At 41.3% G+C, this 134667-nt stretch overlaps 1 protein-coding gene and 1 pseudogene across 1 annotated transcript; one reads left to right on the top strand and one right to left on the bottom strand.

The window, feature by feature from the left end:
* Window positions 1–29143: 29143 nt before the first annotated feature.
* Window positions 29144–131417, bottom strand: SLC38A1 (solute carrier family 38 member 1). Its single transcript, XM_087723551.1, is given in 17 exon segments — window positions 29144–29802; window positions 29805–29877; window positions 30840–30937; window positions 31038–31179; window positions 49488–49606; window positions 51442–51542; window positions 61382–61461; window positions 63856–63981; window positions 64083–64141; window positions 68824–68906; window positions 70911–70992; window positions 71713–71805; window positions 72670–72743; window positions 104805–104920; window positions 107222–107297; window positions 116214–116405; window positions 131123–131417. Coding segments are annotated over 16 exon segments (1464 nt in total). The 5' UTR covers window positions 116333–116405; window positions 131123–131417; the 3' UTR covers window positions 29144–29779.
* On the top strand, window positions 44888–45658 carry LOC148044134 (uncharacterized; annotated as a pseudogene).
* Window positions 131418–134667: the final 3250 nt, after the last annotated feature.

Raw genomic sequence — 134667 nt, 5'->3', positions numbered from 1 at the left:
GGTGGGATCCAAGGGTGAAGGTTAGGTTACGGACTTCGAGGCAGCAGCAAACCTCTTTCTTCTCGCGGCCTTAAAAACGGCATGGGCAGGTCTCTCTAATCCCCCAGGGTTTGATCCCGAATTGAAGGAGGTTTTACTTTCTCATCTGACCTGTTACTGAGCTTCTCCAACCTTGAGGTCACCAGTCAGTTTGGGCTCCGACCGGTACCATTGCCACGTAGCTTGAACCACCGGCAGGAAAATGCTCCTCCGAAGCTTTAACCAACGTTTACCGTATTGTTTCAATTGAAAGAGTTGTTTCAGGAGTTTAAGATAGCGAGAGAGTTTGAGCTGAAAGGAGGAATGAATTTGCATTTGGGTCTCCCGTGTCTACGTGTGATGCTATTCCTTAACTAACATCACACTTCCATTGCGAACTCATTGCCAACCTTCTTTCTCTTCCAAGTTCATAGGGAGAGAAGAAAATACTAGCTGCTGTTATAACAAATAATTTCATGTCCCATGTTAATTACCCGGAAAGACTGGTGTTTTTGTAATGTGAGGAGGGTGTGTCTGCCCTGCTAGCTTTAAGGAAGCAAAGCTTCTATTGTTGCTGGCACTAAGCACTTCCAGTTACAAAATACCAAAATAGGGAGCTGATGAACTGAAAAACTAGTTCAAGGAGAGAGCTGACAATCCCAACAAAAGAATTAGCTGCCTAGATTGAAACATTGGGTTCTCATGGTGTATAAAACTGTGATTTATTTGGCCAACATATTTTTCTTTAAGAAATCCCACTATGTTCAGAGAAATTACTCCAAATTAGCATGTTTCACACTGAGATCTTGGAATATAATTCTGTATTTATCTGACAAATTGCTGTGTACCTTGAAAATGAATGTATGATGAATGCCATGATTTCAAACTACCAATTCTCATTCCAGTAGTTACAAGGAGAGAAATCATATTACTATATATACTTGACATCTTCCCTAACACCTTTGCAAATGGCTATGGAATTAAAATGATTTGAATACAAAACACAACAAACACTCTGAATATCACATGTTTTACTACTGCATGTTTTACAAGCTATTTTGAAAGTTATTTGTAGGTGAGAGATGAGAAATTCATGGCTTAGTTTAGATCCATGTCTTAGGCTAGATGCTCCCTAAACCCTGGGTGGGCTTTTAGGATCAGGTTAATGAAAACCAATAGAAAAATTCCTTGTGATTCAATGTATTTATTCCAACTGTGAAAGGCTTAAAATATTGCGGGAAGATGTATCACACTTTATATAAACTTTATTTAAACAGCTTTAAAGTTGGATGAAAGTTTCATTATTGTTCCAATAATGTCCTTTAAAATTGTCCCAGTTCAAAAAACATGCAAGTAAATTGGTAGAAAAACTTTCAAATCTAGTGGTAGGCTAATATTTATTTATTTTGAATTTTATTTTATTTATTTATAGCCCGCTTTTATTGTTTATTAAAAAAAACTCAAGGCAGTGAACATACCTAATACTCTTTCCTCCTCTTATTTTCCTCACAACCTTGTGAGGTGAGTTCGGCTGAGAATGAATGACTGCCCAAGGTTACCCAACTGATTTTCATGGTGAAGGTGGAACTTGAACTTGCAGTCTCTTGCTTTTTAGCTTGGTGCCTTAAAATCAACCATCAACCACCAGGAGCTATGGTGGCGCAGTGGTTAGAATGCACTAGTGTAGGCTACTTCTGCTGACTGCCAGTTGCCTGCAGTTTGGCAGTTCAAATCTCACCAGGCTCAAGGTTGACTTAGCCTTCTATCCTTCTGAGGTGGGTAAAATGAGGATCCAAATTGTTGGGTGCAATATGTTGACTCTGTAAATTGCTTAGAGAGGGCTGTAAAGCACTCTAAAGTGGTATATAAATCTAAGTGCTATTGCTATTATATCTTAGCTTGATCACTGAATCGAAGTCTTACTTTGAAAAGAAATAGACTCCAAATTATTTTCAAGTAGCAGTCTGTACTTTTTGTCTTTCACTGTTATTTAATTATCCAACATGCCATTTTTTCTCTTTACAGTGTAAATTTAAACATATGAATTCCTGATGGCATCACTTATTGTATTTCATGGACTTTTAGACCTGTCAAACCTATGTCCTAAATGCTGGAGGTGATGGAAGCTATAACAGGCATGTCAAACACAAGACCCTTGGCCAGATCTGGCCCATGATGTGATTAGATCTGGCTTGTGGAGCTGCACTGGAGACAGCGAGGGGCCATCCTCTGCCGCCTCAGGCCCAACCCAGCCTGGCTGGGCACTTCCCCTGGGCGCACACACAGGAGGCAGCAAGCATGCAGGGGCTGGCATTTGGGGCGAAAGAGAAGTGCTCAGAACATGGTCAGCCTACAGGGCAAGGTCACCAGGGATGCCAGGCCACGCACACTCGCCGCCTCCTGTGTGCATGCCCAGGGCCAAGGTAGTGGGGGTAGCCCCTTGTTTTCTCCAGGCCAGCCTGTGGGCCAGATCTAAGGCTGACCATGTTCCAGCCCAGATAGCAACCACAAAGTTGTAGATCAGCGCTACGCCTACCATGGCCTGCTCGCCGGCCTGGCCTCACAGCCTGGGAGTGCTTCCCTTTCACCAGGACTGCCCCCCATTCCTGCCCCTGTGTGGGAAAGCCACAGCCATAGGCAAGAATGGCTACCGACAGCACTGCCAACTTCACCTTGTCCCCTCATTCCTTCCTGGGTGTGGAGGTAGGAAGGAAGGAGATGGGAATGAGAAGGAAGGAGGCAGGGAAGAATTTTTGTATAAAACTTTACTTAATCTCAGTGGATAGCAGATATTTATTACCTTGGAGAACATTGCTTTTGTAATATCAATGGATAAACTTTATACACACTAGATCAGAAGTCAGCAACCAATGGTTCTATGTAACAACTGCAAGATTAATTGAAAGTTAAAAGAAGTCTCATGCTCCCAGATTAAAATCACATCAGAATTTCCTAAAGTGATTTGAAACAACCCTGAGGGTGAAATGTGGTGCTACAATGAAGTTTCTAAACTGCATTTGCTCTCATCCACAAACTGCATTCCCTGGCTTCTCGACAGGATCTCTCTTGGCTCAGCAGAATCAATTTGGCTCAGCTGTGCAAGCTCACATCATTCTCTCCGATGCTGCTTGGGGGCCGCACTCCGCCATGTCTTTTTAGTCATGCTGGCACGAAAGGGCCATTGCCGTGGTGATGGACCCGAGTGTGGCTCGAGCTGGGCTTGAGCCAAGTGGGGAAAGGGCGTAGAACTGCGGCCACTCGTGGCCACGACTAGCATTATGTGTGATTAGCTGAATCGGGATGTGAAGCTCTCACGAATAGTGGGTGAGTCCAAGAAAGCAGGATGTCATTGCTTTGAGGTGCCAGGGAGGAGGGGTCTCCCCCCCCCCCCGGTTTCCCATAGGCTCCCCACAGAAAGAGTCCTTTGAGAAGAGTGGATTTACAGTATTAAAAAAGAAGACAATGGTGATTTAATGACTACTGGATCTCTATATGCGCTACCAATTATCTGAGGCCTGGGATCCCCATTTGTCCCACACAGAGGCCCAATATATGCCTGTACATGCCTGCTAGGCAATTTATCTACTCTACCTGTATTTATGTATATTCTTCAAAATATGTTTAAACTTTAAAAAAAATGGAAAGCTGACTTACCACAAAGCAAAACACCATCCTCCAGAAAATAATTTATTTATATTCCATCATTATTTTTATAAGTAATTCAAAGCCGCAAACATTTGAAATATCCCTCCTCCTATTTTCCCCACCACAGTCCTGTGAGGTAGGCTAGGCTAAGAGAGGGAATGACTGGCCCAAAATCAGCCAGTCAGTTCTTAACGCACTGATCCATTTCTGAAGTTTCCTGCAATGTGAAAGAGAGCTATCTGCAGCCAGTTTTTTGTTTAGAAGTGCATCCACATGTCTTGAAAAATCAGAAAAATTAGGGAGAGACTGGAAGTCCTCAGCGAGACAGTCAGGAAATCTGTGGGCTCTGAAAAGCTTCACGTAAATCCTGGCTGACAAACAGTTGCAGAGGATCTTTTAGACCAGAGGTTTCCTGGAGAGGAAGTGGAGAAGGACCTGCATCTCAATAGACCGAGAGGAATGTAGCTGGTTCCTCAGAGGTCAGAGATTCGCTCTCTGAATCAGCAGTGGGGGAGGTGGCATTGTAAAATGGACTAAGTATTGAACAGGAGCGGTGTTTGGGAGAAATGTAGAGATCTGGTGAGAAGATTTAAATAACTAACTGATACAAATTTGAATTTGGAAATGGGAAATAACTTGGAGAAAGAAATGAGAATTGGGTAACCCATTGAAATAAAAAGCTTTGAATTTGGATTTGAAAAGCCTGTGTCTTTAAAAAGAGACTAATTGACAATTGGGAAACTCATGGAAAAGAACAAGGGGGAAAACAGAGGTAAAAATACCAAGACTAAGGGAGACTTGCTTTGTTCCAAATTACACATCATAAGCAACCCTAATTAACTAGAGGTGGAAAATAACAAAAGGAAGAATCAAGAAGCTTTGTCTCTCCCCTATCTGCAGTTTTAGCTGTACCTTTGAAAACGATCAGTGGAGCCATTTGCCTGAAGGAAGAAAACAATACTTGAAGAACAAAGAAAAAGAAACATAAAGATTAGGCTTTGATATGAAGTGGGAGGGGTGAGCCGTGGAAGAAAATAATGTCTTCTTTCTTTTTTTAGCTGACTGGAATATTTGAACTGGATTAGAATCAGAAAATAAGAAGAAACTGTGGAACTTAAATTGTAATTATAACGAACTGAGATTTATTTTAAAAACTGTAAATTTCAAACTGGACACTATGAAAAGTTGGGAATTTGAAGAAATATGCGAGATTATAAAAATATGTGTGAGTCATTAAAATTAAATGGAGATGTAAAGTTAGATATTAAGGAGAAACAATAAGCGAGGGAAGAAGAAGGAAAAGAAAGTGGAACTACAGAAAAAGTAATAGATAAAAAACAGATAAAAGATTTCACTGGGTTTGACAGTGGCATAGGATAGGAAAAATTGAAAAGGGGGGAATATATCTCAACAAAGAAAGGAAAGTTGATTATAGAAGAAAGGAAAGGAAATGGCCAGACAGGCATAGAGAAGAAAGAAGGGAATGAGTATACCACAAAGAAAAAGCACAATAATAAAAGAAAAGAGGGAGGGAACATAAGGAAATGGACAATGTTGAGGAGGACATGCCAAATGGCGCAGCAGAGGGTGATAAAAAAGTCACGGAAGGAAGGATATATACCCAATAGGAAAAAAAAAAGCAGAAGTTTAGAGATTGGGATAAAAGGCTCACTAGGAAGAAGTGGAAAGAATAAGGAGGGGGGGGGATGAAGATCGACAGGAGAGAGGAAGAAGTGAAGTACACACATATATGTACCAGAGTAATTATATTAATATGAATGATTAGTTAATTGGATATTTAAAAATTTCTATGAGGCGAATATAAGTGAGAGGTATGTGATTTGTTCTTTTACATGATAGTTGTTAATTGACTGAATAATAAAGATGATAATGAAAAGATAATTAAATATGTTAAAATATTTGGAATATGGATATTATGCAGATAAGTATATATAGAACTTTTTAGAAGATGAATATATTGGGTGCATATTGCCAGCCATGTTATGTAGCAGATTAATGGAATTGTAATAAGCATTGAACAAGGATTGCAACTAAAAGATAATTAAATGTAAGCTAAATAATGATAGGGGGGAAATAGAGGGGGAAAGATTATAAAAAGAGAACTAAAAACTTGGGGCATGTAATGATATATAACTATACAATATTATTATGAGAACAGCTGGAAATTATAACCACACCCACACTTTGCCCCAAAAATAAGCGGGGGGGGGGATAAAAATGTAATTGCTATGTATACTTTTTTATTAGGATATATGTTAATAGGATATATGTTAATGCCAAATAGGTATTAAAATTATTAATATGAAAGATGTTTATTAAAATGAAACCACTAACACCATCAACATTAAATGAAGCCAGCTGAGAAGCTGAAATGCACCATGCAAGCGAGTTGAAGAGATAAGGGAGACAAGGGGAGGAAGAGAGGGGTTAGGAGAGAGGGATGGGGAGAGGAGGAGAGAAAGAAGGAGAGGAAAAAGGAGATAGGAGAAGGAGAGAGGAAGGGGAAGTAGAGAAGGATGATAGAGGGAAGAAAGGACAGGGTATAAACATGGTGTATGGAAAGCAGAAGAGCAAATGATAGACTTTGGGGGTTGATGGTAAGAATTGATATAATATTGAACAATACAAAATAGTGTTAGTTATGATGTAATTGTATACATGTGGTTATTTGTATGAAAATTAAAAAAAAAACTTTTAAAAAGCAGAAAAAATATAAATGTAGGGTTGTACATTGCTATGGTGGACAGGGATGCACTTGTCTTCAATTCTTTAAACAAAATATGGCCTTTTCTGGGAATGAAAGGCAGCAGCATAATTCCAGTAAAAGCTGCTTAATCCCAGGGGAAAAAAATGCAGCTGCCTTAAAGAATTGCAAACAGGTGTAGCATTTATTTTTCTGTGCTCTCCCAAATATTTTTTTGTTTGCATTTGAATTCAAGATGTATCGTATAGTACAACAGGGCAAGTAAGAATATATAATCAATATTTTTTTTAAAAAAATAGCTGCTTTGTAAACTTATCTGCAGCAAGTCTTCCCAGCCAGAAGAATAGTACTAAGTTAAATAGACTAAAAGCACAATGGTAAATAGAATATAAGCATAAAGGTGAAGGATATATGCAGTGTTATCTTCATTTTAGATGTCAAATGGGTTTTGTGGATCCCGGTGTTTCTGTGGGAAATGAATCCAAATGGCTCTTTGAGTGTTGACCCCTGTATTTAATAGAGATTTATAAACTCTATTAAATAAACATATTAAATAAAATAAATAGATGAGTTCTTGAAGACAAAATAGTTATTAAGAAGCATGATTTTGGTTGGAAAGGCATTCTTGCCTTTAGGCAGAGGTGGTTCCTACTGGTTCAGCCGAATAGGTATTAAAAATCTAGCGTACCTTTCCAAACTGGTAGTAATGGCAGCCAGGCCACGCCCCTGAATCGGTTCTCCGGTTCGCCAGTGCCGCCAACTTGGATTTTGCTTCTGTGCATGCACAGAACAATTTTTATTGCACTGGTTGGCCATGCCCGCCCGCTCCGATGCTCGCCCTGCCTCACCTTCGCCCTGTGGATCCACAAAACTGCCTCCTCCTGGCTCCTGCCTACACACAGGTAAGCAGCATTCTTGGTAGCCTAGCTCCCCCGCCTGGTCAACTGGGCAGCCAGCAGGGAAAGCAGTGAGCGAGCAAGTGGGTGGGCAGGAGGGACCAGCCTGGCCTCCAATGCTCTGTCCCACAGGGACGGGGGTGGAGAGGGGTAAAGGAAGCAAGTCCCTGCCTCTTTCTTCCAAGAGCTGGCTTGAGGAATGGCCAGTCTCTCCTGCTGCTGTGCCCTTCCCTCGCTGCCCCTGCTGCATGGAGTGTTGGAGGCTAGGCCGGTTTTTCACTGGTTTTGTGGGCATGGCTAGGTGGGAGTGCTTGTGTCCTGAAGTCGTGTGTGATGCCCCCCTCCCCGGGTTCCTCCTTTTGCATTCTGTTTTCGTGCCTTCAGGTGCAGGGAAGCACGGCATCCTGGCTCTGCACTCTGCTCCACCCAAACGCACGAAAACGGAACACTCGCAATCCTCAGAAGCAGGTTTTTTTTTTTTTACTTTTTAAAGCCTTTTTTTCCTGCTGGTTTGCTTGAATAGGCAGGGGGAGAGGCTTTAAAAAGTAAAAGAGAGAGGGGGTGGGAGGGAGGAAGAGAGGGAGTGAGGAGGGGAAGGGAGAAAGAAAGAGAAAGAAAAAGAAAGAGCACTCTTTTTTCAGCAGGAAGATTCAGCAAAGGAGAAAAACAGATGCTGTTGCATTAAATCGGAGTCTCCAAACAGCATGGCTGGCTGTGGAATTCTGGGAGTTGAAGTATACAAGTCTTAATGCTGCAAACTTTGGAGACCCCTGCTTTAAATTGAAAAGCTGCTTGGAAGGAGGTTTTTAATTGCAGAAGCAAAGAGACATTCAGCAGTTTGTTTCTGGGTCAGTTGAAGAACAAACTGGATAAAAGGAAGGATTCTATGTTTTTGAAGTTATGGGGTTTGTGCAATATGGACTTCTGTTTCTAAAAGGATTTGGATGATTCCCATTGTGGCTAAATGACTTTCGTCCTGTGTCTGATCTTGAGTGTGGGGCTGCTTACTCTGATTCTACTACTCTCTTTTGTTAGCTGCCAAATCTTGCCATGGGGAAATTTCAAAATATCTTGTCTTGAATAGGTTTTCTACTGATCTATTTGCCTGCTTGTGTCAATGGAGCCAAACTTTCTATAGGCTCATTATCTCTATCTAACAGGAATGTGGAATGAGTCTCAGGCAGGTTTCTTTGTTAGCAGCTTGATTTTTCCTTGCTTTCCTCGGAGCCTTTTCTTATGAGTAATATTTTATTTGCGGGGGGGGGGGTTGGGGGGGTTTGCTTCCCACAGAGGGAGGGGAGAAAGAAAGAAAGAAAGAAAGAAAGAAAGAAAGAAAGGAGGAAGGGAAAGACAGAAAGAAAAAAAGAAAGAAAATCATCACAGCAATTTAGGGCTAGAAGGTTACTCGGAGGTCATCTAGTCCAACCCCCTGCTCCAGCAGGAAACCTTACATTATCTGGATTATTTTGGTGCCTCTAACAGAGAGGAAAATTGCCAGAAAGAAGGATTTTACTAGGACAAGGCTGCCGTGCAGAGGAAGGCAGAGATAGTCCTTGACTTATGACTACAATTGAGCCCAAATTTTTAGTTGCTAAGCAAGAGCGTTGTTAAGCGTTGTTAAGCTTCACCACATTTTACTCAATCCATCTCTTGGTGAGTTATGTCAAGTTGGCCACGCCCACCCAGTTACCTGACCAACTAGACACATGACCATGGACCTACACCCACAGTCACATGACCAACAAACCACACCCACCATCACATGACCAACAAGCCACACCCACCAAACAAGCCACGCCCACAGAAACTAGTAAAAAATTTGAAACCCACCCCTGCTTTAGGGTGATAGAGAAATAAAATATATATGTAATAAGCATCCATGATGATTGACTATGGAAAATGAGGTGTGTAATAACCCTTTTTCAGATACTATTGCCTAATTACTACAACATCAGGATTTCATTTTGTAATTTGGCATTTAATGTACACCATCCTAAATATATTGGCTCTATGTCCTCGGAGAAAAAAAAATCTAACTGAACAGCCCCAGATTCCAATAACACAAGGTGTGGAGCAGTTAATCACTGCAGTTCAGTGACTGTTTTGCCTTATGCACCCACTGAGTACAGTTGGAGAGACAGGAGTACACACCATTCAGAATATGGCAACCCAGCAACCCAGCAACCATATTACCAGCATAATTACTGTAGAAGCTCTGTCCATGCAGAACAGGCAAAGCTTGTAGATCATCAAAACATAAAAGGAGCAAATTAATTCATGTTGTCAGGATCCAATCTCCTGAACAATGTGACCCTGTAATGCAGGCAGTTCTTCAGGTTGAGATTTAAGTCAGTACTGTATAAGCCTAAGGGAGCAGCCATTTTTTCGTTCTGCTTTCTATTCATGAAAGCAATACTATGAGATTTCATTGTGGCATTTACTAGAGAAAAATCCAGGTGATGTTTGAAAGAAACATATACTTCTTAAAAGTGAAGATTTTACTCTCAAACAATAAAAAAGAAAGAAAATGGATTAAAGTCTTCTCTTTGTATCACTGTACATTTTAACTCACTTTGACAAATCAAAGTTTGGTTATAGGATCTTGGATAAAGTGACCAGATTTTAAGATGAGTAAAGCAGGACACCATTGATTGGGGGGGGGAGCCCTCAGAGCACCTGAGCTGTAAAAAAAAAAAGCCTTCCCCTGATTGCCTTCCCCCAACGCCCCCCAACCCTTTCAAAAGCCACCCCCAATTTAAAACTATATTATGATGCAGTAGTTTTATCTATAATTAGTGATTGGATCAATTTAACAGATGATAGAATACTCAATATTGAAGGGTATGATTTGGTATATGGCTGGCATGCTTATTTGCTATATAACAGAAAGGTGGATAAAAATTTTAAAAGTCATATTTTAAGGAATGCCTAAACTGCGGGTTTGGAAAAATATCAATATAAACTAAACGATAAGTTACCTATGTGGGCTATCCCTAGACATGCAATAGAAAATATGAACATAGTACAAAAACAGGACATAATTACTTATAGGCAGCTTCTTACTGTAGAAAGAGGTGTACCACAACTGAAATCTTTGGATGTATTAAAAAAGGAGAAGGTAATTCAAACATGGTTTCAATACAGGCAGTTACAGGCTAGATGGAAAATAGATAAAAAAATTGGCTTTATGCAAGTCGAGGATAATTTACTTAAACAAATTAGAGACCAAAGTTCAATGCATATAGAAAGATTATATAATGTAATAATAGAAATTGACTCTGAAACAGAGCTAGTTAAAGACTGTATGATTAAATGGGCTCAAAATGTTGAAGAACCAATAATGTTGGATACATGGGAGAAGATATGGGTGAGAAATGTAAAATTTACACAGGCCCAAAACTTGAGAGAAAATTTTTATAAGATGTTTTACAGATGGCATCTAGATCCCCAAAAAATGGCTTCTATGTATTTGAATTTACAATCTAAATGCTGGAGATGTGATTGTATGGACGCTACATATTTTCATATATGGTGGACTTGCAAAAAGGTTAAGGCATTCTGGATAAAAATATGGTGGATTATGCAAAATGTTCTCAAAAAAAGGATAAAGTTTCCCCCCAGCTATTTTTAGGTATAATTACTGATTGTACAGCTGTAGAGATTAACTTGATTTTGCACTTGATAACTGCAGCTAGATTGTTGGTGGCGCAATACTGGAAGAAGGAAGATTTGCCTACTATCCAAGAATGGACATTGAAAGTCACAAACTTAGCAGAGATGGCTAAAATATCTGCATATTTTAAGGACTATTCAAACGAGAGATATAAACGAGACTGGAAAAAATGGATTGACTATATTCAAAATAAATATGGGTCTAGGAAATTTCAGATAGCTAACGATTAAGATCAGATATGATACAAATTGTTTATAGTTAGCCCAGCAAGGAGGAGCTAAGCTCAATTCAAAAACATAAATTTTCTACTTTCTCTTTAAGTATATTTTAAACTGTGTTTGTTAAAGATTTATACCTTGCATTGGTTCTGGGAAGTCAGGGGGGGAATGTTGGGGGGGGGGGGGGTTGGGGGGAGGTTGAGAGGGAGCGGAGTTTACTAAGTTGGAGGAAGGGTGTTGGATTTTAAGGTATTATGAGTGTACATGTATACTGCTATTTTTTCTTTTTTATGTATATTGAAATGGAATTATAAATACCATCAACACAAAAGGGAGTTTGCTCAGAAGCTGAAATACACCAAGTGAATTAGAGGAAGAGTGGGAAGCAGAGGAGAGAAGAAAGATAGGAAGAGAGGGACAGGAGACAGGGTGAGGGGGGAAGATAAGGAGTATAAGGAGGAGTGGTAAGGGGAGAGAGGAGAAGGAGAAAGGAAGGGGAAGTAGAGTAGAAAATGATGGAGGGAAGAAAGGATGTAGAAAGGGGAGGAGAGAGGGGGAAGAAAGTGTTGGATAAGGTATAAATATGGTGTATGGAGAGCAGAAGAGCCAATAACTGGGTTTTTTTTCTTTTTTTTTTCTTTGGTAGTTGATGGTAAGATGAACTGATGTAATTACTTAATAATACAACATGATATTGACTTTGTAATAGTATACATGTGATTATATGCTATGAAAATGGAAAATAAAAAAATTTTCTGTGTAAAAGCCACCCCCATCGCCAGCCTCTCCCAACCGGATCCCCACCTGCCTCCCCTCGGCTCACCCGGACCAGGTTGCTGACGGCAGCTTGCATGGCATGGCTGCAGGGAGAGCGGCGCCCGAGAGAAGCGGGCAAAAAACCCCCCAACAACTTCCGAAGGCTGAGCCGCTTGGCCCGGGACCGAGCCTCCTCCTTGCCGCGTTGTCGCCACTGGAAAGATCCCCCCTGCCTGAGGCTGCTGGATGGCTGTTGCAAAAACATCGCGTGTCGGTGCGTACATGTGCAGGAGGGGAGGGAGCCTCGCCCCTCGTCGGGTGCTTCGAGCGAGCCGAGGGAGGAAAACCACTGCCCTCTAAAAGCCACATCGGGAACGACACTTCAGAGAAATAAAAACTTTTTTTTTAACGTCGTCCTTTTAAAAATTGATGATTCGGCGTCTTTTCTTTCTTTCTTTTGGAAAATCGGGACTTTTTGAACACATCATTCTAGAAAGCCTCATTAAGAGATTGGATTTAGCCATTAGATAATTTCTGATTTTCTTCAGCAAACCCAGCTATCAAAATGGAGCATTGTTATTGATTGTTGAAAGCAACAGTCTCCTCGAAAACATGGTTTTCATCACTAATTCTGCAAAATGTTTGCATTTTCCTCAAGTGCAAAATGAGGTGATTAATTAACCTTTGGATTTCTGAATTCACAGTGGGTTTGTTAAATTCTGTGCTATTGGGCTTTGATTATGAAAATTATGAAAAGTTCCAAAACAGAAGCTCTAACCATTCCAACTTCTCTATAGGCTAACCACTTTCATTAAAATCAAGATGTCAGCATATGGTATGCTCCAGAGAATAATCAGGCTTCACTGAAACCAAGGAGATATTTGCATTTAGTACAGTACATTAAACATTGCAGTGCTGCAATGAATTTTAGATGGGTTTTTCCCCACTTCATTATTAAAATGCAGTTATAATGAAAGTGCCAGAAGATGGCAGCGTTTAACACTTTGATAAAATAAATCACATACATTTCAATATGATTCCCCAATGTGGTGTCCTCTAGATGTATTAGGATTACAAATTCTCAAATTCCCCGGCAGCTGGTAATAGGATACACTTATTTATTTTTCACATTTATATGGCTGCCTGTCTTGCAAAAGTGATTTTCAGTGACATACAACATTCAATAAAACCATACATGAAAACAACCATTATAAAAATGAAAAAGGCAACCTTAAAAATAAAAAAACCTTGAAAATTTATATTTTCTACACACACACATAGAGTATATCTGCCAATTAAGGACCTTGACAACAGGCATGTATTTATAATTGTTGCACCATCCTAGGTCCTAGGATTGCTATATGCAACCATTCTAGCGGGCTTCTGATTAGCAAAAGCACTGGGGGGAGCCAAATTCACTTAATGACCACATAATTCACTTCATGACCACAGCAAAAAGGTCACAGAATCAGGCAGGACACACTAGATAATGTTTAGTGATGAAGTTCAAGCTCCAATTGTGCCGTAAGTCAAGGACCACCTGTACACATTCCAATCATTCTGCAGTATTTCTTCTCAACTAGATATATCAGTAAAACTATGTTTGGAAATGACTTCTTTATTCCCAATTGCTGAAAGAAAACTATTACAACATCCCAAATGCAAGAGTCATGTATCAAACCAGGCTCACTTTATTAGGACATAGAGATCCAGAGAGGCCAAGCCCATGCTGCAACTCCTGGATCTAGGAGGAAAATGGTGTAATTAAAGAGAATATTTGTGACATATTGCTTCTTTGATTTCTATTGTACTAATCTTCTCATTCTTGGTAGCTATTTTATTTTTTGTATTATTGTAATATATATTTTTTATTTTAACGTTGTACCCCACTCACAATCACCTGTGGGGATAGTTGGCCACACAAATTGAATGAATGAATAAAATCTTGTAAGATTTGCTGGAATCAATCAGAATCAGGATTAGAACAAAAAATCAGAACTGAGCCAAGTAGCTAGATAACTCAGCACTTCTCTAAGGGAAAGAAAACAATTGAACTTACTGTCATTGGTAAGTTTTACAGGCCTAGAATTTATAAAAGTAAATATTTAGTTTACAAACTTAAATTTCATTTAAGTACCCAGGTATTTTTATACACTGCCAGGGACAGGATAGAAGCTGAAAAAGTTTCAGTAAGGCAGCATTGATTTTTTTAAAACTATATTAAGTTACATGATAAAAGTAAAGTAGATAAATTAGGATTAGGATTACGATTACTTTATTTATATGCCGCCCTTTTCCCTGGGGGGACTCAGGGCGGCTCACAATCCAAGGGGGAGGGGACTACAAGACAAAAAAAAAAAACATAAAACAGTACATCGTTAAAAAAAACCGCAACAGTCATACTATTCGGGTGGGGTTGAAATCTTAGCCCCAGGCTTGTCGGGACAGCCAGGTTTTAAGGGCTATGCGGAAGGTCTGGAGGGTGGTGAGGGTATGAATCTCCACGGGGAGTTCGTTCCATAGGGTCGGAGCAGCCACCGAGAAGGCTCTCCTCCGGGTAGTTGCCAGTCGACATTGACCGGCTGATGGAATTCGGAGGAGGCCTAATCTATGGGATCTTATTGGCCTAGTGGAGGTAATTGGCAGTAGGCAGTCTCTCAAGTATCCAGATCCAATAACATGAAGGGCTTTGTAGGTGACAACAAGCACCTTGAAGCGCACCCGGAGATCAACAGGCAGCCAGTGCAGCTCGCGGAGGATAGGTGTTACGTGGGTGAAACGAGGTGCACCCACGATCGCTCGCGCGGCTGCATTCTGGACCAGCTGAAGTCGCCGAATACTCTTCAAGGGTAGCCCCATGTAGAGCACATTGCAGTACTCCAGCCTAGAGGTCACAAGGGCACGAGTGACTGTTGTGAGAGCCTCCCGGTTCAGGTAGGGACGCAACTGGTGCACCAGGCGAACCTGGGCAAATGCCCCCCTGGTCACAGCTGACAAATGGTGTTCGAAAGTCAGCTGTGGGTCCAGGAGGACTCCCAAGTTGCGGACCCTATCTGAGGGGCGTAGTATTTGACCCCCCAACCTGAGAGATGGAACACTTGGCCAATTAGTGGGAGGGAAGTACAGCAGCCACTCGGTCTTATCTGGATTGAGTACAAGCTTGTTAACCCCCATCCAGTCTCTAACAGCCTCAAGGCCCTGGCTCATCACGTCCATCGCTTCATTGAGTTGGCACGGGGCGGACAGATACAACTGTGTATCGTCCGCATACTGATGGTATTTTATCCCGTGCCGTCGAATGATCTCGCCCAGCGGTTTCATGTAGATATTAAAAAGTAGGGGGGACAGGACCGAACCCTGTGGCACCCCATATGTTAGGGGCCATGGGGTCGATCTCTGCCCTCCGACTGACACCGACTGCGACCTGTCCGAGAGGTAAGAGGAGAACCACCGTAAAACAGTGCCTCCCACCCCCACCTCCCACAGTCGTCGCAGAAGGATACCATGGTCGATGGTATCGAAAGCCGCAGAGAGGTCAAGGAGCACCAGGATGGAGGCATGGCCTCCATCCCTGGCTTGCCAGAGATCATTGGTCAATGCGACCAAAGCGGTTTCTGTGCTGTAGCCAGGCCTGAAGCCAGACTGGAATGGATCAAGATAACTGGCTTCCTCCAAGGACCGCTGGAGCTGAAAGACCACCACCTTCTCAACAACCTTCCCCACAAAGGGGAGGTTGGAGACTGGACGATAGTTGTTAAGAACGGCTGGATCCAAAGATGGTTTATTCGGGAGGGGTCTTACCACCATCGCCTTTAAGGCGGGGGAAAAGACCCCCTCCCGGAGGGTGGCGGCAACAACCGCCTGGCTCCAGCCCCATGTCACCTCGCTGCTGTTAACAACCAGCCAGGAGGGGCACGGGTCCAGTACACATGTGGAGGCACCTACAGCTCTCATGGCCTTGTCCACGTCCTCGGGGGTAACAGCTTGAAAATCAATCCAGCAATGACCTACCAGAATATCCCTTGGTGCCTCGGTTGGTTCTGCAGAATTGGAGTCCAGGTCCGCCCGAAACCGAGCAACTTTATCCGCGAGGAACTGGACGTAGTCCTCAGCCCTGCCCTGCAACGGATCACCCGTATCCCTCCTATTTAGGAGGGAACGGGTTATCCTAAACAGGGCGGCTGGGCGCGACTCAGCGGAAGCAATCAGAGTGGCAATGTAAGTTCTTTTTGACGTCCTGATTGCCCGGATGTACTCTCTGATGCAGGATGTTAAAAGTGCTCGTTTCGATTCGGATTTACTGGATCTCCATTGGTGCTCTAGGCGTCTCTTCCGGCGCTTCATCTCCCGGAGTTCCTCAGTACACCAAGGGGCCCTCCTGGATCTATTGCCTCGGAGCGGCCGTAGAGGCGCAATCCGATTAAGAGACTCCGTCGCTGCCGAGTTCCAAGCAGCAACCAGAGTCTCCGCCGGACTGCGGGCGAGGGTATCAGGAACAACCCCAAGTTCCGTCTGGAACCCCAAAGGGTCCATAAGTCGCCTGGGGCGGAACCACCTGGTCGGTTCCTCCTCCCTACAGTGGGGGTTTGGTCTCCGAAAGTCAAGCCTCAGTAGGTAGTGGTCTGACCACGACAGAAGTAAGATCTCACTACCCCTCAGACCAAGATCACAAGTCCACTGCTCCGAGAGAAATACGAGGTCGAGCGTGTGACCCGCCGAGTGGGTTGGGCCCCGAATTACTTGGGTCAAGCCCATGGCTGTCATGGAAACCATGAACTCCTGCGCTCCATCAGAGTGGTCACCGAGCGAAGGCAGATTGAAATCCCCAGAACCATGAGCCTGGGGAATTCAACTGCCAGCTCAGCTACCGACTCGAGGAGCGAGGGGAGGGCTGCTGCAACGCTGTTGGGAGGCAGGTACGTTAGCAGCAGACCCACTTGACCCTTGAGGTCCAACTTCACCAGCAGGGACTCACACCCGACAAGCTCCGGAGCAGGGATCCTACGAGGTACTAGAGACTGCAACTAGGCCATGTAAAAGGCCATAAAAATAGTTGTTGCTTTTAAAAATTGAATTATTTATAAATTATGTACACATGTACAGACTATTCAAATGGGTACTTGCCTTTAATCAAACCATTAAATACTTTTTATAATTCTTTTCTTCAGGTTGCAATGTATAAAAATGAAAATAGAAACTAAGGGGATATATTCAAATTCCCATGACATCTATTGGGTAGCTTCAGGAGTACAAAATATGACTTTGGATTTCCACTTAATGTCCAAACCAAGTTACATCACTGTGTAGTTATAACAAAGTGGATGTGGGTAATGTGTCTACAAAATTATTTAAGACTCAGCTATAGATGAAGGGAGGTGATTTAATCCAAAATAAGGTGACTTAGGATCTTCTGTTGGACTCTTTGGGTGATTTTCAGTTATTTAAAAGTGCCAGTAATAAAATGGCTTGTTTATAAATCAAATGCTTTAATTATTAAAATCTGTGTTGGTAACAGGAATAGTTTTGTATGTGATAAGAGTACAAGCTCAGATCTAGTAATGTAAACAAATGCTTGGGTGCAATATTCTCAATGACATCCTGACTGACATGTTCTTTGCCTTTTCTTGGGGCTGATTGTGATTCTGGAAGTTTCATTAAAAAGTACAGAACTAATCCTCCATTTTTTCATCAACAGACATGCTTGAGCTATCTTGTTAGCTGTGCTCATTTCTGTTATCCTTGTTCTCATAGTATTTCAATTTACCAGTTTTGTGCTCAACACTTAGGAGAGCAAACAATTGTTAAGACTGCAAACTTCAGATAAGTCTAAACGAAGATAGATACAGCTGAGGATTCTTGAAATAACCATTTGGGTAAGTTAGCTCACTACTACTACTACTACTACTACTACTACTACTACTACTACTACTACTACTATATTACTTTAGAATACAAACTTATTATGGACCTATTTTTCTATCAGCAGCAACAGAAAAATTAGAAAAAAAAAGGGGGGGGATATACTCTGTGAAGAGAATAATTCTTTTCTGTATCCAAAAATGATTTTCAATAATTGACTTTTTTCCCACTATAATAAATTGTAAATTACATTTGACAATCTTAAGGATTCTGATTTATTTCATGTCATTATTTTGGATGGAAAGTCCAAAATAATGTAGTACCTTTCCTCTGTATAGACAAAGCCAGTATTCATGAAAATAGCTGTTTGATTGTCTGTCTGTCTATCGTTCACATTTATTATTTTTATACTGATATCTGAATTTTTTGCCTTAGGTTCTTTTAATATTCTATAATAAAATTCTATCTACATTTATAGAATAAAATATGTCATCTATTCTAGTCTCATTTCAAAGGAGTTTGAGGAACAAGTATTAAAAACATCTGACATACTCCTTATTTTTAGCAAAACAAAGCTTGCTCTTTTTTACCCACTATTTGGGCTACTTTATTCAAGGAAATTGAAAGATATAGACTGATGTAGGCGTATACTTGTAGAATTTGTCTAGTAATATAGGACAGAGCTTGTCTCCAGTAGGGAACATGCTGTACTCAAGCTATTACAGCTAAACAGCAGCTGCTGTCACCCCCATTTTTCTCTTTAAAAAAAGCACAATTAATAATCCACGGGATAAATACATCTGACACAGTCAGCATTAATATCATCACCATGCTGTCAAAATAATACCTGTCACATACAAATAATTTATTTGGCAACCAGAAGAATTGAAGATTCCATAGTGCTGTGGGGTAAAACAGCCTGATAAATTTTGCACCCCAGTTGATGTGTGCCAAATGGTCCAACATTTAATGAGTATTAATATGGAGTAGATGGGTTTTTATGTCTATGGCATTTGAAACTTATCAGTTGTAAGAAGACCAAGCTAGCATTTCCAATAGAGAAACTTAATTAAGTCAAGATCTCTTTCCAGTATTTGTGTAGTAATAGCTCTTAAGAAATATTATCAGCAACTAGATTTGGTAGCATACTGTGTGATTCCATCTAGTTAAACCAACAATAAAAGAGATTGGTCTAAAAACAATATTATGTTTCTGAAAACAATCATAAATAGTATATTTAGTCCATTTTCTCTTACTGTAAGTTCTGAGAGCAGAGAAGAGATGTTGCATTATGTCATGACTTGTGTATTATAAGCCATGTACAATCCCATACACTTTGGTTTGAGAACTTAAGGTAAGGTGGACAATATGTACCATTCTAGTAGAATTCTAGTAGAATAATAGGCAAAGGTAAAAGAGTCCACTAGACTATTGAGGACTGTGCTCCTCTCCATTTCAAAGCCATTGAGCCAGTGCCAAAGACATTTCTGCAGTCATGTGGCCAGCATGATGTCAGAGTGCTGTTACCTTCCCAACAAAGTGGTACCGTTTTATCTACTCACATTTGCATACTTTCAAACTGCTAGGATGGCAGGAACCATGGCAAGGAATAATAGATACTGCTATGATAATTTCTTTGTAGGAAAGGAAGTGAACAATAAACTTTAAGTATTTTGGTGTATTATCAGTTCAATTCAATGCTCGGTGCAAGAATTCAGATAAAGCTTCTCCATTTAAAGGCACAAGCAGTGCTGTGAGACAATGGGACAACTTGCTATCAATTAGCGTTTTTCTTTTTATTGCTTCCTACTATTCCTTTTTCTTGCCCAAAAGAAGCCTAGACCAGAAAAGGACTTCTGTTCTTCTTTCTCTGAATTTTCTAGATTCAGGAATTTTACTATTTGCTTGGGCCACCACCCAAACATATCTTAGGGGTTTATTTTTGTTTTTTTGTGCAGAATCAACATATCAGATTTGTTTCCAATCATACAAAACTATATAAATAATACACGTTTTATTTACACTCAATTTTATTTACATGAGTATCATTAAATATGAACAATACAGACAAAGATATCATGTACGCCAGAGCAAAGCAAACTGAAAAAAAAACCCTCTCCCAACAAAAACAAGACGCTACTGATTATTCTTACTTTTAAATCATAGTTTAGGAAATCAGAAGTCTGAATGTTAACAGTGTACAATTAGTTCTGCTGGAAAAAAATTCATACATATATACATACATACAAATTTATTTAGTGCAGTAACCGAGAGAATTAATAATGGACTATTTTAAAAGTGACACTTTTTTTTATTCTGCAAAAAATGTGTGCTCTTTTTAACAGTAATGTTCTATCAAGTCCAACACATTTATACTCATAAAATAAGAATTGGAGATATCTATGAATTTTAACAGAACATCATTAAAATATTGAACGGAAAATTTCACAATTTCAAAATGTTACAATATATATATAAATGATATATATCTAAAAAAGCAACCAGTTGAACAAGAATGGCTAAACTTTGTTCTGAGAATACAGCATTCTACTTATGATCCCCCCAAAACAGACTAAACAAAACTTATGTTCAAATGCTCTTTAACATGGTGCTTCCTTCTTTGGTCCTAAGTACAATAATATTTTTGATACTACCGACACCAATTTTATTATAGTCAGTCAGACTTACCAGGCTTTGGGCCCTTCTGGATGAAATTAAAAAAATCTGTGGGTCCCCTGTGAGAGGACATGGGGAAAGGATAGCAAGGAACCTAAGCGGCACTACCAAAGGATTCCATTCTACTTCTGGATGATACAAAAAGTATCTCAGAGGAATAAATCATGGCACCTCGTTGCGTTATGCTGTTAAAAATGTGCTACTGCATGCAATGTAATTTTGTAAGCTTCAGGGCTGTGATCAGATAGAACTGAACAGGATAAAAGTGGGAGCAGGAGAGAGAACATGTATTTGGATGAAAAGCTAGGCCATTGCTGCTCCTTTTCAGAATTGGCTATAGACATATTGGCTATAAACTATTGACTATAGTTCTTGTTATTTATCTACTTCAACACTTTCATCTCACACACAACTGCAAAAATAGAAGCATCCTATTTATTTACAATATATATACACACATAAACAAATTAAACATCTACAACACAACTGCATAGATTTTGATTGTTGCCGCTACTGCTGTTGTTAAATAAAAAAGAAACAGATTCAGTGATATGCACGTATGTGAGTATCAAGGTCCTATCAACTCTTATTTAGCAAAAGTTTTTTTATCTTCACATTTTGATAACTGAAAGTCTTAAGCTGAGGAAAAATGGATACATTCAGTTAAAAAGAAAGATACATAAAAACATTGTCCAGATGCGAAATAGCATCCTCAGCAATGTTTGTTTCTGAATAAGGAAAGACTGACTTCCTGACTGTACAAGAGACATTTAAAAGCAATTTAAGTTAATACAGATTATTGTAATGGCATAAACTGTATTTGAAAAAAAGACACTACTAATACTAAGAAAAGAAACATGTAAAAGTGTGTCTTTAATTTCATATAGACAGTATTTGGTGTTCACATAAATAGTGCAATATCATACCCAAGAGTTATATTTTTGCTATCCACTCTCAATATCCTCTGCATACCCTGGACCAAGCATTATAAATCTGGTAAAAGTGATTCTTCCAGAACTGTTAGATGGAAATGGTGAGAAGGAAATATTCTCTTTACCAAAATTGCTCAATTAGGATGCAATTTTATAGCCCCTGGTAGGAGGTTCCAGAAATTGGAAACTAGGCAAATCAATGCCCATTGGGCTTCTAAGGCTTAGAGAACATGTTAGAGGAAGGCTATAAACCCTGGGACCCCTGATCAATGGCAAAGAATGTTTGTTAACCCTGAAGCTCATATAAAGAAATGCCAGGGAAATCCTATTATTCAAAACAAACATGAGTACGAATAGATGAAAAATTCAAATATTTCCTCCTCGTTTTTGCCCTGCTGAAAAGTTTACAGCAAGGTGTTTTGCTTGTTAAACACTCCAGTGCTGCGGCACTCCAAAAGCAGAAAGACTGCTGTGCCACTGTGGAATAGCTTATTCCTCAGTTTCAGGAACTTCAAGATACAGTAGAACCTCTGGTCACAACCATAACTTTGGTCGCAAACTGATTTGGTCGTGACCGGAATCTAATTTTGGAAATGTGGTGCTTACAAAAAAAAAAAAAAAAAAATGGCACAGAAGGGGAAATCGACTGCAAAAAAAAAAAGTGACTTCTTGGGTCAGAAGCTGATTTGGTGGTGGTTAGAAGTGTTTGTAACCAAAGGTTCTACTGTATATAGATATCCAGTATGTTATCTGGAACATTCTAGGAATTGAAGCCTAGACTTCTAAAAGTTCTTGAGATTGAGAACCACTGGCTAATACTTAGGAAAAACCTTTATAATTTTAGAATTTAAGTTCTTTGCTGGGTAGTCAAGTCCAAAGTCTTAGTAGTTCACCACTCCTTTTCTGTGCGAAAGCCAAGAGAATGGTTGGGATGGAATTAATTCCCTTTCTGGGTAGAGAATTTGGAAACAGTTGTCTATATATGTATAACAACCAAAGGTTTCTCCAAGAATAATTTTTAAATGCTTTCTAATTGTAAAGTAATGAAAAAATAAGGGCCATGGCCAATGCCGCATCCTACCTCCTGAGGGTGTTGTGGGATAGACCCTCCTCAAGGCCATCCTGAAGGAACTCCAGCACTTGTGGTCCCAAAGCCGAAGCCAGATCCACTTGTGTGGACTGACACCAGGACACAAAAGAAGACCAAGTCGCATTGTAAATGTGGGTGGTAAACTGCCTCCGGGATGTCTCAATGGTCTTGATCACTCTAGCCAAGAAATGGGCCGCTCTCAATTGCTCCCGCTCAAGCGCCAAGTGGTCAACTGAAGCCACTCAGGCTCCAGATGGACCAGGTTCCCTTGACGCAGAGCCACCTCCCCTGTGGAATCCTCCAGTGGGGAGGACTGACAGCCCCACCAAGTCTGCGAACCAAGGTCACCGGGGCCAATAGGGTGCTACTAGGATTATGCCTTGCGAATCTACTTAATCAATCCCACAATACTATCCCTATGGTTTTGAGAAAGGAACAACTCACACTCCACTGTGTCAATGACACAGTGCTGAAGCCTAATGGTGGGGTCCAGATGACTCTTCTCGAAATTGATCGAGAACTCCAGGGTCTGCAAGGTGTTGATTGTGCGACCCAGATCTCCCTTAGCCAGGTCCACAGTCACTGCCTGAACAAGGATATCATCAAGGTAGCACTGTAAGCTGACCGGCATGGAGCAGAGATGTCCCGCTGCCACCGGGAGGTCAATGGATGCCAGGAAGTCCCCTTGTCTAATCCCCTCGAGGATGGACTTAAGGGACACCACCTTAAACTTGTGATGCACCAGCCTAGAATTCAACAACTTCAAATCTAGGATCGCTCTCCACCCCACCCCCCCAAACTCTTGGGAACTACAAACAAATTAGAATATAACCCCAACCCCTTCTCTCCCTCTGGAATCAGCTCCACCTCTTGGATATGCATCAGATGCTGAATAGCCTTGCATATGAGCTTACGCTTGACCTGGTTCCTACAGGAAGAAAAGAGGTTGATCTGAATGACATCATGGGAGTCCCAAGAGAAGAACTTCATCTAGAAGTCTGCGACTTTTGTCGTATCCCTGAGGCGATACCCTAAGCAATAGCCTGAGGAATTGCCTGAGCAATTACATTCTGAAATTTTGAAATTTTTGAAATTTAATAAAATTTGTATGCCGCCCACTCCCTTGGGACTCTGGGCGGCTTACAGACAAGATAAAAGCATTAAAAAAATTAAAGGTAAAAAATACAGTTTTTAAAATTGCACACCATCCATTCTGTCTGAGTGGGGCTGGACATTGATCAACAGCCCCAGGCCTGCCGGAACAGCCAGGTCTTGGTGGCTTTTCGGAAGGCCGGGAGAGTGGTAAGGGTCCGGATCTCTACGGGTAGATCATTCCACAGGGCCAGCGCAGCTACAGAGAAGGACCTCCCCCGGGGAGCCACCAGCCAGCATTGTCCGGTCGACGGCACCCGGAGGAGGCCCAGCCTGTGAGATCTAGTTGGTCGTTGGGAGGTATGTGGCAGGAGGCGGTCTCTCAGGTAGCCAGGTCCTAAACCATGTAGGGCTTTAAAAGTAACGACTAGCACCTTGAAGCGTGTTCAGAGACCAATAGGGCAGCCAGTGAAGCTCGCGGAGGATGGGTGTAACATGGGTGTATATAGGTGTATATAGGTACACCCAATATCGCTCGCGCGGCTGCATTCTGGACCAACTGTAGTCTTCGAACACTCTTCAGGGGCAGCCCCATGTAGAGCACGCTACAGTAATCCAGTCTTGAGGTGACGAGGGCGTGAGTGGCCATTCAAAGTGCCTCCCGGTCCAGGTAGGGCCGCAACTGGTGCACCAGGCGAACCTGGGCAAAAGCCCCCCTGGTCACAGCCGACAGATGGTGTTCTAACGTCAGCTGTGGGTCCAGGAGGACACCCAAATTGCGGGCCCTCTCTGAGAGGTGTATGATTTTACCCCCCAGGCTAAGAGGTGGGATGTCTGGACTATCCTTGGGAGGCAACATCAATAGCCACTCGGTCTTGTCTGGATTGAGTGCAAGCTTGTTCGCTCCCATCCAGACCCTAACAGCCTCCAGGCACTGGCACATCATTTCCACTGCTTCGCTGAGTTGGCACGGGGCAGACAGATACAATTGAGTATCGTCTGCATATTGATGATATTTGATCCCGTGCCGGCATATGATCTCACCCAGCGGCTTCATGTAGATATTAAATAGGAGGGGGGACAGGACCAAACCCTGCGGCACCCCATATTTGAGAGGCCTAGGGGTCGATCTCTGTCCTCCAACCAACATCGACTGCGACCTGTCCGAGAGGTAAGAGGAGAACCACCGTAAGACGGTGCCTCCCATTCCCACCTCCCATAACCATCGCAGAAGGATACCATGGTCAATGGTATCAAAGGCCGCTGAGAGGTCAAGAAGCACTAGGATAGAGGAATGACCTCTATCCCTGGCCCGCCAGAGATCATCGATCAGCGCGACCAAAGCAGTTTCGGTGCCGTAACCAGGCCTGAAACCCGACTGAAAGGGATCCAGATAATCTGCTTCATCCAAGGTCCGTCGGAGTTGAAAGGCCACCACCTTCTCAACAACCTTTCCTACGAACGCGAGGTTGGAGACTGGGCGATAGTTGTTTAAGATGGCTGGATCCAGGGAAGGTTTCTTAAGGAGGGGTCTCACCACCGCATCCTTTAGAGGGTGCGGGAAGGATCTCTCCTGGAGAGGTGTTAACAATCCTCTGGAGTCAGCCGCGTGTCACCTCCCTGCTGGTCGAAACCAGCCAGGAGGGACATGGGTCCAGTAAACAGGTGGAGGCACTCACCGCTCCCATGGCCTTGTCCACTTCCTCAGGAGCGACAAGTTGAAACTCGCTCCACGAAATCCGATCAAGACCCTCCCCCGGCATCTCGGCTGGTACTGTCCAAGTGGAGTCCAGGTCCGTCCGAATCCGAGCGATTTTATCCGACAGAAACTGAACAAATTCCTCAGCTCTACCCTGTAATGGCTCGCTCGCATCCCTCCCTTTCAAGAGGGAGTGGGCTATCCTAAACAGGGCGGCTGGGCGAGATTCTGTGGATGCAATAAGAGCAAAAAAATGAGCACCCCTATCGCCACTAGATAAGTCCTACTAAAGGCTCTTAATTGTGTTCGGTCGGATTCGGAGTTACTAGCCCTCCAGCGTCTCTTTAGGTGTCTCTTTTGGCACTTCATCTCCCGGAGTTCCTCGGTAAACCAAGGGGCCCTCCTGGATCCACTGCCGCGGAAAGGCCGTAAAGGCGCAATCCGGTTTAGAGCCTCCACCGCCGCTGTATTCCAAGCAGCTACCAGGGACTCCGCCGGACTGTGGGCCAGGGAGTCAGGTATCTCACCAAGCGCCATCTGAAATCCCATGGGGTCCATCAGGCGCCTGGGGCAGAACCACCTAATCAGTTCACCCTCCCTACAGTGGGGGAGTGGTTTCCGAAAGTCAAGCCTCAATAGGAAGTGATCTGACCATGACAAGGGCAAGATCTCAATGCCCTTCAAATCTAGATCACGTCTCCACTGCTCCGAGAGAAACACAAGGTCGAACGTGTGACCCGCTGTATGAAAACTCTCAGGGATTTCTGGAAAGGCTGGGGAGAGACAGGGAGGCTCTAAATTAGGCCTGGAGTCTGCAGATTGCAAAGCCAGACAAGGCCTAGTGGACCCGGACACCAGGTGGCGAAAGGGATCCCCAAGGGGACTCACAGATTGCTCAGATGAAAGAGGGGAGGCAGGGAGATACCTTCTCTGACTGACCCTTGAAGAGAGCTGGGAGAACGATGCTGAGACTCAGCCATCTGGGAAGACATGTGGGGAGAGTGTGATCTGGATGGTGAGGGACTGATGCTATCTCGAATGCGCCTCCCAGCAGCTCTAGTGACTCTAACTCCAGTTTCTTGCTGCCTGCTGGAGCCCCCTTTACTTGATGACTTGGAGGTGCTCTTCTAAGAGGGAGCCCGCCCTCTTAATGGAGTTAATGGAGCAATCTCTTGGGACGTCCCCTCGCCTGGATTGCAATCACCTGGTGATCCAAGGGCAGCTGTTCCACTGCGCCTTGTGGTGTCGGCCATTTTGCACCACTCCCCGCTCACAAGTACTCACAGAAATAAGCATTGCCTCACCACCTCCACTCTCCTGGATCAATCAGCAGTCAGGGGTTGGTTCTGCCCTGTGCGGTTCGGAGCTCCTTCGAACCAGCATGCCCTCTTACAGCAGCGCCGCCAATCCGCGGCTCGAATCCTCTGCCCCACTGACCAGCTGGAGGCCCTCCCCGGTGCTACGGCGGAGTGCTGGCCCATTGTGTCTGCAGGCACCAGAAGTGGCCTCAGAGCTCTTGTGGCGAGCTGAGGCAGGAATGCCGATCCTTGTGCTCCGGCCACGTGTGTCATCACAAAATGGCTGCCATCAACAAAATGGCAACTGCCGACCACGCGGTCCAATAACTCCAAGCGAGCTCTGCCGAGCCACTCCTCCAGCAGCCTCTTTTCTACTCTAGCACGGCCTGGAGCCCTCCTGTGGTCACCCAGCAGTTTGGAGGCTCCTCAAACAGCAACAAAGCCCAGCTTGTGCACAAAAACTCACACACAGAAGGAGATGAAGGAAGAGGAGGTGGAAGGAATCAAGGATGGAAAAAAAACAAAATCTCAAGTCCAATTCGAAGAGCCAAGCAAATATAGTACTCATTCCGGCTGAGACTGAGATTAAACTGGGGCCATGCAGAGGAAATATAGGGGAGTGGCCTCAACTTTAACCTCAGTCTCTGGGCAGATTGGATGTGAGAATAACCCATCAGTGACTCCTCCCACAGGCTACTTCAGAGAATGGAACAATGTCAATATCCTGAGCTGGATGCCTGGAGGAAACTTCCTAGGGATTTATTTTTCTTCATAGTCTTAAACCTAATTCAGTCCTTTTTAGCTATGGTAGATCTTTCAACTAAACCTTCCTATACTAAATATATATCTGCTTCACTCATGTTTCAGGTAGCAATCATTACAATGGAAAGGATAGAAGACAGAAAGATTGATTAGCTTATTTCTTCCCAGCAATTTTTTGAGTTGGAAATAGCAATAGCACTAGACTTATATACCGCTTCACCAGTGGTGGGATAAGACCAGTATGCCCCGGTACGGGTGTAGCTGTGCCTGCTGGGAGCACCAGATACCGTTCTGGTACAGTGCTCTGGAGGTCCCACCCACCCGCCGGCTCCTCTTACCTCTATTTGAGCCAACTGGGGCATTTGCACATGCGCATAGGGCATATGGCACCTGCGCAATGCTCCGCCGAGCAGCTGGAGTGTCGCAGGTGGTGAGTACGCAGGCATGTGCTGCGAGCATTCACGTGGTGGATGCCCGGTCCCATTGCAGCGTACCGGTTGCAACACGAGCCGGAACCCACCACTGCGCTTTACAGTGCTTTTACAGCCCTCTCTAAGCAGTTTAGAGTCAGCATATTGCCCTCAAGAATCTAGCTCCTCATTACCAACTTCCAAAGGATGGAAGGCTGATCAACCCTCAGCTGGTCAGCATTGATAATACATTCTTCTTTTGAAATTGCTTATTACATAACTGAAGGAATTAGCTGCCCCTAAGCTAGTTAATATTTAATTTGCACAATAGTTTGTCATCATCACACCATGATCTAGATGGGAACCTCCACTGTAACATGTTGTGAACTCTTTATTGCAAATGGTATGTAATTTGCCTTCCAACAAATCAGAACATTTGTAAATTCCCAAAATATTGATGATAATCACTAGGACATTTTATGTTAGGAACTTTTGTTCCATTTTAAGAAAAAAAAACCTGAATTCTGAGGACTCATATGTATGTAGTACAAACTCTGAAGTAGCTTGCTTTGTTGTATAATCCTCCAAAATGGCCTAATGCCTGGACAGGAAACCAAATTCCATTATCTTTTTGGCCCCAGCATTGTCCATGCAAAATAAACCTATTGCTCATCTACTTTCCAATATGACTGCGAAGAAAAGTGCTTTGTAGAAGTCATAAACAATAAGGCATTCTGAATTACTGTAGTATACATTCTTAAAAGCGACAAAAACCACAAAAAGAGTATCAGGATCATCACTGTTCCAGGGCCTGAACCAGCTATACACATATGGTCTAGAAATGCCCATAATGAAAGGATAAATATCATAATAAAAAGGATTATAAGCTTCTATGTACTTGATAGCAAGCTCTGAAAAAACTGCATACAACCCAAGAATGCATAAAGATTCCCAATATAAATGCCAGCATGTCCTGTATTCTTTCTTTTCATGAACTGCAGACCCTTGAGCTACAGACCACCTCTGTGCATCAGAGGTCAATAGACAGCATTCTCATTTGCATTCTTAGGCTGCATAGTGCCAGTAAAATATTTACCAACCAGTAAAGATGTCTATGATTATACCAGGTGCCAATTACAATGATGTCTTCATTGATATTAGAAGAAGTTTCTACTAAAGAACAAAGTTTTTCCTTTTTATTAATTATATGTTCTGGCAATACAATTGTCAGTATCTATTTTACTACATGATATTAAAATAGAATTTATAATGGATCAGTATGTTTTTTCACTGGCAACAGCTTTTTTGTTTTTATTGTTCTTGTAAGAGCAAAAGAAAGTTTGAAATTCTCCTAACCAGAAGATCACAACTTCATCAAATATATATATATTTACAAATGTAATTCTGGCGCCAAGAAATTTTATATCTCACACACATTACCTCTGGATCTGTTTCTTTTGATTTTGGTGTATTTTAATTCAAATAATATTGTAGAGGGACAGGGAGATCAGATGCAATTTCCTGGGAAACTATTTTGAAAATGGATACACATGCATACATATCTCCCACAAGGATAACTGAGCTTAAATAATTAGTCTTTGTTTATTAATATCAAAAGACTCCATTGAGTCTATATGTGACCAAATACTAGTTATCTATCTAATTGTTAACCACATTACTGCACCAATGTGATCTACTTTGATCAGGATAATAGCTAATGGATTTTAGCTGAAAATCAGAAGAAATATTCCTGTGCAATGTATGAAGCAGTAGAAGATATTTTTCAGGTATTTCATTACCATTTACTGCAACAGGAAGACCTATGACCAATGGGATCTGTGAAATTGTTTTGACCTCTGTAATAATACTGATGCAAAAATTACAAATTAACTATCTCCTGTGGAAAATATGCAGTGATGATTAATTCTTGTTTGTTTGTTTCATAGAGGATATTTCTGATGAGTAGGACATACTGGCAATATAGGTGACCGATGGTTTTTTGAACAGCAAGTGTTCTTCTTGGTATCTCACTAACCTTCAGTGGCATGTCTTAATGCACCCAATCATAGATGACAAGAGGAATGCTCACCATGGAAAATAAAATTCCTAATGCCAAAAAGAGGGAAGCCTAGAACCAAAATGAGATATTATTTACATTTATTTATATATATAGTGTGCTCCAACGTGAGTATCCAGGGTGTAGTTCTTAAAGATATTGAAAAGTTACTATCACAAATATTGCATTCAATTGCATTGAAGAAGGGGAAAATTATCAAAATGCATGAGTAATATCCTATTAATTATTCTTACTTTATTTAAAAGTAAACTATTTAGAAGTACATTCCTAGGTGTGGGATTCAAAGGGAGTATGTGGTGCCCAATTTGGGAAAAGCTGCACACTTCTATTATATAATGATTAGCCATTTGAGAATGGGCTTTAAATAGAAGAAGAAATATGTTCATGGGGAAAGCAAGGAAGCCAGCACACAACCAATCTCTAATTATGTCAACAATTCATGGATAATTCTCTTACAATTTAATTCAGAGGTGTGCAAAGTGTTTCTAATTTGCTTTATCTTGCATTCTAAATGGAGTCCTGTTTTGAGTTTAAAACAATTATTTTGCTTTTAAAATAGATGGTTTAAATATTTCTGAAATGGCTTTGAATTTATTTCAGAATATGTAATCTTAGCCTTGTCAGGCATCTCTGAGTTTTGTTCCTGCATTCCCAATATCCTTGGTTTCTGTTTCCTTGTATTGGGCAAAGGCTATCAAATGAGAAACCTGTTCTAAGTTTCTGTGATTAAGAGTCCTGTATGATTAGGTTCCCTTCTTTAAATCTTTGTTCTTATTCATAAGCAGTGCAAGCAATTTAATGCAGATCATTTTAAGGTACTGGTACATTCTTTTGCAAACAAGTATTTATCTTTGTTGCCTTCTGACGTGAATGCTGGCTCATTTAGCCGTTTGCATACTGGAAAGATCTAAGACCCTTCATTCTGGTGAAAAAGTACGTTCTACCTTTGTTACACTTGCACAGTACAGCTTTTAATCTTGTTTAATGAAGGATAATAAAGTATACTAACTTACCCAAATTCTCTGAATCAGTTTTGAACCATCTTGATGGGTGATTTTCAAATAGAGTGAAGATGGAAGAATAAAAATCAACATATTGGCAGATGTTGTTCCTATAATAATGAGAAACATTTTGGTGTTATGTAAACAATTTACAAGTCTAAGTCTCACAAAGGGAGGAAATCTTAATTAAATATATTTAGCATGCTGTACCTACAACTCCAAAAATATCCTTCATGGAAGGTATAAAAATAACCAGCAGGTTAATGATCATCAAAAGGACCAATGTAACCACAATATGTTGGCATAAATGAAATTTGGTTTTTCTAGCAAGCTCAAATATAGATGAACGAACCTATGGAAGAAAAAAAAAGATAAATCTGTTAGGCATAATGTTACATGGGACAGATATCTTTTTATTAATTCTCCTTTAGTATTATATTCTGTGTTCACTTAGAGGAATTAATATATTTGTGAATATCAGCATTTTTAATTCTATTGCTATTTATTTCAGCTATAGCTTTTTTATGCTATCACAATTTTTCTAATAAAACATTAAAATTTTGCTTCAAATTAAAAATTCAATTGCTTTTTGCCAAATTTAAAATACTTAATCTCTCATACCAAGCAGAATTTTCATCTGAAATTGTTAAAGAACGGAGAACAATGAACACTCATTTATATTATATATTTTCACTTTCTGATAAATATTTGAACTAATATCATAAGAGTGTATGATTGCCTTTGAGTTCTAATTGTTCAGGAATTCAGAGGAGGCTTGACTTGACTACCTGGGGAATCCCATAGTTTTCTATAAAATACTGCAATAAGGGTGCTGTCTAGACTTGGATGATATGAACAGATTAGCTCTTATCTTTCCTGAATACCAGTTCGTTTCTAGTCCCAACTCAAGGGATAGTTTGAATCTATAAAACTCTTCCATTTGTGGGACTTGAAGGAATCTTTTTCTGAATGTTCCCATTTGTGCCATGGCTAGCCTCAAAGGCCTGCTTGGGATGATTTCTTTTGCTAGGATGGGACAGAAAGTTACCCAGGAACAAGCCTTTACATTGGTTGACCACCCAAATTTGGAATGCCTTTCCCAACGAAGTATGGCTGATGTTTTTATTTGCTGTAACAGTGATATTATACTTTTTATTGTTGCTTGGAGTTCCTGTTATTGTTTTAATATTTACTTTTTATTTCATTCTGTATTTTATAAGATTCTTTTACATATGTTTCATGAATTGCTTTGATTATAAACATCTTCACAATTTTTTTAATATTGGAAGTGATATGGTTAGTCCTTGACATGACTACAATTAGCCCAAAATGTATGTTGTTAAGAGAGATGTTAACTGAGTTTTGCCCCATTTTATGACCTTTCTTGCCACAGTTGTTAAGGGAATCACTGCAGTTGTTAATAACATGGTTGTTAAGTGAATTTGGCTTCCCTATTGACTTTGCTTGTTAGGTCATAAAAGTCTGATCACATGATCTGGGACAATGCAACTGTCATAAAAATGAACCAGTTGCCAAGCATCTGAATTTTGATTACGTGACCATGGGGATGCTGTAACCATTGTAAGTGGAAAAATGCTCATAAAACACTTTTTCAGTGCTGCTGTAACTTTGAATGGTCACAGAATTAATAGTTGTAAGTCGATTACAACCTGTACTTCCCAATTTTAATGTTTAAAATAAATGCATAGAAAGCTGATGTCGGGCGTGCCTCCTTCATTAACCAAGAAAGAAATCTCCCAACTCCATTGTTTGTGGAATGAAAAGTACTTTTACTGGTTATTAATAGATAGCAGCGAAGTAAAGCAAGGTCTGAGTCAGAAAAGCGTGAAATCATACATATAAAACATTTGCCCAGCCCCCTCCCTCCAACAACCTCCACCCCATTGCCCAATCTATAACTCCCTTAGGTGTCATGTGGGAACCCTCATCAGGTTGGTATGCAGGATGGTTGGCCTTGACCAGGTCCAATCGGCCATCAGCATGTGCAGAAGATGGTGAGAACAAAACTCCCTTTTTGACTATCACTCCCGCACTATTTATTCCCATCCCAAATACCATGCCTCCCTCCCCGTTTCCATGGCAGCTGAAAGCAAGCAGCAAGCGAAGTAGAGGCTGACATCCGGCCCTCCTTCAGAAAGAGATATCATCCCTGCAGAGAGAGAGAAAAAAAAACCACAATACAAAATAACTATGTAAATATTTACATCTATCCTATCATCAAATCTTATCAGGATAATTGGTGCAGAAGTTCTTCAAATGTCTGGGAGCCCTGGAGAAAATGGGCTGACGTCAAGATAGCACAACGTGCGATCTTGGTGTTCCAAGATAGCAGTCGATATTTCTGCCACTGGATGATCCATTCGGAACTAAACCGTCCCACAGAGACGGTGGTTGAAAAAGGCACCTCCTGCTGATCTCAGGGACATCGCAAAGTCCCTGAAAAATCCAGGAATAGCCTTTTTTCCGGCGATAGAAACGCAGCTAATGAAGCTGCTGAAGTTGGGACAGCTCCGGAACAGGAAAAAAGTGAAAAGAGAAAGTGTGTCGAATTGGTGAGGAAATTTTATTATTAGAAAGACAGACTACCCCCCCCCCCAATAAGTTAAATGAAAATTGAAGATAGAAGACTGTAAGCACTGAAATTAATCTACATAAAATTAGTGTGTTATCCTGTTTCTAATTTTTTTTTCATAGATGGAATTTTTGCAAAGGCTCTCTATTTTTTAAACTGAATTAATTATTTTTTTCCTCTTCTTTTTTTCACTTTTGCTTACACCTATAGATTAAAAATTTCCTTCTTTTTTTATAATGCTTGATTGGATTGATTGTTTTTGATCTCCATTTAATGTTTTTTCTTTCGTTCTTAAGCTTGGAATATAAAGAAGATAATAAGAAGGATTATAAAGAAGGTTGTAACAACAGGCAGTTACACTGCCACTTAGAGGCTGGATACATTGTTTTTCTTCTTTCTCTGATCACTTGAGATTCAAGGTTCAGTTTGTTTACTGAGAGTGATAGTAGGAAGAGCACAAGTTGTTTATATAGGTGCTTTTTGGGAGCTCTATCACTAGCTATTGGAGGGAAGACAACATTTTGACTTGAAAGATAATAAACCTGTTTAAAGTTTATTAAAATAGCCTTGAATCCTATAATGGCAGTGCCTGCAAAATTGGAACAATGGCGTAGCAGGAAAAAGAAAGTGTAACATTGCAAATGATTATGTTTGAAATTCAAAATCTATTAGTTGTGACAGAGAGAATTGAAAAGAGATTGGAGAATATGGAATACAAAACAGAAAAATGTGATGGAAAAACTGAGGATGTTTATCAAATGAAGAATGTGGAGGAAAGAGTTCAAAAAATGGAAGAAAAAAATGAGCAAAGAGATAAGAAATCTGTGGATACTGACAACAAAGTGAGTGTGGTTGGTAATGGCAAGAGCGGAATATGGAAAGGGGAGATAGATGGATTGGAACTCTATCCCAGATGTCAAAGCATAGAAGAAGAAAAGGGAGAACAATTGATGGAGATAAGGAGAAAAATCTTTACAGAAGCACTAGTGATAACCAAAGATAAGCTGATGGAAGGAGCAGATGCTGGGTTTCGAGCTTTTATGAGATACAAAAGGAACAACATGTTGCGAAGAGAGGTTCACACAAGATTTTTTAAGAAATTTACTAGAATATTAATGCTACAAATGGCAAGAGATATAAGACTACACTATTACTGGAAAGATACAGGTTGATGCAATGAAAATGTATAATAAAAACTATGCTAAATTTAGCTTACTAGTAGTATGTATAAAATGAAGTGACAATAGCTATAGTTAAATAATGATTAATAATGATAACAATATATATAGATATATTAGTTTGATTATATGAAATATTATATAAACAACACATGGAGAATATAAGAGGAAGTTTAAAAGCTTTATCTAGAATATGTTGTAAAGATGTATTGTGATTGGATGATTTTAGGATGATTTAATAGAATGTTATCATATAATCCTATTCTAGATTTTGAATATTATATATAAAAGGATGTAAAAACAATTATAGTCAAATTAAGGTTGAGATATAATAATCGTGATATACATGAATATGTGTGAATTTAAAATATGCGATTTGATATGAAAAGCAGGTGATGACTATGAAAGAGATGCATGGAAATACTGTAACCAACACACTTTCTACAATTTGTAACGGAAGATGGCTTTTTTATTTTTATGTTTGTTTGTCTTTGTTCAAAAATAAATAAAAATTGTTAAAAAAAAAAGTCTGGGAGCCCTAACATGAGATTTGTCGACCCATTCAGCCTGGGAAGGGGGGAAATGTTTCCAGGACACCAAATACTGAATGCGACCTCTGTTTTCTGGAATCTAAGATTTCTTTAACTTCAAAATGTTGCTCTCCCTCAATTAGAAGAGGGACCGGAGGTGAAGTTTGAGGCGGACGAAAGGAAGAAATGTGCTCCGGTTTCAACAGGTTCACATGAAAAACAGGATAAATTCTTCTAAGGTTCTTTAGCAGCTCCAATTTTACTGATACAGGATTTATGATTCTCACAATGGGGAATGGACCTACATACTTTGGGTCCAGCTTCTTCAATTTTTGGGTGGTTTGTAGGAACTTAGTGGACAAAAACACCCTATCCCCAACTTTGTAGTCTTTTGGCTTAGTTCTTTTCTTATCCGCCTGTTTTTTGTGAGTCTCGTGAGCCGCATCTAATGCTCTGCAGGTCATGGGCCAAAACTGCCGAAGTTGATCACTCCACTCAGATAAGGATAAAATTTGTGGTTTCTCTTGAGGCAATTCAGGAATCGGTACAAAGTCCTGACCAAACACAACTTTAAAAGGGGCCATGCCGGTACTGCTGTGAACAGAATTATTGTACGCCACCTCTGCATTGGTAACAGTTCAGCCCAATTATCCTGTTGATAATTGATAAAACATCTAACACTGAGTTAGTCCGTTCACAAACCCCATTAGTCTGAGGATGGTGGGCGGACCTTAGCCCTTGGATGGAGCCAATCAATTTCAGGAACTCTTTCCAAAAGAGGGAGGTGAATTGAACCCCCCTGTCTGAAATAATATGTTCAGGCACTCCATGTAACCTATATACATGTAAAATAAACAATTTAGCCAACGACTTCACTGACGGGACCTTGGAGGAAGGCACAAAATGAACCTGTTTGGAAAATAGATCGGTGATAACCCAAATAACGGTATATCCTAGACTTTCTGGTAACTCGACAATAAAGTCCATTGATATCTCCTTCCATGGGGCTCCAGGGCGGGTAACACTTTGGAGGAGACCTTGAGCTTCCCTGGTGGTCTTTTTGCAGCCGCACAGACGGGACAACTGGTTATGTAGGACTCAATGTCTTTTTTTAATGAAGGCCACCAAAATTGCCTCTTAACGAAATGCAAAGTCTTTACAAATCCAAAATTGCCCGCCATTCTCGAATTGTGGGCCTGTTGAAGAACAACAGGTTTCAGGTTAGCAGGAACATACAGTTTAGCTCCTACCCAAGCCAGTCCATCCTTCATGGTGCATTCATCCGAATGTTTCTTGAACCAGTCATCAGACTCAAGGCCCTCCTTGAGTTTGTTCATTAGGTTCATAGTCACATCTAAGTCAACTGGGTTTTGGCTTCTAGTAACCATTGGGGCAGCCAGATTTTTAGCTGGGATGATTAGATGAACCATGCTCAGTCTAGAGCTTTTGTACTGGGGAAGCCTGGACAAGGCATCAGCCATAAAGTTCTTCCCCTCCGGGATGTACTTGAGGGTAAAGTTGAAACGGTTGAAGTGCTGTACCCAACGCACTTGTTTAGGTGACAGCTTACATGGGGTCTTCAACGCTTCTATATTTTTATGATCAGTCCATACTTCAAAAGGGTGTTTTGCCCCCTCTAGGAAGTGTCGCCAGGTCATCAAAGCCCATCTGACAGCAAAAGCTTCCTTTTCCCATATGGCCCATCTCCTTTCTGTCTCTATAAGCTTACGTGAGGTGTAAGTGCACGGTTGCAATTTGCGCTCAACATCACTGGCATTGGTTTGTACCACAAATGGCGCATTCATATCAGGGTGTTTCAAAACCGGTTCTGCTGCAAAGAGTCGCTTTAATTTCTCGAAAGCGGCTTGACGCTCCATAGTCCAGTTCAAAGGCTTACCTGGCCTAGGTTTGGTTTCTCCTTTAGATTTTAGGAGATTTGTAATGGGCAGTGCAATGCTAGCGAACAAGGGAATAAATTGACCATAAAAATTTGCAAATTGCAAGTACAAGGAGGTGCTCAATTAGTAACACCCTGGACTTTTGCCGGGTCCATCTCGATGCATTTGTGGGAAATATGGTCCCCTAGGTAATCGATCTTCTCCTGATGAAAATCACATTTAGACAATTTCGCATAAAGTTCAGCGGCCTGGAGTTTTTTGAGGACTGAGCGCACCAAAGTCACGTGTTCATCACATGTTTCCGTATAGATAAGGATGCTGTCGAGGTAGACTAACACGCCCTTATACAGGTGCTCATGCAAAACTTCATTTATTCATTGCATGAAAACTGCTGGCGCCCCCTGCAGTCCAAACCGGAGTACTCTGAACTGGAAGCATCCCAAAGGGCAGTTGAAAGCAGTTTTCCACTCATCCCCTTCTTTGATTCTGACTCTTAGTATGCCTCCCTTAGATCTAACTTCATGAAACTTTTCCCCTTGCCCAACTGTGCTAACATATCTGTTCTGACCCCCCTTGTCGTACACCAAAGCACGCCGAGAGCAAAAATACTTCAAGGACTTTACAGACAGGCCCTTGGCAGCAAGACGTTGCCAGCAATCCAGCACAGTCCACGCCTTGGCAGCAATCCAGCACAGACAAGACGGCCACAAAAGTTCTCCCACTTTAGTGAATACATTGACTCCTGCAAAAGGGCATGTGCACAATCATTCCTTTTATAGTCTTGAGAGGAGCCTAATTACCACCAGCTGAGTGCAATTATCTCCTGTAACTGCCTATTAGCTTTTCAGTGCCGGGCGTCCAGGAACAACTCCCTTGGCTCCTCCCCACTGCTCCAATGCATGACTTCAGGATCACACTCCCTTGTCTCCTCCCCACTGGTCCAAGGCTCAGGCGCCTCCTGGTGGCCAAACAGCATCTTTGCGCCCTGCTAGGAGTCAGAACCCTGTCCAGGATCCTCCACATCCTCCAGAGCCGACTCATAGGGCTGCTCGCTGTCAAAGTCTGGTGGCAGTTCCAACGGCTCCTGCTGGGCCACAACACATATCCTTCATGAGTGGCAAGGGGTATACATTTTCTACGCAAATCCCATTTACATTTTTGTAATTAATGCATAAAATGAAAGGAGCCATCTTTCTTTTCTCTGAACTATACCGGTGCAGCCACCCATGGCCTAGCTTGTTGTATGAAACCTCTTTTTAAGTTTTTGTCAATAAACTTCCATAATTCTTCCATTTCATGTTGGGTCATCGAGTAAATCTGGGGCTTAGGGAACTTTTCCCCTGGGATGATCTCGATGTTGCAATCAGTAGTGCGGTTGGGGGGAGCAATTTGTCGGAAGCCTTTTCACTGAAAACTTCCTTCAGGTCCCAATATGTTTTGGGGGTTTTCTCTTCCCCTTCAATTTTTTCCTGCACTGCAGCCTCTAGGTTTGGTTCAGCCTTGGCTATGTGGGAGACCCCCCCTTTCCCCTCCAGGAGTTTAGCAGAACGGATACGCAACCACCCTTTCGTCCAATTCATGTATGGGTTCCATTTTCGCAGCCAGGGTAATCCTAGTATGAGGGGCCAATCCATCCCTGGTGCAACAATTAAACTCAAAATCTCTTGGTGATCCCCCATCCACATTTTTATTGGTTTAGTTACAAAATGGGCAGCCCCCCCCCCAAGCCACAGACCCGTCCAACTGGCAAAAGGCAATGGGTACTTTCAAAGTCCTCAGTCTTAATCCCATTTTTTCCACCACTTAATTATGCAACGTGTGCATCCAGAGTCTAAGAGGGCCAGCATTTTCCCTTGGGCTCCAGTAGAGGGCACTTTAAGTTCTACTGGAATGGTCATGGGGCCCGATTGGGCACTTACCAAGTGGTCGTCATCAGAGTCAATTTCACTTTCCCCAGAAAGAAAGGAGGGCTCTTCCTCCCTTTGGTTGGGAGGGAAATTTTCAACAGGTTCCACCCCTTTCATGGTGGTGTCCTTTCATTTCCCCGGTTGTTTGTCTGGCTTTCTCTCCCCAGCAGCAGTGGGTTTTGGGCCAATTTTTGAATGGCAGCTCGTTGCTCGGTGCCCCTCCTTCCCATAATGGAAACAAGCAGTAGACCAGGGCTTGCTTGCAGACCAATTCTTTCTTCCTTTCGGAGCTCCTCTGGAGGGGTGGGTAGGAGGGGAATTTTTACCTTTATCACTGTCTCCCCGGTATTTATTCCTGGCTAGGTCAATCTCCACATCTGCTGCCAGCTTGTACCAGCATTGCAGGTTGCGTGAGGCCCCTCTGTTAACACATTTCTGGTATATATCTTGGTTCAGGCCATCCATAAAACTGTCCATTAAAGCCTCCACAAAGCCTCCCTGCATATGCATCGACAGCTCACGAAACTCTTGGATGTACTCAGCCACTGGACTTCTTCCCTGAGTAAGAGTTTTCATCTTGGCTCTCGCCTTACACTTGGCTAGCGGGTCATCAAAACACTTCCTCAGGGCGGCCATAAACACACTGTAATTCCTCAGCAGGGGGGAGTCATCAGCCGCCCTGAGTCTCCCGGGAATAGGGCAGCATACAAATTGAATAAATCCAATCATTACGCAAGGTGACCATCCAGTCTGCCACCTTATTCTCCAATGCCATAGTCACAGCTCTCACCTTGCCTTCCTCGTTGCGATAATCTTCTCCAAACTGTTGCATGAAATTCCAGACCTGGACCAGGAAAAATCCCAGTTCTTTTGAGTCACCTCTGAATTTCACACCAAGAGGAGGAACTTTTGCCATTCGGCATCTGCGGGGGGGCCCTTCCCCCCTTGGAGGGCTCGTGTGGCTGCTGCCACCACCAGAGCTCTCTCATCCTGATCAGCTCCGCTGTCTGCTCCCAGCCCCCCCCCCCCCCAGGGTGAGACAAGTCCTCTGCACATCTCTCTTCTTGATCAGGAAAATCAGCTTCCCTCTCAGCCTGGCTCTCATGAAAACAATGTTTCTCCCAAGCCTCTTGGAAGAATTTCATACCGTGGGACATCATGAGATCCTCTTCTTCAGCTTCCTGCCAGGCAGCTGCAAGTCGCCGACGTCGGCTGGTGGTAACTCCCGCAGGAATTTCCTCAGGATCATATCTCTGTCCCACTCCCAATGACCACCTAGGGCGAACGGATCTTTCCTCCAAATCCAGTTCCGCCATCCCCTCCATTTCCAAGAGACATGAGGATCCGGCAGCCCCCATGTTGTCCTCCTGGTCACTGCCTGGGTTGGACATTTCTTTGGAGGTTTTATTTTTATTGCACTCCCCTCGGAAGGTGTTAGCTCCGTGATAAGCGTGAACTGAGACCTTGCTTATTGTCGGGCGTGCCTCCTTCATTAACCAAGAAAAAATCTCCCAACTCCATTGTTTGTGGAATTAAAAGTACTTTTACTGGTTATAAATAGATAGCAGCAAAGTAAAGCAAGGTCTGAGTCAGAAAAGCACGAAATCATACATATCAAACATTTGCCCAGCCCCCTCCCTCCAACAACCCCCACCTCATTGCCCAAACAGCAACTCCCTTAGGTGTCATATGGGTTGCATCGTCAAGAACCATCATCAGGTTGGTATGCAGGACAGTTGGCCTTGACCAGGCCCAAACATTGGCCATCAGCATGGACAGAAGATGGTGAGAACAAAACTCCCTTTTTGACTATTAGTCCTGCCCCATTTATTCCCATCCCAAATACCATGCCCCACTCCCCGTTTCCATGGCAGCCAAAAGCAAGGAAGCAAGCGAAGCAGAGGCTGACATCTGGTTTGATCTTCTGCACTATATCAGGTTTTCTAAATCAGTCATACTGAAAACTACAGATAGTTCCGGAATTACGAATGTAATGGAGCCTGTTCATTCCATTTGTAAGCCGAGGATTCATGGGAGTGAATCTCGTACCTTGATCACACCCTGCTTTCGCCCATGAATTTGAAGCATGGCTTGTTAAGTGCACCTGAGGTATCTCGGGATGGGGAAGGCCGGGGGTGGGGGTGGGGCTAGTAATGAAACAGGCTACCTGCTTAAGACCACTCAAGGCCTCCCCAACTCACTGAAATACCTCATACTCCCTACAATTGCTTTCCCCTCCCACCCAACCTGCTGCGCCAGGTCACTTACTGTGGAAAGATCTAGCAAGCTGTGTCCTCTCCTGCCTCTCAGCCACACGGATCCCTTAACAGCTCTGTTTTCCTGTGCGTAGGCCTTGTCTAGCATTTTGTCGGCCAAAACAGAGCTACTTCAGACCAGCCAAGGCCTCCCCCAACCCACAAATACCTCATTCTCCCTCCCCTTACGTCCCCAAAATTGTTTCCCCTCTCATCCAGCCACATCAGGTGACATACCTTATGAAGATCTGTCTCCTGTTTCTTTGCCTGCTTCCTCCTTTCTCCTCAGCAAAGGGCTTGATGAGGCCTCTGGTGACAAAAAAAGAGGCCCAGAGGGCTGCGCCGTCCTTCCAGTCCTTGTTTTTCATCATCAGAAGCCTTGTCAAATGGGCCTCCTTTCCCGTTCGCAAAGCACTTGAGGATTGCAGCCCTTTAGGCTTCAGCAACCCTTTTCAAAAAGCCTTTGCTGGTGGGAACAGAGCTTAGGAAGGACGCACCTGCTCCTCCCAAGCTCCGCTAGTGTCAACGAATCTTTTTGCAAAGGGCTGCCAAAACCTACAGGAATGCAGTCTCTGGCAAGGAAATGGCAAACAGAAGGAAGGACTGAAGCCTTCCCTCCGTTTGCAAATATCCATGTCTCAATTCACAAAGTGGAGGCCTAATGCGAGATCACACAAGATCAGTAGTATGAGATCTCATGCCACTAATCTCACATCATCTTGCAGTATGTTAGGCCTCTGTTCTCTGTGAATGTACCGAAAGCCTGAAGCAATGAAGCAAGCAAAGAAAGTGCGGTAGGAATATCTTCACAAGGTAAGTGTGTCTCCACAGGTGAGAGTGCTTGTGGTGTGGGTGGTGGTGGGAATAGGCAGAATGAATGTTGCAGAGCCTCTGTGGTCATTCAAAAGGGCAAACAAATGCTGTAGTGCTGCAACATTCATAATTTCAGGACTTTTTCATAAACGCTAGGGGGTGCTTATTGTGTTAACTTCGAATGTTCGCTAAGGAAACATTCATAACTCTGTAAATGGTGCTACTTTCCTACGTTTTAATGGAATAATTTTTAAAAAGTGAAAAGGTTATCAATTCCATCTCTCCCAATATGGACTCTCTGGAATTGTTTGAAACTATAACCTCTCAGAATTCCTAGCGTATTTGTAAGTCCTGGAAAATATAGTTCCAAGATATCCAGAAGGCCAATCCAGAAGAAAGTGTGGAAAAAAATCCCACTGTAAACAAAAACCAGTTTTTGGAGTTAAATGCAATGAAGTGTCTTACTGACATGGACAATTATGGTAATCACTGGGTTGTTGCCCAGAACATTCAGAGGTAATTGAGGCACTTTATGAGCATCAAATCCAGAGAAACTACAAGTTTCATTACAGGTGGAATGATCTGGCTGAAGCAAGCAGTGTATGAATCTAGCAACCAGAGTGGGTTGGGATACTTTCTTTTTTAAAAAATTATTATACAGTTGTATCACAGCGGCCAGTTGTTTCAACGGATTTGGCATTGGTTACTAGTCGGGCCCCACCCAGGGGGCCTAGGACGTCGTAACGTATTTTCGTAATATGCGTGCAGATCCAAGCAGTGCGGCCTTTTGCATTTGACTGATGGTGATTTTGTCAATTTTTAACTGTTTTAAATGTAATTCCAGTGCTTTTGGTATAGCACCCAGTGTGCCAATTACCACTGGAATTATCACTGCTGGTTTGTGCCATAGTCGTTGAATTTGGATTTTTAAGTCCTGGTATCTTGCGATTTTTTCATGTTCCTTCTCGGCGACCCTGCTATCACCTGGTATTGCGATGTCTATGATTGTGACCTTATTTTTCTCAACCAGTGTGATGTCTGGTATATTATGCGCCAGTATTTTGTCTGTTTGTATACGGAAATCCCACAAGATCTTGACCAATAATAATAATTATTATTATTGTACAATTGTAGTGCATTGTCATTAGTTTTCTGGTTTTTCGGTCCAAAAGGTCCAAATCAGCTTGTGTCCAGTTAACTATACCAGCTGTGTATCTTATAACTGGTATTGCCCAGGCACGAATCATCCAATATAAACAAAATCAGCAATTTCGATCAGACCAACGGCGTTTTTATCAAAGTCTTAATGTGAATGGTGACACCAAAAGTGAAAAACCAGAAAAACAGGCAACAGTTGAATTCTGGAAAGAATTGTGGGAAAATGCAAAGGACTACAACAAGGAAGCAAAGTGGATACATGACTTTGAGAAAAGCATTGGCAACAAACAAATGCAAGTATTAGAAATAACAACTGAGATGGTCAAAAATCGAGTTAAAAAGGTAAAGAATTGGACATCACCTGGAAAGGACCAATTACATGGTTTCTGGCTCAGATATCTGACCAGTTTACACGCAATATTGGCCAGGCAACTGAATGAAATTTTACAAAAGGGCCAAATTGATGAATGGTTGACAACTGGAAAAACATACTTGATTCAGAAAGATGCAACTAAAGGAACAACACCTGAAAACTACAGACCAATAACATGCTTGCCAACAACTTTCAAATTACTCACAGGCATTATTGCAGATAACATGATGGATTATTTAGAAACAAACAACATCTTGCCAGTAGAGCAAAAAGGCAAAAAAAGGAGGAGCAGGGGCACAAAAGATCAGCTTCTAATTGATAAAATGATATTAGAAAATTGTAAGAACAGAAAAACGAACTTGAATATGGTCTGGATTGATTACAAAAAGGCATTTGACTCACTGCCACATAGTTGGATCATAAAATGCTTAGAAACAACTGGCATTAACAAAAATATTACATCCTTTACTGAAAAGGCGATGAAACAATGGAGAACTGAGTTGGCAGTAGGGAATGAGATCTACGGAATGGTTAATATCAAGCGAGGAATTTTCCAGGGTGATTCACTTACACCTCTTCTCTTCATCATCGCAATGATCCCACTATCAGTAATCTTAAAAAAAATGAAATTAGGCTACCAAACAGCCAAAGAAGCTGAAAAAATTTCGCATTTACTATATATGGATGATTTGAAACTCTATGGAAAGTCAGAAACAGAAATCCAATCATTGACAAACACAGTCCGAGTATTCAGCACCGATATTTCAATGCAGTTTGGCATGGAAAAATGCGCCACTGTATTCATAAAAAGGGGCAAAATCACTGCATGTGAGGGAATTGAAATGCCCAATCGCCAATTAATTAAATGCAAAGAAAATGAAGCCTACAAATACTTAGGCATTCTGCAGTTGGATAACATCAAGCATGGAGAAGTAAAAACTGTTGTCAGGCGAGAGTACACCAACAGAGTTAAGAAAATTTTGAAATCTAAATTGAATGGTGGAAATACAATCAAGGCCATAAATACCTGGGCAATACCAGTTATAAGATACACAGCTGGTATAGTTAACTGGACACAAGCTGATTTGGACCTTTTGGACCGAAAAACCAGGAAACTAATGACAATGCACTACAGTTTACATCCACGTGGTGATACTGATAGACTGTACCTGCCCCGAAAATCAGGTGGCAGAGGATTATTACAAGTGAAGCAAACAGTTGAAGAAGGAAAACATGCACTGGCTGATTATTTAAAAGAAAGTCAAGAACATCTATTAATTGAAGTAAAGAACAAAAATCTACTGAAGGCCCAACAGACGAAACAAGAATACAGAAAAGATGTGATAAAATCAAGAATGGAGAGTTGGCAGAACAAAGCACTGCATGGCCAATTTCTGGAAAAAATAAAAGATAAAGTGGACAGTGAACAAACTTGGTTATGGTTAACAACAGGTACATTAAAGAAAGAAACAGAGTCACTAATCCTGGCTGCGCAAGAACAAGCTATCCGCACAAATGCCATTAAGGCCAAAATCGAAAAATCCTCTGATGATGCCAAATGCAGACTTTGCAAAGAAGCTGATGAAACTGTTGATCACATACTCAGCTGCTGTAAAAAAATCGCGCAGACTGATTATAAATTGCGGCACAATTCAGTAGCACAAATGATCCATTGGAATTTGTGCAAAAATTATAATATTAAAACAGCAACAAACTGGTGGGAACATCAGCCTGAAAAAGTCACCGAAAATCAGATGGTCAAGATCTTGTGGGATTTTCGCATACAAACAGACAAAATACTGGCGCATAATACACCAGACATCACACTGGTTGAGAAAAATAAGGTCACAATCATAGACATCGCAATACCAGGTGATAGCAGGGTCGCCGAGAAGGAACATGAAAAAATCGCAAAATAACAGGACTTAAAAATTGAAATTCAACGACTATGGCACAAACCAGCAGTGGTAATTCCAGTGGTAATTGGCACACTGGGTGCTATTCCAAAAGCACTGGAATTACATTTAAAACAGTTAAAAATTGACAAAATCACCATCAGTCAAATGCAAAAAGCCGCACTGCTTGGATCTGCACGCATATTACGAAAATACGTTACGACGTCCTAGGCCCCTGGGTGGGGCCCGACTAGTAACCAATGCCAAATCTGGCGAAACAACTGGCCGCTGTGATACAATTGTTATAATAATTATTATTATTATTTAAACATATTTTTATTTCCATTTTCATAACATACAATCACATGTATACTATATATAGCCAGTATCATATAGTATTAAATAATGATTACATCAGTTCCTCTTGTCCTCAACGCCCCAAAAAGATTAACACCCATTATTACCTCTTCTACTCTCCATACACCTCTTTCTTCTACCTCTCTCTTACTTCCTATCTTCCCTCCATCTTCCTTTCCTACTCTGCTTCCCCTTCCTTTCTCCTTCTCTCTCTACATTCCACTCCTCCTTATCTTCATCCTCCTCATCTTCCCCCCTTACCCTCTCTCCTATCCCTCTCTTCCCACCTTTCTTCTCCCTTCTGCTTCCCACTCTTCCTCTCATTGGTGTATTTCCGCTTCCATACTACTCTACTTCCCCATCCTTTCTCCTTCTCCTCTCTCCCCTTACCACTCCTCCTTATACACCTCATCTTCCCCCTTCACCCTCTCTCCTATCCCTCTCTTCCTATCTTTCTTCTCTCCTCTACTTCCCACTCTTCCTCTAATTCTCTTGGTGTGTTTCAGCATCTGAGCAAAATCCCTTTTGTGTTGATGGTATTTATAATTCCATTTCAATATACATAAAAAAGAAAAAATAGCAGTATACATGTACAATCATCCAACATCCCTCCTCCAACTTACTAAAGTCCACTCCCTCCCACCCTCTCCCAATCCCTCCCAACCTTCCCCCACCCTGACTTCCCAGAACCAATACAAGGTATAAATCTTTAACAAAAACAGTTTAAGATATACTTAAAGAAAAAGTAGAAAGTTAATAACATCTTTGAATTGAGCTTAGCTCCTCCTTGCTAGGCTAACTATAAACAATTTGTATCATTTCTGATCTTAATCATAAGCTATCTGAAATTTCCTAGACCCATATTTATTTTGAATATAGTCAATCCATTTTCCCCAGTCTCGTTTATATCTCTCATTTGAATTATCCTTGAGATATGAAACTATTTTAGCCATCTCTGCTAAGTTTGTGATATTCAATATCCATTCCTAGATAGTAAACAAATCTTCCTTCTTCCAGTATTGCGCCACCAACAATCTAGCTGCAGTTATCAAATGCAAAGTCAGTCATCTCTACTGCTGTACAGTCAGTGATTATACATATCAGAGAATAGGTTGGGGGTGGTGGTTGAGAGAGCATTTTACGTAATCCATCATATTTTTGTCCAGAATACCTTAACCTTTTTATAAATCTACCATGTAATTAATATTAATGTTTTTTCCCAACCCATAGCAAGGCATTCCCCAGAGCATGACCTTTAAAGTTCTCATCCACCTCTTTATTATACAGCAAACAAGCAGCCATATATCAAATCAAACCCTTCAATACTGAGCACTCCATTTCCTGCTAAATTAATCCAGTCGCTTAACATTCCATATTAGAGATTAAGTTACCATCATTAGCCCCCTGAAACTTTTTAATAGCCATCTGAATCTCTTGAAATTTAACCTTTGGCCTAGCTCCTCCCACTGTTTCTGATGTAACACCTGTATGCTCGTGAACGGTGGCTTGTGTACGTTGCTTTCTTAATTCCTGTTCCATTCGTCTGGCAACCACGCAGTCTTGTCTTTGTTCTTTAGCTTCTTGTACCTCTGAAAGAACAAGTTGATCCCCCCTTGTTAAAACTTGAGTCGCTTGCTTTCTATCATATCCTTCTTGTTCTCTTAGTCTAGATCTAGAGGAAGAGGGTTGTCCACCCTTCAGTACGTTGGTGTAGAAATCTTGAGCTTTCCATACCGTATTGAGGCGATGTCTTTTTCCAAGATAGCTAAATGCGATGCCGGTTGGTGCGTCCCATCTAAACTATATCTGGCGATTTTTGAGCTCTTCCACTAGAAAGGCATAGTCTTTCCTAGTTCTCAGCATTTTAGGTGGTATCTCCTTCAAGATAGTCACCTCCCGACCCCGGATTTGAAGCTTATTTTTATAGGATTCCTGTAATATCGTATTTCTCACATCTCTAGTGGCGAAGTAGACCACTATATCTCTTGGTAATTGTTTTTGTTTTGCCAGCAAGGAATTAACGCGATAAACTTTTTCGATTTGCCAGTCAAGATTCCCTCCTGACCTTCCCGCCATCAGGTCGAAGGCTTCAGAGAGAGTCTGTTTCAGGTTCTCTTGTGTATTTTCAGAGAGGCCCCTTATCCTTAAAGCCAATTCCATTTGCCTATACTGTAGCATTATGATTTCATTGTCTGCATCGCTAACCTTTTGCTGGACTGCCTCCATTTTCATTGCCAAGTTCGTATTAGCGTCACTAAGTTCTTCTAACTTTTCTTCAAGGGCCTGTGCATAACCAACTATTGAATTCAGAGCCGTCACCAAGTCCCCTCTAATCATTTGGTTACATGTCATAAGTTTTTCAGACATCTGTTTGTTAGAAGCAGCTATCTCTTCCTTAAGTTTTGTTTCCATCGTAACAGCATGATTTTTTAACGATTAATTCCTTCTGCAGAATTTCCCTTGTCAGGGGGTCCCCCGCAGATGTAGAAGGGAGTGATGATTGTATTTTAGCAGAAGGCGCTGGTGAATTTCCGGCACTTTTCGATGCGGGGGGAGGAGGGGGGGATTTTTGCTTAGAAGCCATCTCAAACTTAATCTTCTTTAGTCAGTTAAAAAGACCAGGCAGTCCAATTATACAGCAATTGCTATTTGTTTTGATAATAAATCTCTTCTTGATAGTAAATCACTTTTAGGCTTTGCAAAAGCTCTACCCGAGGCACGCCCCTCCTACACAGCTCGGCGCCATTTTTATAGAACTTTCAGCAAGTAATCAGCAGAAGGAGTTCTTTACAATGGAGCTAAGGATTTATACATACAATTAAGAAGTTCACAAGTATTGGTTCAGCTCGGCTTGAGGTCCATGATACTTTCTGTCTCTGGCACTTCCAGTCTTCTCTTTCAGGATGTTTTTCTGCCGTGTTGCTGCAATATTCATAATTTCAGGACTTGTTCGTAAACACTAAAGGGAGCTTATCACATAACTTTGAACATTCGCTAAGGGAACATTCATAACCCAGGGATTACCTGTACTATAATTTACATCACTTTTATACTGCTCATCAATGAGCAATATGCAGGAATGATGAAATTTATGCCCTAATACGGCCTGGATTCATGAAAGGCTGAACAATATCACTTAATATCAATGTTCCTGTTTTAATATTAAACCACTGACAAGGAGCACCAGCAATTATTTATGTTAGAGTAAAGACAAATAGAATACTTCAACATTTCAAATCACTTTAAATATTCTAGCCTTCAGAGTACCTACCTATCAGACAACAACAAGGAGCAGAGGAAGGAAAAGAAAAGATACAAACAATTGTAATGCAGACGGAGTTAGCTGTGTATCAAATAATATTCATTAACCAAAACAACCCATCAATAGAACTTCATGGAGTAAATGGGAAAATAGTATGGCTCAGAAAGGAAACGTTATTTTTGCAGCATGATTAATAAGTACATTATTTATTAGACACAATTGAGAAGTACATGTCAATCAGTTTAATAAAAGCAGAAATGGACAGTTCTTAATCATACTTTTTTTGAGAAAATATTGCAAATATTTGGAATTTAGGAGGCTGGGGCAATGTTAACTTGCAATCTATTCTTGCCAAAACAAAAACTAAATAAGGAAGCAATTCAATTCTTGTATTCAGGAACTATCAATCTATTAACAAATGGACAGAAAATTCCAACTTACAGTGAAAAATAACACAGGGACTGTAAGTATGACTGCAATAATGACGGCAACACGAACAGTTAAGACAAGGATGTCATCTTTATTCTGGTATTTGTGAAGCAAATCTGATTGTACAGATTCTGGAGGGAAAACAATGATAGAACTGTTATAACAGTCAGATAATTAATACAAGCTTCCATTTAGTAAAAAAAAACATCTCAAGCAACTTGTGATTTAATCTTTTGAAATGAGGCTGGTGAATCACCCTTTCAAATTGAATTGTCAGAATGGTTCAGCACATCAAACTGTGTCCATTTGTATCTGCTAATGGATACTTGGCCTCAGTAATTCAATTTTCAATGAATCTTTGTGGTTATGAGCTTTTTCTTAATTGACTCAGAAGTGAGAATCTGTATGATTTTCTAACTCAAATCAATTTTCTGATCCGAATTTCAAATTTAAATCAAAGTTTGGGTGATTGGCATTACAATCTTCTATATCAGGGGTGTCAAACTCAATTTCATTGAGGGCCACATCAGAGTTGTGGTTCACATTGAGGGGCTGGGTGGGCATGACTGGGTTGGCTATGGACAGCTCAATGTTGCTCACACTGGGGGGTGCCTGTGGTGGCCCAAGTAGGGCTGGGGGGGGGGATCCACTGTCTTCAGAAGAGGAAGGCAAGACCAAGGCAAGCACCAAACCCTTGTCCACCACAGGAGCCTCGCTGTCCCTCTCAGGCCATAAGGAGAACCCCTGGAGGGCACTGCAGGCTGGTTGGAGCTCTGAACAGCGGAGGGCAAGTGCCAGCCTACTCTTGAGCTCCCAGGGCACTGGGGCCCTACAGCCCAGCCAGCCACACTTTCCCAAGGGGGCACCCAGCTGCACTTATCTCCTCTTCGAGACTGCTTCTGCTGTGCTCTCTCTCCTTGGCCAAGTTGCTCATGGTATGTGTGGGCGGGCAAAATGTGTGGGTTCTTGAGAGGTGAAGAAATGTGCAAAATGTGAGGTGTTGTGTAGATTGGATAGGGTGCGGAGGGGTGTGTGGATGAAGAAAGTGCATAGGGTCACAAAGTTGCGTAAGATGTACTGCACCTGTTGGGGATAGCACCTGGGAGGATGTGGGTAATGCTTGAAGGTGCTTGTGAGTGTGTAGAGTGTGATATGCAGATCAAGAGATAATGAGTCGGGTTACAGGAAGAGTGTATAAGGGTGCCCAGGAGGTGCTGCATGGGTTGGGCAATGTGCATGAAAGGGCATGGGTTGGAGAAGGTGTGTGTAGTTGTACAAAAGATGCTACATTGGTCAGGCAAGGTGCTAATAAGGGATGGTGCAGGTTACAAAAAATGTGACATGGAGGATGCAGCATAGGTCAGGGAAGGGATGCAGAGGTGTGGCAAAGGTTGGGGGAACACAGAAGAGAGTGGCATGGACTGGGAAGGGCTTACAGGGCTCCTGTTCTGCTTCCCTTCCTGCCTTCCTTTTTTCTTTCCTTCCTTCATGTATCAAAATCAAATTTACTAATTTTTATTCAATTTCATTTCTCAAATTTATATGCCACTCATCTTGCGGTTTGAGATGGCACTGGGTGGCTAAGGCTTTTCCCCTTCCCTTAAAGTGGTTGCTGGGGGTGGTGGTGGTAGAAGATTGCTAGACTGGCTGAGAAACTGCCATGTAATATTTAAAATGAAGATCATGTGACCACAGTCCAGTCCAGCAGCAGAACAGCATCATCAAATAAGAAAATGCCCTTTTCAAATTAAGCATGAGGCCTCCTGATCTGGATGTTACTTTCTTTACAAAGAAGAAAGAAAGTGGCAATATACACATTTTATAAAATTCATGTTTGACTGTGATAATGTTTGAATTATAGGGTAATCTTTATTGGCCTCAGTTGCTTGCTTTAAAAAGTATTATGAGTCAAGAAGAAGTTACCTAAAATATCATGTATGTTAGGGAAAACTGAATACATACATACCATAAAATGTCAAATAGCCAAAAATAGCAGTTAAAAAGTACATGACAAACATGGCAAAGAAAGAGATTTTTGTAACCATCTGCATTCTTTTCTGGGAAGGACTGTAAAAAAAAGGAGAGGATGAGAGGAATGAAGAGAAATGAATGTTGATGGTATTATCATTCAATTATTATTTTCATTCAGAGGCTGCCTGACTCCTCAGCAACATTTATTAAACTTTAATACATGCTACCATTTACTATACTCATTTATAGATAAAACGAGTATTAATGTGAAGCTTAGTTACAAAGGCAAATAGTAAAACACTGATGCTTCATTCTTAATCCAATTCTTTAACAATAAGAGCTAATATATAAATTCTCAAATGCATTCCTAATTCACTGTCATGAAGGAACATATTTAAAACACATGCAACATTCCCCAAATTTAAGAATTAATGATTGATTAAAAAGTTCACTTTCTAATTTCCATCCAAACCTCATCTTATTTCACATCAGTGTGTACATGTTTCTATACTTCATTCTTCAGTATAGTATGTATAATCTCAAGACCAGGGATGAAATTCAGCAGGTTCTGGAGAACTGGTAGCAGAAATTTTGAGTAGTTTGCAAATACCACATCTGGCTGGCCCCAGAGTGGGGTGGGAATGGAGATTTTGTAAAATCCTTCCCCTGCCAGACTCAGCAAGCCACGCCCACAGAAGCGGTAGTAAAAAAAATGAATTTCACCACTGCTCAAGACAGCTTACATTGCTAGTACAAAATTAAAATACAGATGAAACTCAAAAAATTATAATATTGTGCAAAAGTTCATTTATTTCAGTAATGCAACTTAAAAGGTGAAACTAATATATGAGATAGACTCATTACATGCAAAGCAAGATAGTTCAAGCTGTGATGTGTCATAATTGTGATGATTATGGCTTACAGCTCATGAAAACCCCAAATCCACATCTCAGAAAATTAGAATATTACATGCAATCGCCAAATATTTATTTTATTTCTTTAAAAAAAAAACACAAATATTTCATCATTTGTCAATCATTAAGACATTGAAGTACAATTTTTTTGTGTGTGTGCCCCTCCCTCCCTCCACCCCCCCCAACCCCCCTCCTCGTCCCCCCCGACTTCCCAGAACCCGTACACGGTATGGATTTTTAACTAACACAGTCTAAAATCTATTGAGAAAAAAGAAATAAAGAAATTAATGACATTCTACATTGACCTTAGCTTCTTCTTACTGAACTGACTTTTAACAGTTTAAATCATTTCTGATCTTAAGCATAGGCTAACTGGAATTTCTTGGTCCCGTATTTATTTTGTATATAGTCAATCCATTTTTTCCAGTCTCGTTTATATCTCTCATTTGAATGATCTTTAAGATATGCCGATATTTTAGCCATCTCGGCTAAGTTTGTCACTTTCAATGTCCATTCTTGGATTGTAGGCAAGTCTTCCTTCTTCCAATATTGCGCCACCAACAGTCTTGCTGCAGTTATTAGGTGCAGAATCAAGTTAGTCTCTACCACTGTAAAGTCAGTACATATACCTAGTAAAAATAACTGAGGAATAAACTTTATCCTTCTTTTAAAAATATTTTGCATGACCCACCATATTTTTATCCAGAATGCCTTAACCTTTTGGCAGGTCCACCATATATGATAATATGTAGCATCGAGAGAACCACACCTCCAACATTTAGGCTGTACATTCGGATACATAGAAGCCAACTTTTTAGGATCTAAATGCCATCTATAGAACATCTTGTAAAAAATTTCTCTCAGATTTTGAGCTTGTGTAAATTTCACATTTCTTACCCAGATTCTTTCCCATGTAGCCAACATTATTGGTTCCTCAATATTTTGAGCCCATTTTATCATACAATCTTTAACTAATTCTGTTTCCGAATCCATCTGTACTAATACATTGTATATCCTCTTTATATGCATTAAGCTTTGATCTCTTATTTGTTTAAACAGATTATCCTCAACTTGGATAAAACCAATTTTTTTATCTATTTTCCACCTAGCCTGTAATTGCCCATACTGGAACCATGTTTGAACTACCTTCTCCTCTTTTAATACCTCTAAAGATTTTAATTGTAATACCCCCCTTTCCGAGGTAAGAAGCTGTCTGTAAGTAATTCTGTCCTGTTTTTGTGCTGTATTCATATTTTCAATTGCGTGTCTAGGAATTGCCCACATAGGTATCTTGTCATTTAATTTATATTGGTATTTCTTCCAAACCCGCAATAAAGCATTTCTTAAAATATGACTTTTAAAATTCTTATCCAATTTTTTGTTGAATAACAGGTAAGCATGCCAGCCAAATACCAGATCGTGTCCCTCAATATTCAATATTCTATCATTGGTTAAATGAGTCCAATCACTAATTACAGATAATGCCACTGCATCATAATATAGTTTTAAATTAGGTATTTTCAATCCTCCTCTCTCACGTACATCTTGCATTATTTTCATCTTTACCCTTGGCTTCTTTCCTGCCCACACAAATTTGTTGATACCCTTCTGCCATTCTAAAAGGTTCGCATCTTTTTTAAGTATAGGTAACATTTGGAAAAGAAATAAAATTTTTGGTAAAATGTTCATTTTCACTGCCGCTATCCTACCCAGCAGAGATAAGTGCAATTTCTCCCATTTTTTCATCTCTGTCTGTATGCTATGCCAAAGTGGTTCATAATTATGCTTATATAATTTCCCATTTGAAGTTAAAATGTTAACTCCAAGATATTTGACTCTTTTAACTACCTCACATCCTAGCATCACTCCTAATTCTTCCTTTTGTTTAATATTCATATTTATAGCTAATATTTTGGTTTTTCCTAAATTTATTTTGAAGCCAGACACTTGACCATATTGATTAATCATATTCATTAAAACCATACTGGATTCCTGCGGTTGTTCCAATATTATGACCAAATCATCCGCAAAAGCATGGACTCTATATTCTTGCTGCCTAATCTTGATCCCTTTTAAACCATCCAAGCCCCGTATTTTATTCAACAATACTTCCAAAGTTATAATAAACAATAATGGGGACAAAGGACAGCCCTGTCTTGTACCTTTTCCAATTTGAAAAGAGTCTGTTAAACTTCCATTGACTATGATTTGTGCTGTTTGCTGTTGGTATATTGCTTTAATTGACTGTAAAAAATTATCTCCTATCTGCATTTTTTGCAATATCTTCAGCAGAAATTGCCAGTTAACTCGATCAAAGGCCTTCTCAGCATCCAAAAATATAAACGCAGCAGGGATCTGGTTGTTCTTTCCCAAATATTCTAATGCATTAATAATTAATCTGACATTACTTTTCATCTGTCTCCCTTGTATAAAACCTGTTTGGTCCGTATGTATCAATTGTTGAATAACCAACATTAACCTATTTGCTAATATTTTAGTAAAAATTTTATAATCTACATTCAGTAATGAAATAGGTCTATAATTTTTGGGTTGAGTAGTATCTTGATCTTCTTTGGGTATCAAAGATATAAACACTGTCTTCCAAGATGGAGGGACTTTACCTTCCGTTTGAATCATATTAAATAATTCTCTAAGAGGTTCTACCATTTCTAACTGTAAGTTTTTATAGTAAACCACTGTCAAGCCATCTGTACCTGGTGCTTTCCCTGACTTTAATTGCTTAATTACCTGCAGGATTTCCCCCGAGGTTATAGGTTGATTCAATTTTTGCCTGTGCTCTTCTCTAACTGAAGGTATTTTCTCTTTGTCTAAATATTTGTCTATGTCTAAACCATTAATTTTATCCCCTTTATACAGTTCTGTAAAAAATTCCCAGAAAGCCTTTTGAATCTCTTCCTGTTGAAACACCTCCTTCCCTCTGTAAATCAGTTTAGATATATTTCGAGTTTTCCTTTTTTTCCTAATCTGATAAGCTAACCATCTGCCAGGTTTGTTTGCATTACAAAAAGTATTGTGTTTTGCATATAATAAATTAGTTGCTACCTGGTCAGAGATCAACATGTCAAATTGAGATTTTAATATGTTAATAGCTTCCTTAACCTTTGTATCGTCTGGGTTCCTTGTTAACTCCAGCTCTTTTCTCTTAATTTCCTCTTCCAGTTCTGTTCGTTTTAACCCTTGCTTATTTCTATGTGTTTTATTTATATTCATCAAGACTCCTCTCATATACGCTTTGCTTGCATCCCATACAAATTCCATAGATGTACCCTTATTCATATTCAAAACAAAATATTCAGATAGTAATTTTTTACAATCATTAATATACTTTTCATATCTAAATAAGTTTTCATTCAATCTCCAAGACCTTCTTGCCTGCACTATCCTTCCCAACTCCATCCAAACTGGGTTATGGTCCGAAAGGACCCTAGCCGCAATCTTTGTTTTCTTGACCCTAGAAAGCAAATCATTAGTGGTTAGAATAAAATCAATCCTTGAAAGGGATTGATGCCTGTCTGAGAAGAAAGTGAAGTCATATTCCTCTGCATTTCTTTCTCGCCAAATATCTCTCAATTCAAAATCATCCATAATGTCAAAGAAAGGTTTGGGTAACTTTGCTCGCATCTTAGTATTTAGGCGGGAAATCTTCTTATCTCTCTTAGTGTCTATCACTCCATTCCAGTCACCCAATAGTATACAGGAACTATAGTCCCACTGTACTAATTTAGCATGAAGATTTCTATAGAATCTATCTTGCTGTTGATTGGGAGCATAAATTCCCAAAAGTAATGTCTTTTTCCCTTCTAAGATTAAGTCTAAAGCAATATATCTTCCGAAGGGATCTGCTTCTATTAATTCAGCTTTCATATCTTTTCTTAAGTATACAACTATACCATTCTTCTTTTCCATAGCAGAAGCTGCAAAATGTTGACCAAGTTTTGAGTTGATCAAATATTTTTGATCAGTTGACTTGATATGAGTTTCTTGCAAACAAATTACATCGTTCTTAAACTGTTTGAGATAATGAAATATTTTCTTCCTCTTCTTACATGCAATCAATAAAACAAGGATTGGACATAGAACAATATCGGACCTCTGAAAAGTATAAGCATGCATATGTATTCAGTACTTGGTTTGGGCCCCTTTTGCAGCAATTACTGCCTCAATGCGATGTGGCATGGAAGCTATCAGTCTGTGGCACTGCTGAGGTGTTATGGAAGACCAGGATGCTTCAATAGCGGCCTTCAGCTCTTCTGCATTGTTCGGTCTCATGTCTCTCATCTTTCTCTTGGCAATGCCCCATAGATTCTCTATGGGGTTCAGGTCAGGCAAGTTTGCTGGACAATCAACCACAGTAATCCCACGGTCATTGAACCAGGTTTTGGTGCTTTTAGCAGTGTGGGCAGGTGCCAAGTCCTGCTGGAAAATGAAGTCAGCATCCCCATAAAGCTCATCTGCGGAAGGAAGCATGAAGTGCTCCAAAATCTCCTGGTAGACGGCTGCGTTGACCCTGGACTTAATGAAGCATAGTGGACCAACACTAGCAGATGACATGGCTCCCCAAATCGACACAGACTGGAAACTTCACACTGGACTTCAAGCATCTTGCAGTGTGTGCCTCTCCATTCTTCCTCCATACTCTGGGTCCTTGGTGTCCAAGTGAGATGCAAAAGTTGCTCTCTTCAGAAAAGAGGACTTTGGACCACTGAGCAACAGACCAGGTCTGTTTTTCTTTAGCCCAGGTAAGATGCTTCTGACATTGTTTGTTGTTCAGGAGTGGCTTGACAAGAGGAATACGACATTTGAAACCCATGTCCAGGATCCGTCTGTGTGTGGTGGCTCTTGATGCACTGACTCCAGCCTCCGTCCACTCCATGTGAAAGTCCCCAACACTTTTGAGTGGCCCTTTCCTGACAATCCTCTCCACGCTACGGTCAGCCCTGCTGTTTGTGCACCTTTTTCTTCCACACTTTTCCCTTCCACATAACTTTCTATTAATGTGCTTTGATACAGCACTTTGGGAACATCCAACTTCTTTTGCAATTACCTTTTGAGGCTTTTCCTCCTTATGGAGGGTGTCAATGATGGTTTTCTGCACAACTGTCAGGTTAGCAATCTTTCCCATGATTGTGATTCCTACTGAACCAGACTGAGATACCATTTAAAGGTTCAAGACCCTTTGCAGGTGTTAGAGCTTAATTAGCTGATTAGAGTGGGACACTTTGAGCCTAGAATATTGCACCTTTTAACAATATTCTAATTTTCTGAGATTGTGGATTTGGGGTTTTCATGAGCTGTAAGACATAATCATCACAATTATGACAAATCATGGCTTGAACTATATTGCTTTGCATATAATGAGTCTATCTCATATATTAGTTTCACCTTTCAAGTTGTATTACTGAAATAAATGAACTTTTGCACGATATTCTAATTTTTCAAGTTTCACCTGTGTAATGTATGCACCACAAAATTGAAAAAAACATTCACTAAAACAAGAGCCAAGGGTCCCTTGCACATTCAAAATTCTAATCCTGGGGGAAAGTCCTAAAGAGTCTCCATGGGAATTAGGTTCCAAGATTGGGCACCACAACTGAAGAGCCGAGGTGCCGCAGTGGTTAGGGTGCAGTACTGCAGGCCACTTCAGCTGACTGTTATCTGCAGTTCAGCGGTTCAAATCTCACCGGCTCAAGGTTGACTCAGCCTTCCATCCTTCCGAGGTGGGTGAAATGAGGACCCAGACTGTGGGGGCAATATCCTGACTCTGTAAACCGCTTGGAGACGGTTGAAAGCCCTATGAAGCGGTATATAAGTCTAACTGTTATTGCTATTGCTATTCCTTCCCAGCATCCTACCTCATTTCTTTTTGCAAGATTCTTAGTAACAGTATCAGAGCAATGCAAGTGGGCCCGTGCAAAGATCTATCTATAGTGGAAGCAAATGAATGAACTTACTGTAAGTATAGTAATATATGTGATTAAACATGTGGATTAACACTGTGAGTTTATTTTTCTCTCAATACAAACAACAGCTGCTGGAATGATTGCAGTGAGCCTATTTCGGTAATGTCCAAAATTCCTATCTAGCTTTATAGGAAAGCTATGGTAGTTCTTGAAGTGGAAGAGAAGGATTCTGTTGTGATTATGAAATGAAAGAAAAAATCCATCCCCATTCATTGTGAAAGATGATGACTATATCTTCACAGTAACCCTTCTTTTAGATCCTGAATCTATGCTGGTTCCCTACCTACTACTATTTAGAATAGAATTTGTTACTATGTCTATTCAAAGCATTAGTGAAGACATATAAATTGCTTATTCAAGACTTCTTAGAGGTAGTTTGGCTGCATGTACATTTTGATGGAAAGTTCCTTCTCTGTGTCCTGAAAGTAATGAAAGCAAGTATCTTAAGGACAACAGAAAGGACTTTCACAATAGCTGCATCCAAGCCATTTAATATCTGGCCTTGGGAGAACAGGCTAGCCCCTTCTCTGGTGGATTTTCAGCAAGATTTTTAGAAAGTCTTTACGTAACAGACAGAAAAAAATATTCCAAGACTATGCTTGCTGTTATTTAATATTATTTTATTGGATAACTATTTTTAATTGATGCTAATTTTGATCCCATTTTAACTTTCAACTTCAAAATAACATCTATGCATTAAAATGGGATAAGACATTTTTAAATAAATAAATAAATCAACAAAATACATATAATATCATGTAGTATCATCATTCGAGTTTATATTTAAATCTGATATCAAATGCAATCAAATATCCACCAGCTAAAAATCTAGGACAAGAGAAATATAAATGTATGATCTATAGCAGGAGTGTCAAACTCATGATGACACAGTGTTGTCATGTAATGTATCATAACTTTTTCCCCTTTGCTAAAACGGGGGTGGGGGTGGCCAGCGTGTGATCCATCTGGCCCATAGGCCATGGGTTTGACCCCCCCCCCGATCTATAGGGATAAAGGCAATAATGCACTAAGATTTCTGAGATTGTTCTAAGAAGGTAATACTGACTTGTAAGAAAAAAACTATTTGTTGATTTAAGCAACAACATGAATCTGGTTTACAAAGAATATTTTAATCTGGTTAAAGAGTAAAGAAGAAACAAAACAGCAAACCAAGTAATGAAAAGTTGTAAATCCTTTGAGGCTGATGTATAAATAATATTTTCCTCAATGTGTCAGTACTAAGCAATCATCGAACCATCAAAAAAACCCATGGTAGGTCAAAATAGGCTATTAAGCAGTAGTAGCTCATTATAGCAGTATACACTGTGCTTACATAAACTGTTAAGCTTAATAACTTGAATTTCTAATTTAAGGACCTCAGCTAACAGGAAACAGGCTAGATCAGGGGTGTCAAACTTGCATCGTCATAGCATCATCGTGTGACATTTTGGGACTTTCCCCCCTTCGCTAAACCGGGCGGGGGCAGGGCCAACATGTGATGCAATTGGCTTGCGGGTTGCGAGTTTGACACCCCTTGGGTTGACACCAAGTCCAAACACTTGGAAAATTTCAGGGTAATTTACTTTACTTATATACCTATAACCTCTATACAATTTCTGGGATTATGATTCTGCCTTAAGGCATGTAAACCTTACAGGATACAGAAAATATCTGTGCTTTCAGATTTTTAATTAGGCTTATATGTATTTAAAACAAAAAAGCCTCCAAAGACTTGAGAATTCAATATACCCTGCCTTCCAAATTTTAGTGATATACCATGTTTCCCCTAAAACAAGACCTACCCCAAAAAGAAGCCCTATCATGTTTTTGAATGCATGGACTCAAATTAAGCCCTAGCCCCAAAATTAGCCCTAATTAAAATCCCACCCACCCCAGGGTGCAGGGCATGGGGCAAGGTAAAAATTAAGATGGGGGGGATGGGGGGATTGGAACGGCCCGACTTGCCAGGCCTCACATACCCTGACACCTTCCTTGCCTTCTTCTGCATTCGCACACGTCGCCACTGGCCATCGCCCCCCATTTCACCATCAGAGCCTTCCAGAAATCCCTCTCCAGCTGAGAAACAGGACCCCCCCCCCCGCCTCCATTTCTCCATCGGAGGCCTTCTGGAAATCCCTCTGCAAACAAGAAACAGGTCCAGATTGACCATACCACCCCAGCCTCCATTTTGCCATCAGAGCCTTCTGTAAAGCTCTCTGCAGCTGATAACAGAACTCCAGATTGATCTGGAGCTCTTTTATCAGCTACAGAGGCTTTCCTGAAAGCCCTCTGTAGCCAATAAAAGAGCTCCAGATTGATCATTTTGCCGTCAGAGCCTTCTGGACAGCTCTCTGTTATTGGCTGGGGAAGGCTTTTTGGAAGGCTCTGACAGCAAAATGGAAGCCGGGGGCACTGCGTGCGTCAAACCAGAGCCTGTTTCTCAGCTGCAGAGGGCTTTCAAGGAAGGTTTTGATGGGGAAATGGAGGCTGGGGGCGATGCATGCAAGTGGCGGCAAGCGGTTGCAGAAGTGGGCCTGCCGCGGGGCTGTTGGTGAGTCAATAATTAGACCCACCCAAAAAGAAGCCCTAGCCGTTTTTTCGGGGGTCAAAAGAAAATAAGACCAGGTCTTCTTTTGGGGGAAACATTGTAATTCGTAATTTTTTTAAACACCTGATTGAAAGAGTAAGGTTAAAAGGGAGAGGGAGAAAAAAACCCCATCATTTATAGAGATCTGCTAGGTTAAGCTGCCTTTGAGCCAGATGTGAACAATGGTGCTATAGCTCAAGATTCATTTAGACTGTGTTAGCATTGTTGGTGTTTCTACAAATAGCTGTGCAAATCTAAAGAAAATGCCCAGCGAGTAACATGTCAATCCCCCTCTCAAGTGAATCAAATCTTTCTGGAATGCTGAGGGGAGGGAACAGTGTCAAATATTCCCTCTCCTTTGGATAATGACAGCACTGCAGTATATAACTCAATATTCCTATCATTCAGATGAAAATGTTCTTTTTTAATAATCAGTAATAAATGTTCTCTTACTCTTTAAGTTCACTGTAGATTGGAAGGACTGATGGATGGCATACAAATGCAAATGCAATGGTAGGCAAAGCATACACACTCTGTTAAAAAAAAAGTAAGAATCAGGATACTTTTCGTAAAGTTGTTATAAAGTCTTTATTGTTTCAAATATCAGAATTGGAATTTTCTATACTTTTGCATCTGTAGTAAAATGAAGAGACGCCTAGAGCGTCGCTGGAGGGCCAGTAAATCTGAGTCAGACTGAGCACTGATGAAAGCCTTTATTAGAGCCTATCTCGTGGCAATACGGGCGGCGAAATGTTCGCATTTTGCCGCCCTTATTGCATCCGCCGAATCGCGCCCAGCTGCCTTGTTTAGAATAACCCACTCCCACTTGAAAGGGAGGGATGCAGGTGACCCTCTACAAGGTAGAGCTGAGGAATTTGTTCAGTATTTGACGGATAAAGTCGCTCGGATTCGGACAGAGCTGGACTCCAATTGCACGATACCAGCCGAGGTACCGGGGGAGGGTCTTGAGCATGCTTTATGGATTGAGTTTCAACGGGCTTCTCCTGATGAAGTGGACAAGGCCATGGGAGCGGTGAATGCCTCCACTTGTATACTGGACCCGTGTCCCTCCTGGCTGGTCTCGACCAGCAGGGAGGTGACACGCGGCTGGATCCAGACGATTGTGAACACCTCTCTCCAGGAGGGAATCTTCCCACCCCTCCTAAAGGATGTGGTGGTGAGACCCCTCCTGAAGAAACCGTCTCTGGACCCAGCCATTTTGAGCAACTATCGTCCAGTCTCCAACCTTCCCTTTGTAGGGAAGGTTGTTGAGAAAATGGTGGCCTCGCAACTCCGACGGTCCTTGGATGAAGCCGATTATCTAGACTCTTTTCAGTCGGGTTTCAGGCCTGGTTACAGCACGGAAACTGCTTTGGTCGCGCTGATCGATGATCTCTGGCGTGCCAGGGATAGGGGTCACCCCTCTATCCTTGTGCTTCTTGACCTCTCAGCGGCCTTCGATACCATCGACCATGGTATCCTTCTGCGACGGTTGCGAGAGGTGGGGGTGGGAGGCACCGTTTTACGGTGGTTCTCCTCCTACCCCTCGGACAGGTCGCAGTCGGTGTTGGTCGGAGGGCAGAGATCAACCCCAAGGCCCCTCAAGTATGGGGTGCCGCAGGGTTCGGTCCTGTCCCCCCTCCTATTTAACATCTACATGAAGCCGCTGGGTGAGATCATATGCCGGCACGGGATTAAGTATCACCAATATGCAGACGATACGCAGTTGTATCTGTCTGCCCCGTGCCAACTCAGCGAAGCAGTAGAAGTGATGTGCCAGTGTCTGGAGGCTGTTAGAGTCTGGATGGGAGCAAACAAGTTGGCACTCAATCCAGACAAGACCGAGTGGCTTCTGATGTTCCCTCCCAAAGATTGGCTAACTATTCCATCTCTCAGGCTGGGGGGTGAAATTATACACCCCTCAGAGAGGGTTCGCAATTTGGGAGTCCTCCTGGACCCACAGCTGACTTTAGAACACCATCTGTCGGCTGTGACCAGGGGGACCTTTGCCCAGGTTCGCCTGGTGCACCAATTGCGACCCTACCTGGATCGGACAGTCACTCACGCCCTTGTGACCTCAAGACTGGATTATTGTAATGCGCTCTACATGGGGCTGCCCTTGAAGAGTGTTCGAAGACTCCAATTAGTCCAGAATGCAGCCGCACAAGCGATTGTGGGTGCACCAAGGTACACCCACATTACACCTATCCTCCGCGAGCTGCACTGGCTACCTATTAGTCTCCGAATCCGCTTCAAGGTGCTGGTCGCTACCTATAAAGCCCTACATGGCATCGGACCTGGGTACCTGAGAGACCGCCTTCTGCCGATTACCTCTCTCAGACCAATTAGATCTCACAGGTTAGGTCTCCTACGGATTCCATCCGCCAGCCAATGTCGGCTGGTGACTCCCCGGGGGAGAGCCTTCTCTGTTGCAGCTCCGGTCCTCTGGAACGAGCTCCCTGTTGAGATCCGGACCCTTACTACCCTCCCGGCCTTCCGCAAAGCCACCAAGTCCTGGCTGTTCCAGCAGGCTGGGGGGGCTGAGAAGCATCTACCTCCACGGAAATTGTAAATGTTGGTTTTGTTTTTAATATGTTGTCTTTGTCTCGTTTCCCCCTTTCCCTTGTCTTTTGTGAGCCGCCCGGAGTCCTCCGGGAGTGGGCGGCATACAAGACAAATAAATAAAAAAATAAAAAAATGTTTGAAAAATAAATTTCAGTGAATGTGCTTAGTGATATATGACTATGGAACACAGTTCTTAAGCACCATTTAATTTTACTCTCCATTACCAGGACAAAGTATACACCCTGAGATTTCTTATTAAAAATTTTAAAAAGCACATTCTACAATTGAACTTGTATGTTCCTGTAACACCTATAGCTCTATAGTAGAAAGAAATGGCAAATACTGCATAAAAAAAAACTTACCTTAGAATTAAATGTAACATACTTTGGTCTGCATCCCTCTGTGCCAAAACTAAAATTGGAAAAGGTAGCATCTGTTGCATTTCTGTCCAGAAAAGGACATGAAAGCTGAAATTTCTTGTATATGACCTACAATAAAGGATCAAAGTTGAAAGATTCAGCAAATAATTTTAATTTTTAATTTAAAGTTTAATCACTCAGACCAAATTGAAACATTAAGTCCAACTTACCACTATGAGAAAAAATACCATGCATGTCAGGGAAAATCCACTAGTATAGCCAAGATAGCCTGATGGAAATTCAAAGGACAACATATTCAGTAATTTATTATTACTTTCATTTATGTATTTAATAGATCATCATTCCACCCCTTATATGCATTTCAAAATTATTCGCCTTTTTAAATGATCATATAAATATAATGGAACTTAATAGGCAGTGATTCTTAGTTGGGCTAGTAATACTCAATATTTTTACTTCTCTCTCTCTCTCTCTCTCTCATCTTCTAAATTGCCCATCTCCCTCAGAGATTTAAAGATGTATTGATTAAAAATTCTCTTTAAATAGAAATATATTTCTATATAATATAGTTTCATAGATTTAGCACTGATAATGTTACCCTTTGGGTAATGAATGTCTGCAAGAAAACAACCAAGCTCAGTGAGCACCAAGGACTCCTCGTTTCAACCCTGAGCTACAACTGTTTTCCTTTATTAATAGAGGTTGCACAGCAGTGATGATTTATGGGCAGTACGAGAATTGCCTGTTATTGCTTGTGCTGCTGCATTTTGAACCACATGTAGCTTCTGAATGTCTTCAAGACCAGCCCAATGTGTTGCAATAAGTACACTGTAATAGTCCTGTCTCAAGGTAACCACCATATTAGTATCTGAAGGGCTTCCCAAACAACAAAAGGGAGCAACTGGTACATAAGATGAATCTAAACAAAGTTCTTCTTACTACATTGGCATATATCTGCATCTGTTAGCCAATTAGAGAAGGTGGCATAGATTATTCAAAAGTAATGACCAGAACTTTGAACTATTGTACTTGATATGGAATACACTCAGGTTATATTCCAATTGTGTGTTCCTCACAGTTGGTCAATCACGGTCTAATTATATATTCATCCATCTTTTAAAAATCACCATGGTTGATTTTTATCTCTGTCGTGTGAGTTACTCTGAGGGAATATTTTTTTGATGTTTTCCATTGTAAAACGGGAGTTCTACTGCCATCAGTGTGATGCATAAATTAGTCTAGAAGCTAGTTCAATTAATTAATTGCATTTATATACCATTTCTTCTCTGACAACTCAGGGAGGCAGGCAGGAGTAGGGGGAAGTGTTCTTTAAAGGCTATCTCAACAAAATCAGCAATTTGTAAGAAAAATTGAGTGGAGAAAGAGAACTGGTCATACTCATTCAGGGAGCTTTATAGTGGGAGATTACTTGAATCTGCCTCTCCTTGATCCAATTATATTACACGGGCCCTGGCTGAACTTTAGATTTTTCCCCCAATATATTTGTTTAATATGCAAAAAAGAAACAAAAGAAAAGAAAGAAAATAGGAAGAGACAATGGGAATATAAACAAAAATACAAAAAAGAAAAGGAAACAATAAATATATATTACATAATTTAAAAAATCACGATTTAAAAACACATAATTATAGCTCATTCACATGGAATAATATTGATCAGTCCTTCTGTCAATAATTCATCAATAGAAAGCTGGGATTCTGAAAGTATTAAGGGCCCCATCTTTTGGCTTTAAATTGAATAATTATCTCAGCTGTCATATATATTTACTTTTTTACTTATTTTAAATGGTTTTAAATGTTTTATTGTTTTAGACTTGAAAGCTGCAGATAGGCACCTGGTTGAGATGGCAGCCATAGAAATCAAATGAATAAATAAATGAATCTCAAAATGTTTTTGTTCAATAGCTCCAATTCTTGTTATAAACTCTGGTTAAAAAATGCATATTTAATATTCTTTAAGATTCTCAGCCAGTGATTTGTTAATATAGGATATTTTAGCTTTTCATTTCTAAATTCTTGTAAATAACTAATATTTTAGCAATATTATTATAAAACATCTGAATATAGAATAATTAAAAAACAATTTTTCATGTCAGAAATTCGGTAATTTATAACTAGAGCACTGTTCCCTCTAAGGTGCGCGGCTGCGCGGCCGCGCATGTGGCAAGAAACCCCCGCGCAGCAGTTTCTAACTGCCGCGCAGAGATTTCTATCAAAGCAAACGTGGGGAAGTCCTTTGCAGGCGGCTAGAACTGGCCGCCCGCAAAGGACTTCCCCAGACTGGGAGAGATATTTTAAAAAAACGGCGGTCCTTCTAGCTCGCTTTGTTGCTTGGTTTGCTGCAGCCCTGGGGAGCCATGGAGAGGGCGAGTCAGAGGCAGCCCAGCACCTGGCGTCCCCCCCCCTCGGCGGCACCGAGATGGCTCTTCTGGACGCCTGACCTGCCGGTATCTCCCCCCCCCCCGCTTTCCACCTTCCGGAAGCCCATCGCTTCGGGCGCTTCAGGCTCTTTTCTTTCCTCCCATCCCTTGCCCTGCTTTCTGCTCGAAACAGAATCTGCTGCTGCCTCCTCCTCCCCCAACAGCACTGCCGGATTTGCCGCCCAACGCTGCGGCTGAGGTGAAGCCGCCAAAGCTCCCGCCAGCACCCCTGCTTAGGTGAAGTGTTCCGAGCGGAGGGGGAGGCAGGCACCGCCGCCACTGCCATGGGCGGGGGTGCCAGCGGGAGCTTTGGCGGCTTCACCTCAGCTGCAGCGCCGGGCAGCAAATGTGGTGGTGCTGTTGGAGGAGGAGGAGGCGGCGGCAGCAGTTATTCTGGTGGGGGGGGGCTCGTCACAGTAGTGATAAGGCCATAGATCAGTCATTTTTAGATGCAGGATATTTTCATACAGTAATGTAGAAAAAGCAATGCTGTCTGCCAAAATGCTGTCACTTAATGAATATGTATAAACATATCAGTGAAAAGTGGGTGAATGAAAGGCAGTAAAAATAGGAAATGTTTGCTGAAAGCAATGCAAACAGAAATGCCTTCTTGTTAAATTCTTCGAATACAAATTTTAAAGATTGTCTTAAATTTCTTGCTGGTTTACAGGCATTATTTTTTTTCTTCCAAAAATTAAGTTAGCCTCAAGGAATTTCATTCCCAAGAAAATGAACACAGAAATGAATGTAAAAAGAAACTATTAAAAAAAAACCTATTCATTAATTATATAAAGCACTATTTTACTTACACTATTTTCTCCAACTACCATTTCAAATTATTCACCCTTCGAAGTTCCTATGTTTCCCTCTCTCCGTGTGTGTGTATGTGTGTGTTTAAAATGCAGGAATAAAAATGCTCCTAACACACCACAACTTTAAAGGCTATTTTTTGTTTCAAATGCCAGACTTTCTGAGCCAACATTTTGGTTGCTAAGCAGGAGCGTTGTTAAGTGATACTGATATTATTTTTAATTAAGCGGGCCCCTTGAATAAACATAACTTTGAGTTTCAAATAATACTGATTTCGTTGTTGTCTTAGGTGACATCTGTGAAAAAAATTCAGGTGCTCAGGCATGAAAATGTGCCGCTCAAACACTATACTCTAATGAGCCAAGGTGGTGCAGTGGTTAAATTCAGCACTGCAGACTACTGCTAGATCAGCAGTTCAGCGGTTCAAATCTCACCGGCTCAGGGTTGACTCAGCCTTCCATCCTTCCGAGGTGGGTAAAATGAGGACCCAGATTGTTGGGGGCAATACGCTGACTCTCTGTAAACCGCTTAGAGAGGGCTGAAAGCCCTATGAAGCGGTATATAAGTCTACTGCTATTGCTATTGCTATACTTTTCCGCTCACACTGAAAAAAAATTAGAGGGAACATTGAACTAGAGTAGTACCTCTTGACCAAACTGTCAAATCAAGAAATGAAACTGCCATTTCATAATTTTCAGTAATCCAATTTTTTTCTTGTAATAACTCAAATGGTTTAAAAACTTCTCTGGCTATAAGATAATCCACTATTAATATCATTCTTACCTATGTCTTGAAACTAACCAGCAATTTTCAAGCAGACGTTTTAAGTTTGAATGAAAAAAAACTTATTAGAATTAAGAACCATACTTCACATGGGACTGTAAAAGTTCTCGACTACAAAAATATTACTTTATATTCCAAACAGGAGTAAAGGCTGAGAATTTTTAGAAGAAAAAGAAAACATTAGATTATAATGCAAGGGCTTCACTATCCTGCAAACCTTTGCTGCTGAATTGTAATGCTTAGTATGAAAAGAAGGGGCAATTATTATATAATTGATAATAATTATACTAATAATATACTGTATCTAATTTAGTTACTTTTTTCTTCTAGTTTTAGTCCTTTTCAAAATTCCACCTCACATTACCCAATGCATTCCCATGTTGTAAGCAATACAAAAGTAAAAGGCACTTTTAGATTCCCTGGGTGAACTTTTATGAAAAAAACCTGGACAGCTTGTTATACACTGTAGATGATTAAGCTCTGAAGAGGTAAATACAGGGGGCTTGTAATATAATAAGCAAGTAGTAGAGCCTTGGTAAAATTAAAACTTGAAACAACAGTGTTCTGGGTTAGGAACTCAAGAATATCTTGACTTTACAAACATTTTATGATGTTTGGCTAAACTAAGGTTTATATAGTTCTTTTTAATATTAACATATCTTAATAGCAGTGTTTAATTGAAGCAAGCTAAGTTATTTACTGTTCTCGGGGAGTGCAGAACTTTTTTGGGACATAACCAATCTCAGAAATAGAAAAATGAAACAAAGACATGATTTAGTGTCTGAAACAACCAAATATATTCAATCTGTACCCAACTGCACTTTCAGGTTTCCATTCCTAGAAGGAAGGGATAGAAAAACATGTTTAAAATTAAGTTTCAACAATCTTTTAACCTAAAAAAGGTAATTTATCCTTACCCAAATTTTTCAGAAGGCATAGAGGAAGAATTATTAAAAAGGTCACAGCTACGACCAGAACTCGTCCATCCACATACCAGGCTCTATAAAACATTTTTAAAAACAAAAGATTACTTTTACTCTGATCTCCCATTTGTTTAATGTAGTTAAATTTAAAATTATGGATGGCAAAATTTGGCATAATTTTAATCCTTATCCCAATCCCCATGTGTAATATTTCAATTTATATCTGATAAGAGCTATCTAGTTTCTTTATTTCAGTTTACTATTTGAGATAGGGAAAAAAGGCCTCCTGAAAGAGAAGACTGGAAGTACCAGAGACAGAAAGTATCCCAACCCACTCTGGTCTCTAGACTCGCACATTGCTTGCTTCAGCCAGATCATTCCAAATAATTACCTCCAATGAAACTTGTAGTTTCTCTGGTTATGATGCTCATAAAGTGCCTCAATTACTTCTGATTACAATTGTTGTTCATGTCAGTAAGACATTTCATTGCATTTAACTCCAAAACCTTTCATTTTTGTTCACAATGGGCATTTTTTCCACACTTTCTTCTGGATTGGCCTTCTGGATATCTTGGAACTATATTTTCCAAGATTACAAATACACTGGGAATTCTGAGAGGTTATAGTTTCAAACAATTCCACAGAGCCCATATAGGGAAAGATGGAAATGATAACCTTTTCACTTCTTTTAAACCATTCCATTAAAAAGTAGGAAAGTAGCACCATTTACAGGTAAACCCCGGGTTACGAATGTTTCCTAAGCAAATATTCGAAGTTACACGATAAACATCCCCTAGTGTTTATGAACAAGTCCTAACATTACGAATGCTGTAGCACTACAGCAGTTGTTTGCCCTTACAAATGACCACAGAGGCTCTGCAACATTCACCCTGCATATCCCCCCACCCCCGGCCAGATCTTCACAGGCACTCCACCTGTGGAGACTCAACTACCTTGCGAATAGCTCCCCTCTGTCAGTTTTTTTTGCCTGCTTCGTTGTTACTTCAGGCTTTCAGTGCATTCACAGAGAACAGAGGCCTATACTCACGCGAGTTCATTAGCACATTATGCTACTGATCTCGCATTTTAGGCCTCTGTTCTCTGCAAATTGAGACCTGGACTTTTGCAAACTGAGGGAAGGCTTCAGTCTTTCAGGTCTTCCCTCCATTTGCTGTTTTCCTGCTTAAACCTGCAGGGAGGTTGTGTCCCTATAGACTTCAACAGCCCTTAGCAAAAGCCTGTGTTGGCAACAGTGGAGCTTTGGGGGGGAATTCCCTCTGAAGCTCTGTTCGGGAAGCTCTTAGGAGAGCTTCCCTCTGAAACTCTGTTCCTACTGGCAAAGGCTTTTTGCAAAGGGCTGCCGAAGCCTACAGCTATCCTCAAGCAGTTTGGTTGCAAGAAAGGAGGCCCGGAATGCTTCATGCAGCCCTCTGTGCCTCATTTTTTGTGGCTGAAGGCTTCATCAAGTGGTTTGGCGGTGAGAAAGAAGGCCCAGAAGGACATGCACAGTGCTCCACACCTTGTTTTTTGTTGCTGAAAGCTTCATCAAATGGTTTGGTGGCGAGAAAAGAGGCCCGTAAGGGCACACACAGCCCTCTGTGCCTCATTTTTAATTGCCGAAGGCTTCATCAAGCACTTTGCCAATGAGAAAGGAAGGAGCAGGCAAAGAAAGAGAGAGGCTGGAGAGGAGACAGATCTTCATAAGGTAAGTGACCCAGTGCAGCAGGATGGGGGGGAGCAATTGTGGGGACTCCAGAGGAGAGAGAATGAGATATCTTAGTAGGTCAGGGGAGGACTTGGGTGGCCTGAAGCAGGTGGCCTATTCCATTACTAGGTCCCCCATGGCCTTCCCCACCCCAAGAAACCTCATTAGCGAATGCGTGGGAAAAGCAGGAAGTGTCACATTCAAGTTACGCAATTCACTCCTATGAATCCTCAGGTTACAAATGGAATGGGTAGGCTCCATTACATTCATAACTCAAGGACTGACTGCATTTCCTCCTGGCATCGACTACTTTATATAAATCTTTCATCCAATCACCAAAATAATCAAGTCAGAAAAAAACATAAATTCAACTTACACAAATGTGTCACCTTCTCCCATAAGGAACTTTATGGCAGCAGGCAGTTCATTTTTAACTATAAAGAGGTAGCTCAACATAGCTGGAGGAAAGCATGATAAAAAGAAACAAGAAATTGTGCCTTATGCATACAATGCTGTACATTTGTCAAAAGAGAATATTTGCCAAAATTCATACCATGGGTAGTAAGGGAAATAGGGTATGTGCTTTTTTTTACATGTATAGAACTTGCACCAATAAAATACTAAAATAATAATGAAATGAAATGGTAGAAAGGGAAAATCATATGAAAACTAATATTTTTGTTTTACAGTAGTATATCCCCATCCACAGTTAATTATCTGCAGAAAAGGATATAATATTAAAGCCATTTCAAGCTATAATTGAATATCATAGTTTCAGCAGTTGTTTTAAAATCAGCTATTAATCAATAGCTAAAGCAACTTGGGGTTTAGTGTGCCTACAAATGTTTCTGCTCCACATGTAGTTGCTTTAAGTAAAATAATAAAAAAAACCTCTACCCTTTCTTCCCTGTGGACTTTCCCATTGACTGCTGGGAATAGTAAATTTTAGTCACATTCACTTCGGTCCTGATCCCATATGCGGTTTTTTGTGTATGTGCGAGAAAAGGAATGGTATACATGCGGATGATGGTAAATGGGTACATATGTGAATAGCTATGGCTCATTGGCTCCTTCCGCAAATGATTCAAAGCAACCAGTGCAGCTTCCTAGTATGAAATGCTTGAGTAGATCTACTGAATGAATTATTTATTTTTCCTGCTTCTTTAGACTTTGTTTACCTCCAGTGTTCTGAAGAGACGTAGATCCAAAAACAATAATCTTTCCTGGAGTGCCAAAAACCTGTTCTCCAAGTTTTTCATAAACCATGCAGCCTAATTAAACCAAGGTGAAGAGAGATGGCAATTAATCACAACGAGGAACAGTACCTCTAATCATATACTGTATATTTGTTGCATACCTATGTGTATCATATTTTATTTTTTATCTTTTAACTGACAAATGGGAAGTAGAGCATAAGAAGCAGAAAGCACCTCTGCATTTGTTCTCTCCAGTTCTTTGCAAAAAAAAAAGTCTGAAACTATTGTCTTCACTTCTCATAGCCTTGAAACGTAGGGAACACTTGTGAAAACCAATATTGCTGACCTCTTTCCTTCCGATTGAACCGTAGGACAGTGAAAATGAGGTTGTTAAATTGCTGTGATCATCCTTACTCAAAATTAAAATAAAATAAATTGCAAGAGTATCAACCACAATTTTCATTCAATGAATATTTGTGGTGGTGGTTTACCAAAAATATTATGAGGTTGTAATGATGGGAATGTCAGTGTTCTAAGTAATGCACCCATAGAAAGCAGAGCTCTGAGGCAGGCAGATTCCTCAAAGAACAATTGATTGGATAGATCATATTGGCATAACTGGTGAAAACCAACTCTGAAAGTTCCCATGCTTTTCGCTCAGTTTATTTTCCCTTCACTTTTAAAACATACATTTTCATATACTGTTTAACCTCATTCTTATTAAGATCATATTTGAACTATAGCATTATATACTTTTTTAGTTTAAAGCAAAACTAAACAACGGCTCTATTTTTTTCTTGGTTTAACAAAGCATATTTAATTTCTTTTAGAATTAATAAAGCAAAATAAAACAGGCTGGATGATTTAGGCTTTTATATACCATATTCATTATCTCTGTTATTCTGTGAAAGTGAAATAATATAAAGTTTTATGAATTACCTGTTTCCTTTGCACATGCTAACAGGAGATTTATTGAATAAATGGAGAGCAGTGTCACTGAAATCAAAAGCAACCTATAAGAAAAAATAAGAAAAATACTTTTTAGCACTATAAAATTTGAGTAAGCGTGGATGTAAAGCAGTAATATGAATATAACTTTAATTTAAACCATAAGGACCTCTCATAGGTTAACATAATTACTTGGGGGAAGGCAGATTGGCTCAATAACACAGTAACAAATGATATATTAAAATAATTGCTCTGAATGAAATTTGTCATTTGGCCCTAAGGAATTTTTGACTAAGCATTTTGAGGACATTGGAGCTCACACACTTCTGAGTGTAGCAACTTTAAATTTAGCTATTAATACTAAACAAATAATTTGTTGTGCTAATTCTAGATATTCTTTACACTGAAATACTCAGAAAATCAATTTTAAGAATACTTGCTGAAGAACTTTTTCATAGGGAAAGATCCTATTTCTCAATCTTATTTCAATTTGTGCCAAAATTATAATAGGTATTTAATCACAATTCTATTTTTGCAGAAGCAATGTGTTCTTAGGAAAACATGAATTGCAATTGAATTGTATACACAATCTCAATACAGACACTCCATAGGTTAAGATCAAGTTCTGTTGCCCTGTCTATAACTCTTTATGATGACAAAAAAGGTAAAGCACTGAAGCCATGCAATGTTTTCATGAGTTACTGAAAACAGGCTGTACACTATATTAAAAGCACACACTCTACTTTGTGAGTGTGTGCTTTTGAATGAAAGAACTGTATAGTTTCAGTGGTTCATCTGCCATTTTGAGTTGGATCATGTTGCCAATCAACTGTCTGCCATTTTAAGTACTGTAACAAGGCAGCCATCTGACATTTTGTAACAGGGAGCCCTGTTCATAAGTAGGTGTTATCTTCAAATTGGATGTTCTTAGCCCAAAGGCTGTCTGTGCATTCAAAAGGTTTTACTCCAAATATGCAAGCAGAATTGCAAAATAAGGAGACTATTTCAGGTTTTATAGTTTCAAATTGTCATGCAGTTAATTACAGTATAAATCTGATTTGCAGATTCCGTTTATTGGGATAATGTAAGAGCAAGAGCACTGAGTAATAGAAGTCAGGATTGTGAAATTTATATGAGGATCACAAGGGGAGCTTTGTGAAATTCTGCTGCTGAGAAACACCCTCAAGGAAATTGCCACCTCTGTGGCTTCTCATCTTCATTGTTTGCACACTGTATAGATATAATGGAAAGAAACACAGGAGAAACAAAGTAGCATGGGAGTTTGTGTGCCTTTTCTTGAATGGTATCAGACTTCATCAACTAGCATTTGTGGGGTGGGGATGTGACATCACATGTGGCTTCCAACAATCACCATACCACCTCCCAAATTGTTCATGAAGTTCTAAATAACAGACATTATTGTGTACCAGGACCTTGGGGTAGAGCCAGAAGAACTGAGGCGGAGACGGGAATAAAGAGGCTAACAAGTTTATTCCCTGACAATACAGGCTAACAGTAAAGAACCGGCTTCAGACAGGAACGTGCGCTGCTCGTTTGGACAGCTCCCTTTTTATACTGGAGCTGTCAAACGACCAGCCAATCAGCTGTCGAGTAATTCCCGCTTAAAACAACTCTTATTGAGCATGCTCAGAACGTGACACTCCTTTTCCCTACGCTCGCACAAGCGTAGTCCTGTAGATAGGCTGGGTGCCACCTAACGCAGCTGGAAACACGAGGCCCTCTGTCGCCACCTGGGGAGCCTGGATGATCGGCTGAGGACCTTGCTTCACAGGATGGCAATCGCACGGGCCGCAGAGGTGCCAAGGACTGGGCCGGCCACAGGAACCTCTGTGCCGCTGGGAGGGTGCAGGGTGAGGCATCGCAGGCGAGCACAAGGGGCAAGTGCTCACTATACTGGGCGAGCACATCGTTGGAGACCAGGAGGTGTTTAATAGCTTGGAAGGCAGAAGCCTTGCGGCGGCCCCATAGCCAGGGCGCACCAGAGTCCAGGAAGCGGTGGAGCTGTTCGGCGACAGAGGCTTTGTGAGGCAGGAAGACTGCGTAAAAGTTCAGGAGGCCTAAAAAGGCCTGTCATTCAACTCTGTTTGTAGGAGGAGCCTCCACGATGGCTTTGGTCTTGGCAGCAGTTGGGTGAATGCCGCGGGCATCGACTAGGAACCCCAGGAACTCTACCTGGGGGAAGGCAATTTGACACTTGTCCCGCTTGACTTTAAGCCCGACTTGCTGGAACTTGTGCAGCACCGCTCGTAGTCGAGCCATGAGTTCCTCATGGGTGGACGCAGAGATGAGAACGTCGTCAAAGTACGGGATGACGCCTCAAAGTCCTTGAAGCAGTCACTCCATTAAACTTTGAAAGAGTCCTGGGGCGATCCTGATCCCAAACTGCAGCCGGCAGCATCTGAAGGCGCCCCGGTGAGTGATGATGGTTTGCGCTTCAGCTGCAGCATTGTCTACCACCAGCTGCTGGTAGGCTTGGGAGAGGTCCAGCTTTGCGAAGATGGACCCCTCGTCCAAAGTGTGGAGGAGGTGTTGGACTACTGGCACTGGGTATGCGTTGGAAGGTACAGTGTGGTTGATGGAACAGCGGTAGTCGGCGCAAATTCGGATGCTACCATCTGGCTTGATTGGCAGCACGATGGGGGTTTCCCACCGTGCATGGTCCACAGACTCGAAGACGCCTTGAGCCACGAGTTTGTCAAGCTCAGCGTCCACTTTCGGCTTGAGAGCGATAGGCACCCTGCGTGGCTTCATCGTGACAGGTGGCACAGAGGGGTTGAGATTGAAGGAGACAGGGGTGCCGGTGTATTGGCCCAGCTTGCCATCGAATACGGCAGGGAATTCGTTGACGAGGCAGTCTAGGTCAGATGCGCCAAGGTGATGGATGCCGCTGATTTGCAACCCGACGGACTGGAATCAGTCGAGGCCGAGAAGGCTGGGCAGCTTCCCTTCAACTATGATGAGGGGTAACCGGCCGACAAACCCCTTAAATTGCACTCTCACTTTTCTGGCACCAATTACTGGAATCAGGTTGCCCTGATAAGTCTTTCAGAGTCAAGTTGCAATTCTGTAATTGGCGCTTGGAAAGATGTGGAATGAGGCGTTTGATGGTGCTCCAGGAAACTATAGAGGTCGCGGAGCCGGTATCTAGTTCCATCACACACGGGCTTCCCTCAATGGTGACAGTTAGCTGGATCTTCTTTTGTAGGCTGTGGCACGAGTGACAGCTGGCCTGGTCACTGTGCATGGCATGCCGGAGGATGGCATGGCAATCCACCATGGGCTTCTTGGGGCCGTCTTTTCCACCCCGGAACCCCTCGACCTGTCACCCGGAAAATCTGAGGAGGACATCGGCTGTGCGGCTCGGAACACCCTGGTGATGTGGCCCTTCCTGCTGCATCGTTGGCAGAGGGCTTGCCTAAATCTGCATTCAGCTCTTTCGTGGTTGCCTCCGCACCCACTACATGCAGATCTAGGGTCGCCCTTTTGGCTGCAGAAGCTCTTTCTGCTCGCCTCATTAAGGCGGTTAATGTCCTCCTCCCCATCGAAGTCAGGGTCTTCACTCTCTGACTCTTGGGGCCCAGCAGCCATGTTAAAAGTGCTAGAGGGTTGCGTGACGGCAGCAGGCTGGCTTTTCGTGATGGTGGCCAGAGACGCAGCGGCCATCTCAGAGGCGCGGACTTCATTGAAAGCAGACTGGAAGGACAGGTCTGTCTTGGCCAATAGCCCCCTCTGGAGCTTGAGATTGCGAAGGCCACAGACAAGGTGGTCGAGAAGGGCCTCATTGAGGTCCCTGAACTCGCAATGGAGGGCAGCAGACCGTAAGGCAGCAAAGTAGGAGCTGACGGATTCCCCTTCAGTCTGGTTCCTCTGATGGAAGGCGTGCCGTCGGGCGATTTTAGAAGGTGAAGGGGCGTAATGGCTTTTCAGCTTAGCCATTAGCACAGGCCACGGGACAGCCTTAATTGGATCAGGGGCTGTGAGAGCCCTGGCAGTATGGAACACATCCGTTCCGCAAACTGACAAGAAGAATGCACATTTTCGTTCATTGGTAGCTCTGTGAGGTTGTTGGCGACCAGAAAACATTCAAAACGGGCTGTGTAGGACTCCCAAGTCTCGGAGCCATGATTGAATGGCGCGAAAGTTAACGTGGCCATTCCTGTCAAGCTGTCAGCGACGTCTCATCGCGGCAGAGAAACACGGTTCTTAGTGACTCAGCTAGTGACTTCAGCGATAGTGACCAGCTAGCTCGCACCTCAGTTTGGCAATCCCATCCTCGTCGCCAGTATTATGTACCAGGACCTTGGGGTAGAGCCAGAAGAACTGAGGCGGAGACAGGAATAAAGAGGCTAACAAGTTTATTCCCTGACAATACAGGCTAACAGTAAAGAACCGTCTTCAGACAGGAACGCGCACTGCTCGTTTGGACAGCTCCCTTTTTATACTGGAGCTGTCAAATGACCAGCCAATCAGCTGTTGAGTAATTCCCGCTTAAAACAACTTTTATTGAGCATGCTCAGAACGTGACAGACATGATAACTGTAATGGTTTCATGTCCCTAACAATTTTGGGGTAGACAAAAATCTTGCTAGTATCTATATGGAGTGAACTGAATATAAACAATTTCAGCCAGTAAACATTTGCCACCTTCTACACAGCACACCAATTATAGCATGATCTATGCAAAGCTCAAGTTTCAGATCCTTTGCTTGAATGAATAAGATTTATTCAAGAACCAGTTCAGATCCCTAAAAGTGATACTGCCATTCAATTGGGAGGAGGGGGGCCTATGACAACTGATATTTTACAACTGGTTTCTTGGCACCAAAATACTTGAGATCCCATCCCTTTTGGGGGGATGTTTATGATGGCCATGTGGGGTGTTTTACTTTAATGTCTAATGAAGATAGCCATGGGAATGTATGTCTCAGGGCAGTTGATAAAGGAAACATCTTCACACTTGTGCAATGGCTAAAATCTGCACTCTAACAAATGGGAGGGTCTCTACTACTTTAATTCTACTTGCATTGCCTAAGATGTTGCTTTGAATTTAATGGTTTCCATTCTTCTTAATAAAAAGTTCCTTTTGAAATACTCCATTTCAAGAGTCTTCACTTTCTTAAGTTAGGAGAGGAGCCCTTACGTAAAGCAACATCTCTGCAGAATGGTCAACCCAGAGTAGCAATATTTGCTCTACCAAGGGGACCCTACAAACCATGTCTGAGCACAACAGCGAATAAGGGGAAGCTGAATGCTGGAAGATGTCAACGCCCCCAACCGGAGGCCTGCTCCATATACACTATCAGAGAGTATGAGGTGAACCTGGAAGACCCCCCAAAACCCTGCTGGTCAATTGGCATTGGGACAAAAGACGGCTGGGATGAGAGGACCAGAGGAGCCACCCTCACCTGTGGTAACTGAAAACTGGGGTGGAAATTGGAGTTAGAAGCCCCCTCTGACCAGGAGCAGCTAAATGAAGCCTCGCTGAGAGAAGATCGTCTGAAGAGACATGTAACCCAGTTGGTGATGGAGATTTTGGAAAATCTCAACATCCAGGGGGAGTCAGAACAGCAACCAAGAGGTATTGGAAAGGCAGCAGCCACAGATGACGCCAGGGGGGCTAACCCCCCTCTGGGCCCTGTTGACCAAGCTGTCGGCACAGCAGCAACAGCTAGTAACCCAGCAAACCCTCCCCCCAATTGGCGCATGGGTTGGGGGCCACTCCCAACCAACCCCGAAACCTGCAATTAGAGAGAGATTGAGATTTATTAGATTTATATGCTGCCCTTCTCTGAAGGACTCAGGGCGGCATAGAAGAATTAAAAGAAACACATGATATAAAACTTTAAAAAAATTAAATGGAATATCCCAAACCCAATTAAAATTGACAATACATTTTTTTAAAAAAAATTCCAATTAAAATTAACAGTGATCAATACTGAATTTTGTTTTGTTCAGGCCAGGCTGGCATGCTGGAAAAGCCAACTTTTTAGGGCGCGTTGGAAGGACCGGAGGTCGGGGATTATACGAAGCTCCTGGGGCAGCTCATTCCAGAGGGAAGGCGCTCCCACAGAGAAGGCTCTCCCCCTGGGGGTCACTAGCCGACACTGTCTGGCCAACGGCACCCTGAGGAGGCCAACTCTGTGGGATCGCACTGGACGATGGGAGGCTACCGGTGGCAGTAGGTGATCTCGCAGGTACCCTGGGCCTAAGCCATGGAGCGCTTTAAAGGTCATAATTAGTACCTTGAATTGCACCCGGAAGACAACCGGCAACCAGTGCAGGCCGCCTAAAAGGGATGTAACATGGGAGCACCTAGGTGCCCCCATGATAACCCGCGCAGCCGCATTCTGGACCAATTTTAGCTTCCGGGTGCTCTTCAAGGGCAGCCCCATGTAGCGAGGGTTACAGTAGTCCAGGCGAGAAAGGACGAGGGCATGAGTGACTGTGCACAGAGCATCCCGATCCAGGAAGGGGCGCAACTGACGTACCAGGCGAACCTGGTAAAAGGCCACCCTGGTCACAGCTGTCAGGTGTTCTTCTAAACTAAGCCACGTATCCAGGAGGACGCCCAGATTGCGGGCCCTTTCTGAGGGGGCTAAAATTTCTCCCATCATCAAAGATGGAACAAGATGCACAAATCGGGATGACAGAAACCACAGCCATTCAGTCTTGGAGGGATTGAGCTTGAGCCTGTTCCTCCCCATCCAGATCCGCACAGTCTCCAGGCATCGGGACATCACGTCGAGGGCATCGTTTGGGTGGTCTGGGGTGAAGATGAAAAGTTGGGTATCATCAGCATATTGATGATACCGCACCCCAAAACCACGGATGATCTCACCCAGTGGTTTCATATATGTTGAACAGGAGGGGTGAGAGAACCGACCCCTGGGGCACCCCACAAGTGGCGCGCCTCGAGGTCGATCCTTGCTCTCCAGTCAACACAAACTGTGACCGATCCGACAGGTAGGAGAACCACCGTAAAACGGTGCCCCCCACTCCCAACCCCCCGAGTCGTCGCAGTAGGATACCATGGTCGATGGTATCGAATGCAGCTGAGAGGTCTAATAGGACCAGGACAGAGGAGCAACCCCTGTCCCGGGCCCGCCAGAGATCATCAACCAACGCAACCAATGCCGTCTCCGTGCTGTATCCAGGCCTGAAACCCGACTGAAATGGATCCAGGTAGGCAGCTTCATCCAGGGACTGGGGAAGCTGACGTGCTACCGCACTCTCAACAACCTTCGCTACAAAGCGAAGGTTGGAGACCGGACGATAGTTGGCTAAAGAAGCTGGGTCCAGGGAAGGCTTCTTAAGGAGGGACCTCACCACTGCCTCCTTCAAGGCAGTGGGAAAGAACCCCTCTCTCAATGAAGCATTGGTAATTGCCAGGAGCCAGCCTTGTGTCACCTCCCGGGCAGCCGAGACTAACCAAGAGGGACACGGGTCCAGCACACAAGTGGCAGCACTGAGTCTCCCCATAATCCTGTCCATGCCCTCGGGGGTCACAGGATCAAACTCAGCCCAGATGGTTTTCACAAGATTTATCCCCGTCAAATCTACCCAGTCAAGAGTCTAAGCCTGTCCGGATCTGAGTGATTTTATCCTGCAGATACTGAACAAATTTTTCAGCCCTACCCTGCAAGGGGTCTTTCCCAGCTCCTTGGTTAAGTAAGGAGTGGGTCACCCAAAACAGGGCGGCTGGGCAGTTATCTGCGGATGCAATAAGAACGGGAAAATGTTGCCGTTTTGCCACTTCTATCGCCACTAAGTAGGATTTAATATGAATTCTTAATGGTGTTCAATCAGATTTGGACCGGCTGGCCCTCCAACCACTCTCTAGGCGTCTTTTCCGGTGTTTCATCTCCCGGAGCTCCTCGGTAAACCAGGGATCGACACCGGGTCAGAGGCCGTAAAGGGACAACACGATCCAAAGCCCCAGTGGCCGCCCTATCCCAGGCTTTCACTAGGGCTTCAGTCGAGTTGTGAGCAAGGGATTCAGGAAAAGTCCCAAGCTCCATCAGGAACCTTTCAGGGTCCATCAGGCGCCTGGGGAGGAACCATCTAGTCGGTTCCGCCTCCCTGCGGTGAGGGGTAGCGGTATGGAAGTCAAGCCTGATGAGGAAATGATCCGACCATGACAAGGATTGGATAGAAATATCCCCTATATCTAGATCATTCATCCACTGCCCAGAGACAAAAATCAGGTCAAGCGTGCGTCCTCCATTATGGGTGGGGTCTTGAATTAACTGAGTTAGGTCCATAGCCGTCATGGAAGCCATGAACACCTGAGCTGACTCAGATGTCTCGCCAATGGAAGGCAGATTGAAATCAACTGCCAATCCAGCTAACACATCCAGCAGCTCCAGCAGGGCCGATGAAACGTAGCAGGGAGACAGGTACGTAACAAAAAGACCCACCTGAACTTCAAGGACCCATTTCACAAAAAGGAACTCACACCCGCCTATCTGAGAGGTCTAAGACTTTCCCTAATAACCACCGCCACCCCCCCGCCCCTGCCCTGGGCTCTCGATTGGTGAAATGCCCAGAAGCCTGATGGGCATAATTCACTAAGGAGACCACCCCCCTCATGGCCCAACCAGGTCTCCGTAATGCACGCCAGATCCGCTCTACCCTCTTGTATGAGGTCGTAAATGAGGGGAGCCTTATGTACCACGGACCTGGCATTAAGCGACACCAGATGGAGACCAGGGTCCTGTAATCCCAGGCACACAGGGATGTGAGAAGAGTGATGAGGGTTGGAACACGTGATCACTCTTAAACAGCAGACCCGCGTCCCCCAAACATAATTTGGCTCTCGGCTCCCACCATATCTGCCTCTCCCACAAACAGTGGAGATGGTGAACCACCCAATGGAATGGTTTAATGTCTCCCCCGGAATCCCAACCTTTCCCAGCACTCCTGACCCGCGCCCATTAGTTAGCTCTGGCCTGTGCCCTGGCAGACTCCTCCCCAAGCCTGTCTGAGCAATCCGTATCAACCCCACCGCCCTCCCCTTAAAATTTAATTTTAAAACCCCTGTAAAAAAACCCTAAGGAGTCTCTTCTTCGCATGCCACCTCTCAGGATTCCAAAATCCGTCATCAAGGAAGCGTCTTGATAGGCAAGAAGGCCATCCCCGGGAAAGGGGGAGTTCCCGAAGGGAATAAAGTTCTGTCGCAGTATAGCATAGAGAAGAGTGTGGCATCAACCAAATGGGATGACATCACGGGGAGATGGAACGAGATGACATGTCCACGAGGGGGGAGAGCCGACAGTGTTCAAGGGGGTAGCGGGAAACTGCTGCTGGGCACACCCACGCCGGATGCAGAGATCCCAATCCGGGCAACCTGCTGCCGCTGAGCATACCCACGCCGGCTTCAGAGACCCCAGGCTGGGCATTCCGATGACCACACTCACGCCAGCTGTGTTGAAGGGGGGTAGTGGGGAAGCTGGTGCTAAGCCCATCCACGCCGGCTGCAGAGATCCCAAGCTGGGCGTCCCTCCCCCGCTGGTGACTATACCCACTGACGTTGACGCTCTTCCTTCTCCTCTCACTGCTAGCCGCCTCCTTTCACTCACAATGTTCCGGCTACGAAGCAGCAAATCGCAGCTCAAGGGTATCCCCGAGGTCCCAGGAAGTTCTCATAGCTAGACCTGGAACCAACGATGGAATAGGGTACCCCTGTGAGCCCCCAAGAAGGATAATCATCTCCCAGAAGCTCTCCTCAAACACAACAGGACACCATCTTGGGCACGCGCACAGAACACAGAAAAACTCCTTCCCTTAGGGTGAAGTTTGATGGGACCCCCCAAAAATTGGGATTCTTTGTGGCACATGTGCTCACCTACATGCAAGAATATGGGTAGGATTTTCAAACCCAAAGATCCCGACTGCGAGTGGTTACCCTAGCCCTGGAAGGAGGCGCTGCCAGATGGATGGTGACCCTACATGATGCCGATGCGCCAGAACTACGGGACTTCAACGGTTTCATGATGGCCCTGCAACGACGTTTCGAGGACCCCCTCACAAACCGCAAAGCACACAACCGCATTAAAGTTGTGAAGCAGGGAAGCTAGCCAGTGGTAGAGTATACCGAAGAATTCTGAGACCTGGTGTGTCGTGTGAACTGGCCAGAGGATATCCTGGTAAGCTGGTTCAAGGATGGGCTGAGTGATGACCTTTACAATGCCTACGTGGCCCGAGGTGCACCGAACCACCTACATGAGTGGTATCTCATTGCTGAAGAAACAGAGATCGATATGGCCAGAACCAGTACCGAGCGGGGCAAGTATGGAAGAAATCCCCACCCCAATGGAAGCAAGAGCCTTTCAATCCACAAACGGCATCTTCTCCAAAACCCTCAGCCTGTTTCTTTTCTTTTTTTTTCAAACATTTTATTTCATTTTCCTTTTCCTTTATACAATCACTTAAATACTGTGCAGTTAAAAAGAAAAAAAAAGCAATAAATACAACTCATAACACTTCTATCCTTCATACACCCTTTCTTCTACCCCTCCAACTTTCATTTCTCCCCTCCAACAATCCCCTCTTCTACTTCCCCTCCCCCCCAACCATTCCTTTCTCCCCTTCCCACCATCTCACCCTCCTTACATTCCCTTCTCACTCCCTCTTCATTCCTCCCTCTTCTTTCCCTCTACTCCTCACTTCGGTGTATTTTTACTATTCATTGATCTATTCATTTTATAATTTACACTAAAATTATAAGGAAAAAAAATTTAGGGAAAAGAAAAAAAAATAAAGAAAAAGAAAAAAATAGCAACAGTATCCAAGTGCATTCATTGTTTTAAAAATTGAATCTACATTTCCACCCTCTCCCCCTCCCCCCCATGAACCCCCCTCCCAGACCCCCTTCCGACTTCCCAGATCCCATTCCCGACATCGTTCCTTATCAAGCAAAGTCTGGAGTATATTGAAACCAGATAGATTAAAAGTTAAAAAATAATAAAAATAAAAAATAAAAAATAAAGGAAAAAAAGAAAAGAATAATTAAAAAATAACAGGGGGAAATCCCCCCCCCCAGAAAAAAAATCCATAAACTCTCTACCTTAAACTCAGCTTCCCATCAGTGTTAACACTTAAACAATGTACATCATTCCTAATCTCAATTAATTTATTACTTGCAGGATTTCAAACTATGTTGAAACCAAGTGAGTTAATCAAATAAAATTCTACTCTAGCTAGGGACCTTGTCTCTTTATCTAAATATGTATCCATTTCCAAACCTTTAATATATCCCTTTTATTTCTTTCTCTATAAAGCAACTTAAACACCTCAAATATTTCTCTCGGTTTCTGTTCCAACTCCACTCATCCTGCCTCTACCCGTGTCCATATATATATTTTATTATCATCCGTACACCTCCCCTATTTGCTCCGCCTTCCTTCAAGCTCCCTGAATATATTCTTCCAAACTTATGTTCAAATAAAAATTACTATAAAAGTCAGCTTACTTTCTGGCTCAAAATAATCTCTAATTAATCCTTCACTACCCTCCCATCTGCGCCACCCTTCCCAACTCAATTCAACCTAAACCACAATACAAAAGCTTCACAATCTCCGCCTTCCCCACCCTAGAGAATAAAACATAAGCAGTTTATGTAAAAGTTCCAAATTGTCCATCAAGTCTTTTTTTTTTTTTTAAGTCCCATACAATATAATTTCCGAAGTGATCAGCATCATTTCTTACAACCTTAATGTCTCTTGATCGGTATAGCGCTATGCCATTTTCTACAAAACATAGTCATAAAGTGTTGTTCAAGTTAAGATTAAGCAAATATTTTGAAAGCATAACTAAATCCTTGTTCTCCGCTCTACTGCCCTTCCAAAGGGGAAAAACGACAGCTCCCGCCTTGTAGTTGTGTGATTGGTTATTTCTGTTGTACTTCTCCTTGTATTTGTCCAAGTCCGGGTAATTCAGGAAGTCCCGCCTTTAAAATCTTATGATAAAAATCTCGGGCTTCACAAGCTGAGTTGAGGCGATGTTTCTGATCGTTAAGTGTGACTGTAATACCAAATGGCGCTTCCCATCTGTACCGTATCTGATTATCTCTAAGTTCTTTAGTTAAAAAAGCATAGTCTCTCCTGGCTTTTAACATCTGGGGAGGCACCTCTTTGAAGACGATCAAATCCTGTCCATCAATTCGCAGCCTGTTGTTGTAGAACTCTTGCAGCATCGCGTTTCTGGACTCTTTTGTAGCAAAATATATAACCACATCTCTCGGAAGCTGTCTCTGTTTTGCTGTCCACGAATTATGGCGGTAAATTTTTTGGATCTGCCAATCAAAGTTGAGTCCCGGACCGCCCACCACACGACTGAAAGCCTCAAAAAAGGTCTGCTTCAAATTCTCCTGTTCGTCTTCACGCAATCCCCTAACTCTTATTGCAAATGCAGTCTTTTTATAATTTGTCATAACAAGTTGACTCTGCCATTTCAATTTCCTGTTGCAACTTTTCGATTTTAGATGTCAGATTAAAATTGTCTTGTTCCAAAAGTTCCAATTTATCCTCCATTCCTGCAATGTAGTCTGTCATCACGGTTATCGCTCCGATGGTATTGTTCCTTGTTTGGGCAATCTTAGCATCAAATTGATCACATAGTTCCGAAATAAATTGCATTATTTCCTCTCTAAATTCTCTGAGAGTTTCAAAAAGAAATTCTTTCATTAACAAATCTCCAGTAGGGGGCGTAGAAGGCAAAGACTGTGGCTTTATCGCGATTACTTGAGATGTATTGTTAAGAAAACGCTTGGAATTTTTTGACTTGGGAGCCATTATAAAAAAAAACAAAAGCGAACAAACAAAGTCTCTGCACACCCTGATTTGCAATAAAATACTTTGAGTAAACTTTGGCAATTAGTAAAAAAAAGTCTTCAGAAAAACAGGGCTGATTAAATACGTCTAGGCTGCTTCGATTTCGGTGCCATGATAAAAAGAAAACAAACAGAATCTTTACTCACATTAGTTTGAGATAAGGTAATTTCAGCAAAACCCCTGGCAGTTGATAAAAGGAAATCATCGAAAGAACGGGGCTAATTGATTTGTAAAGAGTTATATCCTTAGTTCTGTCCAGGAAGCTGAAGATATATCATTATAAAAAATGCGGAAGCTATAAATTCGCCATTAAAAAAAAAAAAAAAGGATTAAACAAAGGAGTCTTTGGTAAAATTGAAGCTGGTATTTTAAATAGAGGAAAAAAAAGTTCACCGGTATGGTCGCTGCTCAGATTGATCTTTAACAAGTTAATTGCAAAATCTTGTACTGAGGAGGGGGGTAACTCACCTTGAGCTAAAAAAAGACAGCTGAGAAGCTTTGGCCGGAGTAAATGACTCAGCTTTCGTTGAATCACTCTCTTTCGTTCACAGCCAAAAGATAAAAAGGCTGTGAACTTCAAAGAGGACTCTAACTAGCTGGGGGTCCCTCCCTACTTTTTCCTTGCCTGGAAAAAGAGATATCTAAGATCTTAAATAGATATACGAACCAAAACTCTGAGGGCAGCTTCGTTAAGCTACCGTCGGCGGCAACCACCTCCCCCCGGAAGCCAACCCTCAGCCTGTTTCAAGTGTGGAAAAGAGGGGCACCGAGATGCAGAATGCCATTCCCAAGCACCGGCCGGGAAACCAGAGTGCCCATTGTGGGGGGGGGAACCTATGAAATATGGCCAGCACGGGAAGGAGATGACCCTGAGGAGCAGGGAGTTCATAGAATCTCCACCCCCTCCCTTCTTTGAGGAGTAAACCCTGGCTTCTCAGCAGGAGAAACCATACTCATCCGGAAGTGATCCAGAGGATGAACCACTGGTAAGCATCCAATTAAACCGCTTACTCTCCCCCTAAGACTGTTTATCCCCAACTGAGAGAGGGGGATGAAAATCTCAACTTTAGTGGACTCGTGGTGCACCCGCTGTTTGATCAGCCCAACCCTGGTAAGGAAGTTGAGGATTAATGTAAGGAAGCTGAAAAGCCCCATAGCTTTTTGCCAACTAGATGGGTCAATAGCAGGGGGGAGCCAGCTTCATTTGCCACTGAGCCTCTACAGATAGGCATCAGAAGCCATGAAGAAATACTTACATTTACAGTGGCATCTGGCATGGAATGGCCACTAGTTTTGCATGGTCTTGCATGCATGGTCTCACATGGCTGAAAAAATGGAACCCCCAAATTAATTGGAAGGCACTGTAAGAGTTCAGATGCATGTGACTTTTGCTGAGAATCCACATAAAGAAACTGAGGGAGTAGAGCACCAAGAAATGCCTGTTTACACTATGCCAACCCAGGGCATACCCAAAGAATACAAAGACTTGGCTGAGCATTATAGTACCCAGTGGTAAGATACATAGTATAATAAAAGTATTATTAAACTTGATTTTGCTCCATTGTTTGACTCAAGGAAGAAGAAATGTTCATATTAAACTACCGTTCATAGTAGTTTATTAAAAAGCCTCACACAACACTTTCAACAAAAATTTTTAAAAAATCAAAATCCGTAGTGTTATAGTTTATAGTTTATAGTTTTATTAGAATTTGTAGGCCGCCCTTTTCCCTGAGGGGACTCAGGGCGGCTCACATAAAACTGGGAAGGGGGGAACACAAACATCAAGATAGAAGACATATAATAAAATAGTAGGCAACATACATTCATCATTCGGGAGGGGTAACTATCCTTATCCCCAGGCCTGACGGGCGAGCCAGTTCTTCAAGGCTATGCGGAAGGCTTGGACGGTGGAGAGGGTACGAATCTCCACGGGGAGCTCGTTCCAAAGGGCCGGGGCTACTGCTGAGAAGGCCCTCCTCCTGATGGTCTTGCTTAAACTGGAAGAGTTCTAACTGTGTATTTTTCCATGTCTTCCCAGGAAATACCATGAAAAGGCTGTTTGTAGTATTGCATGTAATTGAGACAGACAGACTATCGCCAATACTATCCCATGGAATGGCATGAAAGTACAAACAGTGCTGGCTTTCAACAGATTCAAAACATATACACAAGGCCTAGAAAATTCTGCAGCATCTCAAGAGTTCTTAGATTTCTTACATTAAACTAGATCAAGGCAGCATGTATGTCAAATTTATTCAAAACAACTGCAGAAATATTTGTGTCAAGAATGTAGAGAGCAATATCTGTAGCTGATAATTTTAAACTTCATAAATATAAATCCGTGCAAACAAGGCCATTGAATTGAGTCATAATAATTTCTGCAAATTTTCAGCATTAGTGCATTGATCAGGGAAAAATGGCTCCTTGCTATATTTTTGAAAGATGCTGCATGTTTTCAGAACAAAAGATTGTCATGTTTTGCAAAAGGTACAAAGGTGCTGCTTCTGTCCTGTGGGGTGTTAGAGAGCTCAGTGGCATTCTACAAGGTATTTGTGAATAGGTCATAAGTCTGTAAGAGTTTATACAAGTTCTAAAATTACATTCATAAGACCTGGTGATATTTTAGCTATTATAACTGCTTGTTGTATGGATATCAGTAGATAATAAATATATCCATGTAGTATGCATGCATAACTATTAAGTTGTACAACTCATAATGCTACTGAAAAGTATAAGAGCAAGTTAGTAAGATGGCAACATTTGATTGTTTTGTTTAAATTGAGACAAATATAGCACTGAAAGTTGTACCCTATGCACTACACAGAATCCTTGTGTACTGTATTCAGTGCCCCTAGGATAACGGAAGGGCTCCATATTCTATAATCAACACCCACCCCAACTATAACATAACAAGAAATGCTGCAGGAATGGGTCTAAAGCATTTAATTCCTGACTATAGAGTGGATTGGTTCTCACTGGTGGTAAATCTTGTTTTATTGCCTCTCCTCTCTTTATTCCAGAGAGCAGGCTGGATGCTAATTTTTATGTTTCCTTTGCCTTTGATGGAAGATCCATAGGCTATCTAAGAGACAGCTCAATGGGTGGCAAAGGCTGTGATGTGAGAAAACTCTGAATACAAAAAAATTGTCAGTTATTTTATTCCCCTGCTATTGTTTTAGATAGATAGATGGAATACTGAGCTAAGAATGAGTTTGGGGTTGTTGGGTTTTGTGGGTTTTAAAAAACTTATTTAGATGAAATATACACAGTACTGAAGTTAAATGCAACTCTGGTTTATAACACTCAAAAATGTTTTTTTCCTGTAGAATAAAACATTACTCAGTTGTATCAGTCATTTGGTTACATTTGTCAATGATTATGTAGGGTAACCTGATGAGAGATGCTAGTAAGAGTTCATACCAACTCCTTATTCATAGAACTCCAGGGATAAACAAACAAAGAGCAAGACAAAGAAGAAACCCTCACCCCATTTTTCTAATTCCACCTTTTCCCTTGCTTCAATCCCTTCTTCTTTTCCCTCATTCAAGTAGTCAAAGAGGTCAATGGAATGAGAAAATATGAATTCATGTGTAAAGGACTTTTTCTTCCATTTCTGTCCTGTTTTCTAATCCTCCATTCTCCCTGAAACCCATTTTTATAATAGAAAAGGGGAAGGGAAGAGTTAGAAAACAGAATGAGAAATAGGGTAGCAATTGGCATCTGTAGGCAGATGCTATGTACACACTTCTCAAAAAAATAGCTATCAAAGTAAAATTTGAATTTGGCTGTACAGCACAACACAAGTATTTCAAAACCCAAAGAAAACTATAATTTTCTTACCAGAGAAGACATCTTTAATTTGCTAACTATATTCAACTACAAAAGAATTATTATTTATGCAAAATTCCTCTCTTTCCCACATTCACCTTTAAATAACTAGGTAAATTGTGATTCTTTTCTAGTATAAACTAGCTGACAACCTGGCGTTGTCCGGGTATTTATTTATAGGAGGAAAATGTCCGGACCAAACGTAATTTCTAATGTTGGATTTTCTCCCTTACCAGAGGGAGCCCACTTGTGCACAACAGGCTGTATCTTAACAGAACACAAATCCTGAGGGGTGTTTTACCCCCACAGTATTTTTTTCAGAGAGTACATCATCTGTGTACCGTTTGGTTGAAATTGCTAGAGGCATTCCAGAGTTATGCTGGAACATACACACACAGCCATTTACATACATACATACATACATACATACATACATACATACATACATACATACATATGTTGGATTTTCCCCCTTACCAGAGGAAGCCCACATATAATACAGATTATATGTGTGTGTATATATGTATGTGTGTATGTATGTATTGTGTCACAACCCCTGGTATGCCCAAATATGGGAGGGAGCATACTGCTCCCCTTTTCTGTCTATCGGCTCACTCTGGGAGCCATCCAGGCAGAAGCCATTTTTTTATGTTGTTTTGTTAACATTTCTGTTGCATTTGTGCTGATAAAGGGAGACTAGTATAGATCTATTTCAAGCTATTTAGCTCTCATCAGCTAGCCATCAGCTGCACAAACCGAAAAATATCCACCATCCTAAGAAACCCCAAAGACAAAATTGAGTTAGAAAATCAAGGAGTATATGAAATCCCATGCCCCACCTGCCCCACCACATACATCGGACAACCAACAGAAGAATAAGTGCATGCATTGAAGAACACAAAAACGCAATCAGAAAAGAGGAACCAACTTCTTCCCTGGTCCAACACCTTAAAGCCACAGGACATAAAATTGACTTTAAAAAGACCAGAACTATTGCCAAGGCTGAACATTTTAACAACAGAATAATCAGAGAAGCCATCGAGATAGAAAAACGCCCACTCAGCATGAACAGGCGGGACGATACCTCCTGCCTGCCAGCCATTTGGAAGCCTGCCCTTATTGATAAACGAGTCCCTAACATGATGAATGACACCAGGCCCACACTCAGAAGGACCAGAAGCCAGACTGCAACTGCATCATCAGCCACTTTAAACCCCTCCTATCCTTACATGAAACACAAACCCCCAATCAATCAGAACACACCTCCACCCAATCAGAACACAGCCAAGCTCCCACCCAATCAGCTCAAACCCCGACTGGCAGTTAAAAGGAAGAAACAGCCGACATCTCACATTGCTCCTGGAAGCACGAAACCTGAAGATGACGAATGAGACTTTGTCGACACGTCGCCAAGACACCTCCAATTTTACGCGGGAGAAAACCCAAATAACCAAAGACCTACATACTAACACCCGCAAAAACCTCAGAAAACATATTGTATACACACACACACACACACATATACATACACACATACATATATACACACACACACATATCAGTGGTGGGTTTCTGCCGATTCGCACCGGATCGGGAGAACCGGATGGTGAAATTTACCAATCTGGTGAGAGGAGGTTCGACCGGTGGACCCGGAAGTAACTTCCAGAATGCCTGCCCCGGCCCTGACGCTCCTCACTCACCCCCACCTGTCTGGAAGCCGCTCCACCGCTCGCTCCTTTCACCCATCCATACTATCCTAGCCCAATTTGGAGTCAAGTCCCATACCTGGGAGTGGAGGTGGTGAATGGAGAAGCATGGAGAGGTCCAGCAGCAAGCTCAGGAGTTTTCTCCTGGATTCCTCTTTGTCATGCCTCCTCCAATCTCCCAAAGTTCTTTCTCCAGAGTGTGATAGCTTTCTACTGGATTCCCCTCTGTCTTGCCTCCTCCGATCTCCCAAAGTTCTTTCCCCAACGTGTAATAGCTTTGTCCTGGATTCCCCTCTGTTCTTTCCCCAGAGTGTGGTAGCTTTGTCCTAGATTCCCCTCTGTCTTGCCTCCTCCAATCTCCCAAAGTTGTTTCCCCAGCGTGTGATAGCTTTCTACTGGATTCCCCTCTATCTTGCCTCCTCCGTTCTCCCAAAGTTCTTTCCCCAGCGTGTGATAGCTTTCTACTGGATTCCACTCTGTCTTGCCACATGGCTTGGGGGGGGTGGGGGTTCATGTGACTGAGTGTGCATGAGTGATGTCAAGTTGGCCATACCTGCCCGGTCACATGAATGCCAAGCCACCCCCACAAAATAGGCCACCCCCACAGAATAGGTTCTAAAAAAAATTGAAACCCACCACTGATATACATAAACACACACACACACACACACACACACACGTTTTCGGCTTAAAGTGTGATCAGGAGCACACACCCCCACCAAGATTTATAGAAAGACGGCAGCTCCAATCACACTTTAAGTCGAAAACACCAGCCTGAGGATGGCAAGTGAGACCTCGCCGAAACGCTGCAAGACAATCTCAATCTTACATGGGAAAAGACCCGAATACAACAAGACCAGCATACCTACACCCATGAAAATGTATGAACATACATACACACACACACACACACACACACACACACACACACACACACACAGAGAGAATATACAGTCATTTTATTCTAATGAAATATCCTGTTGTACTTTATATACTCAGCTCCTATTAAGTAATTCATTACTCCATTATATTCATTACTAAAAACGGGCAGAACTTGTTCGATCAGTCTTCTTTTTCCTTTTCTCTGCTGTATTTAGTGTAGAAATACAAAACAGTATTTTCAGTAGAAAAGTTTAACACATGCAAATTTAGTAATACGGAATCCATCAGACACATTTTAATGTTAATTTATAAAATGAACCTAAAGTTTATACTAATCTCTGCTGAAATCTTTTAGAGATTACTGTGATTAGCTTTTAGTTTTTTGATTTAAATATTATTGCGAAAGTTAAGTGTTTGAATGCTATTATAAACAAAACTGCAGTCAAATAGGAAAGCACAGATAAAATATCCACTGAACTCTTTAAAATTGCAGCAGGAGCAGATAAAGTGCTGTTTACTCCATATCTACAAATATAGAACAAGACTCTGTATTCCAGAGATTGGAAAATATTAGCCAGTTGCTAAAAGCTTTAACAGATTAGCAGAATTAGAAGGGACTTTGTACTGTAGGTCATCTAGTCTAACCCCCCGCCCAAGCAGGAGACCCTTCACCAGGGCTGTCAAACTCACAGCGTCATGTGACATATTGAGATGTTTTCCCCTTCACTAAATTGGCCCTTGGCGTGACCAGCGTGTGACGCATCTTGACAGTCCTGTCCTACACCATGTCTGACCAATGGCAGTCCAATATCTGCTTAAAAGACTCCAGAGATGAAGCTCCCACAACTTCCAAAGGCAACTTCTGTTCCACTGGTTGATTGTTCTGTCAGAAAATGTCTCCTTTATTTCTCCTTATCTCTAGATTGAATCTCTCCTTTATCAGTTTTCATCCATTATTCTTGTCTGGCCTTTGGGTCCCTTGGAAAATAATTTGACCCCTTCCTCTCTGTGGCAGCCCCTCAAATATTGGAACACTGCTATCATGTCTCCCCTGGTCCTTCTCTTCACTGGACTTGCCATGGCGAGTTTCTGTAATCTTTCATCATATGTTTTAGTCTCCGGTGCCCTAATCATCCTGGTTGCTCTCCTCTACACTCTTTCTAGAGTCTCTTTTTTATAGTGTGGTGACCAAAACTGGTTGAAGTACTCTAGGTGTGGTCTGGTTGTTGTTGTTAGTTGCGAAGTTGTGTCTTGACCCATTGCAACCCCATGGACAACATTCCTCCAGGCCTTCTTGCCCTCTACTATCCTCTGGAGTCCATTTAAGCTCACACCTACTGCTTCAGTGTCTCCATCCAGTCACCTCATTCTCTGTCGTCCCATTCTTCTTTTGTCCTCAATCTTTCCCAGCATCAGGCTCTTCTCCAGTGAGTCCTTCCTTCTCATTAGGTGGTCAAAGTATTTTAGTTTTATCTTCAGGATCTGGCCTTCTAAAGAGCAGTCAGGGTTGATCTCCTCTAGGACTGACTGGATTGATCACCTTGCAGTCCAGGGGATTCGCAGGAGTCTTTTCCAGCACCATAGTTCAAATGCCTCAATTCTTTGGTGCTCTTTTTTATGATCCAATTTTCTTTTCTTTTCTTTTCTAAATTTTATTTTGTTTGAACAAACAACACATCTTTGCAACACATTACATCTTTTTACCTGTCTGTTTTATCTATACTAATAAATCTTTTATAACTATGACTTCATATATTTGTGCATTTACATTATTTCATACATTTTTCATTCTATGTGTAATATGCTATATATTCTATGTATAACAGTTTTTACTACATTTACCACATTTTGTGTAATATTTATTTGCTATAGTCTATCTCATATTTCAATCTTTTAATCCTTTTCCGGTTTTGTAATTGTCTATTGTTTTGTTGATCTTTATTCCTTTCCTTTTTGCTTTCCTGCTTTTCCCCTCCTTTCCTCTAGCCAATTGTACAATAAATCCCATACGGATTTGTCTTTCTCTTTTAGTTCTTTTGTGAGCCTATCCATCTCTGCACATTCCAATATTTTTTAAATTACATTTTCTTCTGTTGGTATATTATTATTTTTCCAGTTTTGTGCAAATATAATTGTCGCAGCCGTAACGATGTGTAAAATTAAGTATCTAGTATTTTTTTCATAACTTCCTTTTATAATCCCTAACAAAAACAATTCAGGTTTTAGTGCAATTTGATGTGTAGTAATCTCCTCTACCCAATCTTTTATTTTTTTCCAATATTTTTGGCAGCTGTGCACGTCCACCACATATGTTAGTATGTTCCATGTTGTTTGTTGCATTTCCAGCAGATAGGTGAACACTCCAGGAACATTTTTGCAATTCTCGCTGGTGGAAGGTGCCATCTGTAGAACATCTTGTACATGTTCTCTCTATAAGCTGTTGCCATTGTTAATTTGTAGTTTATTTCCCAAATATTTTCCCATTCTGCCAATTCTATACTATACCCAAAGTTTATCACCCATGTTATCGTTTCTTTCACAGTTTCTTCTTCCATTTTACATTTTAATATGTAGTGATATATTTTTTTAATCAATTTTTCTTCGGTTCCCTGCAAAATTTTATCCAGCTCTTGTGGCTCCTTATAGAATCTGTCCCTTTCCCTGTCTTTTTTATACCTTGCCTGTATTTGTAAATAGGGCCACAAGCCAATATCTATTCCCTCGTCTTTCAGTTCTGCCTTGTTTTTAGACTTTCTTGGTTGTCTAATATGACTTTATATCTTATCTTGTTTATGTCCAATACGTTTGGGTATATCAGAGCTTCCATGGTGGACAGCCAGATTGGGACTTTATTGTAATGTTTTGTTTTGATTTTTAACCGTTTGTAGTAGAGCTTTTCTAATTAAATGTATTTGGAAATAGCTATGAATCTTTGGTTTTGGTTTTTTTTGGTTTTATTAAACATTTATAGGCCGCCCTTTTCCCTAAGGGGACTCAGGGCGGCTTACAATAATAAGGGAGGGGAGTGCAGAACAAAACACAAAAAGAAAATGTGAGTAAAAATAATTAACAGTAAAAACACAACATTCATTCAGCATTCGGGAGGGGCGAGAGTAAAGTCTTATCCCCAGGCCTGACGGGATAGCCAGATCTTGAGGGCCGTGCGGAAGGCCTGGACGGTGGTGAGGGTGCGGATCTCCACGGGGAGATTGTTCCATAGCGTCGGAGCTGCAACTGAGAAGGCTCTCCTCCGCGTAGTCGCCAGTCGGCACTGACTGGCGGATGGAATTCGGAGGAGGCCTACTCTATGCGATCTGATGGGACGGAGGGAGGTAATTGGCAGAAGGCGGTCTCTCAAATAGCCAGATCCACTACCATGGAGCGCTTTATGAATGGTAAGTAGGACCTTGAAGTGCACCCGGAGACCAACAGGTAGCCAGCGCAGCTCACGGAGGATCGGTGTTATGTGGGCGAACCGTGGTGCGCCCACAATCACTCGCGCGGCTGAGTTCTGGACTAGCTGTAGTCGCCGGATGCTCTTCAAGGGCAGCCCCATGTAGAGCACATTGCAGTATTCCAGCCTAGAGATCACAAGGGCTCGAGTGACTGTTGTGAGGGCCTCCCGGTTCAGGTAGGGCCGCAACTGGCGCACCAGGCGAACCTGGGCAAATGCCCCCCTGGTCACAGCTGACAAGTGATGGTCGAAACTCAGCTGTGGGTCCAGGAGGACTCCCAAGTTGCGGACCCTGTCTGAGGGGTATAAATTTTGACCCCCCCAGCCTGAGTGATGGAACGTCGGCCAAATTGTTGGGAGGAAAACACAACAGCCACTCGGTCTTGTCCGGGTTGAGTACCAGTTTGTTAGCTCTCATCCAGTCTTTAACAGCCTCAAGACCCCGGTTCATCACGTCCACCGCTTCATTGAGTTGGCACGGGGCGGAGAGATACAACTGTGTATCGTCCGCGTATTGATGGTATTTTATCCCGTGCCTCCGAATGATCTCGCCCAGCGGTTTCATGTATATGTTAAATAGTAGGGGGGATAAGACCGAACCCTGCGGCACCCCATAAGTTAGGGGCCTCGGGGACGATCTCTGCCCCCCCACCATCTTGTCTTTCCCATCCCAGATAAAGGCGTGCCAACCCAATTCCAAATTATAACCTTCTATTGTTAATAATCTTCTGTTTTTTTAAATTGATCCAGTCCTTTATCCAGGTGAGAGCTGCTGCTTGGTAATAAAGCTCCCAATCGGGAAGCCCAAATCCTCCTCTTTCTCTACTATCTTGTAACAATTTTAATTTAATTAGTGATTTTTTCCCTTACCCAATAAACTGTGCAATTAATTTGTTTAACTCTATGAAAAAAAAATTCCCTAGCCTAATCGGCACCACTTGAAATAAAAATAAAATTTTGAGTAGTATATTCATTTTAATGATGGCAATTCTTCCCATTAAGGATATTTGTAGTTTCCTCCAATTTTCCAGATCTTTCTTAATTTTCTGAATCGTTTTAACACAATTACCTTCTTTAATTGATGAGCATTTCCCTGTCAGCCGAATTCCTAGGTACTTTAATTTTTTTGCTATTTACATTCCCATGTTTTCCTCTAATTCTTGCTCTTGTTTTTTAGTAAAATTCTTAATAATGATCTTTGTTTTGTTCTTATTAATTTTAAGTCCCACTACCTTACCGAATTCCTCTATTTTTTTGGATTAATTTAATTCCTGGTTTTAATGGCTCCTCTAATATGAATACCATATCGTCCGCAAATGCCTGTATTTTATATTCCTCTTTTTTAATTTTTAATCCCTTTATTTCTTGATTGTTTCTAATTTCTGTTAGTAGAACTTCCAGTGATAATATAAATAATAAGAGGTGATAATGGACAACTCTGTCTTACTCCTTTCCATATCTTAACTTCTTCTGTAGTGTAACAATTTATTATTATTTTTGCTGTCTGGACCAGATAAATTGATTCTACTGTATCATTTTAATAAATTTTTCTCCAAACCTCATCATTTTTAACTATGTAATAATGAAATGCCAATTCAAGTTATCAAAGGCCTTCTGGGCATCTAAAAAGACCAATGCAACTTGTTTTCCCGGATTCTCTTCATAATATTCTAGTATTATAATTATCCTCATATTGTTTTTTAACTGATGTTTTGGTAAGAAGCCGTTTTGATCTGTGTGGATAATTTCATTTAATATTTTTTTAATTTGCTCTGCCATTATTGATGTAAAGTTTTTATAATCTGCGTTTAGTAAAGAAATTTGTCTGTAATTTTTTATTTGTTGATGATCCAAATCCTCTTTGGGTATCAATGTTATGTGTGCTTCCCTCCATGATTTTGATAACTTTGCTTCTATAAGTGCTTCATTAAATAAGTCTAAAATCACTGTTTCTGTCTGCTCTTGCATGGCTTTATAAAATTCTACAGGTATACCATCTGGGCCCGGTCTCTTCAATGCTTCCTTTAATTCTATCAATGTGATTTTTTTGTTTAGCATTTCTCTTCTCTCTTCTTCAATTTCATGTAGATTCCTTGCATTTAAGTATTTGTTCGATACTGTCTTGTAATATATTTTCTTTGCTGTAGAGATTCTCAAAAAATTTCTGTACTATTTTTTTCCCTCTTTCCGGTATTGTATGTTTACCCTTTTATCTTGTAAGTGATATATTATTCTTTTTTCTTTTTCTTTTTTCAATTTGTATGCTAACCATCTTCCCGGTTTATTCGCATTTTCAAACTAGATTTGTTTTGCAAATTTAATTTTTTGGGCCATCTCTTCTAGTGTCATCAAATTTAATTTGTGTTTTATTAGTTCTTTTTTCTCCTTTTTTTTGATTCTCGTGGGGTTTTTTTGCAGGTCCATTTCCAATTCTTTAAGTTCTTTCTCTAATGTTTCTTGTTTTTGTCTCTTTTCCTTGATTTTCCTTGCCAAATATGCTGTTGTCAACCCTCTTGTAAAAGCTTTTGTAGTATCCCATAAATTTTATAATGATGTTTCTTCTTTCTTATTTACTTCGTAGAAAAGTTTCAATTCTCTTTCTACCATTTTTATATATTCTTTATCTTTCACTATTCTTTGATTCATTGACCATTCATTGATTTGGTACAGTGGTTCTGAGATGACATCAGCCAGCTCCTTTAGAACTTTAGGATGTAATTCATCGGGTCCTGGTGATTTGTATTCATCAAGATCAGACAGGTGTTCTCTTACCATTTTTTTGCTTATTTTAACTTTTATTTCTAGTCTGTTTTTTCTGTTATGTTTTTGGTAGGTTGGGCTATAGTTTCTTTTTGTGTGAACATGTAAAGAATGAGTTAAGCAGCTCAGCTTTCTCCCTGCTGCCTGTTACTTCCTTGCTATCTTCTCTTTAGTGGACCATTTCCTTGATTTTTTTCTTGTTATTTATATGTTGGAAGAAACATTTTTATTATCTTTGACTTTTATTATCTTTGAGACATAGGTGGCAATTAGATGGCGAACCAATTGAACAGGTTAACACCTTTGTATCATTAGGCATAACTTTGTCCAAGACTGGATCTTGGGCTTGCCATCATCAACAGAGTACATTTAGAGCAAAAAACCATTTGAATTTACTACTTAAACTAAAGAATCATGGTTACCCAGGTTCCCTAGCCCCATTAATTAAGGTTTATAAAGCTAAGGTTACCCCAATGCTCTTACACGGAGCAGAAGTTTGGGTTCAATACTCAACCACAGTCCTAGAACAAACACAGTCCCAGCACTTGAGATGTATTTTGGATGTAGATCCAAGAACATCTGCTGCAGCAGTTAGAGCTGAATTGCGAATTCACACAATTGATGCACTATCCAAAATTAGAGCATATCTGGTGCAAAGTCAATGAAATGGAGACTGATAGACTCCCCAAGTTGTGTCTCCTAGAGCAAATAAAATTACAATCACAAATCTCCTGGATCACCAAACTAACAAATTTTGTAAGAAGCTGTTGTCTTCCTGCCTCTTGCATAACAGGAGAACTCCTCAAAAAAAGAGCTGCCCAAAGAATTAAGGATATAGAAGCACAAAATGACATAGCTATCCTTAATAATGTGGGTAACTTGAAATGGCTGAGTAAATACAAATGTACTTTTCAAGTAGACAACTATTTGAAGTTACAACTGCCAAAACATCTTAGGGAGATATTTACGTAGATTGCAGTGTGTAGAGTGACACCGAAATATAATTTTATCATATATCTTAAATTACTGTATTCTATTTCAATTTCATTTTAGACTATTTTTTTCCAATTCCATTTTAAATTGTATTTTATTCCAATTCCATTTTAACTTGTTTTTATCAATTTTTAGTAATAATTTGTTTTTGGAACTTTGCAGTTTGATATGGCCCAAGGGCTAATCAATAAAGACTCAATGTCAATGTTTCTGTTTAAGAATTAAGTCCAGTATGGCTGTCCCTCTAGTTCCCTCTTCTGCCTTTTGGGCAAAAAAGTTGTCAGCTAGGCTGGTTAGGAACTTATTCGATTTCTCACTTAGTGTGGAATTAGTCTTTCAATTGATGTCAGGGTAATTTAAGTCTCTCATTACTATTGAAGTATGTTTCCTACATATATTTGTTAGCAAAAAGGACATCTATTTTATTTTTCGCTGAGCACAAATTAAGCTTTGTATGACTTTCTTCAAGATAGCTTTTTTCAGAATTCTTATCTGTGTATTACATAATCCTTCTCATTTTATCTTTGTTGATATTTTTAAAAAACATGATCCTTTTCCTTAAATTTAATACCAACCTGAGTTTTTTGTTTGTTGTCTATATCATGAATCCAATATTATTTTAAACATCCTTTTATACCAATTTTTTTGAGGGTTGAAATCTGATAAATACCATTTGCTGTTATTACTCTGAACTATCCTGGTTAAATGCAGGAGAGCCAGTGGTAACAAAATGTTTACAATATTTTTTTAAAAAAAACTGTGATAATTTATATTAGCAATATTACATTTGCTAGTATTTTTATTTTCTAGTAATAAGTGGCAAGAAAGCAGACCTGATAAATGTCATACAAAGATAGCATGGCATTTCATACTATCTTTGCTTTTAAAAAACCAATATTTTTTTAACCTTATTTGTGATTAGGTATTCATTTTATTGTTTAAGACAATCATGTGATATTGTCCTTCCTATGCTGACATAATCCACTCAGCAATGCTGGTTAAGACTTCAGGACTTCCGGTGGGCAGAGCCTGACAGGGGGTTGTTATTTTTAACAGCTCTGGAATCTTGGCGTCGTTAATCTGTCTAAACAGCAATCTATCAAGATGTTTGGCAGTTTATTTACCCTCTCTTCGGGCTTAGAAGAGAGAGATGAGAAACTATGCATCGGAAGCTCTCCAACTAGCCCTTTCAGCCTAAACGCTGGGAGGAAGGGGGAAGGCACTGGCTGCAGCATGGCAGCTCTGAGCCGGGATTCATTCTGCCTTTTGTTGCAGAACGAAGGTTTTCGCTCATCCTCAGCACAATGATTTATTGTGGTCTTCAAGCCGAGCTCAACCAATATTGGTGAACATCTAATTGTATGTATAAATCCTTAGCTCCATCTGCAAAGAATTCCTTCTGCTAATTAATTGTTGAAAGTTCTATGAAAAATGGCGCCGAGCTGTGTAGGAGGGGCGCGACCCTGATAGAATTTTTGTGAAGCCTAAAAGTGATGTATTACTAAGAAGTGATTTATTATCAAACCAAATAGCAATTAGTGCATAATTGGACTGCTTGGATTTTTTTAACTGACTAAAGAAGATTAAACTTGAGGTGGCTTCTAAGCAAAAATTTCCCCCCTTCCTCCCCCCGCATCGAAAAGTGCCAGAAATTCACCAGCGCCTTCTGCTAAAATACAATCATTACTCCCTTCTACTTCTACAGGGGACCCCCTGACAAGGGAAATTCTGCAGAAGGAATTAATCGATGGGTTAAAAAAACATGCTGTTTCGATGGAAGCAAAACTTAAGGAAGAGATAGCTGCTTCTAACAAACAGATGTCTGAAGAACTTAGGACATGTAACCAAATGATTAGAGGGGACTTTCTGATGGCTCTGAATTCGCTAGCTGGTTATGCATATGGCCTTGAAGAAAAGTTAGAAGATCTTAGTGACTCTAATACGAACTTGGTAATGAAGATGGAGGCGGTCCAGCAAAAGGTTAGCGATGCAGAAAATGAAATCATAATGCTACAGTATAGGCAAATGGAATTTGCTTTAAGGATAAGGGGCCTCCCTGAAAGAACACAAGAGAACCTGAAACAGACTCTCTCTGAAGCCTTCGACCTGATGGTGGGAAGGTCAGGAGGGAATCTTGATTGGCAAATCGAAAAGGTTTACCGCATTAATTCCTTGCTGGCAAAACAAAAACAATTACCAAGAGATAGAGTGGTCTACTTCGCCACTAGAGATGTGAGAAATACGATATTACAGGAATCCTACAAAAATAAGCTTCAAATCAGGGGTCGGGAGGTGACTGTCTTAAAGGAGATACTACCTAAAATGCTGAGATCTAGGAAAGACTATGCCTTTTTAGCTGAAGAGCTTAAAAATAGCCAGATACAGTTTAGATGGGATGCACCAGCCGGCATTGCATTTAGCTACCTTGGAAAAAGGCATCACCTCAATAAAGTATGGAAGGCACAAGATTTCTACACCAACGTACTGAAGGGTGGACAACCCTCTTCCTCTAGATCTAGACAAAGAGAACAAGAAGGATATGATGGAAAGCAAACCACTCAAGTATTAACAAGGGGGGATCAACTTGTTCTCTCAGAGGTACAAGAAGCTAAAGAACAAAGACAAGACCGTGTGGTTACTAGACGAATGGAACAGGAATTAAGAAAGCAACGTACACAAGCCACCATTCAGGAGCATACAGGTGTTACATCAGAAACAGTGGGAGGAGCTAGGCCAAAGGTTAAATTCCAAGATGTTCAGATGGCTATTAAAAAGTTTCAGGGGGCTAATGATGGTAACTAAGTCTCTAATATGGAATCTTAAGCGATTGGATCAATTTAGCAGGGGATGGAGTGCTCAGTATTGAAGGGTATGATTTGGTATATGGCTGCTTGTTTGCTGTATAATAAAGAGGTGGATGAGAATTTTAAAGGTCATGTTCTGGGGAATGCCTTGCTACGGGTTGGGAAAAAACGTCAATATAAATTAAATGACATGGTAGACTTATAAAAAGGTTAAGGTATTCTGGACAAAAATATGGATTATGCAAAATGTTCTAAAAAAAGGATAAAGTTTACCCCCCACCTATTTTTTGTTATGTATAATTACTGACTGTAGAGCAGTAGAGATTAACTTGACTTTGCATTTGATAACTGCAGCTAGATTGTTGGTGGTGCAATACTGGAAGAAGGAAGATTTGTCTACTATCTAGGAATGGACATTGAAAATCATAAACTTAGCAGAGATGGCTAAATATTTGCATATCTCAAGGATAATTCAAACGAGAGATATAAACGAGACTGGGAAAAATGGATTGACTATATTCAAAATAAATATGGGTCTAGGAAATTTCAGATAGCTTATGATTAAGATCAGAAATGATACAAATTGTTTATAGTTAGCCTAGCAAGGAGGAGCTAAGCTCAATTCAAAGATGTTATTAACTTTCTACTTTTTCTTTAAGTATATCTTAAACTGTTTTTGTTAAAGATTTATACCTTGTATTGGTTCTGGGAAGTCAGGGTGGGGGAAGGTTGGGAGGGATTGGGAGAGGGTGGGAGGGAGTGGACTTTAGTAAGTTGGAGGAGGGATGTTGGATGATTGTACATGTATACTGCTATTTTTTCTTTTTTATGTATATTGAAATGGAATTATAAATACCATCAACACAAAAGGGAGTTTGCTCAGAAGCTGAAATACACCAAGTGAATTAGAGGAAGAGTGGGAAGCAGAGGAGAGAAGAAAGATAGGAAGAGAGGGACAGGAGAGAGGGTGAGGGGGGAAGATGAGGAGTATAAGGAGGAGTGGTAAGGGGAGAGAGGAGAAGGAGAAAGGAAGGGGAAGTAGAGTAGAAAATGATGGAGGGAAGACAGGATGTAGAAAGCGGGAGGAGAGAGGGGGAAGAAAGTGTCAGATAAGGTATAAATATGGTGTATGGAGAGCAGAAGAGCCAATAACTGGGTTTTTCTTTTTTTTTCTTTGGTAGTTGATGGTAAGATGAATTGATGTAAATACTTAATAATACAACATGATATTGACTATGTAATAGTATACATGTGATTATATGTTATGAAAATGGAAAATAAAAACTTTCTATGTAAAAGACTTCAGGAAGCGATATGTCCTAATGCATCCATGGCACCCAGCTGAGAAAGCTTATTCAACATTTAAAAGAAGAAAACTGTTAACAATAGTTATTTGATTAGAAAAAGTCCAAAAAAGCATATTCTTCATTGTTTAGAATATTTTGCATGAGATTATGTCTTAAGAATCAAACTTAAAATTTCTTTAGAAGTTCAATAAGAAGCTAAGCAGTAATGTTTGACCATCTGACTATTAAAAAGTTCTTATATTGTGTGAAGTTCATGTTAAATGAATATTCATTCTGTTTTAAACAGAATGGAGTTTAAACATATATTTCAAATTAAGAATGAATTTATCTGTCCATTCTAGTTTCATCCACTTTTTCAGCTTACCCACCTTAAAATCATTTTTTCCACTTCATTTCAGGTTGGTTTAAAAAAAAATACATGAAAATTCATACCACTCACTATGTGATTTATTAATGCAATTTTGTAAAACACTTTTTTCAAATGTAAAATGTGTTGTTTGTTATTTTTTTTTATGTGTGCATATTTATGTCTAGTATCTTTACTTAAGGAGTGGTGTGGTGGCTCAGCAGTTCGTCAGCTGAAACCCAGGTTTGAGGCCTGAGCACCACATAGTGGGGTGAGCTCCTGTCCTCACTCCAGCTCCTGCCATCCTAACAACTTGAAAGCATGCAAATGCAACTAGATAAACAATTAGCAGGTAACAGTGTTCCATGAGGTTATGCTGGCTACATGACAGTGCTTATTCAATGGCCTTGATACAGAGATGAGCACTGCCTCCTATAGTCGGTAATAACTAGCAGAGTAAAATCTGCAGGGACTCCTTTATTTTTACTTAATAATTCTGCATACATGTTTTTATTTATGAATTACACTGCAAAACTAAGAAACTACATGCGAATACACTTGTGTATTTTGTTTATGTACTGGTTAGATCAGGCATTAAAGTATAAAAACAGATTTTTGGGGGTCTTTCCTTCAGCTGAATATTTACAAGGATTGAATGAAAAATATTGCTTCCAAAGTTGTAAGTCACTGACAGGTAGAAGTACTGATATGCTAGAAGCTCTTATGTATTTCTTAGCCTCTGTTCTTTGACTTCAATTGGCAGGAAGCTGCTATGAAAAAAGGTTCTATTGCTCTTGTTTGCTAAGAGAAAGCCTGCAGTAACTGCACTTTAAGTGATGTGACATGATTACATTTTGATTGCCAAGAGACCCTTGAAATTCAATATCAAATTCAGGTTGTTCATGGCGACCTTGAAGTAAGTGAGGATTGTTAGGACTTTGTTGAAAAAGAAAATCTGGAGTTCTTTAATGATAGCTTTAAAACTTGTCCAGCATTGGTAGATATATGTGGCAAATGGAGTTGATTGCTTGGAGACACCAATACTAACAATAAAATAATTCTTTTAAGGATAATTTTTTTACTTCATCTATTAAAAGATCCCTATTTAAACTAAATCTATGAAAGTGGTATTATTTTTCATCCAACCTTTGAATGTGTCAAACTGCTAAAGAAATTTGGCATATGAATTACTTACGCAAAGAGTACAATTCCTGTGTTGGCCAAAGCAAAGGCAAGACCCAATATCCCACTGCCCATGATAGCATTACTAAGGTTGAAGACAGACATTCCCAAAGATGTTGTGCCTGGACTCTGTAAAAAGAGAGAATGAGGGGAGAAGGGAAATAAAGGAAGAAGGCAACTCAAAGTTTGGCAACTGTAAGAGTTCTATTCCATTTTCATTTTGAGAAGTCACTTTGTCATTACATTACATTCGTCACTTTTATGTTGAGTCTAACATTCACTTATCTCCCCAGTGGAGTTCAGTAGTAGAGAAAAAAAAGACAGGTAAATCTTTATGGGTCATCTTTATGGGTGGGTCTTGACATATCTATTCATTACAGCCATATATCATACTGGTCATAAAGTGGATCATCATGTGACCCTTCTGATTTTACAATTTTTGCACAAGTCATTAAGTGAATCACTATGGTTAAGTCAATCAAATCAAATCATTAAACCAATGCCATGATCATGAAGCAAACACATTGTTTGCCACTGTGTTTTATAGCCAAAAACTGGAGGTAAAAGCCAATTTGGGATGAAAATGTCATAAATCAGTCATGTGACTACAGGACTGAAAAAATGTAAACACAAGCCAGTTGCTGAACGCTTGAAATGCAGTCACATGACCACAGGAGGGGGAGTGAGGCAGCTATTGAAAGTTTGAACCTAATAGAAAGTAACTTTCGGAGGTCCTTTGTAGCTTTGAGTGGTTGCTAAGCTATCAATTGTAAGTTGAAGACTACCTATATGTTAACTGCATAATAAAACAAAGAGATCACACACACCTAGCATTTGTGTGGCAAATCCATTTTCCTATATGCTATATCCACATATCCATTATTTTTTAATGCAATCCCTAGTATTATATAGCTATTTAGTACTTATCAACTGGGTCCCATTGTATCCTGTTAAATTTCATTATCACCTCAATCTTTGTCAATTAAGGTTCACCTCAATTTTTTAAAAGCCAAATTCATGCATTTCTTTATTTTTACACAACACATTTCAAAGCTTCACATGGTTATGAAGATGTCTTTTACAAGCAGGATCATAGCAATCAACTCCAGGAGGATTGGTAGAAATCAATATGGTGAAAGTGTTAAAAGGGGTGGACTACTAAAAGTAGGATGCCACAGCTTCATATTTCCGCTCATCCATGTGTTGCCTGGACTTGTTAAGAGTGGAACATGGTCAGTTGTACCAAATACGTTGATTCCACCAGCAGACTCACACAAAGCGTTTTATTAGCTTAGGGTGCCTCATGTCATTTGACTCCAGCAGCTCTCACTACAATTCACTGGAGAGTGTAATCATAAATTAAGGAAGGCAGTAATGGAATTTAAATATGACAACTATAACTAGCAGCCATTGAGAACCTTATCCATTAATAACCAATCTCATTTTCAACCTCTTGAAAATGTTAGACAGTAAAATCTCATAATTTAACTGTTTGAACAAATGTTAGGTTTCTATTAAATGCGCTAATTGATTCAGGAGCCTTGAGTCAAATTTCAAGAGAGAAACCAGCCATTTATTAGGAACATTTTGGCAATGCCTGTTTTGTGAGTCGGATCTTAGCTTATGTTCCTTCCTTCCCCTCAGTCTGAGTCATAAATCACATTCCCTAATGAGGTAATCTGAGATCCCACTAGCTGAAAGTATGCGTGGAATGCGCTCCCCCCTACTATGTCAACTTTAGGGGTTGACATTCAGCTCCTCTCACTTCCCAAAAGCAACCTGTGCGAAACAAAAACAATTTGAGTTTTTCAGGTTTCCATTAAATGCCTTAATTGATTCAGGAGCCTTGAGTCAAATTTCAAAAGAGAAACCAGTCATTTATTATGAGCATTTTGGCAATGCCTGTTTTGTGCAGTCAGATCTTAGCTTATTTGAAATATAGCTGAACTTTACATCTGTTCCATCCCTCCACTCAGTCTGAGTCATAAATCAAATTCCCCAATGAGGTGCATCCCTCCCAAGTCTGCTGCAGTAATCTGAGTTCTGACTAGCAGAAAGTATATGCTTTCCTACTGTATCAACTTTAAGAGTTGACAACAAATACAATTGCTTAACTGCCTTCACCATTTGTCTTCATTAGATAAATCTGGAATTCCGGAAGAAAAATTTCCTGCTTCCTACCTTATCCACAGTGCATTCACCGATCATTAGGAAGATTAATTGTGGGCTGCAGAGAATTATGCAACTTATATTGAAGGAAGGCAAGGACATAAATATAATCACATAAATGAAACACAGATGAACAGTCCTGCAAAGGGTAGCTAATGGCAAAACTTCTTCTTGTATAGGAAATCCAGGCAAGTTTCAGCAGTTTATGTACACCTGCAACATCAAAAAATAAATTTCTATGAAGTGAGGAAAGGAACCTACGTATTCATCACACTTCTTCTTTTCCAAATGACTGTTAGTTAGGCTTCTTCTGCTCTCACGGTCTGCGATGAACTTGCTGAAAAGACACAAGAAAGCAGGATTTTTTAAAATATCATGAGGCATAGCATGATGCACTTTATCACCTGTTATTCCTGTGAAATTTCAATGTGGATTTTGATTTTTTTTTCATTAAACCACATTGTACACTAACATTTGAGAAGCCAGGGCATAGGTAAACAAATATTATAGATGAAGCATATAATAAGAGGCACACAAAGACCTGAAAAGACATTCATGTATGGTTCTGTTCTCTGATACACTGCTTAGAAATAATCCCCTGACATGGCTAGTTTGCAACAGGAGTAGTTTTCATAGTCCTTTTTTTCTTTAGTGTGACTTGGAAATGCAAATCGTGAAATAGAACACAAGTCTAGAATGTCAGAGGAGTATGGATTTGCCAGTATTGGGCTATGGACTACAGATTCAGCATTGCTCCAGTTTCACAAAATCCCAGAAATGACTATGTTAATGCAGAGAATGCAATGCATTTTAATAATAAGTAAATAAATTTTAAAAAATAGAAGTGAAAAAAGTTACACTTTTTAAAAAATAGAAAAAATAATCAATATATAAAGAAATGACTTCTCCCTTCATAACAATAATTAGGAACAATTTCAGTAACTCATTACCTTTTCTTATAATACAACAAATGTTTCCTTCTTATAAAATCTCATCTCTTATCCATATAGAAATCCATAAAACCTTCTCATTTCAGTCTTAATATTAGCAAAAATCCATTAAGGTTTACCAGCAATAGCAATATATCTAATAAATCAACTTTGTTTGCTTTTCTTTTGCCGTTAACAATCTTGTTCTTCTTATATTTCTTCCCTTTACTTTTCACAATCTTGATGCTTAATACTCTCAAATAAAGTCTTAGAGATTGATTTCTTCTCACTTGGTTTGTTATTTCTGACAGAACTCTTCAAAATGTTAAACAAGTCTCTTTTCTGAATCCAATGTAATGTAAGAAAGTAATCCAGGTCACTTGTTAAGACATCAGCTGGTTTTATTTCTATATCCACTGTAATGTCCCCTTCACATTTTTCCTGTAACCTGACATTTTTAAATCCATTTTCAAATCAGATTCAGGCCTACGAGGTAAAAATTGCTCCTCTTCCATATCATCTTCCAAATACAGTGTATTTATAATGCCAAACACTCTTAAAGTTAACTTCTGATCTATTATTCATAAATACAATTCAATATGTCCATTGTATTTTGTTCCATTCTTTATTAGTAAATCAAATTTAAGTTTTCTCCTTTAATTGTAATCTGTATTGTATCTGTAATTATTATACATACATATTACATATATAGATACGTACTGTCAATTTGACTAGAGCAATACATTCTACATGGGAAGAGGAAATATCAGAGAGCTCTGATGGTGGAAAATAAGGCAACTAGGCTGCTAACCAGTTCAGCACATCTGAAGCACCTTAAGATCTCCATAAACATACATTTGTTATGACTGTTTTCTAAGCAGAAAACACAATACTTCAGACCCATAAATGGCAGGGGGCCTGACTATCAGAAAGACTCCAATTTCAACATAATCCTATACAGTGGGTGAGACCAAGGCTTCTATTTGTTCTATACAAGCTTTGGAGAATGGTCTGTTTTGCTTGTCCTCAATTCCCACATCCTGTCCATCCCAGCCTTTAGGAAAGCAATCAAAATATTCTTTTTTTTAACCTGGCATTTTAGTTTAATCAGTTATTTAATTTACATATAATTAGTTAAATAATTTAATTGTTTTAATTATATTTTAGAGAATGAGGTGGCTGGATGGAGTCACTGAAGCAGTCAGTGTGAGTTTAAATGGATTCCGGAGGATGCTAGAGGACAGGAAGACCTGGAGGAACATTGTCCATGAGGTCGCAATAGGTCGGACACAACTTTGCAACTAACAACAAAATATTTTATCTATGTGTCTATGTTTTAGTTTTGTGTTTTAGTTTTGTGTTTTAGTTGTCCCAAGTGCCCTTAGGACAAAAAAGAAATTGTATAAAAGAACAAGAAATAAAGTTAACATGCAGATTCACAATTACTGCTCAGTTTCACAAAATAAAAATACCTGTAAAGAACAACAGATCAAGGGATACAATCCCAAACTCATGCTGCCTAAAATTGGTAGCAAATTGAATTAATGCATGTATTAATACCATGTTTCCCCAAAACTACAACATGTCCTGATAATAAGGCCATGCCATATTTTTCCTGTGGGCAAAAATATATGCCCTCCACCAATAATAAGCCCTCTGGACAACCCCCCCCTCCAGCCAGACAGAGCGCCAGTCACCAACCTAGTGATATCCCGAAGGCGCCAAGCTGCAAGAGCCGGGGGCAAGGGTGGGCAAAGGCGCTCACATTGCTTGGCGCCTTCGGGATAGCCCTAGGTTGGTGAGTGAGTGGCGCTGTGCCCAGCTGGATCAGAGGGTTGCCGGGCGGCTGCTTTCATGAGCAGCCGCCCGGAAACCCCCCTTTCCAGCCAGGCAGAATGCCACTCACTGACCCAGTAATATCCCAAAGGTGCTAAGCGGCGTGGTGCTCTGCCCGGCTGGAAAGGGAGGTTGCGCAAGTGCCTGTTCTGCCCCCAGCTCGCATGCCTTCCAGCCTCACTATGCCCTGGCCCAGCTCTCCCTGCAGGGCCAGGGCGCCGCTGGCGCCATGCTGCTGCTGGCGTGCACCGAGCATAACCAGCTTCCAAACTCTGGAGATCCACTGCGAAGTCTTCCGGCAGTGGCTGCTCTGGGACTACGCTCTATGGTTGTGGGCTGGCTGCTGGAAGACTCTCTGTCCACCATAACGCCTTTGGGATATTACTGGGTCAGTGAGTGGTGCTCTGCCTGGCTAGAAAGGGGGGGTTGCCAGGCGGCTGCTCGTGAACATGGTCACCTCATGGCTGCTGTGTAGTGCTGCTTTGACAGCGCAACACAGCCGTTTGCTCCTGAGGCTGTGCCTGGCTCTTCGGGCGCCCACTCCCAAAAGAGTTGCCACCCGGCAACCCCAAACCAATAAGTCCCCCCGATAGTAAGGCCTAAGCAACAAGGGGGGGAGGGTCAAAAGAAAATAAGATCCTGTCTTATTTTCAGGGAAACACAGTACATTATTTTCCTTTCATCAAAAGCAAAGAATAGCATATATATATTAAACCTTCAACTTGTTAAACACACCTGGTTTAATTTCTCAGTTCTTAATTGCTTGCTGCAAAAGGGCTGCCTGTTCTCATGATTTTATTTTATAAGATATCTTTCTTCTGGAGAAATTGATGAGTTTGAGATATGTGACTAGAACCTCAAGTTATCTCATCCATAACGGCTCTAATACCCATACACTACTGAAACTCTTGGGTCTGCTTATAACATTCATTGGGTGAAATGGTGCATCTGTAGGGAAACCATTTTTAAATTAAGAAGTCTCAAATAAGCTAAAATCTACATAATACATCCACATCCCAGAGCTGTGGGATTGAAATCTGAAAACGTTGGGGTCACTTCAGTGTTACCATGCCTTCTGACTGCACTCTCCAGAAACTATAGGTTGCACAATTCAAGATGAGGGAGGCATATCCCCACCCTTTTCCCCACCTCCTTTGAACCTGGCACCCAATGGCTGGTGGCAAAGCCCAACAGTGAGCAGCAATTGGCTAATTTGGAATTGTGGCTGAAATTTGAAATTTCTTAATATAAGAAAGCAGTGGGGGAAGGGTGAGGGCTTGACTTGGATGCTTGCTGGCGAGGTAGTGTAGATGGGTGGCATCAATGATTGATGTGTGAACCCTTTCCTCTTTGGGGCCCTAGGGAACATGCTGGGATGGCAGAGTGAAGGTGAAGTTTTTCTTGCAGTCCATGGTTCACTTCTCCCTGCAAAGTTGCAGGCAGTCCTGTGGGTCAATTGAGAAGGAGGAAGAGTGATTTCTGGTGCTCTCTGCCAAACAAAGTCAATAGGGAAACTGACTTTGGTATTCCTGTTCTGCCTGTGGTCATTCTATTTCTCTGTTTAGGTAAAGAAGAGTCTTGAAATGATGACCTAATGGCTCACACGTTGCCTAGTCTGCTTCTAAATTTGAACCTAAAACTCTGTAGGAGCTTTTGGCATATATTTGTTCTCACTTATTTATTTAGCGTATGGCATGTGTTAGCCAGGGATCACCGAGGTAGCTAGTTACCTCTGTGAAAGGAATTTTTTTGGACGGTATTTTGTTTACCTGCGGGACGCCTGAATGCCAGTAGGCAATCGGGCGAGGCTCCTTTCTTGTCCCTCTGCGGTTTATTCACTCATGAGTATCAAGTTACCGAGCTGCCGACCTTAGCAGCGCGCAGACCTACTGTTTTACCATGTGAGCCATGTTCTCACTGATATTACTCTTTCCCCCTACTTCCCTTTTAATTGACAATCAGATGTCATGTTCCATAGGGATGTTTTGCTTATAAGTCACAACCTTTCACTTAACCTGAAACCTTCCAGATGTGATACACTGAAATCTCCAATTAGTATGTCTGGGAATCATGGAAGTTGTAATACAAATCATTATCAGGCCTGCAGCCACTTTTTCTTGTGGATCTTAGGCCTGCCACACATTCTATTACTCTACTATGCATTTTCTATTGTGGGAAAATGGGAGGGGGATTGTACAGTTAGATGATATGTAGCCATAACAAAATTAATTCTAGGAAACCAAAGTCATCCTTTGTCTTTGCACCTCTGCACCTGACCGGAACTGGATGGGTGGAAGCTGCCAGCATGGCAGTGCAAGATTGGACCATGTGATGGACTTGTGGGTGTGAGGGCAAGATCTTGAACTTTCAACTGGGTGGGAAAACCGGGAAGCTTTCAGATTCGGGTTTTCCTAGATGTGCCAGCATGGATCTCTTAATAAATTGGAACTTTGAACAATACCTTGCCTTGAACTCTTTAATTTTAAATTTTAAATTTAATTTTGGATGCTATTTGGAACCCCGACAATCAGAACAATATATTGAAGGTATAGGGAATTGTGAGAATTGTAGCCCCACATATTTGCAGGAACCACTTTGAGAAAAATTGCATTGACTTAGAATATTATGTTATAATGGTATATACATTTTTCCTTCTTTCTCTTTCATGTGGGAAAAATGTTTAACTCAATTCTGTACTGTTAGTTTGATGTGGAAAATATGCCTGAATGAACCATGTAATCAGGAGAAATACAATGGAACAAAGATGCATATTTCGTTTCTAAAATGCTTCCTGGTGCTGCCTGGCACTTGAAGATTCCTTTACATTAGACAAAACAAATCAGACTTAGCAGTCTAGGTCTGCTAAGAAAATCATACAAATTATTTTAGTATAACAAAGCAATAGTGAATTATTTTGCCAAATAATTTCTAAAAAGCATCCTAATAACCATAGAAATCGCTCTTGAACATACAGTAAAAATGAGAATGAATTTAATTAACTATTTAGCCAGAAAGACACCACTTTAACACTTACCTTAAGGACTCTGAAAACATCTACATCTAATACAGTGAATGGTACTAGACAGTGAGGCTTATACATTTTTCTCAACATTTATGAAATGTTCCAAAATCTAGCCATATTCTAGGAAGCAGAAGCAGAAGACAGGCTTTGCCTAAAACATGCGTGCACGCATGCAAAACACACAAATTCACAAATAAACAAGTTCCACAAAATTATCATGAAATACCATGAAAGTACCCAGTCTTCTTACACAAGAAAAAGAATGGATATATTAAAATGAACTGCATCTCAGAATTAAAGTCACTGAGTATGTAAAAGAAAAGCAACGAAGTAGAATCAACAACAACAAAAAAACCTATGCCATGAAAATTCAACACCCAGTACATATCAATCTATATCAGTAGGTTAGAAATGTCTACTGGTGGTTCTTTAGTCAAAGACAAAAAATGCCCCGTTTATATGCTTGAACCCTAAACTTTCTCTGTGTTGTTGAATTTTAATTTTCTATTGTTCAAAAGGCACTTTGGTAAACTATATTTCATCAACTAGCCATTTAAGAACAGTACACAGGTTGTACACTATTTCCAAGAAGAAGAGGACAATAGAGAACGAGGTGGCTGGATGGAGTCAGTGAAGAAGTTGGTGTGATCTTAAATGGACTCTAGGGATGGTAGAGGACAGGAAGGCCTGAAGGAACGTTATACATGGGGTCACAATGGGTCAGATATGATTTCACGAGTAACAACAACAATGGTATCAAGAAAAAAATGCAGGAATTAGACTACAGGAATAAGCCATTGACTTCATTGCCAGTTTGCTTGTTACTATATTTCTTGGTAACAGTTCTATTTACTGTAGTTAATCATAAATGAAAACAAATGCTGGACAATAAAGATCTCTAGAATGACTCATCTGCATCCTGGTGGTATAACCTATTTAGACTTAAATTGTAAATATTTTTAATTACAGCCTTCCTGCCTAAGTTATTATCTTACTCACATAACTTCAATATATAACCCATATTTGGGCTCAAATTGTCAGCTCTTCAAGGCAGACCAGACTAGAACACCAAAGCTATGCAAGCCAATAATATTTTTATTGTAAGGTTATAGCAACAGAATCTGCATTAGAAGGCTTTTCTCTGAAATCCTTTCTGAGATTACAGTTCTGCTTCAGACTCAAGTTTCTTTTATCTGATAACTGTTTTGTTAGAGGCTCTTCCTCCTGTCCCTCAAAGTCATTTCTTCTGGCCATTACACAAAAAGATATGAAATTTTTACTTGAAATCTTACACATATTTTACCTGAAATTAGATTCCATTAAGATCTTAGGGTTAGAGCACAAATTTTGGATAAAGATAATCTCAAAATCAATTTTTAACATGCCTATATTGGACTAGGAAAAAACCTCCTGCCCGAAATGCTGACGAACCATTATCAATTTGCATCAGTGGTAATGATTTAAATGGACCAATCATCTATTTTAGCAAAAGACAGCTTTCTGTGATGTGTAGAATTAAATAAAGCTTAGTTTTAATTGGCTATGCCTTTGTAAGTTTGACTGGCTTACAATAAGCACACTGGCCTCAATCAACCTAATCAAATGAACACTAAAAGCAATGGGTCTTAAATGAATCAAATTGATCTTAATAGAAGTGTGTTTCAGAATTCAATGGAGATTGCTCTTAATCAGTGTTTACAATTCTCCAGTAAAACTGAAATGTTATAAACAATTACAGAAAAGCACATCCTTTTATACACACATACAATTTACACAGTGCTAGATTTCCGGAATTACAGAGAGGAACCTGCCCCACTGTATATCGAGGCGGGCTATGTGGAGAGGGTTTCCTCTTTTAAATTCTTGGGAGTGTTTGTTAGTTAAGATCTCACCTCAATCACCTGGTGATTGGCAAGGCCCAACAGAGACTTCATTTCCTTAGGTCCATGATAGAAAGTGTCCTCACATACTGCATTACAGTATGTTACGCTGGTTTAACTGCTGCAGACAGGAAGGCACTACAGAGAGTGATCATTTCAGCACAAGAAACCATTGGTTGCCCTCTAACACTACTGGATGACATTACCAAGTCTCGCTGCTTTAGCAGAGTAAGAAAGATACTCAGAGATGATTCACACCCTGGTCAGTGTCTCTTTGTACTTCTACCATCAGGCAGAAGACATCAAAGCATAGCCAGCCAAACAAATAGGCTTAAAAATAGTTTCTATCCTTGGGCTGTCAGACTCTTAAACACAACCACAATCACTTCTTGCACACATGGAAACATGACTAGTTTGTCTCCCCCCCTTAATTATGTGCATAGAGATTATCATTTATACTATTTATGTTGTTTGTATTTGTTGTCATGGATTGCACCAGTGAGGCTAAAACCAATTTCCTTGCATACATGATGTACAATGACAATAAATGTTATACTATACACAGGAGAACAATCTCAAAGTACAGTTAGCAATGTATTTGGCATGGTGCCCAAAATGTATGAAAAGAAAGTATAAAATAATAAAAATATTGAGAGGGTAAAAAAATAAAAGAGAGGGTAAACACAATTCCATTCATTCTACTTTTTTAACTACAATATCAAACCCTCCCTGATATTTTGGAGCATCATAGAAAGGAGTAGGAAGGACTGAACGATTTGGAAGATGACTCTTCTGAGGGAGTTGTGTATGCAAAAGAAAGTATTTAGCTGCTTGCATGAAAATAATGATACTTTGTTTCTTTGATTCATTTTAAAGTCACATTAAAATTTCTTTTCCAGTATGTTTTATACATTTTAAGGCTTTTGCTACAAATGTTATCAATAAAATTGTTTATCTCAAATGCAATAAATAGCAGCAAACTTTGGAGGGCTGAACTCCAGACATTTTCAAGTTAATAGAGTTGGGAAACACTGATTTCATATGTAATCTCGCTGCTTTAGCAGAGTAAGGAAGATACTCAGAGATGATTCATACCCTGGTCAGTGTCTCTTTGCACTTCTACCATCAGGCAGAAGACATCAAAGCATAGCCAGCCAAAAAAATAGGCTTAAAAATAGTTTCTATCCTTGGGCTGTGAGACTCTTAAATACAACCACAATCACTCCATGCATACACTAGTTTTTTTTTTCTTTTTCTTTCTTTTTTGGTTTCTGTTATAATTTTGCACCAGTGAGGTTAAAACCAATTCTGTTATATTTAAGTACAATGACAATAAAGATTATACTTATACTTAATATCGTGATCTTTATTATATTCTATACATTTATATTCTGATTTTTTCCCCTTGTTTTTAACATGAACATCAATAAAGGATTGGTCATAATGTTCAAACTGCCTCTTTGAAGAGGATGTGACTCAGCAAAGAATCATTCATCAATTGTATTTCAAGTTGGGTTATTTTTTAAAATGCTATTTTTAACAAATATCTTCAAATGGTCAGTTTAGGATAACAGAAAACTACTCACCTATTCATTTGTCCATTTTCTACTTCTGTAAAATCATTAGAATCATTGCTAACATTGTCATCCTCAGGAAGCTTCATATTTTGCATCTCAGTTAATTCTAGTGTTATTTTGAAAGGCATCTTGATTTAGAGAACTTATACTGGACTTTGAATTTTGGAGGTAAGTGACCAGCTACACAATGTGTTTGACAACCTGGAAAAAAAGAAAGAAAGAAGTAATTAATAGCAAGGTCAGCAAGATCAGCAGTTATCTCCCAAGGAAATTTCTCCTCAGTTCTAAGTTGCTTCTCTCCTTGATTAGTTTCCACACATTGCTTCTTGTTCTACTCTCAGGTGCCTTGGAGAATAGTTTCCCTTTTCTTTGTAGCAGCCCCTGAGATATTGGAACACTGCTATCATGTCTCCCCTAGCCCTACTTTCTATTAAACTAGACATACCCAGTTCCTGCAACCGTTCTTCATGTTTTAGTCTCCAGTCCCCTAATCATCTTTATTGCTCTTCACTGCACTCTATCTAGAGTCTCCACATCGTGGCAACCAAAACTGAATGCCGTATTCCAAGTGTGGCCTTACCAAGGCATTATAAAGTGGTATTAACACTTCACGTGATCTTGATTCTATCCTTCTGTTTATGTAGCCTAGAACTGTGTTGGCTTTTTTGGCAGCTGCTGCACACTACTGACTCATATTTAAATGGTTGTCCACTTGGGCTCCAAGGTCCCTCTCACAGTTATTACTATTGAGCAAGGTACCACTTATACTGTACCTGTGCATTTTCTTGCCTAAATGTAGAACCTTACTCTTTTCACCATTGAATTTCATTTTATTAGATAGTGCCCAATGTTCAAGTTTGTCAAGATCCTTCTGTATCTTAAGCCTGTCTTGGCTATTCCTGCCAGCTTGGTGTCATCTGCAAATTTGATGAGTTCCCCACTTATTCCCTTATCCAAATCATTGATGAAGATGTTAAAGAGTACTGGGCCTAAAAAAGAGCCTTGGGATACTCCACTGCATACTTCCCTCCATGTAGATGCAGCTCCGTTGAGGACTATATATTGAGTGCGGTTGGTCAGTCAGTTACGAATCCATCTGGTGGTGATGCTGTCTAACCCACATTCTTCTACTTTATCTAGTAGTAGGTTATAGTCTACCTTATCAAATGCCTTACTGAAGTCCAAGTAAACTATATTGACGGCATTCCTCTGGTCCAAAATTTTGTCACTGTCAAAGAATGCAATAAGATTAGTCTGGCATGATCTTTTTTTGACAAACCCATGTTGGCTTTTGGCTATTAATTTGTTTGCTTCTAGGTGTTCGCTAATTCGTTGCTTGATTATCTTTTCCAAAATCTTTCCTGGTATTGAGATCAGGCTGATAAGTCTGTAGTTTCCTGGATCTATTTTTTCCCTTTTTTGAAGATGGGAACATCAGCTCTTTTCCAGTCCTCTGGTAGTTCCCCGGCATTTAGGTAATTTACATATACTAATAAACAAGAATCCTGAAATATTATCCAAAGTGTTATAGAAATATATCACAGGCAACATTTCCTGCAGTATTGGAAAAAAACAATTCTGGTTATACCAACCAACTAGTAATAGTACTTCTGAATTAAGTCTCCTATGACACTTGAAAATGGGATTTTTAAAAAACTTTCTGTATACTTATAGTCATTGCTAATCCTGAGCATATTTTACATGGATGCCTCTGTAGCAACCATTTGAAGTTATAACAGTGCTGAAAAAATAATTTTATGGCCCATTTACAATCTTTGCAGCATCCCAGATATACAATCACTCACCACTATAGTTACTTCTACCCCTTGTTCTGTGCCTGATCTGCATTTTTCTCTCTCCCATCCCAAAGCAGAGAGATTGGACAGATAGGGATTGCAAAAAATTAAGATGCTCTTCTATACATCAAAAGCAATGCAATCACATCAGAAGCCTAAGGCTGGGAGCCTCTACACAAATAACTTACAGTACTCTCTTGAAATCTCTTCCTCTCCAATCTCTCTGCTTTGTGGGGCACAGAGAGGAAGGAAAACAAAAGTGATTTATGTAGAAAATCTTTCCTTTGTCTAACACTTCAGCAGAGAGAAAGCAGAACTGCTTAACTCATTCTCTGCATCAGTTTCATGCAAAAAGAAACTATAGCCCAACCTAACAAAAACATCTGTAAAAGACAAGAGTAGAAATAAAAGTTAAAATAAGCATAAAATGGTAAGAGAACACCTTTGTGATCTTGATGAATATAAATCACAGGAACCTGATGGATTACATTCCAGAGCTCTAAAGGAGCTTGCAGATGTCATCTCAGAACCACTGTTCCATATCTTTCAAAAATCTTGGTGCACAGGGGAACTATCAGAGGACTGGAAAAGGGCTGATGAGGTTCCCATCTTCAAAAAAAAGGGGGGGGGAAGAGACCCAGGAAACTACAGATCAATCAGCCAAATATCAATGCTGGGGAAGATACTGCAAAAGAATTTTTTTAAAAACAACCCAGATCTGCAAACATCTAGAAATGAGTAAAGTAATAACTATAAGTCAGCATGGGTTTGTTAGAAACAGATCATGTCAAACCAATCTTGTTTCATTCTTTGACATAGTGACTAAATTAATGTACAAGTGAAATATTGTGGACATAGTATACTTAAAACTTCAGCAAGGCATTTGGCAAAGTAGACCACAACCTACTTCTTGATAAGCTAGCAAAAAGTGAGACAGATAGCATCACCACCAGATGGATTTGTAACTGGCTGACAAACCATACTCAACAAGTAGTCCTTAATGGTACTACACCCACTACTCTTCAATATCTTCATAAACGACTTAGATGAGGGAATAGAAGGGGAATTTACCAAATTTACAGATGATAGTAAGCTGGCAGGAATAGTCAACACCCTAGATCTGTGATGGCGAACCTATGGCATGCATGCCAGAGGTGGCACACAGACCCTCTCTGTGGGCATGCGCGCTATCATCCCAGCTCAGCCAGCTGAGACGTGCATGTGCACCGGCCAGCTGTCACCAGATTTTTGGCGTTCTTCCATTTTGGGCACTCTATGCCTAAAAGATTTGCCATCACTGCAGCGGCAGCCAAAAAAAACCCAATGCAATCCTAAATTGCATTAACAGAGGGATTCAACCATGATCAAGTGAGGTACTAATATCATTCTATAAAGCCTTAGTAAGGCCATGCCTAGAATACTGCATCCAGTTTTGGTCACCACACTATAAAAAGCAACAAAGATGATTAGGGGTCTGGAGGCTAAAACATGAAAAACAGTTAGAGAAACTGGGCATGGCAAGTCCAGTGAAGAGAAGGACCAGGGGAGACATGATAGCTGTGTTCCAATATTTGAAGGGCTGTCACAAAGAGGAGGGGGTCAACCTACTTTCCAAAGAATCTGAAGGCCACACAAGGAATAATGGTTGGAAACTGATCAAGGAGAGATTCAACTTAAGAAATAAGGAGAAATTTTCTGACAGTGAGAGCAATCAACCCATGGAACAGCTTGCCTTCAGAAGTTGTGGGAGCTTCACCACTGGAAGTTTTGAAGAAGAGACTGATTTGCTAACTGTCAGATATGGTGCAGGTTCTCCTGCTTGGGTGGAGTTGGACTAGATCAGTGATGGCAAACCTTTTTCTTATGGCGTGCCACAATTGCGTGTGCGCGCTATTGTGCCTGCTCAAGTGCCCACACCAATTCAATCCTTCCTGCCCACCTGTGCATGCGAGCACACCCCCATGCATGTGTGCATGAACCCTCCCCAGCCACCAGAGGCTTTCCTGAAACCTGGAGAGGGCGAAAATGGCCTCCCCCAACCCCTGGAGGCCCCCTGGAAGTCGGAAACAGATTGTTTCTGAATGTCCAATTGGCCTGTTGGAGTCCTTTTTCACTCTCCCCAGGCTTCAGGAAAGCCTCCGGAGGCTTGGGGGTGTGTGTGAAAAACAGCCCCAACAGGCCAACCAGAAGTTTGGAAATGATGCATTTCCGGCTTCCGCGGGGCCTCCGGGGAAGGCCATTTCGCTCTCCCCAGGCTTCAGGAAAGCCTCGAGAGGCTGGGGAGGGCGAAAAACAGGCCCAACATGCCAACTGGAAGTTCATTCTGGAGGCTTTCCTGAAACCTTCCTGAAGCCTGGGGAGGGCGAAAACAGCCCCAACAGGGACAAATTTCTGGTTAGCCCATTGGACCTGTTTTTCATCTCACCCAGCCTCTGGAGGCTTTCCTGAAGCCTGGGGAGGGCGAAAAACTTCCAGTTAGTCCATTGGATCTGTTTTTCGCCCTCCCCAGCCTTCAGAGGTTTTCCTGAAGTCTGGGGAGGGTGAAAATGGCCTCCCCCGGCCCTCTGGAAGGCCAAAAATCAGCTGGCCAGCACACATATATGTGCCAGAGCTGATGGCTGGCATGCCAGCAAATATGGCTCCACGTGCCACTTGTGGCACATGTGCCATAGATTCACCATCACGGGACTAAATGATCTGCGAAGACCTTGCCAACTATGTTGTTCTGTCCCACTGCCAAAGCATTCTTTTTGATGTGTAGAAGAGCAAACAGCTTACTCTCTTGAAATTCCGCTTCAATAGTCTGCTCTGCAAGGGAGGGCTTCATACAAAGGAGAGACTACCAACAGAAATCACTTGTTTTTTTTTCTCCCCACCTCTCTCACAGTGGAGTTTGGAGAAGGGGATTTCAAGACAGCAGCCTGTTTGTATAGCACACCCATGAGCCCCAATGCAATTGCATTGGATTCAACTATTCCAAAGGGCAAGAGGTGTTAGTAAGCAAATCTAAACAATAATTAATCCAAACAACACTGAATTTACATATTTCATTAAGCTATGGATTTTTCAACTAAGCTTTATTTAAATAAGCTACAACTATCACGTTCCTACCATAAGCTAGCTGTTGTGACTCAGCAGAAACCTCCTGTGAGTTGTTTCAGGATGCTCACAGGAGATGTTAACGAGCAGCTGTGGCTCGTTAGGATCTCTCCTCCTGCAGATAAAAATGACAGATAGTGCCACGCCCGAGTTGCAGAAGTCAACGTTCATTCCATTCCGTTTGTTCCATTCTGTTCCGTTCCTGTTCTAGTCAAGTCTCTGTTTGTTTGCAATCATCGAGAAAAAGCATTTGGATAAGTGATTTGATTTATATAAACCTGTTTTGCTGTAGTTTACTTTTGCCAGAGAATTTATCTGTGTTTATTTTGGGATCACAGCCAGCAAGAGCCGGGACTGATAAAAACATTCCTTTGCAACCCAAAAAGTCAGAAGGATCGTGAGGCACCGCTTTCACGGTCTGTATTCGTACTGAAAATCAAGATCAAGTAGTTTCTGAACGGGCAAGGTGAGGGTCAGAACAGTTTGACTTCTGCCAGACAAACCTCCATTCATATAATTATGGAGCAGCTTTACGCTGAGAACACCAGACTGGCCCAGCAAATAACAGTATTGGCTGATCAAATTTCTCAGCTGCAGAGATCTGTAACCCCCCACAGCCAAGGAGGAAGTGCCCAGTGGTTATGCCGATTAAGTTTGATGGAAATCAAGCCATGTTTGCAGTGTTTCTGGGACAATGCCAGCTGTTCCTGAGTTTGAGAGCGGAGGACTTCCCCACTGACTGGACGAAGGTGGGATTTATTATTAGTTTGCTCTCAGGCACAGCTGCCCGTTGGGCAACACCCTTGTTAACTCAGCCGAGCCCATTGTTGGATGACTTCCAGGGTTTTTGTCAATACTTTAAGCGTATGTTTGAGGATCCCATTAAGGGGGAAACAGCAACAAGACGTCTTAAGTCACTGCAGCAGGGAAGTGGTTCATTACAAGAGTACGTGAGTGAATTCAGGCTGCGTAGCCAGGATTCAGCGTGGAATGAACCAGCTCTGATGGACACTTTCCAAGACAGGTTGTCTGATGCCTTACAAGATGAACTGGCGAGGGTGGACAGGCCACCGACATTCGACACGTTGGTCCACTTGTGCCTCCGGATAGACCCCCGGCTGCAGAGGTGGAGGCCTCGCTGTGCATTCCAGGAGACAACTAGCGTGCCGGTTCCTCAAGAGAGTGCAGTGGAATGGGAGGAGCCCATGGAGTTGGGTGCTGTCAGACCCCGAGTGTCACGCCCAGAGATGGACAGACGACATACTGAAGGGTTGCATGGACTGCGGCCGTCCCTCAGCAACGAACTATCATGTCAGACAACCGGCACGTTTGTGCGGCTTTGATACCCCGCTCGCACAATGTAGCGTGCATTCGTGGGGTGTGGAATCCAAGGGTGGATGCCCTGCCTAGGAAATCGGAGAACTCTGACCCTGCGGACTCGCTTCCACCCCGGACTGTTCTACCCGTCACATCCTGCGCTGCAAGGTGGCGCAGTGGTTAAATGCAGCACTGCAGGCTACTGCTAGATCAGCAGTTCAGCGGTTCAAATCTCACCGGCTCAGGGTTGACTCAGCCTTCCATCCTTCCGAGGTGGGTAAAATGAGGACCCAGATTGTTGGGGGCAATATGCTGACTCTCTGTAAACCGCTTAGAGAGGGCTGAAAGCCCTATGAAGCGGTATATAAGTCTACTGCTATCATCCCGTGAGCATACAGTCTCTGATACAAGATGCGCAGCGGGGTGATGAATGGGTGGAGCGATGAAAGGTGGAAGTAGGGCCAGCTTCCCCGTGGACTTTGGAGGGGGATCTTTTGACGTATCGAGGCCGGCTCTATGTTCTCGCAGGGCCCATCTGTAGACGGGTGCTCTCTCAGGTTCATGGCGCTTCTGCAGCGAGACATTGCGGTTTTTTCCGGACATTGCGCTTGGTATCCCGTATGTTTTGGTGGCCCCGCTTAAGAAATGATGTCCGGAAGTGCGTGGAGTTGTGTGTCCAATGCCAATGGGCCAGGTCTGCGAGGAGGGCTTCGCCACGATTACAGCCATTGCTGACCCCGGTCCCCGCAGCACAGGACTTCGTTTCTAGGATCCCGGCGGAGCACTAGTGTCTTGGACTGTGTTCTGTGGAGGCCATCACCCACCCTTCCGGGTTGCATCCTGAGTGTCGGAACCGGGGGACGGGCCCTGAGGTGGAGGATAATGTTGTGGGCCGGCAGGAGTCGTTGGAGATGCCGCCAGACTCCGACGGCGAAGGGTCTTATGAGTTGGCCTTGGGGGAGGGGGAGGACCCTGGACAGGGTGTTAGGGACCGGCAGGAGCGGCGCCAGATTCTGACAGTACGGGGGCTAGTGGGTCGGCCTTGGAGAAGGTGGAGGACCCTGGACGGGGTGTCGACGTCGCGCAGGGCAGGAAGAGACGTGATGGCCACCGGGTGCCGGGGGAGCATTGGATCAAGGGGAATGTTCCTGAAGGTATTTGGGAGTTATATCAAAAGGCACACATGCTGAGGTCTACTCAGCGTAAGGAACAAAGAAGGAAACACAGGAGATGATTACGAGCCTATCATACGGACAACCCATCCCGACCGCATCCAGACCGTCAGACCTGGGGGAAGGGCCCTGCAGTGAGGGATAGTGTTGTGACTCAGCAGAAACCTCCTGTGAGTTGTTTCGGGATGCTCACAGGAGATGTTAACGAGCCGCTGTGGCTCGTTAGGATCTCTCCTCCTGCGGATAAAAATGACTGATGGTGCCACGCCCGAGTTGCAGAGGTCAATGTTCCGTTCCATTTGTTCCATTCCTTTCCTGTTCTAGTCAAGTCTCTGTTTGTTTGCAATCATCGAGAAAAAGCACTTGGATAAGTGATTTGATTTATATAAACCTGTTTTGCTATAGTTTACTTTTGCCAGAGAATTTATGTGTTTATTTTGGGTTCGCAGCCAGCAAGAGCCAGGACTGATAAAAACATTCCTTTGCAAGCTGTGTGTGGCTGGAGTTTCTGAACGGGCAAGGTGGGGGTCAGAACAGCTAGCCATAAACCTTTGTTTATAAACCACAATAGCTGGATTCGTATAATATACTAAGCCAAAATCAAATTAATCACATTATAACTTACTACAATATGTAACTTCACCCACTGGTTTGTTCAATCAATCATATTTAACACAAACCATAGCTCAATACAATGTGTTAATCCAGCCAAAACCACTTGGGAATGTTATTTGTGGTGTTGTGTACTTCATTAAAATATACACAGACACTTTTTTCTGAAAGTTGGCTTGCTTTCAAGCCAATTTGACTTGCTTTCAAGCTGTTTTAAAGGATGCTAGTTTTTGCTTCAGACTTAAATTGTTTTGCTGTTTTGCTGAGAGACTGAAATTGGAATCAATTCTTCATTCATACTTCTTGATGTTTTCAAACAGAATATTTCTTAAACTGTTACTTTTATATAATGGCATAAATTGGTTTAAACTGGGAAATAACATGTTTTCACTGCTGGACTTAAGGGAGTTTCACTAAAAAGTACATTCATCATATCTCTATACATTTTTTATTGTTTTCATGTTTCAGATAGGCTTTTTCTTCAACAGGAAAAACACTTTCTTGGTAGGCTGCAGTGAAACTTTAGAAGACAGAAAAGTCACCTGGAAACAAGAAGAAATTACTAAGTAATTGAAAATTTTGAAGTAACAGTTAAAGGTAAGTCTAGAAATAGAAATAGGACAGACGATATGATAGGCTTTCTACTCAGGTATCTTTTTATGCCACGTTGTTACCTCTTTAAAAAAATTCTGTAAAATAGTCATTCAAATCAGGAAATTTCTTCTAAAATTTATTTTTGCAGTATTTAATCCTGAAATTTGTTTAAAGGGTTGGAACTAAACAAGGACACCTATGGGAAGCCTATATTACAAACACCTTTTACCTATGGTTTGATAATAAATCAAAATCATGGTTTATAAACCAGTATATGTTTCACGTTACACTAATCCAAACAAGAACAAGAATCATGTGAATCCAATCAATACATGAAATTGTTCTGAAGAAATATGGATCAATGGAAAGGGCTTCTAGATCATTGGAGGTGTCCAATTGTTACTTTTCCATCTTTTTTCTTTGTAATTAAAGTCACCCAAATTAAGTTTACCCTAAATTAAATTTGCATTTTACATTATAAACCATATGTAGGTAATTGACTTACAATGACAATTAGCCCAAAATTTATCTTACTAACCAAGACATTTGTTAAATGAATTTTGCCTCATTTTATGACCTGTCTTGCTGCATTGGTTAAGTGAATCATTGTGGTTATTAAGTTAATAACATGGTTGTTAAGTGAATCTGGATCCCCCAATTACTTTGTCAGAAGATCACAAAAGATGATCACGTGACCTCGGGACACTGCAGCCATCATAAATAAGCCAATTGCAAGTGTACAAAATGATCATAAATCACTTTTTCAGTGCCGTTGCAACTTTGAACGGTCATTAAATGAACTGTTATAAGTTGAGGAATACCTATATCAGGTTATTTTCAGAAAGGATTTCCTTTCTTGCTTTGTTCATATGTCTGATTGCAGCAACAATCATATTCAGAAAGTGCACACAAGTAACTGATTCAGTGGGATTCAATAACTTCTCTTTATATATAATATAACATATTAAGTAAATATACAATACCAAAAGCAGGTGTTCCAACATGATAGTTCAGCAGGAGAGAAGTTTCACTTTCAGTTTTAGTTTCAGATATTAGCATAGCATGCAGCTTTAGTACAGAACAAGCCATGCCCAGGCTTCTTCCTTATTGCTCACACAGCAAATACTGTTTATTTCTAAACAGCCCTCAACTCTCTCACACACTGACAGGATGCTAGCCAGATGGATACCATGGATGTTGGTATATATATTTTTCTTATTTTCCTCCCCAAAAACTAAGGTGTGTCTTATACTCTGGTGCATCTTATAGTCCGAAATATATGGTAAATGTTCTTTCCTCAGAAAAAAACCCTTTGAATGAAAAACAATAGAAGTATTTTGGCTGTTTAATACAAAGTAGGTGTAAGTACTATATTACAATAGAATGCATCCAAAAGTTCCTATGAATGTATAGGGTCACAATAGCATTTTAAAAAGTCTAGTATTGTATTTTCAGCACTTATCTGTACTCCAGGGGCAAATCAGTGAGTTAAAATTTTGTAGTAGCAAGGAGTCTTCTCACTTGGTAGTGGGACAAAGCTTTCAACATATCAAACAAGCATGTAGAAATGAGGTGATTGTAGAACAAAGGATTCTACCAAGACCAATCTTTGGTACAGTGTTTCCCCGAAAATACAACAGGGTATTATATTTTTTTGACCCACAAAATATGGCCTTGGGCTTATTAAAGGGGAGGGCTTATTGTTTTTGGGTTGCCGGGCGGCTGCTCCCTTGAGACCGGGCTCCCGAAGAGCCGGGCACAGCCTCAGGGTTGAATGGCTGTGTTGCTGTCAGCCTCTGCTTTGCTGCTGCTTCGGCTGGCATTGAAACGGGGAGGGGGGGCATGGTATTTGGAAAGGAAATCATCATGTGCTGGAGGAAGATTCTAGACACTGGTCTGACCATCTCATTGCGCATGCGGAGGAAGGGAGTTTCCTGCCAAGGTTAACTGTCCAGCATTCCATCCTGCTGATGTTTTTTGAAGATATCGCCCACCTGACAGTTGGGTGAATTATAATTGGACTATGGACTGGGGTGCCAAGGGGAGGGGATTGAATTATACATGATATTCTTTGCTTTCGCGCCTAATTAGCCAGATTCAGCTTAGCTTCACTACTGTTCATTTGTAATTAGTAAAAGTACACTTAATTTCAATCAAATGGAGTTGAGTGGTTTCTTTCCTGATTATTAAATGAAGTCGCACCTGACAGTTGCGCTTTCGCAGCAGCAACACAGCAGCCATGAGGTGACCACACTTGCGAGCAACTGCCCAGCAACCACCCTTTTCAGCCGGGCACAGCACCACTGACCAACCTAGCGGTACCCGGAAGAATCCCGATTTCATCAGCCTAGGGGCTGCCTGTTTACCGCCGGCTTGAAGCACTTCCCTTGGGTCTATCAGGAATTTTGCGATATCCCGGAGACCAGCAAGGCTTTGTCTTCCTGATCACAGTCTCTACGGGACGGTTTAGGTCTCAATGGACCCTCCAGCAGCAAAAGTGTCAAGACCACACGTTGTAACATCGCAACATGGATCCTCCTTCTAGAAATATTCTTATCCTGTTAGAAATAGCCAGTTTATGTACATACATACATTCTGCAACCTTGCCAAAATATTTTTTCTTTTATTATATGTAATTCAGTAAATACTATATGTGTGTGTGTGTGTGTGTACACAAACACATACATGTGTGTATGTGTATATGTTGTGACCTAGCAGGAGCCATTGGAGCTGCCACCAGACTCTGACAGCGAGGGGCCCTATGAGTCGGCTCTGGAGGATGTGGAGGACCCTGGACAGGGCTCCAACTCCGAGCAGGGCACAGAGAGACTGGTTGGCCACCAGGTGGCGCCTGAGCCTTGGATCAGTGGGGAGGAGACAAGGGACAGTGATCCAGAAACCAACAGTGAGTTGTTCCGGGATGGATGCCGTCGAAGTTACTTGGCGGCAAGAACAACTACGTAATCACAGGAGGTAATTACGCTCAGGTGATGGTCATTAGGTTCCTCTCCAGACTATATAAAAGACTGCTTCTGCCACGTCCTTCTTGCAGAAGTCAACACTTTGACTAAAGAGAAACTAACTTGGCAGGCTGGATTGCTGCCAGAGTTAGTCTAAATTGCTGTCAAGGTCCTTATCTGTTTGTTTACTTGGCTTTCAGCCACCGAGATTCTGGTCTTGTTATTAAAAGGCTCATTAAGCATGTCTCGGCTTTTGTTACTGGACGAAGGAGGGGGTCAGAACATCTATATATGCGTGTGTGTATGCACACACACTGAATTACATATAATGAAGGAGAAGAAATTTTTTGGCAAGATTGCAGAATGGAAGAGTCTGGGAACACCATGAATTGTTACGTTTGTCTTTGTACTTAAAGAAATGTGTTTGTTCTTTTAGTGGCTTAGATAACATGTCTTAGTTCAGCTCCAGGAAGTTATGAGAAAAGTTGAGATTTATTTATTGTATTAAATTTTTTATAGCCATCTTTTGACATTGTGATGATAGATTCCCAGTCAAGATCAGTTTTCAATGTCAGAAAACAATATAGATGATTAAACAATTTAACAAAATGTGGAGAAGAAATACTCTTGCTATCCTTCTGGCCAGTTCCAAGCCTGTATTTGTCAACAGTAGAGAAAAGTTGGGCTTCAAAGCAGAAAAGATTGGCAGATGGGGAGGACAAGCGTTGAATTTCTATCTCCAATGCAAATTTTCCATTTTTCAATTGGAATCATTTTCAATTGTAAAGTCACCCTGAAATCTTTGCAATAACCAGATAAAGTGGACTAGTGTTATTAATATACCTTAGTTGGTGGGAAAGAAGTCTGAGACAATGACACCTTAAATATTATTGAGCTTTGAATCCGATATGAAGCTGTTTTCACTTAAAAATAAGTAAATTTGAGGATTCCCATGTTACAATATAATAAAAGGTAAAGTCTTCTGTAAATTTGAATTTGATTCTTAACGTTTACTGTAGAAAGTTAGCACCCACCCTTCTCCTAGAAGAATGAAATATTCTAGGAAATATTAAAAAGGCAGAATATTATACCTCCCTGGATGAGAAAAGGAGATACATGTTCTTGGAAAGCAGCCCCCACCTTTATTAATAGTCCCAGAAAGACTGGGCCATCCTATCTACAAGACAAAAGGCTGCGCCAGCTTATCTACAACACAAAAGACCTTCACCCTCAGGGCATAATAGGATTAGCCCTCTACCCATCTCACCACATGGCACCTAGGGAGATTGCATCACTCAGCAAGATTCAACCAAGCCTGGGACTCAAGACAACCTACAAAGTTACCCCTGTATGGCCCCATTGGAGTCTGAGAACCAGTCAGAATACATTTCTTACACAGGAACAGGAAGCTCCAAAACGGGGGCCAAGAGAGAGTATAAATCTCTCTCTCATACACACCCATGTGCTCATTTTGCCCAGGACCTCAAACCATGTGGTCCTATCCACCATTAAGCCATCTTTTCAAATAGCCTCCATGTTTCCAGTGTTTTTCTTCCCCCCACTTGGAAGAATGTCCCAGATGGACATTACTTCCAACCCTACATCTCCATATTACTTTACTGGCAACATAAACTATGAAAGTGGTTTCTCACTGCCTTACGGGTATTTTTCCCTCCAACTTCTTAGTCTAATCTTCGGACCAAACATTTCCTGGAACTAATCCAGATCTCCTCTGGCTTTAAAAAAAATCAACCAGGTGCCCACACTTGCCAAGACAATTAACAAATTGTACACATTCCTTATGGCATTACCTCAAGCAGATGAAAATGCCTTAACTAATTATGATCATTCAAGTTTGACTGAATGTCCATCTTTATGCATACATACATGTGCATGTGCATTAAAAATAACTTCAACAAGCAAACTTATTGAGGCTCAAAATATTCCTGTATTTCAAAAACACTTTATCAAAAAGGTAATTTACATTTCAGTCCAATGAAAGGCAATGGTAAAACAAGAGAGTAAGCTTAAACATGAAAAAAGTAGAAATAACACAAAATGAGGCAGAAGAAAATCTAATAATATCTGGTCTGATTAAATGATCTATATATACATTAGACATAAAGGTCATAATGATTGTGCTATTAATAATGTTCATGTGCAATTTCCTTTTTCCTTGTAATCTGATGGCAATAAATGAAACCAACTGGTTCTAATTCTGCTTTGCACACAAACAAATGTTGTGAAATGCAGCTGTCTGTAAAAACCATGAAATAAAAGAATAGATTATTTCTGAAACAAAGATAAGAAAAGATGCTAAGTCTTTTATGCATGCTGGGGCTAGGCCTGCATTCCTAGCATACCACAACTCCCTGTAACTGGAGGGTAAAAAACAAGAAATAAATATCAATTATTTCTACTAATCTATACCTAAATTGGAAAAAACTTTACAGAATCTGTAATTCATCAGTTATATTTCAATAGACAATAAACTATCAGCAGGGCTTTAAAAAAGACAAAAATGCATCGGGTTTAATGATTTAAAAAATAAAATTCGGATTTCAGCAGATCATGCTTCCTTTCAACGGGAATGGATGTGGCCAAGGTTAGAACAAAGCTTAAATGAATAAATCCAGATTCAAAATGCATGCATTTTTTAGTCAATAGGTTGTTTCTTTTTCTTTTAAGTAAAGGTCGCACTAACTTCATTAAAAGGCGTCCAGAATACCGAAAGGCACCATTTTTTTTAAAAAAAAGAAGAGACAGTTCGCAAAGGACAGAGGCATTTCAAGTAGAAATCTTTTGTAAAAAGACAAAGACAAAGAATTTCATCATGCTCTTCTCCCCGCCTCCAAACGCTGTAAAGATGGGAGTTTCATTTATTTTCCAAGATATATTAAAAGCTCTGCACAGAAGCATCGCTTGAGTCCTAGTCTAAACTATTCCTCTTAATTTACCTGCCACGAATTTTTCTATACGAGATCTTTATCTCTCCAACAGAAATGAGTCGTTAGTCACCCACAATGCTGTTCCGCGCCTTTTTCTTTCAAATAATGGAGGAAGGGAAAAATAAAAATGAAAACGTGGTTCTCCCGTCTGAACGTCTAGTAAAACCACCACCCTCAATCCTCGGGGGAGACGAGGCCAACTTGCGCATTAGGAGCGTGAATATTCCTCGCCCGTCACGCGACTTTGCCTCCTCCAAGCAAGGTTGCCCGCCAGCTTTGCTTTTCTGACGTTCGCCGGCTAGGCAGCTGGAGACAAAAGGCCCAGCACACTAAGCCGCCTTTCAATCCATCTGCCCCGGCACCCCCCGAACCTCCTTGTGTCTAGACTCGTGTCTAGAGTGAGGTGGGGAAGAGGCTCACCCAGTTAACCTGTAAAGGCGAGCGACGCCTTTCAGCCAAGAGTCCACACCGCGATCCCTCGACTGCGTCTCCGCCTTGCGCTATTTTTTCTTGCGGCTCCTGTAAGATACCGCGCTCAGGCGCTGGGAGCTCCTATTAGGCTGGGTTTTACCAGATGTGCTGAACCAGAACGTGTGTAAATATTTTCTCAGTTGTCACCACACGCTGAAGTCAGAGTCTCGAACGACATTAGAATCCTTCCAAGAAAAGCGTGGCAGAGAGCGCTATGAATGAAGGAATGGTCAGCAATTCCATGCGGCGGCACCGCGACCCCCCTCCTTCCCCTTCTTGATATCAACCTACGTAGGGGCTCAGCAGAACCAATAAGACAACTGCATCTGGAGAGCCCCGTTGCCATCCGCGCGTGGCCATGATGTTCCGAATTTGTGATTTCGTTTGTTTTAAACCCGGGAAGCGCTTCGTCGCTCACTCGCTCGCTTTTACTCGCGACTGCTTCCTCCCCGCCTCCTCCAGGAGCACCGTCCTAGGTGCTTTGGATGGGATACATTTGCCCGAAATGGGTAGGAGGGATTCCAGGCATCTATAGCCGCTGCATCCGCCCGATCGGTTAGGAAGAAAGGCACCCAGGTACTGACCTGTCTTGCTTTTCCCCCCGGGATGAATGAACAGACGGCGCGATGGGCACTTCTGATCCAGGTGGGCGTCTTCCCCTCGTTTGGTGGATATAGGAGTGGTGTTGATCCCAGGCAGCGTTCCCGAGTTTTCTGATCGGCAGTTAATTGCTTAATCCCAAACGGTTAAAAGGGTTGCTTATAATCAAGAGTGTAACTTACTGCTCTAAGAGTCTATTGTTCCAGGTGGTTTGGGAGTATCGCCCTAAAAACTGCTGACTAGTTGTAATCGGACTTTATATGGCAAGACTCTGAGAAATGCTGCTGAAGTGGTTACAGTTGCTGTCCTTTGTTAAAGGGAGCAATAGCATTGCATTCTGCTAAACAGGTTTGCTTGCATCTGTACCATTTTATTAACCCAAAAAACAGCATGTGACTCTGCTATTTATAGGACTTCAAATACTGTATGCATCAATCTCCCCATCTTCACATGAAAATGTACTTAAGCAGTACTAATTTTTTTTACAGCTACAGAGTTTAGTTACCTGCAACTTTTTCTTATTAGGTTAATCTTAACTATGCCTGTCTGAAATCTGCAATAGTAAGCCTTTAAGAATTGGCTGTAGATTCCATGCTGATTGAGATATCTGTGTAAAAACCCATGGCTCCCTTGTGTGGAAGTCCCCCTCCTAGAAGAATGAAATATTTTGGGAAATATTAAAAGGCAAGGTATTATATTTCCCTAAAGGAGAAATGGAGAAATATGCTCTTGAAAGACAGAAAGCAGACTCAATCTCCCTGCCCCCAGCAGATTCTGAGGCCGGCTTTTAGAAATGCAGATTTGGTCATCCTTTCAAGACAGGATGTTTTGAAACAAAGGCAAAATGGTAAGATTAGCCCTCACTCAAGATCCAACACAGGACAAAGCCATTAAGCCACAAAGGGAATTGTCCAACACCCTTTCAGAACACAAGCCTCTTCATTGCATCATCTCAGAGCAGTTCAAACTACAACCAAACCTGGGAGCTCAGACCATCACCTAGGACCCCATACAAGTTGTCTGACAACAACCAATACAATATTCTTGCACAGGAACAGGAAGTTCAAGTGCAAAGCCCAAAGAAGGTATAAAAACCCCTCCCTCTCAACTCCATTTTGTCAGCTGCACCAGAACCCATGTGGTTCTGCTTCATCATTAAACCATTTTTCCAATCAGCCTCCCTGTTTCCAGTGTCTTTCTCTCTGCTTGGAACTGAACAAGATGGATATTTCTTTCCGCACTTGCCTTTTAGCTAAATCATGTCTTCCTTGCAGGAGCAAAGGAATCACACAAAGCAGTACTTAAGAGGGTTAACATTTCCTCTTTGTGCCATAATTGAAACTTTGTATGCTAGTCCACACAAAGCATTGAGATAAACCGGTGACATTTCAGTATATTTGGTGACATACTTCTGTAGGAAGTTAAAACCCACCCCTCTCCTAGAAAAATGAAAAGATCATGATCAAAGGCCAGAAAGGGCATAAAACCACGGACTTTCAGGATCTCTGTCTCTTTTCTTCTTCACTCAACATCTTGAAGCATGTGACGTGACCCGTCAAAGCCGCGGAGGACAAAATCGCGCTCGACAAAAGCGTGCATTTGACGTCATCACAGCGCGACGAAAAAAATTAAAAATTGAAATATAATTAAAATTAAAGCAAGCCGATTCACATAAAGGTAAGGGTTAGGGTTAGGTTAAGGGTTAGGGTTAGGTTTAGAGCGTTAGGGTTACGTTTAGCGTTAGGTTAAGGGTTAGCGTTAGGTTTAGCGTTAGGTTAAGGGTTACGTTTAGGGTTAGGTTAAGGGTTAGGTTTGGGGGGGTTAGGGTAAGGTTTTCGCTTTATTTTTACATTTTTCGATCACAGCGCGATGTTTTCGTTGCGCTGTGATGACGTCAAATGCGCGCTTTCGTCGAGCGCGATTTTGTCCTCCGCGGTTTTGTGGTGGAACCGCATGTGATGCCCCTTTTCTGTTCAGGAGCTCAAGCTATGTGATCCTGTCCACCATTAAACCATCTTTCCAAGCAGTGTCTTTTCCCCCACTTGGAACTGAACCCAGAAGGACATTTCTTCCAACAATTTAGCACCCCTGATGGGACTCCAAGCTAACCTAACCAACGGATATGGTCCAGGTAAACCTCCCTTGCTGGCACACACCCCATTGAGTCTGTGGGTGGATTTTATCTGGACCTTAGGTTTTAAAGGGGTTTTGAGTTTTGAGCTCAAAGGCTGCTTGGAAAGAAGGTGAGTACCTCTAATTTTTAATTCTCTAAATTTTAATTTTAAAACATGAGAAATGTGTGTATGCCTGCATGTGCATGAGTGAGAGGACCCTTATCCCAATCACAGCTGGATCTTGCTTCCTCTGTGTGTTTTACCAAGAGAGCTCGGAACGTATTGGGGTCAGGCCAGAGCACAGGACCTTTTGTTTGGGAAAGGAGAGAGTGTGTGAAAATGGGATGGAAAAGTGAATGAGATAAGGTAACCAGTTGGGAAGAATTTTTTTGTTTTGTTTTTTGTTTTGTCCTGTGAAACCCCAAAACAAAGAACTATTGCGTGTGAAGAGTGTAGCAGATGCCAATACCCACTGCAGAGGGGCAGCAGGTCTTCTTGGATCCGCTTTTTGGATCTGAAAACCTAGGGCAAATTCCCTACGAAGAAGAGACCAAATATTTCGTTAGGGAATCGAAATCCTTCCTAGAATCTTTTTCGTTCTGAAACTAAGGATGGGTCACATGGCTAAGTTAAAGTGAGCCTTACATCTAAAGGTTCATAGGAAGCAGTAGCTTGTGGGTGACAGGAAATTACCTTGGAGATTTCCTTGAAGTCTGGTATGCTAGGCACATGCCTGTCTTAGCCAGCATCAGTAAAACGAAAGCAAGGAAACTGTAGAAA

The sequence above is a fragment of the Thamnophis sirtalis genome, unplaced genomic scaffold, assembly GCF_051295495.1.
Source record: "Thamnophis sirtalis isolate CommonGarterSnake01/CBP01778 unplaced genomic scaffold, rThaSir2_p1.2 scaffold_9, whole genome shotgun sequence".
NCBI lineage: Eukaryota > Metazoa > Chordata > Lepidosauria > Squamata > Natricidae > Thamnophis > Thamnophis sirtalis.
The sequence above is the reverse complement of the archived record's forward strand: the minus strand, read 5'-3'. Positions and strand labels throughout refer to the sequence as shown.